At 36.1% G+C, this 110,938-nt stretch overlaps 6 protein-coding genes and 1 pseudogene across 10 annotated transcripts in view; 1 reads left to right on the top strand and 6 right to left on the bottom strand.

Annotated features, from left to right (window-relative positions):
• Positions 1-4,031: 4,031 nt before the first annotated feature.
• LOC138322831 (cocaine esterase-like) lies at positions 4,032-8,144 on the top strand. The gene is made up of 3 exons (XM_069266963.1): positions 4,032-4,087; positions 6,027-7,569; positions 7,872-8,144. The coding sequence occupies exons 2-3, from the start codon at positions 6,035-6,037 to the stop codon at positions 8,047-8,049; spliced, it is 1,713 nt and encodes a 570-aa protein (XP_069123064.1). The 5' UTR covers positions 4,032-4,087; positions 6,027-6,034; the 3' UTR covers positions 8,050-8,144.
• Positions 8,145-9,630: 1,486 nt separating this feature from the next.
• On the bottom strand, positions 9,631-21,567 carry LOC138322833 (interferon-induced protein 44-like; annotated as a pseudogene).
• A 230-nt stretch (positions 21,568-21,797) lies between these two features.
• On the bottom strand, positions 21,798-37,210 carry LOC138322839 (interferon-induced protein 44-like). Of its 2 annotated transcripts, none has more exons than XM_069266975.1 (6): positions 35,606-37,210; positions 33,450-33,547; positions 32,123-32,320; positions 31,846-31,992; positions 30,219-30,390; positions 21,798-22,138 (listed from the first exon to the last, which is right to left on the bottom strand). In XM_069266975.1, the coding sequence occupies exons 2-6, from the start codon at positions 33,537-33,539 to the stop codon at positions 21,822-21,824; spliced, it is 924 nt and encodes a 307-aa protein (XP_069123076.1). In that variant the 5' UTR covers positions 33,540-33,547; positions 35,606-37,210; the 3' UTR covers positions 21,798-21,821. The 2 variants fall into 2 exon arrangements, with proteins under 2 accessions (XP_069123076.1, XP_069123075.1); XM_069266974.1 differs by lacking the exon at positions 21,798-22,138 and adding an exon at positions 28,125-29,995.
• Positions 37,211-37,264: 54 nt separating this feature from the next.
• Positions 37,265-46,283, bottom strand: LOC138322837 (interferon-induced protein 44-like). 2 transcript variants are annotated; one of them, XM_069266970.1, is made up of 6 exons: positions 46,014-46,283; positions 43,861-43,958; positions 42,534-42,731; positions 42,257-42,403; positions 40,611-40,782; positions 37,265-39,957 (listed from the first exon to the last, which is right to left on the bottom strand). In XM_069266970.1, the coding sequence occupies exons 2-6, from the start codon at positions 43,948-43,950 to the stop codon at positions 39,641-39,643; spliced, it is 924 nt and encodes a 307-aa protein (XP_069123071.1). In that variant the 5' UTR covers positions 43,951-43,958; positions 46,014-46,283; the 3' UTR covers positions 37,265-39,640. The 2 variants fall into 2 exon arrangements, with proteins under 2 accessions (XP_069123071.1, XP_069123070.1); XM_069266969.1 differs by lacking the exon at positions 46,014-46,283 and having other exon boundaries at positions 43,861-46,003.
• Positions 46,284-47,671: 1,388 nt separating this feature from the next.
• Positions 47,672-76,254, bottom strand: LOC138322838 (interferon-induced protein 44-like). Of its 2 annotated transcripts, XM_069266973.1 has the most exons (6): positions 75,329-76,254; positions 73,171-73,268; positions 71,695-71,892; positions 71,418-71,564; positions 58,867-59,038; positions 47,672-50,361 (listed from the first exon to the last, which is right to left on the bottom strand). In XM_069266973.1, the coding sequence occupies exons 2-6, from the start codon at positions 73,258-73,260 to the stop codon at positions 50,045-50,047; spliced, it is 924 nt and encodes a 307-aa protein (XP_069123074.1). In that variant the 5' UTR covers positions 73,261-73,268; positions 75,329-76,254; the 3' UTR covers positions 47,672-50,044. The 2 variants fall into 2 exon arrangements, with proteins under 2 accessions (XP_069123074.1, XP_069123072.1); XM_069266971.1 differs by lacking the exon at positions 75,329-76,254 and having other exon boundaries at positions 73,171-74,933.
• Positions 76,255-76,989: 735 nt separating this feature from the next.
• On the bottom strand, positions 76,990-98,366 carry LOC138322834 (interferon-induced protein 44-like). 2 transcript variants are annotated; one of them, XM_069266965.1, is made up of 8 exons: positions 98,214-98,366; positions 96,760-96,905; positions 95,864-96,404; positions 95,182-95,234; positions 94,428-94,625; positions 93,557-93,703; positions 84,058-84,229; positions 76,990-79,679 (listed from the first exon to the last, which is right to left on the bottom strand). In XM_069266965.1, the coding sequence occupies exons 2-8, from the start codon at positions 96,763-96,765 to the stop codon at positions 79,363-79,365; spliced, it is 1,434 nt and encodes a 477-aa protein (XP_069123066.1). In that variant the 5' UTR covers positions 96,766-96,905; positions 98,214-98,366; the 3' UTR covers positions 76,990-79,362. The 2 variants fall into 2 exon arrangements, with proteins under 2 accessions (XP_069123066.1, XP_069123067.1); XM_069266966.1 differs by lacking the exon at positions 96,760-96,905 and having other exon boundaries at positions 98,214-98,365.
• An 8,679-nt stretch (positions 98,367-107,045) lies between these two features.
• The window catches only part of LOC138322835 (interferon-induced protein 44-like), an 11,401-nt gene continuing 7,508 nt past the window's right edge, over positions 107,046-110,938 (bottom strand). Inside the window, exons 6-7 of the mRNA XM_069266967.1 lie at positions 108,531-108,702; positions 107,046-107,972 (exon numbers count right to left, since the gene is read on the bottom strand). Coding sequence (XP_069123068.1) covers positions 107,662-107,972; positions 108,531-108,702 — 483 coding nt within the window. The 3' untranslated portion in view covers positions 107,046-107,661. The remainder of the gene's footprint in view (positions 107,973-108,530; positions 108,703-110,938) is intronic.

Raw genomic sequence — 110,938 nt, 5'->3', positions numbered from 1 at the left:
AGAGTTCAACATAACACATGTTGACCGAAAACTCAGTCTATAAATGTTTTGTTATAACATCTATCATGAATATAAATACGTCATAATCTCCTTCATTACAAATGTATGGTAGCAAATGAAATGAATGCAGTCACTTTAGTTTTGAAATAAAATATTACAAAGAATGAATTCATAAATGTGATCAATCAATGATAAACTATATGGCAGAACACAGAGCAATAGAACAACATTTCACGGGCGCAAACATCGGAATATTGGACCTGTTTTACTAAAGAATAGATTTAGGAATACAAGGTAAATGTATAACAATTAACAATATAACTACTATTACAGCTTGATAATATTGTGACCATGTTAATTAGTCGTTTTGGACCAAATTATGTTGCAAATACAGTTTGTTCATCTTCAACCGCGTACAATGTTACGAAAACACGCCACCTTTATAAATGAGATTTCAAAACATGTATAAATTGTGCTCCAAACCAATATCAACGAAATGTCATTATACAATGGCGAACGACCTATATAACGTGTTATCATATCGTCAAATTATCTACATTGATAAGGATTCTGAAATAATCGGCAGTTTTGGTGTGACTTATCGAGTTTAATAATACTTTTTGTCAAGAATACCAAGGTAGGTATATGGACGTGTTTATCGCGAGTATAAAGGGTCTTCAATGAGTTTTTATTTCATATGGGAGTTTATGAAACTTTAGTCTGAGACGGAAGTTTTTAGTTTTGCGAGCCTTGGCAACCAAAAATTACAACTTCGAGACGAGTTTCCTATACTCTCATATGAAATGAACCTTCATTTAAGATACGTTTTATTACATAACTATAGAAACCTATATTTCAACGAATCTTACGTCAAATCCAATGGACGCCGACATTTTGTCCCGAAGTCTTAGAAATTCTTACAGTACGGCACGTCATGTTTCCTGACGTGATTTTGTTGATTTTGTCTTGACGTCACAATGAATTCCCAGCTAGTGAAAATTGCTTCAGGTCATATTACACTAGTAATTGTCTATGTATAATGAACAGGCATTTTAGTATAAAATGGTAGAAATTCATGAAGGTTTGGTCATCAACATCCTCGGTCCCAGGTGTTCGTCGCACTATCGCTAACTAACCCTGGACCATAAATTGCATTTGCCGTGGTATCATGAATAATTCATTACTTATATGCTGGTCATTTGATTTTTGAAACCAAACGGGTGCAATAGAATTTCGTGTCTCAAAATATAATTCGGGTAAACTTTTTTATATATATTTAAAGGACGTAGATCATATATGCAAAATGTTACGTTCTTACTATTTTGTAATTTTAATATTCACAACTTTTACATAACCTTAAATGTGTGATTACTTTCAATTTTGTTAATTGGGTTTTCTATTATACATGTTTGATATTATTCGTCTGCTACAGCACTGTCCTGTCTCTATGCACGTGAAGGGTGTGTCATGGTTGAGTACACAATCAGATCAACATCATATAGTATTTGTTTTTCGTTTCACTTACATAAGGTCGCCGATAACTTGAACACGCTTGTTTATTGATGACCATTTTTATGAATATTTATTACAAAAGATGTAGAACTACAGTAAATGCAGCCTATGGTCCCAGAGGTTAGTAAGCGATAGTGTGATGAACACCTGAGACCGAGGATGCTTTATCACTATTTGTCCGATTAATATGCTTTAGGTGTTGCATTTGATTAACTATTGGTTTGTCAATGAGGATTTTACTTGCATTTTCGATATCTTTTGTGATGGGAACAAATCCGAAACAAATATATAAAAACGTAAACGATGTTTGCGACAAACATTTTTTCCTTTCCAGCTGTCGAAATTGTGGCATTTATATTAGTTCTGCTGTGTTATATGTTAACTGTCTCCGGAAATGATTTTTAAAAGGTAGAATCTGCCTCAGGCCCTGCCCGTGGGGTCAGTGCTTTATATGGAGACAAGGTAACCTATCAATACCGTAAAATCCCATACGCTAAACCTCCTGTGGGAGATCTGCGGTTTAGAAACCAGTTCAATATGGAAAGTGGTCAAAAGTTTTAGACGGAACAGCCTCATTTATAACACAAATATGAATCATCTTGCAAAACGGTGCGGTTTTAACTATTCACATTCTATATCAAATTCGATTCTTTGTAATACATATGCATTGAAAATCGCAAAAGATTTCTTCAATGGTAACAGGGAAGTTGCTGAAGCTATCTGTAAGCAATATACCAGTCCTTTTGGCATTCAACAAAGTAGAAACATGGTCAACATTTACTCTGATTTTTCAATGATTGCCCCAATTGTGGCGGCCCTCAACTGCCACTCTCTTCCCGGACTGACCATGGGACGAAATACGTATCAGTATATATTTTCTAGGGAATATATCTATGAGCCATTCCCTCAACCCAGCTGGTTCAAAGGTGTTTGGCATGGCGCCGAGGTTCCGTATATTTTTGGACCAGGTACCTTTGGACTATTTCGCACCCCGTTTCAGAACCAGATACTATTTTATCAGAGACAATAATTCGATACTGGACAAACTTTGTCAAAACCGGGTAAGATTTAGATGCACTCAACTTCATTATTGTGTCTTGTAATATTGATGATTTTCTTGATCATTAAAGCTTTATTAAAGGAAGCCATGTTGTATAAACGCCACCTATGTGAGTGGGGGAATTCACGCAATCTACCGCTCCTTGTACATATCATAGACACTAGTAAACATAGTGGCATGGTTATTTGGTGACAGAAATATGTGCATATAAAAAGGTTAGGACGGATGCATAGACAAATTACTTATTTTTAGATTTACCTAAGAAATGATAAATAGGCATATAACTAGGCATATAACATATCATTAGTTTAAACTTGGTCTAAAACCTTAAAATATCCCTAATCAAGAATGAAATATCAATTTCTAAAATCTTAACTTAACATATTATTTTAATGAAATATAGACAAATAGTTGAGAACTCCCTGGAAGATTTAATGAGAAACACGAGCGTATATGTTTGATAAATGGAACTGTACATGCCATTACAACTACTAACTGCTTTTAGATACACTGGACAATCAGTGTGCTACGTCCATTTTACACCTTACTCTTTATGTCGCGAGGTAACGCGTTCGTGGGTTCCTATTCAGGGATAGTCATTCCCTAAGGATCTAGGAGGCTCTGATAATAGGCATATTGTTGTCTTTTATACTGTACAGGAGTTTAAAGTCGCGGAGTCAATATTGTATGGTTTGCCATAAGGCACATAATCGCGGACGTATTTTTTCGAGGTTTAGTTTCATGATCATTCATTAATTTACACGATGCTATGGTACGTCATTGAAACTATGAAAATGAACCGCTAAAAGTTAACCACAATGTAGTAACCATATGATAAGACTACAAGGCACTGTAAAGTCGACTGCATACATAACGCAATGGTCAAAATTATTTCGCTCAATAATCGCTTTTAAAAGGAAATATTCTTTGTAACCAGATCATTAATTCTTTAGTTTGGTTTAATCTGTATCTTGTCAATCGTCGTTTCTGTTGGATTCATACAGTCTTATTGTACTACTTTTAATGCTACACTTTGCTAACGTCATCTATTTTTAGTGTATCTATTCTTATTCTACTGCTATTGTAGCTCTCCGAACGGCCCGGAGTGCCGTACTGGCCGAGATATGACAATGTAGGAAGACTGTACCAGGACCTGAACATCAATATTATACCAGCGTACCATTTATATCCAGAGAGAATGCGGTTTTGGAACCAGTACATCCCTTCTCTTCTCAGAACTCCAGCAGACACAGTTCTGGGATAACTGGAATGAGATTGTATTGAAATGTAACGTTAATGAAATAGTACAATTAAAACATTGTATGTTGACCGTTTTCTGTTCAGATATACTGTCACAATGACAATATCTTAAATAACCTTTACGCTATCAGTTACACAACGCTTATATCATATCTACACTTGATAAGAGATATCGTGAGAGTTCTCTTTCCAAATGAATTAAGATTATCTATATGTGAAGGTCCTGAATTTACTTGATTGCTGGCCAAGATCAAGGTATGTCTGTTTCTTTCATCAGATCATCACGAGGTTATATTAAGAATGATCGTTATTTATAACTCACACATTTTTGACGTATAATATAAAAAAGTAACTGCAACCTTAAAATAGAAAGTATGTAACGATGTTTATGTTTGGTATAAAACATGTTTAGATATACAATTCAATCGGTCAACGTGAAAGATACTTCTAATGCCATTTTAATGACTTTTTGTGCGCTGCAATATCCTCAATGCAGTGTTAAGACACTCGCCTTTCACCTAGACGTCCGGGGTTCGGTCAAGGCACGGATGTGAAAAGGTCTTGAAACACCATTCACATCACTTGGGTTTCACGTGGTTTTAACCGACACGAAGACCTTTCGCGCCCTAACATCTGGGCCATCGAAAATTATTGTATAAGTTTTATATCTTGTTTTGAATTCAATGTAAAATAATCAAAATTGTTTTAAATGATGCTTGGATTGTTGAGAAATGTTTGAAAATGTTAATGTGCATACAATTTATTTATCTAATATCTTATATAGTATGAATATTATACATTTCATTTGATGCTTCCTGGCATACTATTTTGATACAAATTAACTAGAAAATCAACTTATAGAATGTTTTTGTGGTAGCAATAGATCATACAAATATATGGCTATTGCATATCGTGTCTTTCAACTTTCGCCAATCATGGTTTTGTTTTAACCGAAAACAAAAAAAAACTTCAGAAGTGTTTGTGTTTTAAGGTTTTGAAGACATATAAATATTGGGATAGAGAACAGAATCATATTTTGTCGACTAAAAATCTGTAATGTGTACGTGTAACTGGATGTTAAAAGAAAAAGCTTACTAAGATATGAGGGATATTCTCGAGTACTTTTTAAGTGACATTTTACAATGTTTTAAGCGACATGTTACAATGTATAAAAGTACGTTTTATAAATCTATTCTGTTTCAATATAAAAAAATCACCACATGCCATTCACTAAAATTGTACATGTGTTTGTATTTTTTCATCAAAACGCTGACGAAAACAGGTAGCAAAATTGTGAAATGTCCTTAATTAGACTGGTTTCATATCGACATATCCGGAACTGTTACCGCCAAACAACGTCTATCGGTGTTGAGAATGACGTACCTGGTATATGTATAATCTTCATTCAGCGGAAATACACGATTAATATGTTACAATACAAGATTTATTTTGGTGCGAGACTGACCAGCCGAGATGACGTAGCTTTACCGAGGCATTTCACATTTTTGTGTCAAGCACCTAAATAAACATTGTATTGTAACATCCCCTTCGAGACGTCTATGAATAATTCATGAACTTCATGAACAATTCATCAATTATTCATGAATATTTTCATGCAATTCATAAACTTAAAACTTCATGAATAATTTAGGAAAAAATAATTAATGAAATAGCATGTCAAGAATCATTCATGAAGTTTTATGCATAACTGATATTAATTAAAATTCTTAAAAATGAATGAAACAGTTTAATTTATTTTGAAGAATTTTAATGAATATTAGTCATGCATAAAACTTCATGGCTGGTTCTTGATACATTGATCATGAACAATCATGAATGTTTCATGGATTCATAAAATTTCATGAAAAGTTCATGAGAGTCATTTGATCAATATTCATGAACTTTTTTCATGAACCACAATCTGCTAATATTCATGAAAGTTCGTGAATTATTCCAGAATATTCATGATGTCATGAATGCCATCTCGCAGGGGGATACTAAACGTGTAGAATATTTAGCTTGCAATCATTAGCAATCAATTGTCAGTTATTTACTTAGCTTCACCTAAAGCGAGACGCTTCGATGTTGCGCATGAAAATATTCATTCAGTAAACCTGAACGAGGGTGTACTCCTTTTTCACTGCCGTGGAAAACACATAAAGCTAATTAAAATAACACCTTTTCCCAATTTCAGATTTTAAAATGGATTTATATTGGATGACATTGCTGGTATTGTGTTCACCTTTGACGAATTGTCAGGAATACAAAATAATAAACTCACCATCAGGACCTGTCCGTGGGATCAGTGTCCCTTATCAAAGCAAAATTGTGTATCAATATCGTAATATTCCGTTCGCGAAACCACCTGTTGGGGATCTGAGATTTAGGAAACCGGTTCCGTATGGAAGATGGACACAGGTTTTAGACGGGACATCTTTTGGGCCTTCCTGCTATCAGTCTACAAAATATATGTCGCAATTAGCAAATTCTAAAATGTCGGAGGATTGTCTGCAATTAAATGTATATTCACCGAGCGCCGCTTCTCCAAACAATTCAAAAAGTGTGATGATATGGATACATGGCGGGGGATACAGGCAAGGCCAGTCATTCCTCTATGATGCTACTAAACTTGTTACTTTAGGAGATGTCGTTGTGGTCACCGTGAACTACAGATTAGGGATATTTGGGTTTCTAAGTACTATGGATAACGCATCACGTGGAAACTATGGGTTGTGGGATCAAAGACTTGCTATGCAGTGGGTTAAGAAAAATATTGAGGCTTTCGGTGGTGATCCGAAATCGATTACCATTTTTGGACAATCTGCTGGGGCGTTCAGTGTCGGGCTACATGCTATGAACCCCGATAATCAAAATCTCTTTCATAGAGTCATTGCCGAAAGTGGAGTAGGAAATTCACTTCTTGCCTTAAATCCGGACCCTGTGAAATATGCACGAGCATACGGCATCTATCTAAACTGTCTGAATGGAAACGATATCCATTTGGATTCTGAGAGGTTAATTCAGTGCATCAAAGGAAAGAGTGCAGAAGAAGTATTACAGGCTCAGATCAGTAGTGGTAATTTTAAGGACGTGGGTTATGTAATTACTGTTGCAAATGCCCCTGTGGTGGACGGTGAGTTGATCAAAAGACACCCAAGTGTTGCAATAGCTAATTCATCATCAATTGAATCTAGCTTCTTTAGATCCCTTGACGTTATTATTGGCGACTCAAACTCGGAGGCTAGCTATATCTTCGATGAATACCTGATGCGCTTAGAAAAACAATACAACTTTAATTATTCACGTTCTATACCAACTGTTGCACTATGTAGAGCTTATGCGCCGCAGTTAGCTAAAGAGTTCTTTAACGGTAACAGCGAAGTGGCTGCAGCTATCTGTAAGCAGTATTCCAGCCCTTTTGAAATTGAACAAAGTAGAAACATTGTCAACATGTACACTGATTTTCCAATGATTGCTCCAGCCGTGGCGGCCCTCGACTGTCACTCTGTTCCCGGGCTGACAATGGGACGGAATACGTATCAGTATATATTTTCCAGGCAATATAGCTATGAGTCATACCCTACGCCGACGTGGTTCAGAGGTGCTTCCCATTTCGCCGAAGTTCCATATCTGTTTGGACCACGATTGATATTGACTATATCGCATCCCACCTCAATATCTGACGACATGCTCTCTGAAAACATGATTAAATACTGGACGAACTTTGCGAAATCAGGGTAAGTGTTTGAATTACAACCATATAGGAGTTTGTACAAACAAAAGTTGGCAACATGTTGAGATTATCTTTAAAATTTAGTGCTGATACAGAACACGATAGTAATATAAAGATATGTAACTATATTTCAATAGTAAAACGATCACGTAAAGAAAACACAATTATGTTCAATTCGGTCAACTGTCTCGACAAAAAAGTAAAAGACATACTAATTTAATAAGGTGACTGTGTATTATTTTCAATTACCGATATTTTGCTAGTGGGTCTTGAATGTAAGGGTGCGATATCATGTTGCTGTTACAGCTCTCCGAACGGCCCCGGTGTGCCCTACTGGCCGAGATATGACTCTGTAGGAAGACTGTACCAGGACCTGAACATCAATATAACACCAGCGTACCATTTATATCCAGAGAGAATGCGGTTTTGGAACCAGTACATCCCTTCTCTTCTCAGAACTCCAGTAGACACAGTTCTGGGATAAATCGGTGATGTGCACGAGTAAATATTGTAAAAACCATATATATCTGTCTTCAGTTGTCTTGGTCCGCCTGGTATAATTCATTAATTTTTTGTGTTACAATCGGCATTCAATAAGAAAGTGTTTTCATTTTAATGCAATCTATTTTAGCATTATACATCTGTAGTTCTAGCTGTAGACTGATACATATTTCCTTTATTATTGGATTCTTTGTCAGATAAAATACCAATTTTAAATAAATGCTTGTCTTACTGGGTTTTTTTGTTTGTTTGTTTGTTTTTTTGTTTTTGTTTTTTTTTGAAGTTAATATGTCATTCGCGATGTTGGAAGCAGGATATTATAGCCCATTTACATTGTGCGATACCTATCCTGCACACTTCCGCTTCTTTATTTCAAACGCAGAAATAATTGCAGATTTTCAAAACAAAGTATTATACATTCAGACATTGATTTCAAGCTCATCGTACAATTACGCTCCCTATTAAAACAATAACTAAAATGAATTTACGAGTCCTATAAATAGCATCGCGTTCGTGCTCAAAAGGGCAAGTTTTTATCAGATCAATCACAATCAGCTGTTATTGTAGCTTAGACTGGGGAGGTATTGATGTCGTGACGTCATAGTAAGATTTCGGAGATATATGGCATGAGTTTGAACATCACGTCTGATCCGAATTATAGACTGGATTTCCTGTCAAAGTTTCTCAACTTTCCGCATTTGTTCGGAAAAATACATTTTGTTTTCTTTTTTTTATTGCTGATCTCGGTTCTTCAATGCAATGGTGATTTGTGTACAAAACTGAACGGGTATTCACAGAAGTACAGATGTTTAGTATCGGATGTTCAAACGTGAAACTGGCTTTAGAGGCAGAGGATTGGGGATTCCTGGTAATCGAACACTATCATCTACTTTAAATAAAGTTGTTTTGCTGATTGTTCCCTACAAAATGCCAAAACTGTTCATCTGGCTGCCAACTTAAACTAAACTAGATGTTTCGAGTCTAAAATGAACCCAAAGATTTGTTGATGTGATTGACCAAACATAGCTCTCTTGGTAATCTTCCTGACAACATTGCAGCCCTAACCAGTCTTAGTGATTATGAGCGCAGTCTTACGGAGAAAATTGATACTAAGGCAGGTAATCCAGTGTATTTCTATTAGTTAAACGTCTTATTAATAGCCATGGTCATGTAAGGACGTACCAGGTTTGGTGGTGGAAGAAAAATCACCGACCAGCGGTCAGTACATGGCAACTGCCCCACATGGGATTCGGACCTGTACCCAGAGGTGGAGGACTTGTGGTAAAATATCAGGACATCTTAAACACTCAGAACCCCCAAATCTATAGATTAATAAAAGCACATAAATAATTGTGTTATGATCATGTCAAATTCACAAGAGTTACCATCATCAGTATGCATTTAATATATTCGCACAATCAGGTCAATGCTCTAGATGCGATTCAATTTGTTACTGTAAATAGTACTACAGTCAAAATACTCCACTATTTACACATTTTATTTAAATTATTCTATTATATATCGGATGATATTTGCTTTAGAGATAAGCAAACTTAATACAGGATTACTCGATAAAAAATCTTTATTTTTATATGTCTTATTTTTACAATAAAATGTGATAATAGACAAAAGGAAAAAATAATAAAAACACGATATTAGATGTTCGTAATATGAAACACTTAATAACCAAGCAGCGAAAACATATTATCAAAAGGTACACCTGTACTATTATTTCTACTAAGCGGGAAAGCTATATGCTGATGATCAGGAAAGCAAAGGAGCCTACAGAGCCTGTATTTAGTCGAATCATAAAACAACCAGGTATACAGGGAAATATTACATGTTGTAAGATATTTTCATTAAGAAATATTATTCGACAAGTTTCTCTCACAAGGAGATGAAGGAACAAGGAATGCATGCCAAGTGATGTGTTAATGAAGTGTTATGTAAACAGTTAGTGAACCACAAAATAAAAACCGTATCGTCTTAACCTTCTCACGACATCATAGGTTTACGTTAAAATTAGGAACTTAAGATATCTCTGACTGTACCATCAACAGGCACAACGAAAATTCGAATTAAAAATGTTTTCTGACAATAAAATCAATTTTACACTTGGGAACGTCATCAGAAGCTCTCACAATGTTTGACTCCGTATCACCTATTTATAAACTGTAAGTAATAAGAAATTGCTTTTATAACACTTACACATATAGTATTAACTACGTAGTATTATCAGTTCAGATGCGATATCACGATATCAGACAAACTTTAGTCGTGGAATTACTTGACTGATCCAACTCCGACCTATCTACATATAACTGTATATATATATATCAGAATACATGAACAGTCCAAGGATGTAACAGAATTCCCAGAGAACGTAATGCTTATCCAATTTTAGCGTCTCAATATGGATGTCACTAGCCATATGCTCTAAATGATGTTATCAAAGGATAGAGTTGATCAGACATTAAGCTCACGTCATAGAGTGAAACACAGTATTTCCAAATGATATTCCCAAAATTTATAATCTTAAATATTTGATTTCCTTTTTTGAATGGAACATTTTCAGTATGGAGACATGTCGATGAAAGTCAAACATAACAGCTAACATAACTTTTGTTATATAAATTCATCTTATAGTTGTTTGTTTGTTTGTTTGTTTGTTTGATTAATTAACGTCCTATTAACAGCTATGGTCATGTAAGGACGGCATCCCATGTATGCGGTGTGTTGCGTGTATGTTGTGCGAGGTGCGTGTTTTGGGAGACTGCGGTATATTCATGTTGTGTCTTCTTGTATAGTGGAACTATTTTCCTTTTTATAGTGCTATATTACTGAATACACATTAACACACACAACTTGCCTCCGAATTTGGAGATGTATTGCTGTAATTTTCGAAGGTTTAAACAATAACTATTAAAAACAGCCGTCTCCATAATAAAATAACCATTATATCACGTGGAATAACCTGGATTCTTCATTATGATATGGTAATTAGTTATCTCTCTCAAAACAAATTTCACTATCAAAAGAGTAAAATAGACTAAACTTAAAGTTGAACGTTTATGAATATGATGTAATACATCCTTGTGATAGTCACGGTACTTATTCACTAATTCTCGATTTGACTTTGCTTGTTGATTCATTTTCAGCCTCAACTTCGTCTAACTTGTTGTAGAGGAAATCGTCAACAAAGTTGAGGAGTCTGCTAAGGCTTTTCAGTGACAAAATGTTAATATTTTGATCTAAATCAGCCTCGCGGTGGTAGTTCTTTACTGGGAATACTTGTGTTTGGGGAATACCCATCATCATGGACACCCTCTCGACACACTCTTTTACTGCTGCACTGTAGAAAACCTTGCTGACGTCGTCAGATGTTGCTTCACATATCCTATCAATGTTGGTGAGCAGGACAGCCTGAGGTATTCCTTTTAACAAAACTTCCTCCATTTTATACGATTAAGAAACACATCAGTGTAAGCGACATGCACATGGTAACTTCCCTCTAATCCCAATTTAGAATTTATCCTTCTTCTTCTATTACTAGCATTCACCGAACTTTTCAAATTATATTGACACGCCTAAACAAAACCGTGTATGCTCATGGGATATGAAAATTATCTAAACAAATTTCTAAATACGAAGTATTACCTCTTTGGTTTATTCGTGTCTGCATGGCTTTGATCCGCTCCACTACTTTCACGGGAATGACGTCCACAGTACTAGCGTCCAGGACAAATGCTACACAGTGCATCTGATCAGCGAGAGTAGGTATCTTTACGAATCCAATGGTGTCGGTCGTTAGAGGAACGCTAGGATTGAACTGAAATTAAAGATTTTGCTAAAATAAATTCCAACAAATTCACATACTCTGTTTCACCACTTGTAGAACATGATAAAACAATGGTGTTAAATATTCACAGGGTTTAGAGTTTAATTTCCAAATATATGAGGTTCCAACGCATTATGTGTACTTGTGCAGGTAGGTTAACCTGGTCTCAATTATCCCATAATATTCTCCTGGACATTTTTTTTTGACACCGGTCCACATTTAAGGTATATTGAAACTCAAACAAAAGCGTGATAGACGAACGGCCGAACCGTTTGTGGACGTTTGCTTAATTCAAAATACCATTCCCAATGATCTAGGTGGAAATAGAATATACCTAAATAAATTCGCTTAGACAATATATGCTGCTGTTCCATTATTGGTTTTTTCAATAATTTGAAAACAGATGTATCCCTTTACAATTTCAAGAATTAGATAAGCTAACTAAATACATTTTACATTTTTGAGTTGTCATATCAGATGGAATCCCGCGTGTTAGTGGACAAATCTCATTGTCTGCAAACGAATTGTACTTCTGCATATTTGCTGGGTTGTATACAGTATTAAGTAAATGACTGAATTTAAAAGTTATAAAGCTATTTCTTATACAAGTAATTAACTGATAACTAATGCTTAGCTACCCTTTCCATTTTATATGTAATGACAATCCACAATGTACTCATCATTATTGTTTAGTATAGAAGCCATCATCTAAACCACACGAAACGTTCCTTAGTTTTACCAATCCGATAAACTATATCTGTCCAATGCTTTTGGTGCTATGAAACGTGGCATATCCGTAAGACGGCGTAACCATAGGCTTTTTCGCCACTGATGTGCGACTTGCACACAGTATGTACAACTCGACGAGGATAATATATCTCGATATTACAGCTCGTTATTGTTGAACATGAGCCGTCTTAATAACGACTTGCAGTACTGAAGGGAGGTAACTCCGTTGACCATACGACAATATGTAACACGTTATATTGGTCAGGATTATTTAAGGTTGGATGGTGGAGGAGAAACGGAGTACCTGGAAAAACCACCGACCAGCGGTCAGTACCTGACAACTGTCCTACATGGGATTGAAACTCTCGACCCAGAGGTGTATGTATAGTGGTATTATGTCGGAAATCCTAATCGGGTAACGCTGCCTCTAATTGAGTAATTTAGTATGGGTTCAAAATAACCTTACAAATGTGGAATCAACACATTGTTCATTACTTACACAACACAGGTAATTCACAGAAAATGTTAATTTATTTGTGGATAATATAATTATACTGTATTTGAAGATGGCTGGTTGGTTTAAACCATCCTTCTGAAATATAAGTTGTGTAATTCACGCTGTCATTGATTCTGTGTAAGTAGTAAAATGTAACCACAGGTCAAAGGCAACACATCACACACACCACAAATGCAAACATAATGGACATTCTATGTCATGAAGTGAAGTGTTTGTTCACCTTGTACTTTTCAGGCACATGTCCATCTAGCAAATAGCCTATTTCCTGATCTTCAAGACCTTCATCTTCTTCCAGTCCTCGAGTGTCACATAAACGAAAGTTGAGGGGTTTGCCAGCGTATCCGTCCCTAACTTGATACTTCCGGAACTGTGGTAAAATAAAATGAGATATTTTAGTCACTACACAATGCACTTATAGTATACTAAACTCTAAATAAATGATATTTTTTTTAACATAATGCAAAAAACATTCAAATGATTTTAATATATAATTTACTCACAGAAGTTGTCAAACTTTTTTCGGCACTTCCTGCGTTTGCCTGGATACTGATTTGCCCTCTGAAGATAGAGTTGATGGTGTTGAAGTAGCTAGACTTGCCAGCCCCGACCTGTCCGACTAAGAGGATCATGGCTTGTTTCAAGTTCAGTCCCGATAGTGGTTTATATGAAGCAACCTTATCTTTCAACTGCTCTTCCAGCTAGAATTTTTAATAAACACATTCTCTCATTTGTAGAATATAACCACTATAAGAACTGCACATGGACTAATAAAACGTGAAATTCTCATTTCTATTTTTAACTTTAATATGTAAGTTTCATGGCAAAAATAAGTACATTAAGCATTGAATTTCTTTCAGATAGCTTTCATAGTCTGTATAAATGGGACAGAGGCGAACTGCATGAAGCCCTCTAACATTTGCGTCTATATTGAGGAAATAATTCGATAATGACTTCATAATAAGTAGATGGCAGTTCATAGGCTGATGGATGTCAACTGCGCTTGGTAAGGTCACGTACTGGGGCTGCAGCGGAAATGTAAATACAGATTTGTAAACATTTTAATATACAGTGTTTGAAGTTATAATCAATTATATAAAGTTTGTTGTAGTTTACAGTTGAGTACCGGCGGTAATGATAATGATCAATATAACATTTATTGATAAATGTCAAATTAAATTGCGAAGACAGCATGTTAAATAAGTATAACTGCCACTGACGCAGAAGGTCGATGATATCTAGACAATAAAGTATTAGAAACACTCTAAGACTAACAGGGCATTTCTTCATAGTAACTAATAAAAGAAATATTGAGATTAGAATTAGAGCGTATATATGTTGATTTATGAATGGAATTAAATCTTAATTTAATTCATGTGATTTTCAAAATGAATGTTTACATTTAGTTAATGTTTTGCTTTCACGTGCTGTCTAAACCTGAAGTTTTATCTTAAGTGTATATCATACTGAAAACGATTTATTTCCTGGTAAATAGGTCAGCTTCATATCTGTTTTGTTAGAAATTATTTTAAATATACAATACCAACATGCATCAGCTAAATAGCGATAGTGTATTGTCATCTTTAACTTCGGTTATATCAATATTAAATAAATAAGTTATATGACTCAATACACAAATGACACGTTCGATTGCACGGATAATACCGCGCTAGAGGGAACCAGAGCGCCCGTATGAATCCCGCGCGAGCAGGTTGGTGATTCGTTTTCACACCCTTGTCAGGAATCCTAACCAGGCCGGCAATGTCAAGGAGAACGGTTTAACAACAACACTTCCTGATATACATGCGTGCACTGAATACATAAAATTACCTTTGTACTCCAGTCGACATTCCGTAACCACGGTTTCTCCGCTATCTGCGTCTCCTTCCTGAGTGCTTCCTCTTCTCTCAGTTACTCCATAGTTTTCGCTGCCAGTTCAGAGATCTAGAGAAGCAGAATAGAAAAATACATAATCATTACAAAACAATGGATAGATTGAATAAAACTCAGACAAGTAACCTGTAATTGTATCCCTACAGTCGGACAATACTATTAGAAAAGGGGTTTGTGTAGATAACGAAACAGGGATATTTCTTTTATTTCACAATTCTCTTAAATAAAGTCATTCCACCGGACATTAATCAATGATTTTTCATGTTGACAAAAATATCACCCACATGTATCTAGAATAGGAAATGACACAGACTTTATGTTATGTTGACATTACCTTACACTTTATACACTCTGAGCTCCAGTACATTCAAGTGACCATTCATTACAGAATTGTAGTCTTGACCCTGCATGTCGTAAGTGTTGCCAAGGCCAGTGGAACCATTTAATGGAAAGAAGTTCCCGGATTTGTTTACAGTTCCGTTGAAACATTTCAGGTCGTGACCTGCTCCAAATGTTGGTCCATTAGAACTATGACAATATATGGTATTTGTGCTTGTTTTTTTAACGAACTGCATCGGTTTTGCCTGACCATTATACTCAAGTCTAAACAGAAATGCCTTATCATCGTTATAATATGAACCGTTTGAGTTCCAGTTCAGGGCGGTGTATCCTCCGTACACAGAACAGTTGGTCCCTTGTTGTCACAAAGAGTATGGAAGGTCTGAGCAATACAGCCATCACGGCTGATCTTGTACAGTAATGTAAACTTGTGTTTCTTCGAGGAATCGATCCATTTCGAGAGTTGGGTTTTATGTACTTCTGTTAACTTGGTTGCCATTTTGTATCCTGATGGAAAAATATAGAAATAATCGTCATACTAGGTCGTTAATTATATCGTCTATTAACATCGTGATAATAACAAACAAGAGGCCCAGAGGGCCTGTATCGCCCACCTGGTTATTGTAATACCAAATAACGTTCTGAATACAGGATCATTGTTTCTAATTTCTGCTCCAGCTGACCAAATTTGGTTATATCCCATGCAGACATCTATGACTAGTAGCGATTTAAAGCATTTACCTCTATTTACCCTATTGGGCCCTGCCCCTCCTGTCCCCGGGGGCTCAGAGCCAAAATTTATACAAACTCTGTTCCCCTTCCCCCAATGATGTTTCTGGCCAAATTTGGTTACATTCCATACAGAACTCTATGACTAGTAGCGATTTAAAGGAATTACCTCTATTTCTCCTATTGGGCCACGCCCCTCCTGCCCCAGGGGGTCAGGGTCAAAATTTATACAAATTCTGTTCTTTTACCCAAAGAATGTTTCTGGCCAAATTTAGTTACATTCCATGCAGAACTCTATGACTAGTAGCGATTTAAAGCATTTACCTCTATTTCCCTTATTGGGCCCCGCCCCTCCTGCCCCCGGGGGCTCAGAGCCACAATTCATACATACTCTGTCTGTTCCCCTTCCCCCAATGATGTTTCTGGCCGAATTTGGTTGCATTCCATGCAGAACGCTATGACTAGTATCGATTTAAAAGGATTTAACTCTATTTCCCCTATGGGCCCCGCCCCTCCTGCCCCCGGTGGGTCAGAGCAAAAATTTATACAAATTCTGTTCACCTTACCTAAAGAATGTTTTCTGGCCAAATTTGGTTACATTCCGTGCAGAACTCTATGACTAGTAGCGATTTAAAGGATTAGCCTCTATTTCCCCTATTGGGCATCGCCCCTCCTGCCCCCGGGGGGTCAGAGCAAAAATTTATACAAACTCTGTTTCCCTTCCTCCAATGATTTTATCTGGCCAAATTTGGTCACATTCCATGCAAAACTGTATGACTAGTAGCGATCTAAAGGAATTACCTCTATTTCCCCTATTGGGCCCCGTCCCTCCTGCCCCCGGGGGAGAGGGTGGGGAGTTAGAGCCAAAATTTATACAAACTCTTCCCCCAATGATGTTTCTGGGCAAATTTTGTCACATTCCATGCAGAACTCTATGAATAGTAGCGTTTTAAAGGAAATGTTGATGGACGGACGGACGACTGATGGCGCGCCATAGCATAAGCTCACCGGCCCTGCAGTTCAGGTGAGCTAAAAACTGACTGAGTAAAGTTTTCAATTATAGATTAATACAGTTCGTTTATTTAGATCTATCCATATTATAACGACCTGTGTCCCATTTAACAAGTGTTTTCATTTAAGAAATTCGTGGTTTATGATTGATTAATGGCTGGGACAATTAGTACATACATATGGGTACTCAAAAGGGAATATCGTACTAAAAGGAAAGAAGATATATTTGATATAAACGTAACCTTCGAACAAATTAACGCAGACCAAATATACTACGACAGTGGATACTATAGATACACATATAGCATATTTATTGACAGAATATATTGATATGGTTTGTGTATATGCCTCAGATATCGTAGAGCCACAACGCTGGGGTCTAACGTGTTTTGGTACGCGGAGGTGTAATTACGTATGCGAAGCAAAATGGCGTCGAAAGCTCCACTTTCAAATGCAAGATATGATTACTGTCCTGATATTCTACACAGGGTCACATTATATAGTAAAATCCGACACTTGCCCAGCGTTGTACAACATTTTTTAACCAGAAAGATATTCTTGATAACGTGTTTTTTTTAAAAATTAATCATAAGAAGGTAAATATTTCAGCAAAATAAGTCAAACACAAATTCATCTATATCAGAAATGATAAGTAATCATAACTATACGTACCTCGATAGACCGTTCAGTGAAGCGGATTAAAGAGTGCCTGCAATACTGTCTGCTTTCTCGGTAATAAAACCGAAAGTATAACACGGAAATCCCGAGACTAAAATGTAAGTTGTCACATAAGATAGGAAACACCCACAGAGTTGTAGGATAACAGAGTTGTATACATGAAATGCCTATCCCGATATAGTTTTGTTATCAACCAATACAAGTATGAGGGACACATCTAGAGTTATCTCCTAGTAAAGAGTTCTTTCCATGGAGATAAGTGTAAATATATCCCGACACATAGGGGCATGATTATTTTTATGCCGAACATGACTAAAATAAAACAGTAGAATATTATATTCAACATTAATAAGGATATACGTAACTCAGAATTTAATCTGACATATAATTTATTCAATGAAAACATGCATAATACAAGAAAATTTGAATATGAATAATTATTATGATGAAGACGGTCTGTAAAAAGTACTAGGGTATTTATACATAATCCCTTGATGCAATAACAATAAGTACATCACGTGACGAAATACTAGATTTGATTGACTGCACACATGGTGGGTACTATTTTCAAAAAATAGTACCCGGGGAAGCGGACACGATTGAAGTAGCGCGGAATTGAACGGAACTTATTGTTACATCACTAGTACATGAGGTGATTATAATGTTGCCCTTCGGTCAAGATGGCGGACAGGCTGTTGTATACGGAGAAGGAAGCAAATTCATGTATGTTGCTTTTTTTTTGCAGAAGATGGTTCACTATCTTCATGACACCAATTATTTTGATACATAGACTTTTTTTGGATAAATACAGCCTTCGGCTCGGGTAATATTCCATCCCCCGACAATACTATCCTCTCAAACAAGCCATACTAGATAACCTGTTGACAATACATGTGTAATATTTACTTTTTATCTATTTTTCTTCAAAACAAACACAATTTTATTTTCCCAGCACGTTTGGAGAGCTGCCAGGTTTGGGGGCCCTGGGGTCAGCCCGATCAAAACAGCCTCATACATCAGTCGGTCAATCGTACAACCTTTGCTCATCACTTTCAACTTACTAATATCATTTTAAGTACCCTTTCACACATTATATACACACGATTTATTATGGTGTTTAGTTTTATTTTACTTATTTTATTAACAATATAAACTTATTGTGTTTCATACATTGTAATATTTAAGAAGAAATAAAATATAAACATATATAATACCGTATTCGATCCAATAAACGCCCATGTCCCTATAAGCGCCCCTCCCTCTTTTTGAGGCCTCAATTTCAATTGCCCATGCACAAATAAGGACCAAAACTACATAAAACGGTAGAAATTTGCAATAATTTTGACTTATTAGCACCTTTTCATTTTTATCAATTTTTAAGCGCCCTGGGCGCTTATTGGGTCGAATACGGTAACACATAAAATTTATACAATCGGAAAACTGTCACATCAGTACAAAGATTATAGAAAAATCAGAGTCAAGTGCGTTAAACAGTGAATATTCCTTATTTCTATTTAGGGAAGTGGTTTGATGAGTCGCTGTCAGATAACAACTCGATAAAGATGACCCTATCAGAGGCAATATCATGGATGAAAACGGTGGATTGAAGCAGACCACCTGGAAAGTATAAAGCTTTGACGTACCAACATGAGGTTTTGTCAAGGCTGATGTGGCTGTTACTGATCTACGAGGTTCCAGTTACGAAAGTTGGAGAGAGCAGCAAGCATTTATCTGCGGCGATGCCTTGGAATCCCACTAGGATTTACAACCCGAAATTACAATTACCGCTTTCATGACATAACATAGACATGGCATTGCGGGACTCCTTAGATGCAAAAGACAGTGGAACACGTGTCCAGACAAGGATAGGAAGAAAGTGGTCAGCATCGACATCTGTAGACCAGGCTGAAAGTATGCTGGAACTACGCCATGTGGTTGGAAACACGTGCAGCGGAAGGCAAGGACTATGGTTGTAGCACTTTCAACAGTGGAAGAAACACATCAGTGCCAGAGAGGCGAAAGGTGGTTCAGGACGAGGTCAGGCGGTTAGAGGAGGAAAAGAGAAAGACAAAAGCTGTTGAGTTGGGAAAGTAAGCAAGGGATGTGGATGAAGTGGGAATTGCCAAGCAGGAAACTGTCTCGGTCAGAAGTGTGGATGAAAGACCAAAACAGAATAGCATTTCTGTAAATAGCGGAATACGATGCACTACCATCCCCATCAAATCTTCACCAGTGGAGACTTATTGATGACCTAACATGTCAGCTCTGTGGTAGCCAGGGATCAATGACACACATCTTGTCAGGGTGTCGGATATCATTGCCACAGGGGCTGAAGGCGAGACAGTGGAGCGGAAGAAGTCAGCTACAACATCGCAATAGTTTTCCCAATAGTGGATACTACATTACGTCCGTGATATCGAACCATTCCAGATATAGCATCGTAGTGGAGCTCACAGTAACCTGGGAGGAAAATTGTGCAAAGGCGCATTAAAGGAAGAACTTGAAGTATGCGGATCTAATAGCAGACTGCAAAGAGAAAGGATGGAAGGCATAGCTGTTCGCAGTTAAGGTTTGATGTTGCAACATTTAGGAGTACGGGGGAAGGCAATGCCATCAGCCTGGAGGAGAATTTGTGTAGCTGCGGAGAAAGCGTCTTGCTGGTTATGGCACCGTCTTGAAATGAAAGTCAGGATCCATCGAATATATGAAAAAGTTTCCATCTCAAGAGATGAAATGTAACTGTTATTCATAAAAAAACAATGGATATTCTATTGATCACGTTTTACGTCTATGCTACCGGTACATGTTTTTCAATCTGCAGCGATACCTTATGTATCACTCTTTTATTATTTCCCGCTACTAATTTAGTTCCACACAAGTTTCAAAGAATAATCAAATGCACCTAAAAGCGTGGAAAGATGCACACAGTATTATATTTTTGGTTTGATATTTTCTCCACCAAAACAATATTTTCACTGTACTTAATGTGTTCTGATTGGTCAATATTGAGTGAAAATATCGATACCGATATGCAGCATATGTTTTCAACATAAGACCTAATATTTCATTGCGAAGTGTACTAAAATTGTTATATTCCGTGACAACATGAGCGTAATAATTAAACGAAGGGAAAGGTAGAAAGCATTTTCTATACGACTATGATTCAAGTAAATATCCGCATGATCAGGAGTTTCCTTACTTCTAGAAACAGTCTTATATTCAGTTTTTAGGATTAAAATATACAAGCCATACTTTACAGCAACGATTGTCTATTTTCAAATCAACCGGTCTTCTGCCAGTGCAGGTGTTGCAACTAATACATAAATTGAAGTGTCATCAGCAAATAATCTAATAATTTTTGTGATATCGTTTGGGACATCATTTATATAAATTAGAAATAAAAGAGATGCATGGTTAGAACTCCGAGGTACACCACTTTTAAACTTTAGAAACAAAATTAGACGATATCTCATCAATAAAATCTTTGCTTTCTATTAGATAAAGAGGTTATAAACTTTTATAATTTTATCGCTCATTCCAATATTGATACGTTTATGTAAAAGACTTGTGTAGCACACATGGCCAAACGCCTTACTAATATCAAAGAAAACAATACGTACTTTCCTCCCAGAGTATATTGTCCTCTCCAAATATTTGTATGCTTAGTAATTGATGAATTGTCGAATCGCCTGGCGGAATCCTGACTGGCATGGGGTTATTATTTTTTCAATTAAACATTTATGGACATATTTGAATATAAATATATAAATATATGACGATACGTATTAAAATGTATAAATAAAAGAGATTATACAAGGAGAGGTCATTAGCATGCTCCTTTCGTAAACGTGGATTCATCAGATTTCCACACAAAACGAAATCAATATATCGTCTTGCTAGACTAGAACGGCTAAAGAAACATGTTTTTTAAAGCATTTATGACATCATCAGAGTAAAACAACATCGGGACAATAAACCATAATTCAAAATTAAAATCATGTAAAATTTGACATCGTTTAAATAGTCATAAAAAATTACAAAATTTCATTTTTGCCATCTGCTCAGCCTCAATCTCGTCAAGTTTGTTCTGCTGGTAGTCACCAACAAAATGTAGAATCCGTCTGAGACTGAGAAGTGCCAGGATGTTGGTGTTCTGGTCAAGTTCTACCTCGCACTCATAGTTCTTGACAGGAAGTACATGTGACCGGGGTAAACCCATCACCATGGCAACTTTTTCCACACTATCCTTTATTGCAGTACTGTAGAAAATTTTACTGACATCATTTGATATTTCCTCACAGATTTTGTCAATTTTAGTCATCAGCACAACCTGGGGTATTCCTGTGAAAGACATATAAAATTATTATGAGATCTAAAATAAATTGCGTGACGTACTTAATATCAGGATAAAGGTGGTGTTCAAGGCAATGTTAAAAATCTGCCCACAGCCCTATATCCTTGAAACTTTGCATTTTAAAGTATTACTAGTTGTCCCTTTAAAATGTCACTTCTGTTCCCTTTTGTGATTTTGAAAAGGCCCAAAGGACCTGAATTCTTCGTAGTCACAAACATGCCAAAGGAGGTTAGCTTTTATTAAAAATTCTACATTTTGTATTCATAAATCATTTGAGTAGATCGTATACTTTATATCTAAGTCATTTATTTTAGATGTTTAACTGAAAAATTTGTTTGCAATAATATTTTATACGAAAAATCAACACTTTTTGGAAAAAAACGAAAACGAAACTTTGCTTTTTGCCATCTTCACCCTGTTACTGGTTTTGTCTACAATTTTACTCCCAATCAAAAATATTCCCATGACATTTTCTGTTTAAGTGTAAATTAGTTTTAAAATTAGAATCCGGGAAAAACAGGTTTTGAGTGACTTAGAAATAGAGAGTGCGGTTAGCAACGGACCACTTCTTTGTTAGTATACAAAGTTATACATTTTCAGTTTATGATTCCAGAGTCCGATGTAAATGGAAATAAGTCTATAGTAATAATTTAAGATGCTAAATATCATGGTTACACGACTAACACCTTTGATTGATTGAAAATTAGATATTGTCAGATCTAAGTGAAAATTGGTATATATAGGGGTAAGAATTATGCTGAATAACCTGTAATCACTTTTTTAAAGATTGGTTGGCATGGAAACAAAATGGAGGTATCTGATTGGTTGAAAATAATTTCTTATAAGATATATGTGAAAATTGGAACATATGGGTTATAGGGTATGCCGAATGAGAAAGTAACAGTTTGAAATCCATTGTTGCTATAGTAACTATGGCAACAATATATTTAAAATTATTACTATCTTAATTTGTTCCGAAATAAAAATTCCTCTGACCGGTCAAAATTAAGATTGTAACCTTTGTGGTGCTGGTATTATTTCTTAATTATACATATTTTGCTGACGAAAATATAATGCTTTCCAATAATTATTTGATTTCTGATATTAAAAAAAACTATTTGTTTCACCCAAGAGCATATCTAGTTGTTAAACCTTTTGTAATCTTGTGGAAAATGCAAGAATAAAACTGCAATAATTCTAGAGTACATGCACATATTTTAGTTTACAAAAAAAATGTATCACTAACTGTTGTTTCATTAGGGTGTCTATAATCAATTTTAAATTTATGGTCATCTAGGGCAAATATTGATTTTTGAGAAATGTGAGATGAAATCCTATTTTCGCGGATTTAAATCTTTTTGAAAAAGTATCAGTTAAAAAATTATACCTATAGCATGTTTTTAAAATGGTTTAAAAGTATGGAGAAAATCGATAACATGCCAAATATTTCGAGCATACCCAATATCCTCAATTCTCATCCTGACAAAAAAAATGTTTTTGTGCTTGAAAATCAATTTGTCGTAAAAATAATTCGTAAATATCATTATAAATGAATATAAATTAACGAAAATAATTAAAAAATTAAAAACTAGAAATATGTCTGTTAGACATTAAGTGCTCCCTAAATACTTCCTAAACTTAATTTCCGCTATGAAATCATCCGCCGCAACAGGTGCACTTTCGCTCATTATCTTTGGGACTATTGCAAGGAGATGGTTTACGCCCTTGGTGCATTGAAATAAAACTTTCCTTTACTTCATCAGAACTTTAAATGTGAATTTACTTTGAAGTTCTTTGTTACATAATAGTGTGTTTATTATCATATTGGTATCGATGCGATAACCTTGTTTCATTGTTCAAAATAGTCGTCCGTTAGAACACCGTCCAGTCTCTGTGCAGGTGGTGACTTTCCTGTGTCATGCTTGAACGCCTTTCTGGGGTACATTAGATCTAGAACTCATACACTCAGACTGATATTTTATAATGTGTTTTTTTATTCTGTTTCCTCTCACGCAAAGCTGTGTAATTTTATAGATATTAATTAGCACTGCAGCAAATGCGGTGTATGGTCAAAGGGTTTAGTAAGCGATAGTGCAACGTACACTTAAGACCTAGGATGATGTGAAATAAATTAAATATGTGGCCGGTACTAAAAGTTATCCGTTTCGTCACTTTCTTTTATTGACTATATAAACCTGAATTGCATTGTATTGTTCCGGAAGTTTCCAAAGTCGATCAGATGCTTAGAATATCGTGACCGATGCTAGAGTTTGTATGATACACCGCTTGAAGTTTACACAAAACAAATGCGTTTAGCACTGTGAAATGTCACTGTTGTTTATTTGTAGTAGATGATCGCTGATAAGTATGTTTATTAAAGTTTGGTGTCACAAAATCATGGCGAAATCTATTAAACGCTGTAAGACACTGTCTTCCGGTATCGCGCACAGGGACCTGGCACGATTTTAAAAAAAACTAACAGTATATATATATATCTATATATAGTATCAAGGGTATGAACTCTGCGGTCGAGAAAAACGGACCTATTTTCTTAAAACTGTGATTATTTTAATAATTGGGTTCTATACAACATCGACGGATATCTTACCTAAAGATACCTTAAAGACCTTAATTTATCTTTCCATTGAGTGCTTGATGAACAAAATCGGTCATGTATTGACGAAGTTATGGCTTGATGAATCGGGAAATTTACAAAAAATATGCTAGGTAGACATTTCCCTGTCCGGTCGAAATGTCGTCTCAACTCTAATGGGCACCTCAAGAACCAAGCCAAAATCACATATTCTACGCTTGTGGTGGTAAACAGTACCCATAACTGTGTTCATCCACAATCTCCTTTGGAGGTGTCATGACTCGTACTTTGTAGAAACTCCATTTAAACATCGTGTAGCTCACTTACTTTACCGTCACCGCCATGTTCATTTGTTCTTCGGAACGCTTCTCGAGTTTACACACAAGCACAATCTTTTCATAATTTGAATAATGTAGTCACGATACATGTATGTAAAGTCAAGAAGGGTTCCAAGAGAAAAATGAACATGGCGGTGACGGTTAAAGTAAGTGTATTTATTAAAATAATCACGGTTTTAAAAAATAGGTCCGTTTTCCCGACCGCCGAGTTCATACCCTTGATACTATAATATATATATATATATGTATACTAATGGTTAAAAAAATTTGTGCCAGGTCCCTGTGGTATCGCGTGTGCGGTTTGAATCTGCGCATAGCGGATGTACACAGACTCTACACCCGACAAGTGAAATAATTGTACGAGTACACTCTCACTAAAAATATGTTCAAAGGATGGATTCGACGGGTCCCCTTACCACTTACCCAATGCAATATGAGAAAACATCATTTTAGGCCCTTTATGCCTTTTAAAAACATACCAATCTGATTAAAATAAAGATCCTTACAGCCACGTCATTCAATACAGAATCTGACAACATCTTATTAGGGGTCATATTTGGATTACCTTTTACCACATGTACTTCAGATCTAATATATGTTCTACACATTGCTTCATCAATCGATAGCGCCATTTTGTCCCAGTATTCATATACAATTTAGCTTTGTTGTACTCTTTGGGCGAGATGACTTCGTAGGCGAAAATAACTCTGAGCATTTTCAAACTATTTCGTTCCCAGTCAAGATTCTGGCAGTGCCAATTTGATTGGCCATTTCCAAAGGTCATCTGGACGTGACACTTAATGGAATGTTGTCAGATCCTCATATCAACGTAGTGATAATAAGGATCTGTATTTCAGATTGAAAACACACAAAATAAATAAAAAAACAAAACATAAAAAGTAGTTATGTACCTAGACCTCATTGCAAAAAAAAAAAAATCAAAAAAAATCGGCGCGTTCGCGGATTTTGCAATCCCACCCTTGACAAAGTTTGATTATTCGATAATTATCAGCCGTACTGAACGAAGGCATCTTCGTCAAAAGATTATCATACCGCACTCCGTTATAAACAAACTAACAACAGTAAAACGAGGTAATTGCTATACTGTTCAGGTGATACTGATACACTCACGCATATTAGCTAAAGGCTCTCTAATAAATGTCTCCATCTTGTAACGTTTGTTATCAACAGTTATGGATATTGGATCGACAGAAATAAGATTCCCAGATCACCTAAAATATCTATGTTATCTGATTAGACCAATACGTATCGTTGAATTATTGTCATGTAATCGGAACTAAAAAGATAAAGTTTGTAACTTTAGTACTAGATATTACCTCGTGATCAACCCGTCGTCCTCATCAGAACATGTATTATTATTTTAAGATTACAACACAACGATATCTCATTGACAAATCACAACGTTACCTTTTTCATTCATTCGCATCTGCATATTTTTGATCATTTCTAAAACTTTCTCCGGAACGATATCCACAGTAAATATTGTGAAAACCACATATATCTGTCTTCAGTTGTCTTGGTCCGCCTGGTATAATTCATTAATTTTTTGTGTTACAATCGGCATTCAATAAGAAAGTGTTTTCATTTTAATGCAATCTATTTTAGCATTATACATCTGTAGTTCTAGCTGTAGACTGATACATATTTCCTTTATTATTGGATTCTTTGTCAGATAAAATACCAATTTTAAATAAATGCTTGTCTTACTGGGTTTTTTTGTTTGTTTGTTTGTTTGTTTTTTTTTTTTTTTTTTTTTTTTTTTAAGTTAATATGTCATTCGCGATGTTGGAAGCAGGATATTATAGCCCATTTACATTGTGCGATACCTATCCTGCACACTTCCGCTTCTTTATTTCAAACGCAGAAATAATTGCAGATTTTCAAAACAAAGTATTATACATTCAGACATTGATTTCAAGCTCATCGTACAATTACGCTCCCTATTAAAACAATAACTAAAATGAATTTACGAGTCCTATAAATAGCATCGCGTTCGTGCTCAAAAGGGCAAGTTTTTATCAGATCAATCACAATCAGCTGTTATTGTAGCTTAGACTGGGGAGGTATTGATGTCGTGACGTCATAGTAAGATTTCGGAGATATATGGCATGAGTTTGAACATCACGTCTGATCCGGATTATAGACTGGATTTCCTGTCAAAGTTTCTCAACTTTCCGCATTTTGTTCGGAAAAATACATCTCGGTTCTTCAATGACATGGTGATTTGTGTACAAAACTGAACGGGTATTCACAGAAGTACAGATGTTTAGTATCGGATGTTCAAACGTGAAACTGGCTTTAGAGGCAGAGGATTGGGGATTCCTGGTAATCGAACACTATCATCTACTTTAAATAAAGTTGTTTTGCTGATTGTTCCCTACAAAATGCCAAAACTGTTCATCTGGCTGCCAACTTAAACTAAACTAGATGTTTCGAGTCTAAAATGAACCCAAAGATTTGTTGATGTGATTGACCAAACATAGCTCTCTTGGTAATCTTCCTGACAACATTGCAGCCCTAACCAGTCTTAGTGATTATGAGCGCAGTCTTACGGAGAAAATTGATACTAAGGCAGGTAATCCAGTGTATTTCTATTAGTTAAACGTCTTATTAATAGCCATGGTCATGTAAGGACGTACCAGGTTTGGTGGTGGAAGAAAAATCACCGACCAGCGGTCAGTACATGGCAACTGCCCCACATGGGATTCGGACCTGTACCCAGAGGTGGAGGACTTGTGGTAAAATATCAGGACATCTTAAACACTCAGAACCCCCAAATCTATAGATTAATAAAAGCACATAAATAATTGTGTTATGATCATGTCAAATTCACAAGAGTTACCATCATCAGTATGCATTTAATATATTCGCACAATCAGGTCAATGCTCTAGATGCGATTCAATTTGTTACTGTAAATAGTACTACAGTCAAAATACTCCACTATTTACACATTTTATTTAAATTATTCTATTATATATCGGATGATATTTGCTTTAGAGATAAGCAAACTTAATACAGGATTACTCGATAAAAAATCTTTATTTTTATATGTCTTATTTTTACAATAAAATGTGATAATAGACAAAAGGAAAAAATAATAAAAACACGATATTAGATGTTCGTAATATGAAACACTTAATAACCAAGCAGCGAAAACATATTATCAAAAGGTACACCTGTACTATTATTTCTACTAAGCGGGAAAGCTATATGCTGATGATCAGGAAATCAAAGGAGCCTACAGAGCCTGTATTTAGTCGAATCATAAAACAACCAGGTATACAGGGAAATATTACATGTTGTAAGATATTTTCATTAAGAAATATTATTCGACAAGTTTCTCTCACAAGGAGATGAAGGAACAAGGAATGCATGCCAAGTGATGTGTTAATGAAGTGTTATGTAAACAGTTAGTGAACCACAAAATAAAAACCGTATCGTCTTAACCTTCTCACGACATCATAGGTTTACGTTAAAATTAGGAACTTAAGATATCTCTGACTGTACCATCAACAGGCACAACGAAAATTCGAATTAAAAATGTTTTCTGACAATAAAATCAATTTTACACTTGGGAACGTCATCAGAAGCTCTCACAATGTTTGACTCCGTATCACCTATTTATAAACTGTAAGTAATAAGAAATTGCTTTTATAACACTTACACATATAGTATTAACTACGTAGTATTATCAGTTCAGATGCGATATCACGATATCAGACAAACTTTAGTCGTGGAATTACTTGACTGATCCAACTCCGACCTATCTACATATAACTGTATATATATATATCAGAATACATGAACAGTCCAAGGATGTAACAGAATTCCCAGAGAACGTAATGCTTATCCAATTTTAGCGTCTCAATATGGATGTCACTAGCCATATGCTCTAAATGATGTTATCAAAGGATAGAGTTGATCAGACATTAAGCTCACGTCATAGAGTGAAACACAGTATTTCCAAATGATATTCCCAAAATTTATAATCTTAAATATTTGATTTCCTTTTTTGAATGGAACATTTTCAGTATGGAGACATGTCGATGAAAGTCAAACATAACAGCTAACATAACTTTTGTTATATAAATTCATCTTATAGTTGTTTGTTTGTTTGTTTGTTTGTTTGATTAATTAACGTCCTATTAACAGCTATGGTCATGTAAGGACGGCATCCCATGTATGCGGTGTGTTTGCGTGTATGTTGTGCGAGGTGCGTGTTTTGGGAGACTGCGGTATATTCATGTTGTGTCTTCTTGTATAGTGGAACTATTTTCCTTTTTATAGTGCTATATTACTGAATACACATTAACACACACAACTTGCCTCCGAATTTGGAGATGTATTGCTGTAATTTTCGAAGGTTTAAACAATAACTATTAAAAACAGCCGTCTCCATAATAAAATAACCATTATATCACGTGGAATAACCTGGATTCTTCATTATGATATGGTAATTAGTTATCTCTCTCAAAACAAATTTCACTATCAAAAGAGTAAAATAGACTAAACTTAAAGTTGAACGTTTATGAATATGATGTAATACATCCTTGTGATAGTCACGGTACTTATTCACTAATTCTCGATTTGACTTTGCTTGTTGATTCATTTTCAGCCTCAACTTCGTCTAACTTGTTGTAGAGGAAATCGTCAACAAAGTTGAGGAGTCTGCTAAGGCTTTTCAGTGACAAAATGTTAATATTTTGATCTAAATCAGCCTCGCGGTGGTAGTTCTTTACTGGGAATACTTGTGTTTGGGGAATACCCATCATCATGGACACCCTCTCGACACACTCTTTTACTGCTGCACTGTAGAAAACCTTGCTGACGTCGTCAGATGTTGCTTCACATATCCTATCAATGTTGGTGAGCAGGACAGCCTGAGGTATTCCTTTTAACAAAACTTCCTCCATTTTATACGATTAAGAAACACATCAGTGTAAGCGACATGCACATGGTAACTTCCCTCTAATCCCAATTTAGAATTTATCCTTCTTCTTCTATTACTAGCATTCACCGAACTTTTCAAATTATATTGACACGCCTAAACAAAACCGTGTATGCTCATGGGATATGAAAATTATCTAAACAAATTTCTAAATACGAAGTATTACCTCTTTGGTTTATTCGTGTCTGCATGGCTTTGATCCGCTCCACTACTTTCACGGGAATGACGTCCACAGTACTAGCGTCCAGGACAAATGCTACACAGTGCATCTGATCAGCGAGGGTAGGTATCTTTACGAATCCAATGGTGTCGGTCGTTAGAGGAACGCTAGGATTGAACTGAAATTAAAGATTTTGCTAAAATAAATTCCAACAAATTCACATACTCTGTTTCACCACTTGTAGAACATGATAAAACAATGGTGTTAAATATTCACAGGGTTTAGAGTTTAATTTCCAAATATATGAGGTTCCAACGCATTATGTGTACTTGTGCAGGTAGGTTAACCTGGTCTCAATTATCCCATAATATTCTCCTGGACATTTTTTTTTGACACCGGTCCACATTTAAGGTATATTGAAACTCAAACAAAAGCGTGATAGACGAACGGCCGAACCGTTTGTGGACGTTTGCTTAATTCAAAATACCATTCCCAATGATCTAGGTGGAAATAGAATATACCTAAATAAATTCGCTTAGACAATATATGCTGCTGTTCCATTATTGGTTTTTTCAATAATTTGAAAACAGATGTATCCCTTTACAATTTCAAGAATTAGATAAGCTAACTAAATACATTTTACATTTTTGAGTTGTCATATCAGATGGAATCCCGCGTGTTAGTGGACAAATCTCATTGTCTGCAAACGAATTGTACTTCTGCATATTTGCTGGGTTGTATACAGTATTAAGTAAATGACTGAATTTAAAAGTTATAAAGCTATTTCTTATACAAGTAATTAACTGATAACTAATGCTTAGCTACCCTTTCCATTTTATATGTAATGACAATCCACAATGTACTCATCATTATTGTTTAGTATAGAAGCCATCATCTAAACCACACGAAACGTTCCTTAGTTTTACCAATCCGATAAACTATATCTGTCCAATGCTTTTGGTGCTATGAAACGTGGCATATCCGTAAGACGGCGTAACCATAGGCTTTTTCGCCACTGATGTGCGACTTGCACACAGTATGTAATACTCGACGAGGATAATATATCTCGATATAACAGCTCGTTATTGTTGAACATGAGCCGTCTTAATAACGACTTGCAGTACTGAAGGGAGGTAACTCCGTTGACCATACGACAATATGTAACACGTTATATTGGTCAGGATTATTTAAGGTTGGATGGTGGAGGAGAAACGGAGTACCTGGAAAAACCACCGACCAGCAGTCAGTACCTGACAACTGTCCTACATGGGATTGAAACTCTCGACCCAGAGGTGTATGTATAGTGGTATTATGTCGGAAATCCTAATCGGCTAACGCTGCCTCTAATTGAGTAATTTAGTATGGGTTCAAAATAACCTTACAAATGTGGAATCAACACATTGTTCATTACTTACACAACACAGGTAATTATGGGGATAATATAATTATACTGTATTTGAAGATGGCTGGTTGGTTTAAACCACCCTTCTGAAATATAAGTTGTGTAATTCACGCTGTCATTGATTCTGTGTAAGTAGTAAAATGTAACCACAGGTCAAAGGCAACACATCACACACACCACAAATGCAAACATAATGGACATTCTATGTCATGAAGTGAAGTGTTTGTTCACCTTGTACTTTTCAGGCACATGTCCATCTAGCAAATAGCCTATTTCCTGATCTTCAAGACCTTCATCTTCTTCCAGTCCTCGAGTGTCACATAAACGAAAGTTGAGGGGTTTGCCAGCGTATCCGTCCCTAACTTGATACTTCCGGAACTGTGGTAAAATAAAATGAGATATTTTAGTCACTACACAATGCACTTATAGCATACTAAACTCTAAGTAAATGATATTTTTTTAACATAATGCAAAAAACATTCAAATGATTTTAATATAATTTACTCACAGAAGTTGTCAAACTTTTTTCGGCACTTCCTGCGTTTGCCTGGATACTGATTTGCCCTCTGAAGATAGAGTTGATGGTGTTGAAGTAGCTAGACTTGCCAGCCCCGACCTGTCCGACTAAGAGGATCATGGCTTGTTTCAAGTTCAGTCCCGATAGTGGTTTATATGAAGCAACCTTATCTTTCAACTGCTCTTCCAGCTAGAATTTTTAATAAACACATTCTCTCATTTCTAGAATATAAGCACTATAAGAACTGCACATGGACTAATAAAACGTGAAATTCTCATTTCTATTTTTAACTTTAATATGTAAGTTTCATGACAAAAATAAGTACATTAAGCATTGAATTTCTTTCAGATAGCTTTCATAGTCTGTATAAATGGGACAGAGGCGAACTGCATGAAGCCCTCTAACATTTGCGTCTATATTGAGGAAATAATTCGATAATGACTTCATAATAAGTAGATGGCAGTTCATAGGCTGATGGATGTCAACTGCGCTTGGTAAGGTCACGTACTGGGGCTGCAGCGGAAATGTAAATACAGATTTGTAAACATTTTAATATGCAGTGTTTGAAGTTATAATCAATTATATAAAGTTTGTTGTAGTTTACAGTTGAGTACCGGCGGTAATGATAATGATCAATATAACATTTATTGATAAATGTCAAATTAAATTGCGAAGACAGCATGTTAAATAAGTATAACTGCCACTGACGCAGAAGGTCGATGATATCTAGACAATAAAGTATTAGAAACACTCTAAGACTAACAGGGCATTTCTTCATAGTAACTAATAAAAGAAATATTGAGATTAGAATTAGAGCGTATATATGTTGATTTATGAATGGAATTAAATCTTAATTTAATTCATGTGATTTTCAAAATGAATGTTTACATTTAGTTAATGTTTTGCTTTCACGTGCTGTCTAAACCTGAAGTTTTATCTTAAGTGTATATCATACTGAAAACGATTTATTTCCTGGTAAATAGGTCAGCTTCATATCTGTTTTGTTAGAAATTATTTTAAATATACAATACCAACATGCATCAGCTAAATAGCGATAGTGTATTGTCATCTTTAACTTCGGTTATATCAATATTAAATAAATAAGTTATATGACTCAATACACAAATGACACGTTCGATTGCACGGATAATACCGCGCTAGAGGGAACCAGAGCGCCCGTATGAATCCCGCGCGAGCAGGTTGGTGATTCGTTTTCACACCCTTGTCAGGAATCCTAACCAGGCCGGCAAGGTCAAGGAGAACGGTTTAACAACAACACTTCCTGATATACATGCGTGCACTGAATACATAAAATTACCTTTGTACTCCAGTCGACATTCCGTAACCACGGTTTCTCCGCTATCTGCGTCTCCTTCCTGAGTGCTTCCTCTTCTCTCAGTTCCTCCATAGTTTTCGCTGCCAGTTCAGAGATCAAGAGAAGCAGAATAGAAAAATACATAATCATTACAAAACAATGGATAGATTGAATTAAACTCAGACAAGTAACCTGTAATTGTATCCCTACAGTCGGACAATACTATTAGAAAAGGGGTTTGTGTAGATAACGAAACAGGGATATTTCTTTTATTTCACAATTCTAGGTCGTTAATTATATCGTCTATTAACATCGTGATGATAACAAACAAGAGGCCCAGAGGGCCTGTATCGCCCACCTGGTTATTGTAATACCAAATAACGTTCTGAATACAGGATCATTGTTTCTAATTTCTGCTCCAGCTGACCAAATTTGGTTATATCCCATGCAGACATCTATGACTAGTAGCGATTTAAAGCATTTACCTCTATTTACCCTATTGGGCCCTGCCCCTCCTGTCCCCGGGGGCTCAGAGCCAAAATTTATACAAACTCTGTTCCCCTTCCCCCAATGATGTTTCTGGCCAAATTTGGTTACATTCCATACAGAACTCTATGACTAGTAGCGATTTAAAGGGAATTACCTCTATTTCTCCTATTGGGCCCCGCCCCTCCTGCCCCAGGGGGTCAGGGTCAAAATTTATACAAATTCTGTTCTTTTACCCAAAGAATGTTTCTGGCCAAATTTAGTTACATTCCATGCAGAACTCTACGACAAGTAGCGATTTAAAGCATTTACCTCTATTTCCCTTATTGGGCCCCGCCCCTCCTGCCCCCGGGGGCTCAGAGCCACAATTCATACATACTCTGTCTGTTTCCCTTCCCCCAATGATGTTTCTGGCCGAATTTGGTTGCATTCCATGCAGAACGCTATGACTAGTATCGATTTAAAAGGATTTAACTCTATTTCCCCTATGGGCCCCGCCCCTCCTGCCCCCGGTGGGTCAGAGCAAAAATTTATACAAATTCTGTTCACCTTACCTAAAGAATGTTTCTGGCCAAATTTGGTTACATTCCGTGCAGAACTCTATGACTAGTAGCGATTTAAAGGATTAGCCTCTATTTCCCCTATTGGGCATCGCCCCTCCTGCCCCCGGGGGGTCAGAGCAAAAATTTATACAAACTCTGTTTCCCTTCCTCCAATGATTTTATCTGGCCAAATTTGGTCACATTCCATGCAAAACTGTATGACTAGTAGCGATCTAAAGGAATTACCTCTATTTCCCCTATTGGGCCCCGTCCCTCCTGCCCCCGGGGGGAGAGGGTGGGGAGTTAGAGCCAAAATTTATACAAACTCTTCCCCCAATGATGTTTCTGGGCAAATTTTGTCACATTCCATGCAGAACTCTATGAATAGTAGCGTTTTAAAGGAAATGTTGATGGACGGACGGACGACTGATGGCGCGCCATAGCATAAGCTCACCGGCCCTGCAGTTCAGGTGAGCTAAAAACTGACTGAGTAAAGTTTTCAATTATAGATTAATACAGTTCGTTTATTTAGATCTATCCATATTATAACGACCTGTGTCCCATTTAACAAGTGTTTTCATTTAAGAAATTCGTGGTTTATGATTGATTAATGGCTGGGACAATTAGTACATACATATGGGTACTCAAAAGGGAATATCGTACTAAAAGGAAAGAAGATATATTTGATATAAACGTAACCTTCGAACAAATTAACGCAGACCAAATATACTACGACAGTGGATACTATAGATACACATGTATAGCATATTTATTGACAGAATATATTGATATGGTTTGTGTATATGCCTCAGATATCGTAGAGCCACAACGCTGGGGTCTAACGTGTTTTGGTATGCGGAGGTGTAATTACGTATGCGAAGCAAAATGGCGTCGAAAGCTCCACTTTCAAATGCAAGATATGATTACTGTCCTGATATTCTACACAGGGTCACATTATATAGTAAAATCCGACACTTGCCCAGCGTTGTACAACATTTTTTAACCAGAAAGATATTCTTGATAACGTGGTTTTTTTAAAAATTAATCATAAGAAGGTAAATATTTCAGCAAAATAAGTCAAACACAAATTCATCTATATCAGAAATGATAAGTAATCATAACTATACGTACCTCGATAGACCGTTCAGTGAAGCGGATTAAAGAGTGCCTGCAATACTGTCTGCTTTCTCGGTAATAAAACCGAAAGTATAACACGGAAATCCCGAGACTAAAATGTAAGTTGTCACATAAGATAGGAAACACCCACAGAGTTGTAGGATAACAGAGTTGTATACATGAAATGCCTATCCCGATATAGTTTTGTTATCAACCAATACAAGTATGAGGGACACATCTAGAGTTATCTCCTAGTAAAGAGTTCTTTCCATGGAGATAAGTGTAAATATATCCCGACACATAGGGGCATGATTATTTTTATGCCGAACATGACTAAAATAAAACAGTAGAATATTATATTCAACATTAATAAGGATATACGTAACTCAGAATTTAATCTGAAATATAATTTATTCAATGAAAACATGCATAATACAAGAAAATTTGAATATGAATAATTATTATGATGAAGACGGTCTGTAAAAAGTACTAGGGTATTTATACATAATCCCTTGATGCAATAACAATAAGTACATCACGTGACGAAATACTAGATTTGATTGACTGCACACATGGTGGGTACTATTTTCAAAAAATAGTACCCGGGGAAGCGGACACGATTGAAGTAGCGCGGAATTGAACGGAACTTATTGTTACATCACTAGTACATGAGGTGATTATAATGTTGCCCTTCGGTCAAGATGGCGGACAGGCTGTTGTATACGGAGAAGGAAGCAAATTCATGTATGTTGCTTTTTTTTTGCAGAAGATGGTTCACTATCTTCATGACACCAATTATTTTGATACATAGACTTTTTTTGGATAAATACAGCCTTCGGCTCGGGTAATATTCCATCCCCCGACAATACTATCCTCTCAAACAAGCCATACTAGATAACCTGTTGACAATACATGTGTAATATTTACTTTTTATCTATTTTTCTTCAAAACAAACACAATTTTATTTTCCCAGCACGTTTGGAGAGCTGCCAGGTTTGGGGGCCCTGGGGTCAGCCCGATCAAAACAGCCTCATACATCAGTCGGTCAATCGTACAACCTTTGCTCATCACTTTCAACTTACTAATATCATTTTAAGTACCCTTTCACACATTATATACACACGATTTATTATGGTGTTTAGTTTTATTTTACTTATTTTATTAACAATATAAACTTATTGTGTTTCATACATTGTAATATTTAAGAAGAAATAAAATATAACATATATAATACCGTATTCGATCCAATAAACGCCCATGTCCCTATAAGCGCCCCTCCCTCTTTTTGAGGCCTCAATTTCAATTGCCCATGCACAAATAAGGACCAAAACTACATAAAACGGTAGAAATTTGCAATAATTTTGACTTATTAGCACCTTTTCATTTTTATCAATTTTTAAGCGCCCTGGGCGCTTATTGGGTCGAATACGGTAACACATAAAATTTATACAATCGGAAAACTGTCACATCAGTACAAAGATTATAGAAAAATCAGAGTCAAGTGCGTTAAACAGTGAATATTCCTTATTTCTATTTAGGGAAGTGGTTTGATGAGTCGCTGTCAGATAACAACTCGATAAAGATGACCCTATTAGAGGCAATATCATGGATGAAAAACGGTGGATTGAAGCAGACCACCTGGAAAGTATAAAGCTTTGACGTACCAACATGAGGTTTTGTCAAGGCTGATGTGGCTGTTACTGATCTACGAGGTTCCAGTTACGAAAGTTGGAGAGAGCAGCAAGCATTTATCTGCGGCGATGCCTTGGAATCCCACTAGGATTTACAACCCGAAGTTACAATTACCGCTTTCATGACATAACATAGACATGGCATTGCGGGACTCCTTAGATGCAAAAGACAGTGGAACACGTGTCCAGACAAGGATAGGAAGAAAGTGGTCAGCATCGACATCTGTAGACCAGGCTGAAAGTATGCTGGAACTACGCCATGTGGTTGGAAACACGTGCAGCGGAAGGCAAGGACTATGGTTGTAGCACTTTCAACAGTGGAAGAAACACATCAGTGCCAGAGAGGCGAAAGGTGGTTCAGGACGAGGTCAGGCGGTTAGAGGAGGAAAAGAGAAAGACAAAAGCTGTTGAGTTGGGAAAGTAAGCAAGGGATGTGGATGAAGTGGGAATTGCCAAGCAGGAAACTGTCTCGGTCAGAAGTGTGGATGAAAGACCAAAACAGGATAGCATTTCTGTAAATAGCGGAATACGATGCACTACCATCCCCATCAAATCTTCACCAGTGGAGACTTATTGATGACCTAACATGTCAGCTCTGTGGTAGCCAGGGATCAATGACACACATCTTGTCAGGGTGTCGGATATCATTGCCACAGGGGCTGAAGGCGAGACAGTGGAGCGGAAGAAATCAGCTACAACATCGCAATAGTTTTCCCAATAGTGGATACTACATTACGTCCGTGATATCGAACCATTCCAGATATAGCATCGTAGTGGAGCTCACAGTAACCTGGGAGGAAAATTGTGCAAAGGCGCATTAAAGGAAGAACTTGAAGTATGCGGATCTAATAGCAGACTGCAAAGAGAAAGGATGGAAGGCATAGCTGTTCGCAGTTAAGGTTTGATGTTGCAACATTTAGGAGTACGGGGGAAGGCAATGCCATCAGCCTGGAGGAGAATTTGTGTAGCTGCGGAGAAAGCGTCTTGCTGGTTATGGCACCGTCTTGAAATGAAAGTCAGGATCCATCGAATATATGAAAAAGTTTCCATCTCAAGAGATGAAATGTAACTGTTATTCATAAAAAAACAATGGATATTCTATTGATCACGTTTTACGTCTATGCTACCGGTACATGTTTTTCAATCTGCAGCGATACCTTATGTATCACTCTTTTATTATTTCCCGCTACTAATTTAGTTCCACACAAGTTTCAAAGAATAATCAAATGCACCTAAAAGCGTGGAAAGATGCACACAGTATTATATTTTTGGTTTGATATTTTCTCCACCAAAACAATATTTTCACTGTACTTAATGTGTTCTGATTGGTCAATATTGAGTGAAAATATCGATACCGATATGCAGCATATGTTTTCAACATAAGACCTAATATTTCATTGCGAAGTGTACTAAAATTGTTATATTCCGTGACAACATGAGCGTAATAATTAAACGAAGGGAAAGGTAGAAAGCATTTTCTATACGACTATGATTCAAGTAAATATCCGCATGATCAGGAGTTTCCTTACTTCTAGAAACAGTCTTATATTCAGTTTTTAGGATTAAAATATACAAGCCATACTTTACAGCAACGATTGTCTATTTTCAAATCAACCGGTCTTCTGCCAGTGCAGGTGTTGCAACTAATACATAAATTGAAGTGTCATCAGCAAATAATCTAATAATAATTTTTGTGATATCGTTTGGGACATCATTTATATAAATTAGAAATAAAAGAGATGCATGGTTAGAACTCCGAGGTACACCACTTTTAAACTTTAGAAACAAAATTAGACGATATCTCATCAATAAAATCTTTGCTTTCTATTAGATAAAGAGGTTATAAACTTTTATAATTTTATCGCTCATTCCAATATTGATACGTTTATGTAAAAGACTTGTGTAGCACACATGGCCAAACGCCTTACTAATATCAAAGAAAACAATACGTACTTTCCTCCCAGAGTATATTGTCCTCTCCAAATATTTGTATGCTTAGTAATTGATGAATTGTCGAATCGCCTGGCGGAATCCTGACTGGCATGGGGTTATTATTTTTTCAATTAAACATTTATGGACATTACTACAATAATAATGAATATAAATATATGACGATACGTATTAAAATGTATAAATAAAAGAGATTATACAAGGAGAGGTCATTAGCATGCTCCTTTCGTAAACGTGGATTCATCAGATTTCCACACAAAACGAAATCAATATATCGTCTTGTTAGACTAGAACGGCTAAAGAAACATGTTTTTAAAGCATTTATGACATCATCAGAGTAAAACAACATCGGGACAATAAACCATAATTCAAAATTAAAATCATGTAAAATTTGACATCGTTTAAATAGTCATAAAAAATTACAAAATTTCATTTTTGCCATCTGCTCAGCCTCAATCTCGTCAAGTTTGTTCTGCTGGTAGTCACCAACAAAATGTAGAATCCGTCTGAGACTGAGAAGTGCCAGGATGTTGGTGTTCTGGTCAAGTTCTACCTCGCACTCATAGTTCTTGACAGGAAGTACATGTGACCGGGGTAAACCCATCACCATGGCAACTTTTTCCACACTATCCTTTATTGCAGTACTGTAGAAAACTTTGCTGACATCATTGGATATTTCCTCACAGATTTTGTCAATTTTAGTCATCAGCACAACCTGGGGTATTCCTGTGAAAGACATATAAAATTATTATGAGATCTAAAATAAATTGCGTGACGTACTTAATATCAGGATAAAGGTGGTGTTCAAGGCAATGTTAAAAATCTGCCCACAGCCCTATATCCTTGAAACTTTGCATTTTAAAGTATTACTAGTTGTCCCTTTAAAATGTCACTTCTGTTCCCTTCTGTGATTTTAAAAAGGCCCAAAGGACCTGAATTCTTCGTAGTCACAAACACGCCAAAGGAGGTTAGCTTTTATTAAAAATTCTACATTTTGTATTCATAAATCATTTGAGTAGATCGTATACTTTATATCTAAGTCATTTATTTTAGATGTTTAACTGAAAAATTTGTTTGCAATAATATTTTATACGAAAAATTAACACTTTTTGGAAAAAAACGAAAACGAAACTTTGCTTTTTGCCATCTTCACCCTGTTACTGGTTTTGTCTACAATTTTACTCCCCATCAAAAATATTCCCATGACATTTTCTGTTTAAGTGTAAATTAGTTTTAAAATTAGAATCCGGGAAAAACAGTTTTTGAGTGACTTAGAAATAGAGAGTGCGGGTAGATTAGATTGACACGCCTAAACAAAACCGTGTATGCTCATGGGATATGAAAATTATCTAAACAAATTTCTAAATACGAAGTATTACCTCTTTGGTTTATTCGTGTCTGCATGGCTTTGATCCGCTCCACTACTTTCACGGGAATGACGTCCACAGTACTAGCGTCCAGGACAAATGCTACACAGTGCATCTGATCAGCGAGGGTAGGCATCTTTACGAATCCAATGGTGTCGGTCGTTAGAGGAACGCTAGGATTGAACTGAAATTAAAGATTTTGCTAAAATAAATTCCAACAAATTCACATACTCTGTTTCACCACTTGTAGAACATGATAAAACAATGGTGTTAAATATTCACAGGGTTTAGAGTTTAATTTCCAAATATATGAGGTTCCAACGCATTATGTGTACTTGTGCAGGTAGGTTAACCTGGTCTCAATTATCCCATAATATTCTCCTGGACATTTTTTTTTGACACCGGTCCACATTTAAGGTATATTGAAACTCAAACAAAAGCGTGATAGACGAACGGCCGAACCGTTTGTGGACGTTTGCTTAATTCAAAATACCATTCCCAATGATCTAGGTGGAAATAGAATATACCTAAATAAATTCGCTTAGACAATATATGCTGCTGTTCCATTATTGGTTTTTTCAATAATTTGAAAACAGATGTATCCCTTTACAATTTCAAGAATTAGATAAGCTAACTAAATACATTTTACATTTTTGAGTTGTCATATCAGATGGAATCCCGCGTGTTAGTGGACAAATCTCATTGTCTGCAAACGAATTGTACTTCTGCATATTTGCTGGGTTGTATACAGTATTAAGTAAATGACTGAATTTAAAAGTTATAAAGCTATTTCTTATACAAGTAATTAACTGATAACTAATGCTTAGCTACCCTTTCCATTTTATATGTAATGACAATCCACAATGTACCAATCATTATTGTTTAGTATAGAAGCCATTATCTAAACCGCACGAAACGTTCCTTAGTTTTACCAATCCGATAAACTATATCTGTCCAATGCTTTTGGTGCTATGAAACGTGGCATATCCGTAAGACGGCGTAACCATAGGCTTTTTCGCCACTGATGTGCGACTTGCACACAGTATGTAATACTCGACGAGGATAATATATCTCGATATAACAGCTCGTTATTGTTGAACATGAGCCGTCTTAATAACGACTTGCAGTACTGAAGGGAGGTAACTCCGTTGACCATACGACAATATGTAACACGTTATATTGGTCAGGATTATTTAAGGTTGGATGGTGGAGGAGAAACGGAGTACCTGGAAAAACCACCGACCAGCAGTCAGTACCTGACAACTGTCCTACATGGGATTGAAACTCTCGACCCAGAGGTGTATGTATAGTGGTATTATGTCGGAAATCCTAATCGGCTAACGCTGCCTCTAATTGAGTAATTTAGTATGGGTTCAAAATAACCTTACAAATGTGGAATCAACACATTGTTCATTACTTACACAACACAGGTAATTACAGAAAATGTTAATTTATTTGTGGATAATATAATTATACTGTATTTGAAGATGGCTGGTTGGTTTAAACCATCCTTCTGAAATATAAGTTGTGTAATTCACGCTGTCATTGATTCTGTGTAAGTAGTAAAATGTAACCACAGGTCAAAGGCAACACATCACACACACCACAAATGCAAACATAATGGACATTCTATGTCATGAAGTGAAGTGTTTGTTCACCTTGTACTTTTCAGGCACATGCCCATCAAGCAAATAGCCTATTTCCTGATCTTCAAGACCTTCATCTTCTTCCAGTCCTCGAGTGTCACATAAACGAAAGTTGAGGGGTTTGCCAGCGTATCCGTCCCTAACTTGATACTTCCGGAACTGTGGTAAAATAAAATGAGATATTTTAGTCACTACACAATGCACTTATAGTATACTAAACTCTAAATAAATGATATTTTTTTAACATAATGCAAAAAACATTCAAATGATTTTAATATAATTTACTCACAGAAGTTGTCAAACTTTTTTCGGCACTTCCTGCGTTTGCCTGGATACTGATTTGCCCTCTGAAGATAGAGTTGATGGTGTTGAAGTAGCTAGACTTGCCAGCCCCGACCTGTCCGACTAAGAGGATCATGGCTTGTTTCAAGTTCAGTCCCGATAGTGGTTTATATGAAGCAACCTTATCTTTCAACTGCTCTTCCAGCTAGAATTTTTAATAAACACATTCTCTCATTTGTAGAATATAACCACTATAAGAACTGCACATGGACTAATAAAACGTGAAATTCTCATTTCTATTTTTAACTTTAATATGTAAGTTTCATGGCAAAAATAAGTACATTAAGCATTGGATTTCTTTCAGATAGCTTTCATAGTCTGTATAAATGGGACAGAGGCGAACTGCATGAAGCCCTCTAACATTTGCGTCTATATTGAGGAAATAATTCGATAATGACTTCATAATAAGTAGATGGCAGTTCATAGGCTGATGGATGTCAACTGCGCTTGGTAAGGTCACGTACTGGGGCTGCAGCGGAAATGTAAATACAGATTTGTAAACATTTTAATATGCAGTGTTTGAAGTTATAATCAATTATATAAAGTTTGTTGTAGTTTACAGTTGAGTACCGGCGGTAATGATAATGATCAATATAACATTTATTGATAAATGTCAAATTAAATTGCGAAGACAGCATGTTAAATAAGTATAACTGCCACTGACGCAGAAGGTCGATGATATCTAGACAATAAAGTATTAGAAACACTCTAAGACTAACAGGGCATTTCTTCATAGTAACTAATAAAAGAAATATTGAGATTAGAATTAGAGCGTATATATGTTGATTTATGAATGGAATTAAATCTTAATTTAATTCATGTGATTTTCAAAATGAATGTTTACATTTAGTTAATGTTTTGCTTTCACGTGCTGTCTAAACCTGAAGTTTTATCTTAAGTGTATATCATACTGAAAACGATTTATTTCCTGGTAAATAGGTCAGCTTCATATCTGTTTTGTTAGAAATTATTTTAAATATACAATACCAACATGCATCAGCTAAATAGCGATAGTGTATTGTCATCTTTAACTTCGGTTATATCAATATTAAATAAATAAGTTATATGACTCAATACACAAATGACACGTTCGATTGCACGGATAATACCGCGCTAGAGGGAACCAGAGCGCCCGTATGAATCCCGCGCGAGCAGGTTGGTGATTCGTTTTCACACCCTTGTCAGGAATCCTAACCAGGCCGGCAAGGTCAAGGAGAACGGTTTAACAACAACACTTCCTGATATACATGCGTGCACTGAATACATAAAATTACCTTTGTACTCCAGTCGACATTCCGTAACCACGGTTTCTCCGCTATCTGCGTCTCCTTCCTGAGTGCTTCCTCTTCTCTCAGTTCCTCCATAGTTTTCGCTGCCAGTTCAGAGATCAAGAGAAGCAGAATAGAAAAATACATAATCATTACAAAACAATGGATAGATTGAATAAAACTCAGACAAGTAACCTGTAATTGTATCCCTACAGTCGGACAATACTATTAGAAAAGGGGTTTGTGTAGATAACGAAACAGGGATATTTCTTTTATTTCACAATTCTAGGTCGTTAATTATATCGTCTATTAACATCGTGATGATAACAAACAAGAGGCCCAGAGGGCCTGTATCGCCCACCTGGTTATTGTAATACCAAATAACGTTCTGAATACAGGATCATTGTTTCTAATTTCTGCTCCAGCTGACCAAATTTGGTTATATCCCATGCAGACATCTATGACTAGTAGCGATTTAAAGCATTTACCTCTATTTACCCTATTGGGCCCTGCCCCTCCTGTCCCCGGGGGCTCAGAGCCAAAATTTATACAAACTCTGTTCCCCTTCCCCCAATGATGTTTCTGGCCAAATTTGGTTACATTCCATACAGAACTCTATGACTAGTAGCGATTTAAAGGAATTACCTCTATTTCTCCTATTGGGCCCCGCCCCTCCTGCCCCAGGGGGTCAGGGTCAAAATTTATACAAATTCTGTTCTTTTACCCAAAGAATGTTTCTGGCCAAATTTAGTTACATTCCATGCAGAACTCTACGACAAGTAGCGATTTAAAGCATTTACCTCTATTTCCCTTATTGGGCCCCGCCCCTCCTGCCCCCGGGGGCTCAGAGCCACAATTCATACATACTCTGTCTGTTCCCCTTCCCCCAATGATGTTTCTGGCCGAATTTGGTTGCATTCCATGCAGAACGCTATGACTAGTATCGATTTAAAAGGATTTAACTCTATTTCCCCTATGGGCCCCGCCCCTCCTGCCCCCGGTGGGTCAGAGCAAAAATTTATACAAATTCTGTTCACCTTACCTAAAGAATGTTTCTGGCCAAATTTGGTTACATTCCGTGCAGAACTCTATGACTAGTAGCGATTTAAAGGATTAGCCTCTATTTCCCCTATTGGGCATCGCCCCTCCTGCCCCCGGGGGGTCAGAGCAAAAATTTATACAAACTCTGTTTCCCTTCCTCCAATGATTTTATCTGGCCAAATTTGGTCACATTCCATGCAAAACTGTATGACTAGTAGCGATCTAAAGGAATTACCTCTATTTCCCCTATTGGGCCCCGTCCCTCCTGCCCCCGGGGGGAGAGGGTGGGGAGTTAGAGCCAAAATTTATACAAACTCTTCCCCCAATGATGTTTCTGGGCAAATTTTGTCACATTCCATGCAGAACTCTATGAATAGTAGCGTTTTAAAGGAAATGTTGATGGACGGACGGACGACTGATGGCGCGCCATAGCATAAGCTCACCGGCCCTGCAGTTCAGGTGAGCTAAAAACTGACTGAGTAAAGTTTTCAATTATAGATTAATACAGTTCGTTTATTTAGATCTATCCATATTATAACGACCTGTGTCCCATTTAACAAGTGTTTTCATTTAAGAAATTCGTGGTTTATGATTGATTAATGGCTGGGACAATTAGTACATACATATGGGTACTCAAAAGGGAATATCGTACTAAAAGGAAAGAAGATATATTTGATATAAACGTAACCTTCGAACAAATTAACGCAGACCAAATATACTACGACAGTGGATACTATAGATACACATATAGCATATTTATTGACAGAATATATTGATATGGTTTGTGTATATGCCTCAGATATCGTAGAGCCACAACGCTGGGGTCTAACGTGTTTTGGTATGCGGAGGTGTAATTACGTATGCGAAGCAAAATGGCGTCGAAAGCTCCACTTTCAAATGCAAGATATGATTACTGTCCTGATATTCTACACAGGGTCACATTATATAGTAAAATCCGACACTTGCCCAGCGTTGTACAACATTTTTTAACCAGAAAGATATTCTTGATAACGTGGTTTTTTTAAAAATTAATCATAAGAAGGTAAATATTTCAGCAAAATAAGTCAAACACAAATTCATCTATATCAGAAATGATAAGTAATCATAACTATACGTACCTCGATAGACCGTTCAGTGAAGCGGATTAAAGAGTGCCTGCAATACTGTCTGCTTTCTCGGTAATAAAACCGAAAGTATAACACGGAAATCCCGAGACTAAAATGTAAGTTGTCACATAAGATAGGAAACACCCACAGAGTTGTAGGATAACAGAGTTGTATACATGAAATGCCTATCCCGATATAGTTTTGTTATCAACCAATACAAGTATGAGGGACACATCTAGAGTTATCTCCTAGTAAAGAGTTCTTTCCATGGAGATAAGTGTAAATATATCCCGACACATAGGGGCATGATTATTTTTATGCCGAACATGACTAAAATAAAACAGTAGAATATTATATTCAACATTAATAAGGATATACGTAACTCAGAATTTAATCTGACATATAATTTATTCAATGAAAACATGCATAATACAAGAAAATTTGAATATGAATAATTATTATGATGAAGACGGTCTGTAAAAAGTACTAGGGTATTTATACATAATCCCTTGATGCAATAACAATAAGTACATCACGTGACGAAATACTAGATTTGATTGACTGCACACATGGTGGGTACTATTTTCAAAAAATAGTACCCGGGGAAGCGGACACGATTGAAGTAGCGCGGAATTGAACGGAACTTATTGTTACATCACTAGTACATGAGGTGATTATAATGTTGCCCTTCGGTCAAGATGGCGGACAGGCTGTTGTATACGGAGAAGGAAGCAAATTCATGTATGTTGCTTTTTTTTTGCAGAAGATGGTTCACTATCTTCATGACACCAATTATTTTGATACATAGACTTTTTTTGGATAAATACAGCCTTCGGCTCGGGTAATATTCCATCCCCCGACAATACTATCCTCTCAAACAAGCCATACTAGATAACCTGTTGACAATACATGTGTAATATTTACTTTTTATCTATTTTTCTTCAAAACAAACACAATTTTATTTTCCCAGCACGTTTGGAGAGCTGCCAGGTTTGGGGGCCCTGGGGTCAGCCCGATCAAAACAGCCTCATACATCAGTCGGTCAATCGTACAACCTTTGCTCATCACTTTCAACTTACTAATATCATTTTAAGTACCCTTTCACACATTATATACACACGATTTATTATGGTGTTTAGTTTTATTTTACTTATTTTATTAACAATATAAACTTATTGTGTTTCATACATTGTAATATTTAAGAAGAAATAAAATATAACATATATAATACCGTATTCGATCCAATAAACGCCCATGTCCCTATAAGCGCCCCTCCCTCTTTTTGAGGCCTCAATTTCAATTGCCCATGCACAAATAAGGACCAAAACTACATAAAACGGTAGAAATTTGCAATAATTTTGACTTATTAGCACCTTTTCATTTTTATCAATTTTTAAGCGCCCTGGGCGCTTATTGGGTCGAATACGGTAACACATAAAATTTATACAATCGGAAAACTGTCACATCAGTACAAAGATTATAGAAAAATCAGAGTCAAGTGCGTTAAACAGTGAATATTCCTTATTTCTATTTAGGGAAGTGGTTTGATGAGTCGCTGTCAGATAACAACTCGATAAAGATGACCCTATTAGAGGCAATATCATGGATGAAAACGGTGGATTGAAGCAGACCACCTGGAAAGTATAAAGCTTTGACGTACCAACATGAGGTTTTGTCAAGGCTGATGTGGCTGTTACTGATCTACGAGGTTCCAGTTACGAAAGTTGGAGAGAGCAGCAAGCATTTATCTGCGGCGATGCCTTGGAATCCCACTAGGATTTACAACCCGAAGTTACAATTACCGCTTTCATGACATAACATAGACATGGCATTGCGGGACTCCTTAGATGCAAAAGACAGTGGAACACGTGTCCAGACAAGGATAGGAAGAAAGTGGTCAGCATCGACATCTGTAGACCAGGCTGAAAGTATGCTGGAACTACGCCATGTGGTTGGAAACACGTGCAGCGGAAGGCAAGGACTATGGTTGTAGCACTTTCAACAGTGGAAGAAACACATCAGTGCCAGAGAGGCGAAAGGTGGTTCAGGACGAGGTCAGGCGGTTAGAGGAGGAAAAGAGAAAGACAAAAGCTGTTGAGTTGGGAAAGTAAGCAAGGGATGTGGATGAAGTGGGAATTGCCAAGCAGGAAACTGTCTCGGTCAGAAGTGTGGATGAAAGACCAAAACAGGATAGCATTTCTGTAAATAGCGGAATACGATGCACTACCATCCCCATCAAATCTTCACCAGTGGAGACTTATTGATGACCTAACATGTCAGCTCTGTGGTAGCCAGGGATCAATGACACACATCTTGTCAGGGTGTCGGATATCATTGCCACAGGGGCTGAAGGCGAGACAGTGGAGCGGAAGAAATCAGCTACAACATCGCAATAGTTTTCCCAATAGTGGATACTACATTACGTCCGTGATATCGAACCATTCCAGATATAGCATCGTAGTGGAGCTCACAGTAACCTGGGAGGAAAATTGTGCAAAGGCGCATTAAAGGAAGAACTTGAAGTATGCGGATCTAATAGCAGACTGCAAAGAGAAAGGATGGAAGGCATAGCTGTTCGCAGTTAAGGTTTGATGTTGCAACATTTAGGAGTACGGGGGAAGGCAATGCCATCAGCCTGGAGGAGAATTTGTGTAGCTGCGGAGAAAGCGTCTTGCTGGTTATGGCACCGTCTTGAAATGAAAGTCAGGATCCATCGAATATATGAAAAAGTTTCCATCTCAAGAGATGAAATGTAACTGTTATTCATAAAAAAACAATGGATATTCTATTGATCACGTTTTACGTCTATGCTACCGGTACATGTTTTTCAATCTGCAGCGATACCTTATGTATCACTCTTTTATTATTTCCCGCTACTAATTTAGTTCCACACAAGTTTCAAAGAATAATCAAATGCACCTAAAAGCGTGGAAAGATGCACACAGTATTATATTTTTGGTTTGATATTTTCTCCACCAAAACAATATTTTCACTGTACTTAATGTGTTCTGATTGGTCAATATTGAGTGAAAATATCGATACCGATATGCAGCATATGTTTTCAACATAAGACCTAATATTTCATTGCGAAGTGTACTAAAATTGTTATATTCCGTGACAACATGAGCGTAATAATTAAACGAAGGGAAAGGTAGAAAGCATTTTCTATACGACTATGATTCAAGTAAATATCCGCATGATCAGGAGTTTCCTTACTTCTAGAAACAGTCTTATATTCAGTTTTTAGGATTAAAATATACAAGCCATACTTTACAGCAACGATTGTCTATTTTCAAATCAACCGGTCTTCTGCCAGTGCAGGTGTTGCAACTAATACATAAATTGAAGTGTCATCAGCAAATAATCTAATAATTTTTGTGATATCGTTTGGGACATCATTTATATAAATTAGAAATAAAAGAGATGCATGGTTAGAACTCCGAGGTACACCACTTTTAAACTTTAGAAACAAAATTAGACGATATCTCATCAATAAAATCTTTGCTTTCTATTAGATTAAGAGGTTATAAACTTTTATAATTTTATCGCTCATTCCAATATTGATACGTTTATGTAAAAGACTTGTGTAGCACACATGGCCAAACGCCTTACTAATATCAAAGAAAACAATACGTACTTTCCTCCCAGAGTATATTGTCCTCTCCAAATATTTGTATGCTTAGTAATTGATGAATTGTCGAATCGCCTGGCGGAATCCTGACTGGCATGGGGTTATTATTTTTTCAATTAAACATTTATGGACATTACTACAATAATAATGAATATAAATATATGACGATACGTATTAAAATGTATAAATAAAAGAGATTATACAAGGAGAGGTCATTAGCATGCTCCTTTCGTAAACGTGGATTCATCAGATTTCCACACAAAACGAAATCAATATATCGTCTTGTTAGACTAGAACGGCTAAAGAAACATGTTTTTAAAGCATTTATGACATCATCAGAGTAAAACAACATCGGGACAATAAACCATAATTCAAAATTAAAATCATGTAAAATTTGACATCGTTTAAATAGTCATAAAAAATTACAAAATTTCATTTTTGCCATCTGCTCAGCCTCAATCTCGTCAAGTTTGTTCTGCTGGTAGTCACCAACAAAATGTAGAATCCGTCTGAGACTGAGAAGTGCCAGGATGTTGGTGTTCTGGTCAAGTTCTACCTCGCACTCATAGTTCTTGACAGGAAGTACATGTGACCGGGGTAAACCCATCACCATGGCAACTTTTTCCACACTATCCTTTATTGCAGTACTGTAGAAAACTTTGCTGACATCATTGGATATTTCCTCACAGATTTTGTCAATTTTAGTCATCAGCACAACCTGGGGTATTCCTGTGAAAGACATATAAAATTATTATGAGATCTAAAATAAATTGCGTGACGTACTTAATATCAGGATAAAGGTGGTGTTCAAGGCAATGTTAAAAATCTGCCCACAGCCCTATATCCTTGAAACTTTGCATTTTAAAGTATTACTAGTTGTCCCTTTAAAATGTCACTTCTGTTCCCTTCTGTGATTTTAAAAAGGCCCAAAGGACCTGAATTCTTCGTAGTCACAAACACGCCAAAGGAGGTTAGCTTTTATTAAAAATTCTACATTTTGTATTCATAAATCATTTGAGTAGATCGTATACTTTATATCTAAGTCATTTATTTTAGATGTTTAACTGAAAAATTTGTTTGCAATAATATTTTATACGAAAAATCAACACTTTTTGGAAAAAAACGAAAACGAAACTTTGCTTTTTGCCATCTTCACCCTGTTACTGGTTTTGTCTACAATTTTACTCCCCATCAAAAATATTCCCATGACATTTTCTGTTTAAGTGTAAATTAGTTTTAAAATTAGAATCCGGGAAAAACAGTTTTTGAGTGACTTAGAAATAGAGAGTGCGGGTAGCAACGGACCACTTCTTTGTTAGTATACAAAGTTATACATTTTCAGTTTATGATTCCAGAGTCCGATGTAAATGGAAATAAGTCTATAGTAATAATTTAAGATGCTAAATATCATGGTTACACGACTAACACCTTTTAAAATATTGGTTGCCACAGTAACAAAATGGAGGTATCTGATTGGTTGAAATTTAAAAGATGTCAGAATTAAGTCTATACATCTATGAAATATGCTGAATAACATGTGGAATCACTGTTTTAAAGATTGGTTGCCATGGAAACAAAATGGAGGCCTCTGATTGATTGAAAATTAGATATTGTCAGATCTAAGTGAAAATTGGTATATATAGGGGTAAGAATTATGCTGAATAACCTGGAATCACTTTTTGAAAGATTGGTTAGCATGGAAACAAAATGGAGGTATCTGATTGGTTGAAAATAATTTCTTATAAGATATATGTGAAAATTGGAACATATGGGTTATAGGGTATGCCGAATGAGATAGTAACAGTTTGAAATCCATTGTTGCTATAGTAACTATGGCAACAATATATTTAAAATTATTACTATCTTAATTTGTTCCGAAATAAAAATTCCTCTGACTGGTCAAAATTAAGATTGTTACCTTTGTGGTGCTGGTATTATTTCTTAATTATACATATTTTGCTGACGAAAATATAATGCTTTCCAATAATTATTTGATTTCTGATATTAAAAAAAACTATTTGTTTCACCCAAGAGCATATCTAGTTGTTAAACCTTTTGCACTCTTGTGGAAAATGCAAGAATAAAACTGCAATAATTCTAGAGTACATGCACATATTTTAGTATACAAAAAAATGTATCACTATAATCAATTTTAAATTTATGGTCATCTAGGGCAAATATTGATTTTTGAGAAATGTGAGATGAAATCCTATTTTCGCGGATTTAAATCTTTTTGAAAAAGTATCAGTTAAAAGATTATACCTATAGCATGTTTTTAAAATGGTTTAAAAGTATGGAGAAAATCGATAACATGCCAAATATTTCGAGCATACCCGATATCCTCAATTCTCATCCTGACAAAAAATGTTTTTGTGCTTGAAAATCAATTTGTCGTAAAAATAATTCGTAAATATCATTATAAATGAATATAAATTAACGAAAATAATTAAAAAATTAAAAACTAGAAATATGTCTGTTAGACATTTAAGTGCTCCCTAAATACTTCCTAAACTTAATTTCCGCTATGAAATCATCCGCCGCAACAGGTGCACTTTCGCTCATTATCTTTGGGACTATTGCAAGGAGATGGTTTACGCCCTTGGTGCATTGAAATAAAACTTTCCTTTACTTCATCAGAACTTTAAATGTGAATTTACTTTGAAGTTCTTTGTTACATAATAGTGTGTTTATTATCATATTGGTATTAATACGATAACCTTGTTTCATTGTTCAAAACAGTCGTCCGTTAGAACACCGTCCAGTCTCTGTGCAGGTGGTGACTTTCCTGTGTCATGCTTGAACGCCTTTCTGGGGTACATTAGATCTAGAACTCATACACTCAGACTGATATTTTATAATGTGTTTTTTTTATTCTGTTTCCTCTCACGCAAAGCTGTGTAATTTCATAGATATTAATTAGCACTGCAGCAAATGCGGTGTATGGTCAAAGGGTTTAGTAAGCGATAGTGCAACGTACACTTAAGACCTAGGATGATGTGAAATAAATTAAATATGTGGCCGGTACTAAAAGTTATCCGTTTCGTCACTTTCTTTTATTGACTATATAAACCTGAATTGCATTGTATTGTTCCGGAAGTTTCCAAAGTCGATCAGATGCTTAGAATATCGTGACCGATGCTAGAGTTTGTATGATACACCGCTTGAAGTTTACACAAAACAAATGCGTTTAGCACTGTGTGATGTCACTGTTGTTAATTTGTAGTAGATGATCGCTGATAAGTATGTTTATTAAAGTTTGGTGTCACAAAATCATGGCGAAATCTATTAAACGCTGTAAGACACTGTCTTCCGGTATCGCGCACAGGGACCTGGCACGATTTAAAAAAAAACTAACAGTATATATATATATATCTATATATAGTATCAAGGGTATGAACTCTGCGGTCGAGAAAAACGGACCTATTTTCTTAAAACTGTGATTATTTTAATAATTGGGTTCTATACAACATCGACGGATATCTTACCTAAAGATACCTTAAAGACCTTAATTTATCTTTCCATTGAGTGCTTGATGAACAAAATCGGTCATGTATTGACGAAGTTATGGCTTGATGAATCGGGAAATTTACGAAAAATATGCTAGGTAGACATTTCCCTGTCCGGTCGAAATGTCGTCTCAAACTCTAATGGGCACCTCAAGAACCAAGCCAAAATCACATATTCTATGCTTGCGGTGGTAAACAGTACCCATAACTGTGTTCATGCACAATCTCCTTTGGAGGTGTCATGACTCGTACTTTGTAGAAACTCCATTTAAACATCGTGTAGCTCACTTACTTTACCGTCACCGCCATGTTCATTTGTTCTTCGGAACGCTTCTCGAGTTTACACACAAGCACAACCTTTTCATAATTTGCATAATGTAGTCACGATACATGTATGTAAAGTCAAGAAGGGTTCCAAGAGAAAAATGAACATGGCGGGTGACGGTTAAAGTAAGTGTATTTATTAAAATAATCACGGTTTTAAAAAATAGGTCCGTTTTCCCGACCGCCGAGTTCATACCCTTGATACTATAATATATATATATATATGTATACTAATGGTTAAAAAAATTTGTGCCAGGTCCCTGTGGTATCGCGTGTGCGGTTTGAATCTGCGCATAGCGGATGTACACAGACTCTACACCCGACAAGTGAAATAATTGTACGAGTACACTCTCACTAAAAATATGTTCAAAGGATGGATTCGACGGGTCCCCTTACCACTTACCCAATGCAATATGAGAAAACATCATTTTAGGCCCTTTATGCCTTTTAAAAACATACCAATCTGATTAAAATAAAGATCCTTACAGCCACGTCATTCAATACAGAATCTGACAACATCTTATTAGGGGTCATATTTGGATTACCTTTTACCACATGTACTTCAGATCTAATATATGTTCTACACATTGCTTCATCAATCGATAGCGCCATTTTGTCCCAGTATTCATATACAATTTAGCTTTGTTGTACTCTTTGGGCGAGATGACTTCGTAGGCGAAAATAACTCTGAGCATTTTCAAACTATTTCGTTCCCAGTCAAGATTCTGGCAGTGCCAATTTGATTGGCCATTTCCAAAGGTCATCTGGACGTGACACTTAATGGAATGTTGTCAGATCCTCATATCAACGTAGTGATAATAAGGATCTGTATTTCAGATTGAAAACACACAAAATAAATAAAAAAACAAAACATAAAAAGTAGTTATGTACCTAGACCTCATTGCAAAAAAAAAAAAATCAAAAAAAATCGGCGCGTTCGCGGATTTTGCAATCCCAAAACAAAGTTTGATTATTCGATAATTATCAGCCGCTGAACGAGGCATCTTCGTCAAAAGATTATCATACGCACTCCGTTATAAACAAACTAACAACAGTAAAACGAGGTAATTGCTATACTGTTCAGGTGATACTGATACACTCACGCATATTAGCTAAAGGCTCTCTAATAAATGTTTCCATCTTGTAACGTTTGTTATCAACAGTTATGGATATTGGATCGACAGAAATAAGATTCCCAGATCACCTAAAATATCTATGTTATCTGATTAGACCAATACGTATCGTTGAATTATTGTCATGTAATCGGAACTAAAAAGATAAAGTTTGTAACTTTAGTACTAGATATTACCTCGTGATCAACCCGTCGTCCTCATCAGAACATGTATTATTATTTTAAGATTACAACACAACGATATCTCATTGACAAATCACAACGTTACCTTTTTCATTCATTCGCATCTGCATATTTTTGATCATTTCTAAAACTTTCTCCGGAACGATATCCACAGTAAATATTGTGAAAACCACATATATCTGTCTTCAGTTGTCTTGGTCCGCCTGGTATAATTCATTAATTTTTTGTGTTACAATCGGCATTCAATAAGAAAGTGTTTTTCATTTTAATGCAATCTATTTTAGCATTATACATCTGTAGTTCTAGCTGTAGACTGATACATATTTCCTTTATTATTGGATTCTTTGTCAGATAAAATACCAATTTTAAATAAATGCTTGTCTTACTGGGTTTTTTTGTTTGTTTGTTTGTTTGTTTTTTTTTTTTTTTTTTTTTTTTTTTAAGTTAATATGTCATTCGCGATGTTGGAAGCAGGATATTATAGCCCATTTACATTGTGCGATACCTATCCTGCACACTTCCGCTTCTTTATTTCAAACGCAGAAATAATTGCAGATTTTCAAAACAAAGTATTATACATTCAGACATTGATTTCAAGCTCATCGTACAATTACGCTCCCTATTAAAACAATAACTAAAATGAATTTACGAGTCCTATAAATAGCATCGCGTTCGTGCTCAAAAGGGCAAGTTTTTATCAGATCAATCACAATCAGCTGTTATTGTAGCTTTAGACTGGGGAGGTATTGATGTCGTGAGACGTCATAGTAAGATTTCGGAGAGATATATGGCATGAGTTTGAACATCACGACTCTGATCCGGATTATAGACTGGATTTCCTGTCAAAGTTTCTCACACTTTCCGCATTTTGTTCGGAAAAATACATCTCGGTTCTTCAATGACATGGTGATTTTGTGTACAAAACTGAAGCGGAGTATTCACAGAAGTACAGATGTTTAGTATCGGATGTTCAAACGTGAAACTGGCTTTAGAGGCAGAGGATTGGGGATTCCTGGTAATCGAACACTATCACCTACTTTAAATAAAGTTGTTTTTGCTGATTGTTCCCTACAAAATGCCAAAACTGTTCATCTGGCTGCCAACTTAAACTAAACTAGATGTTTCGAGTCTAAAATGAAACCCAAAGATTTGTTGATGTGATTGACCAAAACATAGCTCTTCTTGGTAATCTTCCTGACAACATTGCAGCCCTCCTAACCAGTCTTTAGTGATTATGAGCGCAGTCTTACGGAGAAAATTGATACTAAGGCAGGGGTAATCCAGTGTATTTCTATTAGTTAAACGTCTTATTAATAGCCATGGTCATGTAAGGACTGTACTCAGGTTTGGTGGTGGAAGAAAAAAATCACCGACCAGCGTCAGTACATGGCAACTGGCCCCACATGGGATTCGCGACCTGTACCCAGAGGTGGAGGACTTGTGGTAAAATATCAGGACATCTTAAACACTCAGAACCCCCAAATCTATAGATTAATAAAAGCACATTAAATAATTGTGTTATGATCATGTCAAATTCACAAGAGTTACCATCATCAGTATGCATTTATATATATTCGCACAATCAGGTCAATGCTCCTAGAATGCGATTCAAATTGTTACTGTAAATTCGGTACTCGACAGTCAAAATACTCACACTATTTACACATATTTATTTTAAATTATTCTATTATATATCGGATGAATATTTGCTTTATAGATAATGCAAACTTAATACAGAATTACTCGATAAAAAAACAAATCTTTATATTTATAATGTCTTATTTTTACAATAAAATGTGATAATAGACAAAAAGGAAAAAAATCTAATAAAAAACACGGATATTAGATGTTCGTAATATGAAAACACTAATAACCAAGGCAGCGAAAACATATTATCAAAAGGTACACCTGTACTATTATTTCTACTAAGCGTGGAAAGCTATATGCTGATGATCAGAGAAATCAAAGGAAGCCTCACAGAGCCCTGTAATTAGTCGAATCATAACAACAACCAGGTATACAGGGAAATATTAGCATGTTTGTAAGATATTTTCATTAAGAAATATTTATTCGAGACAAGTTTCTCGTCACAAGGAGATGAAGGAACCAAGGAACACGCATGCCAAGTGATGTTATACATTGAAAGGTTATGTAAACATTTTATTGAACCACAAAAAAAAAAATAAAAACACCTAAATCGGTCCTAACCTTCTCCACGACATCATAGGTTTACGTTTAAAATTAGTAACTAAAGAACTCTCTGACTGTACCATCATTCAGGGCACCCAACGAAAAAATCGAATTAACAAAATTTTAATCTGACAATAAAATCCAATTTAACACTAGGGAGACGATCATCAGAATCTCGACAACAATGTATGACTCACGTTATCACCCTATTTAATAAACTGTACGTAATAAGACTTGTGACATTATAAACACATACACATATAGAAAATAAACTACGTAGTAAATATCAGTTACAGATGCGATATCACGATATCAGACAACCTTTATATCGTGGAATTACTATACCTGCATCCAACCCCCGACCTATCTACATATAACTGTATAAATATATATCAGAATACATGAACAGTCCTTGTAATGATGTACATGATACCCAGAGAACGAAAAGCTTAATCAAATTTTAAGGCGTCTCAATATGTGATGTCATCTCAGCCATTAGCTCCTAAAATGATGTTTAATCAAGCGATAGAGTTGAACAGTACATTTAAGGCTCTACGTCATAGGGTGAACCACAAGTATTTGCAAATGATTATTCCCAAATTAATAATCTTAAATATTTTGATTTCCGTTTTTCTAGAACCTGAACGAATTCATATCAGTATGTAGGAGAGACCATGTCGAAGAAATTCCAAACATAACAGCTAACTTTATGGTGGTGTTATATAAAATTCATACTTATACTTGTTTGATTTGTTTTGTATGTTTGTCTTAGATTAAATAACGTCTCCCTATTAACAGCTATGGTACATGTATCACAGGACGGCAATTCCCTGAATGCGTTGAGTTTCGTGTCGTATTTGTTCGAGGTGCTTGGTATTTGTGAGACTGCGGTAATATTCAAGTTGTGTCATATCTTTCTAGTGATCGTGAACTATTTGTTCCTATCTTTTAATAGAGCTAATATTTACTGCTACACATTAACACAAGCACACTACTTGCCTCGGAAGTTAGGAGATGTATTGCTGTAATTTTCTAGAGGTTTACAATCAATAACAATTTAAAACATACCGACTCCATAATGAAATAAACCATTAATATCACGTGGAAATAACCTGGAATCTGTCTTCATTATGAATATGGTTATTAGTTAGTCTCATCATCAAAACAAATTTCACTATCTAAAAGACGTAACAATAGACGTAAACTTAAAGTTTGAACGTATTATGACAATATGATAGTAATACATCCTTCAGGTGATAAGTCTCCCCGTTACTGTAGTTCATCTAATTCTTCTACTCCGATTTGGACCCTTTGCTTGTTGATTAGTCATTTTTCGATCCTCAACTCAAAACTGTGCGTCTAACCTTGTTGTAGAGGAAATCGTTCAACAAAGGTTGAGGAGATCCTGCTAAGGGCTTTTCAGTGACAAAATGTTAATATTTTGATCCTAAAGCTCAGGCCTCGCGGTGGTAGTTGTTCTTTACCTGGAGATATTCACTTGTGTTTTGGGGAAATAACCCATCATCATGGACAACCCTCTCGACAACGACTCCTTTTACTGCTGCAGGCTGTAGATAAACCGTTGCTGACGGAGTTCGTCCGATGTTGCATCACATTCACATATCCTATCAATGTTTGAGTGAGCAGGGAACAGCCTGAGGTATTTCCTTATTAACAAAACTCCTCCTCCAATTTTATACGATTGAAGAAAACACATCAGTGTAAGCGACATGCACATGGTAACTTCCCATCTAATCCCAATTTAGAATTTATCCTTCTTCTTCTATTACTAGCATTCACCGAACTTTTCAAATTATATTGACACGCCTAAAAACAAAACCGTGTATGCTCATGGGATATGAAAATTATCTAAACAAATTTCTAAATACGAAGTATTACCTCTTTGGTTTATTCGTGTCTGCATGGCTTTGATCCGCTCCACTACTTTCACGGGAATGACGTCCACAGTACTAGCGTCCAGGACAAATGCTACACAGTGCATCTGATCAGCGAGGGTAGGTATCTTTACGAATCCAATGGTGTCGGTCGTTAGAGGAACGCTAGGATTGAACTGAAATTAAAGATTTTGCTAAAATAAATTCCAACAAATTCACATACTCTGTTTCACCACTTGTAGAACATGATAAAACAATGGTGTTAAATATTCACAGGGTTTAGAGTTTAATTTCCAAATATATGAGGTTCCAACGCATTATGTGTACTTGTGCAGGTAGGTTAACCTGGTCTCAATTATCCCATAATATTCTCCTGGACATTTTTTTTTGACACCGGGTCCACATTTAAGGTATATTGAAACTCAAACAAAAGCGTGATAGACGAACGGCCGAACCGTTTGTGGACGTTTGCTTAATTCAAAATACCATTCCCAATGATCTAGGTGGAAATAGAATATACCTAAATAAATTCGCTTAGACAATATATGCTGCTGTTCCATTATTGGTTTTTTCAATAATTTGAAAACAGATGTATCCCTTTACAATTTCAAGAATTAGATAAGCTAACTAAATACATTTTACATTTTTGAGTTGTCATATCAGATGGAATCCCGCGTGTTAGTGGACAAATCTCATTGTCTGCAAACGAATTGTACTTCTGCATATTTGCTGGGTTTGTATAAAGTAATTAAGTAAATGACTGAATTTAAAAGTTATAAAGCTATTTCTTATACAAGTAATTAACTGATAACTAATGCTTAGCTACCCTTTTTCCATTTTATATGTAATGACAATCCACAATGTACTCATCATTATTATTTAGTATAGAAGCCATTATCTAAACCGCACACGAAACGTTCCTTAGTTTTACCAATCCGATAAACTATATCTGTCCAATGCTTTTGGTGCTATGAAACGTGGCATACTCCGTAAGACGGCGTAACCATAGGCTTTTTTTCGCCACTGATGTGCGACTTGCACACAGTATGTAATACTCGACGAGGATAATATATCTCGATATAACAGCTCGTTATTGTTGAACATGAGCCGTCTTAATAACGACTTGCAGTACTGAAGGGAGGTAACGTCCGTTGACCATACGACAATATGTAACACGATATATTGGTCCAGGATTTATTTAAGGTTGGATGGTGGAGGAGAAACGGAGTAACCTGGAAAAAACCACCGACCAGCAGTCAGTACCTGACAACTGTCCTACATGGGATTGAAACTCTCGAACCCAGAGGTGTATGTATAGTGGTTATTATGTCGGAAATCCTAATCGGCTAACGCTGCCTCTAATTGAGTAAATTTAGTATGGGTTTTTCAAAATAACCTTACAAATGTGGAATCAACACATTGTTCATTACTTACACAACACAGGTAATTCACAGAAAATGTTAATTATTTGTGAGATAATATACATTATACTGTATTTGAAGATGGCCTGGTTGTTTAAACCACCCTTCTGAAATATAAGTTGTGTAATTCACGCTGTCATTGATTCTGTGTAAGTAGTAAAATGTAACCACAGGTCAAAGGCAACACATCACACACACCACAAATGCAAACATAATGGACATTCTATGTCATGAAGTGAAGTGTTTGTTCACCTTGTACTTTTTCATGCACATGTCCCATTCTAGCAAATAGCCTATTTCCTGATCTTCAAGACCTTCATCTTCTTCCAGTCCTCGAGTGTCACATAAACGGAAAGTTGAGGGGTTTGCCAGCGTATCCGTCCCTAACTTGATACTTCCGGAACTGTTTGTAAAATAAAATGAGGATATTTTAGTCACTACACAATGCACTTATAGCATACTAAACTCTAAGTAAATGATATTTTTTTAACATAATGCAAAAAACATTCAAATGATTTTAATATAATTTACTCACAGAAGTTGTCAAACTTTTTTTCGGCACTTCCTGCGTTTTGCCTGGATACTGATTTGCCCTCTGAAGATAGAGTTGATGGTGTTGAAGTAGCTAGACTTGCCAGCCCCGACCTGTCCGACTAAGAGGATCATGGCTTGTTTCAAGTTCAGTCCCGATAGTGGTTTATATGAAGCAACCTTATCTTTCAAACTGCTCTTCCAGCTAGAATTTTTAATAAACACATTCTAATAAACTGAAATTCTCATTTCTCTTTAATATAAGTTTCATGCATTTGTAGAATATAAGCACTATATAAGAACTGCACATGGACTAATAAAACGCCAGAAATTCAAAGGCTGTTCATTTCGTAACGAATGATTTTTAACTTTAATATGTAAGTTATCATGTGCAAAAATAAGTACATTAAGAGCATTGAATTTCTTTCAGATAGCTTTCATAGTCTGTATAAATGGGACAGAGGGGCGAACTGCATGAAGCCCTCTAACATTTGCGTCTATATTGAGGAAATAATTCGATAATGACTTCATAATAAGTAGATGGCAGTTCATAGGCTGATGGATGTCAACTGCGCTTGGTAAGGTCACGTACTGGGGCTGCAGCGGAAATGTAAATACAGATTTGTAAACATTTTAATATACAGTGTTTGAAGTTATAATCAATCATATAAAGTTTGTTGTAGTTTACAGTTGAGTACCGGCGTTAATTGATAATGATCAATATAACATTTATTGATAAAATGTCAAATTAAAATTGCGAAGACAGCATGTTAAATAAGTATAACTGCCACTGACGCAGAAGGTCGATGATAATCTAGACAATAAAGTATTAGAAACACTCTAAGACTAACAGGGGCATTTCTTCATAGTAACTAATAAAAGAAATATTGAGATTTAAATTAGAGCGTATATATGTTGATTTATGAATGTGAATTAAATCTTTAATATTTAATTCATGTGATTTTCAAAATGAATGTTTATACATTTTAGTTTAATGTTTTTGCTTTCACGTGCTGTCTAAACCTGAAGTTTTATCTTAAAGTGAGTATATCATACTGAAAAACGATTTATTTCCTGGTAAATAGGTCAGCTTCATATCTGTTTTGTTAGAAATTATTTTAAATATACAATACCAACATGCATCAGCTAAATAGCGATAGTGTATTGTCATCTTTAACTTCCGGTTATATCAATATTAAATAAATAAGTTATATGACTCAATACACAAATGACACGTTCGATTGCACGGATAATACCGCGCTTAGAGGGAACCAGAGCGCCCGTATATGAATCCCGCGCGAGCAGGTTGGTGATTCGTTTTCACACTACCCTTGTCAGGAATCCTAACCAGGTGGCCGGCAAGGTCAAGGAGAACGGTTTAACAACAACACTTCCTGATATATACATGCGTGCACTGAATACATAAAATTACCTTTGTACTCCAGTCGACATTCCGTAACCACGGTTTCTTCTCCGCTATCTGCGTCTCCTTCCTGAGTGCTTCCTCTTCTCTCAGTTCCTCCATAGTTTTTTCGCTGCCAGTTCAGAGATCAAGAGAAGCAGAATAGAAAAAATACATAATCATTACAAAACAATGGATAGATTGAATAAAACTCAGACAAGTAACCTGTAATTGATATCCCTACAGTCGGACAATACTATTAGAAAAGGGGTTTGTGTAAGATAACGAAAACAGGATATTTTCTTTTATTTCACAATTCTAGGTCGTTAATTATATCGTCTATTAACATCGTGATGATAACAAACAAGAGGCCCAGAGGGCCTGTATCGCCCACCTGGTTATTGTTAATACCAAATAACGTTCTGAATATACAGGATCATTGTTTCTAATTTCTGCTCCAGCTGACCAAATTTGGTTTATATTCCCATGCAGACATCTATGACTAGTAAGCGATTTAAAGCATTTACCTCTATTTACCCTATTGGGCCCTGCCCATCTCCTGTCCCCGGGGGCTCAGAGCCAAAATTTATATACAAACTCTGTTCCCCCTCCCCCAATGATGTTTCTGGCCAAATTTGGTTACATTCCATACATGAACTCTATGAACTAGTAGCGATTTAAAGGGAATTACCTCTATTTCTCCTATTGGGCCCCGCCCCCCTCCTGCCCCAGGGGGTCAAGGGTCAAAAATTTATACAAATTCTGTTCTTTTACCCAAAGAATGTTCTGGCCAAATTTAGTTACATTCCATGCAGAAATCTACGACAAGTAGCGATTTAAAGCATTTACCTCTATGTTCCCTTATTGGCCCCGCCCCTCCTGCCCCCCAGGGGGCTCAGAGAGCCACAATTCATACATACTCTGTCTGTTTCCCCTTCCCCCAATGATGTTTTTCTGGCCGAATTTGGTTGCATTCCATGCAGAACGCTATGGACTAGTATCGATTTAAAAGGATTTAACTCTATTTCCCCTATGGCCGCCGCCCCTCCTGCCCCCGGTTGTGTCAGAGCAAAAATTTATACAAATTCTGTTCACCTTACCATAAAGAATGTTTTCTGGGCCAAATTTGGTTACATTCGCGTGCAGAACTCTATGACTAGTAGCGATTAAAGGATTAGCCTCTATTTCCCCTATTTGGGCAATATCGCCCCTCCTGCCCCCGGGGGGTCAGAGCAAAAATTTAATACAAAACTCTGTTTCCCTTCCCTCCAATGATTTTATCTGTGCCAAATTTGGTCACATTCCATGCAAAACTGTAATGACTAGTAGCGATCTAAAGGAATTACCTTCTTTCCCCTATTGGGCCCCGTCCCCTCCTGCCCCCGGGGGGAGAGGGTGGGGAGTTAGAGCCAAAATTTATACAAACTCACGTTCCCCCAATGATGTTTCTGAGCAAAATTTTTCACATTCCATGCAGAACTCTATGATAGTAAGTAGCGTTTTAAAAGGAAATGTTGAAGGACGGACGGACGACTGATGGCGCGCCCATAGCATAAGCTCACTCGGCCCTGCAGTTCAGGTGAAGCTAAAAACTGACTTGAGTAAAGTTTTCAATTATAGATTAATACAGTTCGTTTTATTTAGATCTATCCATATTATAACGACCTGTGTCCCATTTAACAAGTGTTTAACATTTAAGAAATTCGTGGTTTATGATTGATTAATGGCTGGACAATTAGTACATACATAATGGGTACTCAAAAGGGAATATCGTACTAAAAGGAAAGAAGATATATTTGATATAAACGTAACCTTCGAACAAATTAACGTGTGCAGACCAAAATATACTACGACAGTTGGAATACTATAGATACACATATACCATATTTTATTGACAGAATATATTGATATGGTTTGTGTATATGCCTCAGATATCGTAGAGACCACAACGCTGGGGGTCTAAACGTGTTTTGGTATGCGGAGGTGTAATTACGTATGCGAAGCAAAATGGCGTCGAAAAGCTCCACTTTTCAAATGCAAGATATGATATACTTGTCCTGATAATTCTACACAGGGTCACATTATATAGTAAAATCCGACACTTGCCCAGCGTTGTACAACCATTTTTTAACCAGAAAGATATTCTTGATAACGTGGTCTTTTTTTAAAAATTAATCATAAAGAAAGGTAAATATTTTCAGCAAAATAAGTCAAAACAACAAATTCATCTATATCAGAAATGATAAGTAATCATAACTATACGTTACCTCGATAGACCGTTCAGTCTGAAGCGGATTAAAGAGTGCCTGCAATACTGTCTGCTTTCTCGGTAAAAAAACCGAAAGTATAACCACGGAAATCCCGAGACTAAAATGTAAGATTGTCACATAAGATAGGAAACACCCACAGTAGTTGTAGATAACAGAGTTGTATACATGAAATGCCTATCCCGATAATAGTTTTTGTTTTATCAACCAATACAAGTATGAGGGACACATCTAGAGTTATCTCCTAGTAAAGAGTTCTTTCCATGGAGATAAGTGTAAATATATCCCGACACATAGGGGCATGATTATTTTATATGCCGAACATGACTAAAATAAAAACAGTAGAATATTATATCCAACATTAAAAAGGATATACTAACTCAGAATTTAATCTGACATATAATTTATTCAATGAAAAACATGCATAATACAAGAAAATTTGAATATGAATAATTATATATGATGAAGACGGTCTGTAAAAAGTACTAGGGGTATTTATACATAATCCTTGATGCAATAACGAATAAGTACATCACGTGACGGAAATACTGAGATTTGATTGACTGCACACATGGTGGGTACTATTTTCAAAAAATAGTACCCCGGGGAAGCGGACACGATTGAAGTAGCGCGGAATTTGAACGGAACTTTATTGTTACACTCACTAGTACATGAGGTGATTATAATGTTGCCCTTCGGTCAAGATGGCGGACAGGCTGGTTGTATACGTGAGAAGGAAGCAAATTCATGTATGTTGCTTTTTTTTTTCGCAGAAGATGGTTCACTATCTTCATGACACCAATTATTTTGGATACATAGACTTTTTTTGGATAAATACAGCCTTCGGCTCGGGTAATATTCCATCCCCCCGACAATACTATCCTCTCAAACAAGCCATACTCTAGATAACCTGTAGTGACAATACATGTGTAATATTTACTTTTTATCTATTTTTCTTCAAAACAAACACAATTTTATTTTCCCAGCACGTTTGGAGAGCTGCCAGGGTTTGGGGGCCCTGGGGTCAGCCCGATCAAAACAGCCTCATACATCAGTCGGTCAATCGTAACAACACCTTTGCTTCTATCACTTTCAACTTACTAATTATTCATTTTAAGTACCCTTTTCACACATTATATACACACGATTTATTATGGTGTTTATAGTTTTATTTTACTTATTTTATGTAACAATATAAACTTATTGTGTTTCATACATGTGTAATATTTAAGAAGAAATAAAATATAACATATATAATACCGTATTCGATCCAATAAACGCCCATGGTCCCTATAGATCGACGCCCCTCCCCTCTTTTTGAGGCCTCAATTTCAATTGCCCATGCACAAATAAGGACCAAAACTACATAAAACGGTAGAAATTTATGCAATAAAATTTGACTTTATTAGCACCTTTTCATTTTTATCAATTTTTAAGCGCCCTGGGCGCTTATTGGGTCGAATACGGTAACACATAAAATTTATACAATCGGAAAACTGTCACATCAGTACAAAGGATTTATAGAAAAAATCCAGAGTCAAGTGCGTTAAACAGTGAATATTCCTTATTTCTATTTAGGGAAGTGGTTTGAAGAGGTCGCTGTCAGATAACAACTCCGATAAAGATGGACCCTATTAGAGGCAATATCATGGATGAAAACGGTGGATTGAAGCAGACCACCTGGAAAGTAATAAAGCTTTGACGTACCCAACATGAGGTTTTTGTCAAGGCTGAATGTGGCTGTTACTGATCTACGAGGTTCCAGTTACGAAAGTTGGAGAGAGCAGCAAAGCATTTATCTGCGGCGATGCCTTGGAATCCAACTAGGATTTACAACCCCGTAAGTTACAATTACCGCTTTCATGACATAACATAGACATGGCATTGCGGGACTCCTTAGATGCAAAAGACAGTGGAACACGTGTCCAGACAAGGATAGGAAGAAAGTGGTCAGCATCGACATCTGTAGACCAGGCTGAAAGTATGCTGGAAACTACGCCCATGTGGTTGGAAACACGTGCAGCGGAAGGCAATGGACTATGGTTGTAGCACTTTCAACAGTGGAAGAAACACATCAGAGTATACCAGAGAGGCGAAAGGTGGTTCAGGACGAGGTCAGTGCGGTTAGAGGAGGAAAAGAGAAAGACAAAAGCTGTTGAGTTGGGAAAGTAAGCAAGGGATGTGGATGAAGTGGGAATTGCCAAGCAGAAACTGTCTCGGTCAGAAGTGTTCGGATGAAAGACCAAAACAGGATAGCATTTCTGTAAATAGGCGGAATACGATGCACAGTACCATCCCCATCAAATCTTCACCAGTGGAGACTTATTGATGACCTAACAATGTCAGCTCTGTGGTAGCCAGGGATCATATGACACACATCTTGTCAGGGTGTCGGATATCATTGCCACAGGGGCTGAAGGCTGAGACAGTGGAGCGGAAGAAAATCAGCTACAACACATCGCAATAGTTTTCCCAATAGTGGATAACTACATTACGTCCGTGATATCGAACCATTCCAGATATAGCATCGTAGTGGAGCTCACAGTAACCTGGGAGGAAAATTGGTGCAAAGGCGCATTAAAGGAAGAACTTGAAGTATGCGGATCTAATAGCAGACTGCAAAGAGAAAGGATGGAAGCATAGCTGTTCGCAGTTAAGGTTTGATGTTGCAACATTTAGGAGTACGACCGGGGAAGGCAATGCCATCAGCGCTGGAGGAGGTAATTTGTGTAGCTGCGGAGAAAAGCGTCTTTGCTGTGTTATGGCAAACCGTCTTGAAATGAAAGTCAGGATCCATCGAATATATGAAAAAGTTTCCATCTCAAGAGATGAAATGTAACTGTTATTCATAAAAAAACAATGGATATTCTATTGATCACGTTTTACGTCTATGCGTAATACCGGTACATGTTTTTCAATCTGCAGCGATACCTTATGTATCACTCTTTTAATATTTCCCCGCTACTAATTTTAGTTTCCACACAAGTTTCAAAGAATAATCAAATGCACCTAAAAGCGTGGAAAGATGCACACAGTATTTATATTTTTGGTTTGATATTTTCTCCACCAAAACAATATTTTCACTGTACTTAATGGTGTTCTGATTAGGTCAATATTGAGTGAAAAATATCGATACCGATATGCAAGCATATGTTTTTCAACATAATGTTGGGGGGGGGGGGGGGGGGGGGGGGGGGGGGGGGGGGGGGGGGGGGGGGGGGGTGGGGGGGGGGGGGGGGGGGGGGGGGGGGGGGGGGGGGGGGGGGGGTAAGACCTAATATTTCATTGCGAAGTGGGTACTAAAATTGTTATATTCCGTGACAACATGAGCCGTAATAATTAAACGAAGGGAAAGGTAGAAAGCATTTTCTATACGACTATGATTCAAGTAAATATCCGCATGATCAGGAGTTTCCTTACTCTCTAGAAACAGTCCCCTTATATTCAGTTTTTAGGATTAAAATATACAAGCCATAACTTACAGCAACGATTGTCTATTTTCAAATCAACCGGTCTTCTGCAGTGCAGGTGTTGCAACTAATACATAAATTGAAGTGTCATCAGCAAATAATCTAATAATTTTTTTGTGAATAATCGTTTGGGACATCATTTATATAAATTAAGAAATAAAAGAGATGGCATGGTTTAGAACTCCGAGTACACCACTTTTAAACTGTTAGAAACAAAATTTGACGATATCTCATCAATAAAATCTTTGCTTTCTATTAGATAAAGAGGTTATTAAACTTTTATAATTTTATCGCTCATTCCAATATTGATACGTTTAATGTAAAAAGACTTGTAGTAGACACACATGGCCAAAACGCCTTACTAATATCAAAGAAAACAATACGTACTTTCCTCCCAGAGTATATTGTCCTTCATCCAAATATTTGTATGCTTAGTAATTGATGAATTGTCGAATCGCCTGGCGGAATCCTGACTGGCATGGGGTTATTATTTTTTTCAATTAAACATTTATGGACATATTTGAAAATTCATTACTACAATAATAATGAATATAAATATATGACGATACGTATTAAAATGTATAAATAAAAGAGATTATACAAGGAAGAGGTCATTAGCATGCTCCTTTCGTAAAACGTGGATTCATCAGATTTCCACACAAAACGGAAATCAATATATCGTCTTGTTAGACTAGAAACGGCTAAAGAAACATGTTTTTAAAGCATTTTATGACATCATCAGAGTAAAACAACATCGGGACAATAAACCATAATTCAAAATTAAAATCATGTAAAATTTGACATCGTTTAAATAGTCCATAAAAAATTACAAAATTTCATTTTTGCCATCTTGCTCAGCCTCAATCTCGTCAAGTTTGTTCTGCTGGTAGTCACCAACAAAAATGTAGAATCCGTCCTGAGACTGAGAAGTGCCAGGATGTATGGTGTTTTCTGGTCAAGTTCTACCTTCGCACTCATAGTTCTTGACAGGAAGTACATGTGACCGGGGTAAACCCATCACCATGGCAACTTTTTTCCACATTAAACCTTTTATTGCAGTACTGTAGAAAACTTTGCTGACAATCATTGGATAATTCCTCACAGATTTTTGTCAATTTAGTCATCAGCACAACCTGATGGTATTCCTGTGAAAGACATATAAAATTAATTATGAGATCTAAAATAAATTGCGTGACGTACTTAATATCAGGATAAAGTGGTGTTCAAGGCAATGTTAAAAATCGCTGCCCACAGCCCTATATCCTTGAAACTTTGCATTTTAAAGTATTACTAGTTGTCCCTTTAAAATGTCACTTCTGTTCCCTTCTGTGATTTTAAAAGGCCCAAAGGACCTGAATTCTTCGTAGTCACAAACACGCCAAAGGAGGTTAGCTTTTATTAAAAATTCTACATTTTTGTATTCATAAATCATTTGAGTAGATCGTATACTTATTTATATCTAAGTCATTTATTTTAGATGTTTAACTGAAAAATTTTGTTTGCAATAATATTTTATACGAAAAAATTAACACTTTTTGGAAAAAAACGAAAACGAAACTTTGCTTTTTGCCCATCTTCACCCTGTTACTGGTTTTGTCTAACAATTTTACTCCCCATCAAAAATATTCCCATGACATTTTCTGTTTAAGTGTAAATTAGTTTTAAAATTAGAATCCGGGAAAAACAGTTTTTGAGTGACTTAGAAATAGAGAGTGCGGGTAGATTAGATTGACACGCCTAAACAAAACCGTGTATGCTCATGGGATATGAAAATTATCTAAACAAATTTTCTAAATACGAAGTATTACCCTCTTTGGTTTATTCGTGTCTGCATGGCTTTGATCCGCTCCACTACTTTCACGGGAATGACGTCCACAGTACTCTAGCGTCCAGGACAAATGCTACACAGTGCAATCTGATCAGCGAGAGTAGGTATCTTTACGAATCCAATGGTGTCGGTCGTTAGAGGAACGCTAGGATTGAACTGAAATTAAAGATTTTGCAAAATAAATTCCAACAAATTCACATACTCTGTTTTCACCACTTGTAGAACATGATAAAACAATGGTGTTAAATATTCACAGGGTTTTAGAGTTTAATTTCCAAATTTATGAGGTTCCAACGCATTATGTGTACTTGTGCAGGTAGGTTAACCCTGGTCTCAATTATCCCATAATATTCTCCTGGACATTTTTTTTTGACACCGGTCCACATTTAAGGTATATTGAAACTCAAACAAAAGCGTGATAGACGAACGGCCGAACCGTTTGTGGACGTTTGCTTAATTCAAAATACCATTCCCAAATGATCTAGGTGGAAATAGAATATACCTAAATAAATTCGCTTAGACAATATATGCTGCTGTTCCATTATTGGTTTTTTCAATAATTTGAAAACAGATGTATCCCTTTACAATTTTCAAGAATTAGATAAGCTAACTAAATACATTTTACATTTTTGAGTTGTCATATCAGATGGAATCCCGCGTGTTAGTGGACAAATCTCATTGTCTGCAAACGAATTGTACTTCTGCATATTTGCTGGGTTGTATACAGTATTAAGTAAATGACTGAATTAAAAAGTTATAAAGCTATTTTTCTTATACAAGTAATTAACTGATAACTAATGCTTAGCTACCCTTTCCATTTTATATGTAATGACAATCCACAATGTACTCATCATTATTGTTTAGTATAGAAGCCATCATCTAAACCGCACGAAACGTTCCTTAGTTTTACCAATCCGATAAACTATATCTGTCCAATGCTTTTGGTGCTATGAAACGTGACATATCCGTAAGACGGCGTAACCATAGGCTTTTTCGCCACTGATGTGCGACTTGCACACAGTATGTAATACTCGACGAGGATAATATATCTCGATAAACAGCTCGTTAATTGTTGTTGAACATGAGCCGTCTTAATAACGACTTGCAGTACTGAAGGGAGGTAACTCCGTTGACCATACGACAATATGTAACACGTTATATTGGTCAGGATTATTTAAGGTTGGATGGTGGAGGAGAAAACGGAGTACCTGGAAAAACCACCGACCAGCAGTCAGTACCTGACAACTGTCCTACATGGGATTGAAACTCTCGACCCAGAGGTGTATGTATAGTGGTATTATGTCGGAAATCCTAATCGGCTAAACGCTGCCTCTAATTGAGTAATTTAGTATGGGTTCAAAATAACCTTACAAATGTGGAATCAACACATTGTTCATTACTTACACAACACAGGAATTCACAGGTAAATTTATTTGGGATAATATAATTATACTGTATTTGAAGATGGCTGGTTGGTTTAAACCACCCTTCTGAAATATAAGTTGTGTAATTCACGCTGTCATTGATTCTGTGTAAGTAGTAAAATGTAACCACAGGTCAAAGGCAAACACATCACACACACCACAAATGCAAACATAATGGACATTCTATGTCATGAAGTGAAGTGTTTGTTCACCTTGTACTTTTCAGGCACATGCCCATCTAGCAAATAGCCTATTTCCTGATCTTCAAGACCTTCATCTTCTTCCAGTCCTCGAGTGTCACATAAACGAAAGTTGAGGGGTTTGCCAGCGTATCCGTCCCTAACTTGATACTTCCGGAACTGTGGTAAAATAAAATGAGATATTTTAGTCACTACACAATGCACTTATAGCATACTAAACTCTAAATAAATGATATTTTTTTAACATAATGCAAAAAACATTCAAATGATTTTAATATAATTTACTCACAGAAGTTGTCAAACTTTTTTCGGCACTTCCTGCGTTTGCCTGGATACTGATTTGCCCTCTGAAGATAGAGTTGATGGTGTTGAAGTAGCTAGACTTGCCAGCCCCGACCTGTCCGACTAAGAGGATCATGGCTTGTTTCAAGTTCAGTCCCGATAGTGGTTTATAAGAAGCAACCTTATCTTTCAACTGCTCTTCCAGCTAGAATTTTTAATAAACACATTCTCTCATTTGTAGAATATAAGCACTATAAGAACTGCACATGGACTAATAAAACGTGAAATTCTCATTTCTATTTTTACTTTAATAAAGTTCATGCAAAATAAGTACTTTATTTAATATGTAAGTAACCTTACAAGCGCAGTTGGCAGTGGCAAAAACTAAGTACGTCATTATCATTACGTCACAGCATTGAAATTTTCTTTGACGATAACAGATAATTCTGATATATGCAAAATTTCATAGTCTGTAAATATAAGCATTGGTCTTAAGGTTGGGCATTCATAACAGAGGCAGAGGCAAATGCATTTGCCTCTGTACAAGCCCAACTAACAATTGCGAATCTATATTGAGGAAATAATTCGATAATGACTTCATAATAAGACTATAATAATATGGCAGTTCATAGGCTGATGGATGTCAACTGCGCTTGGTAAGGTCACGTACTGGGGCTGCAGCGGAAATGTAAATACAGATTTGTAAACATTTTAATATACAGTGTTTGAAGTTATAATCAATTATATAAAGTTTGTTGTAGTTTACAGTTGAGTACCGGCGGTAATGATAAATGATCAATATAACATTTATTGATAAATGTCAAATTAAATTGCGAAGACAGCATGTTAAATAAGTATAACTGCCACTGACGCAGAAGGTCGATGATATCTAGACAATAAAGTATTAGAAACACTCTAAGACTAACAGGGCATTTCTTCATAGTAACTAATAAAAGAAATATTGAGATTAGAATTAGAGCGTATATATGTTGATTTATGAATGGAATTAAATCTTAATTTAATTCATGTGATTTTCAAAATGAATGTTTACATTTAGTTAATGTTTTGCTTTCACGTGCTGTCTAAACCTGAAGTTTTATCTTAAGTGTATATCATACTGAAAACGATTTATTTCCTGGTAAATAGGTCAGCTTCATATCTGTTTTGTTAGAAATTATTTTAAATATACAATACCAACATGCATCAGCTAAATAGCGATAGTGTATTGTCATCTTTAACTTCGGTTATATCAATATTAAATAAATAAGTTTATATGACTCAATACACAAAATGACACGTTCGATTGCACGGATAATACCGCGCTAGAGGGAACCAGAGCGCCCGTATGAATCCCGCGCGAGCAGGTTGGTGATTCGTTTTCACACCCTTGTCAGGAATCCTAACCAGGCCGGCAAGGTCAAGGAGAACGGTTTAACAACAACACTTCCTGATATACATGCGTGCACTGAATACATAAAATTACCTTTGTACTCCAGTCGACATTCCGTAACCACGGTTTCTCCGCTATCTGCGTCTCCTTCCTGAGTGCTTCCTCTTCTCTCAGTTCCTCCATAGTTTTCGCTGCCAGTTCAGAGATCAAGAGAAGCAGAATAGAAAAATACATAATCATTACAAAACAATGGATAGATTGAATAAAACTCAGACAAGTAACCTGTAATTGTATCCCTACAGTCGGACAATACTATTAGAAAAGGGGTTTGTGTAGATAACGAAACAGGGATATTTCTTTTATTTCACAATTCTAGGTCGTTAATTATATCGTCTATTAACATCGTGATGATAACAAACAAGAGGCCCAGAGGGCCTGTATCGCCCACCTGGTTATTGTAATACCAAATAACGTTCTGAATACAGGATCATTGTTTCTAATTTCTGCTCCAGCTGACCAAATTTGGTTATATCCCATGCAGACATCTATGACTAGTAGCGATTTAAAGCATTTACCTCTATTTACCCTATTGGGCCCTGCCCCTCCTGTCCCCGGGGGCTCAGAGCCAAAATTTATACAAACTCTGTTCCCCTTCCCCCAATGATGTTTCTGGCCAAATTTGGTTACATTCCATACAGAACTCTATGACTAGTAGCGATTTAAAGGAATTACCTCTATTTCTCCTATTGGGCCCCGCCCCTCCTGCCCCAGGGGGTCAGGGTCAAAATTTATACAAATTCTGTTCTTTTACCCAAAGAATGTTTCTGGCCAAATTTAGTTACATTCCATGCAGAACTCTACGACAAGTAGCGATTTAAAGCATTTACCTCTATTTCCCTTATTGGGCCCCGCCCCTCCTGCCCCCGGGGGCTCAGAGCCACAATTCATACATACTCTGTCTGTTCCCCTTCCCCCAATGATGTTTCTGGCCGAATTTGGTTGCATTCCATGCAGAACGCTATGACTAGTATCGATTTAAAAGGATTTAACTCTATTTCCCCTATGGGCCCCGCCCCTCCTGCCCCCGGTGGGTCAGAGCAAAAATTTATACAAATTCTGTTCACCTTACCTAAAGAATGTTTCTGGCCAAATTTGGTTACATTCCGTGCAGAACTCTATGACTAGTAGCGATTTAAAGGATTAGCCTCTATTTCCCCTATTGGGCATCGCCCCTCCTGCCCCCGGGGGGTCAGAGCAAAAATTTATACAAACTCTGTTTCCCTTCCTCCAATGATTTTATCTGGCCAAATTTGGTCACATTCCATGCAAAACTGTATGACTAGTAGCGATCTAAAGGAATTACCTCTATTTCCCCTATTGGGCCCCGTCCCTCCTGCCCCCGGGGGGAGAGGGTGGGGAGTTAGAGCCAAAATTTATACAAACTCTTCCCCCAATGATGTTTCTGGGCAAATTTTGTCACATTCCATGCAGAACTCTATGAATAGTAGCGTTTTAAAGGAAATGTTGATGGACGGACGGACGACTGATGGCGCGCCATAGCATAAGCTCACCGGCCCTGCAGTTCAGGTGAGCTAAAAACTGACTGAGTAAAGTTTTCAATTATAGATTAATACAGTTCGTTTATTTAGATCTATCCATATTATAACGACCTGTGTCCCATTTAACAAGTGTTTTCATTTAAGAAATTCGTGGTTTATGATTGATTAATGGCTGGGACAATTAGTACATACATATGGGTACTCAAAAGGGAATATCGTACTAAAAGGAAAGAAGATATATTTGATATAAACGTAACCTTCGAACAAATTAACGCAGACCAAAATATACTACGACAGTGGATACTATAGATACACATATAGCATATTTATTGACAGAATATATTGATATGGTTTGTGTATATGCCTCAGATATCGTAGAGCCACAACGCTGGGGTCTAACGTGTTTTTGGTATGCGGAGGTGTAATTACGTATGCGAAGCAAAATGGCGTCGAAAGCTCCACTTTCAAATGCAAGATATGATTACTGTCCTGATATTCTACACAGGGTCACATTATATAGTAAAATCCGACACTTGCCCAGCGTTGTACAACATTTTTTAACCAGAAAGATATATTCTTGATAACGTGGTTTTTTTTAAAAATTAATCATAAGAAGGTAAATATTTCAGCAAAATAAGTCAAACACAAATTCATCTATATCAGAAATGATAAGTAATCATAACTATACGTACCTCGATAGACCGTTCAGTGAAGCGGATTAAAGAGTGCCTGCAATACTGTCTGCTTTCTCGGTAATAAAACCGAAAGTATAACACGGAAATCCCGAGACTAAAATGTAAGTTGTCACATAAGATAGGAAACACCCACAGAGTTGTAGGATAACAGAGTTGTATACATGAAATGCCTATCCCGATATAGTTTTGTTATCAACCAATACAAGTATGAGGGACACATCTAGAGTTATCTCCTAGTAAAGAGTTCTTTCCATGGAGATAAGTGTAAATATATCCCGACACATAGGGGCATGATTATTTTTATGCCGAACATGACTAAAATAAAACAGTAGAATATTATATTCAACATTAATAAGGATATACGTAACTCAGAATTTAATCTGACATATAATTTATTCAATGAAAACATGCATAATACAAGAAAATTTGAATATGAATAATTATTATGATGAAGACGGTCTGTAAAAAGTACTAGGGTATTTATACATAATCCCTTGATGCAATAACAATAAGTACATCACGTGACGAAATACTAGATTTGATTGACTGCACACATGGTGGGTACTATTTTCAAAAAATAGTACCCGGGGAAGCGGACACGATTGAAGTAGCGCGGAATTGAACGGAACTTATTGTTACATCACTAGTACATGAGGTGATTATAATGTTGCCCTTCGGTCAAGATGGCGGACAGGCTGTTGTATACGGAGAAGGAAGCAAATTCATGTATGTTGCTTTTTTTTGCAGAAGATGGTTCACTATCTTCATGACACCAATTATTTTGATACATAGACTTTTTTTGGATAAATACAGCCTTCGGCTCGGGTAATATTCCATCCCCCGACAATACTATCCTCTCAAACAAGCCATACTAGATAACCTGTTGACAATACATGTGTAATATTTACTTTTTATCTATTTTTCTTCAAAACAACAACACACAATTTTATTTTCCCAGCACGTTTGGAGAGCTGCCAGGTTTGGGGGCCCTGGGGTCAGCCCGATCAAAACAGCCTCATACATCAGTCGGTCAATCGTACAACCTTTGCTCATCACTTTCAACTTACTAATATCATTTTAAGTACCCTTTCACACATTATATACACACGATTTATTATGGTGTTTAGTTTTATTTTACTTATTTTATTAACAATATAAACTTATTGTGTTTCATACATTGTAATATTTAAGAAGAAATAAAATATAACATATATAATACCGTATTCGATCCAATAAACGCCCATGTCCCTATAAGCGCCCCTCCCTCTTTTTGAGGCCTCAATTTCAATTGCCCATGCACAAATAAGGACCAAAACTACATAAAACGGTAGAAATTTGCAATAATTTTGACTTATTAGCACCTTTTCATTTTTATCAATTTTTAAGCGCCCTGGGCGCTTATTGGGTCGAATACGGTAACACATAAAATTTATACAATCGGAAAACTGTCACATCAGTACAAAGATTATAGAAAAATCAGAGTCAAGTGCGTTAAACAGTGAATATTCCTTATTTCTATTTAGGGAAGTGGTTTGATGAGTCGCTGTCAGATAACAACTCGATAAAGATGACCCTATTAGAGGCAATATCATGGATGAAAACGGTGGATTGAAGCAGACCACCTGGAAAGTATAAAGCTTTGACGTACCAACATGAGGTTTTGTCAAGGCTGATGTGGCTGTTACTGATCTACGAGGTTCCAGTTACGAAAGTTGGAGAGAGCAGCAAGCATTTATCTGCGGCGATGCCTTGGAATCCCACTAGGATTTACAACCCGAAGTTACAATTACCGCTTTCATGACATAACATAGACATGGCATTGCGGGACTCCTTAGATGCAAAAGACAGTGGAACACGTGTCCAGACAAGGATAGGAAGAAAGTGGTCAGCATCGACATCTGTAGACCAGGCTGAAAGTATGCTGGAACTACGCCATGTGGTTGGAAACACGTGCAGCGGAAGGCAAGGACTATGGTTGTAGCACTTTCAACAGTGGAAGAAACACATCAGTGCCAGAGAGGCGAAAGGTGGTTCAGGACGAGGTCAGGCGGTTAGAGGAGGAAAAGAGAAAGACAAAAGCTGTTGAGTTGGGAAAGTAAGCAAGGGATGTGGATGAAGTGGGAATTGCCAAGCAGGAAACTGTCTCGGTCAGAAGTGTGGATGAAAGACCAAAACAGGATAGCATTTCTGTAAATAGCGGAATACGATGCACTACCATCCCCATCAAATCTTCACCAGTGGAGACTTATTGATGACCTAACATGTCAGCTCTGTGGTAGCCAGGGATCAATGACACACATCTTGTCAGGGTGTCGGATATCATTGCCACAGGGGCTGAAGGCGAGACAGTGGAGCGGAAGAAGTCAGCTACAACATCGCAATAGTTTTCCCAATAGTGGATACTACATTACGTCCGTGATATCGAACCATTCCAGATATAGCATCGTAGTGGAGCTCACAGTAACCTGGGAGGAAAATTGTGCAAAGGCGCATTAAAGGAAGAACTTGAAGTATGCGGATCTAATAGCAGACTGCAAAGAGAAAGGATGGAAGGCATAGCTGTTCGCAGTTAAGGTTTGATGTTGCAACATTTAGGAGTACGGGGGAAGGCAATGCCATCAGCCTGGAGGAGAATTTGTGTAGCTGCGGAGAAAGCGTCTTGCTGGTTATGGCACCGTCTTGAAATGAAAGTCAGGATCCATCGAATATATGAAAAAGTTTCCATCTCAAGAGATGAAATGTAACTGTTATTCATAAAAAAACAATGGATATTCTATTGATCACGTTTTACGTCTATGCTACCGGTACATGTTTTTCAATCTGCAGCGATACCTTATGTATCACTCTTTTATTATTTCCCGCTACTAATTTAGTTCCACACAAGTTTCAAAGAATAATCAAATGCACCTAAAAGCGTGGAAAGATGCACACAGTATTATATTTTTGGTTTGATATTTTCTCCACCAAAACAATATTTTCACTGTACTTAATGTGTTCTGATTGGTCAATATTGAGTGAAAATATCGATACCGATATGCAGCATATGTTTTCAACATAAGACCTAATATTTCATTGCGAAGTGTACTAAAATTGTTATATTCCGTGACAACATGAGCGTAATAATTAAACGAAGGGAAAGGTAGAAAGCATTTTCTATACGACTATGATTCAAGTAAATATCCGCATGATCAGGAGTTTCCTTACTTCTAGAAACAGTCTTATATTCAGTTTTTAGGATTAAAATATACAAGCCATACTTTACAGCAACGATTGTCTATTTTCAAATCAACCGGTCTTCTGCCAGTGCAGGTGTTGCAACTAATACATAAATTGAAGTGTCATCAGCAAATAATCTAATAATTTTTGTGATATCGTTTGGGACATCATTTATATAAATTAGAAATAAAAGAGATGCATGGTTAGAACTCCGAGGTACACCACTTTTAAACTTTAGAAACAAAATTAGACGATATCTCATCAATAAAATCTTTGCTTTCTATTAGATAAAGAGGTTATAAACTTTTATAATTTTATCGCTCATTCCAATATTGATACGTTTATGTAAAAGACTTGTGTAGCACACATGGCCAAACGCCTTACTAATATCAAAGAAAACAATACGTACTTTCCTCCCAGAGTATATTGTCCTCTCCAAATATTTGTATGCTTAGTAATTGATGAATTGTCGAATCGCCTGGCGGAATCCTGACTGGCATGGGGTTATTATTTTTTCAATTAAACATTTATGGACATTACTACAATAATAATGAATATAAATATATGACGATACGTATTAAAATGTATAAATAAAAGAGATTATACAAGGAGAGGTCATTAGCATGCTCCTTTCGTAAACGTGGATTCATCAGATTTCCACACAAAACGAAATCAATATATCGTCTTGTTAGACTAGAACGGCTAAAGAAACATGTTTTTAAAGCATTTATGACATCATCAGAGTAAAACAACATCGGGACAATAAACCATAATTCAAAATTAAAATCATGTAAAATTTGACATCGTTTAAATAGTCATAAAAAATTACAAAATTTCATTTTTGCCATCTGCTCAGCCTCAATCTCGTCAAGTTTGTTCTGCTGGTAGTCACCAACAAAATGTAGAATCCGTCTGAGACTGAGAAGTGCCAGGATATTGGTGTTCTGGTCAAGTTCTACCTCGCACTCATAGTTCTTGACAGGAAGTACATGTGACCGGGGTAAACCCATCACCATGGCAACTTTTTCCACACTATCCTTTATTGCAGTACTGTAGAAAATTTTGCTGACATCATTTGATATTTCCTCACAGATTTTGTCAATTTTAGTCATCAGCACAACCTGGGGTATTCCTGTGAAAGACATATAAAATTATTATGAGATCTAAAATAAATTGCGTGACGTACTTAATATCAGGATAAAGGTGGTGTTCAAGGCAATGTTAAAAATCTGCCCACAGCCCTATATCCTTGAAACTTTGCATTTTAAAGTATTACTAGTTGTCCCTTTAAAATGTCACTTCTGTTCCCTTTTGTGATTTTGAAAAGGCCCAAAGGACCTGAATTCTTCGTAGTCACAAACATGCCAAAGGAGGTTAGCTTTTATTAAAAATTCTACATTTTGTATTCATAAATCATTTGAGTAGATCGTATACTTTATATCTAAGTCATTTATTTTAGATGTTTAACTGAAAAATTTGTTTGCAATAATATTTTATACGAAAAATCAACACTTTTTGGAAAAAAAACGAAAACGAAACTTTGCTTTTTGCCATCTTCACCCTGTTACTGGTTTTGTCTACAATTTTACTCCCAATCAAAAATATTCCCATGACATTTTCTGTTTAAGTGTAAATTAGTTTTAAAATTAGAATCCGGGAAAAACAGGTTTTGAGTGACTTAGAAATAGAGAGTGCGGTTAGCAACGGACCACTTCTTTGTTAGTATACAAAGTTATACATTTTCAGTTTATGATTCCAGAGTCCGATGTAAATGGAAATAAGTCTATAGTAATAATTTAAGATGCTAAATATCATGGTTACACGACTAACACCTTTGATTGATTGAAAATTAGATATTGTCAGATCTAAGTGAAAATTGGTATATATATAGGGTAAGAATTATGCTGAATAACCTGTAATCACTTTTTTAAAGATTGGTTGGCATGGAAACAAAATGGAGGTATCTGATTGGTTGAAAATAATTTCTTATAAGATATATGTGAAAATTGGAACATATGGGTTATAGGGTATGCCGAATGAGAAAGTAACAGTTTGAAATCCATTGTTGCTATAGTAACTATGGCAACAATATATTTAAAATTATTACTATCTTAATTTGTTCCGAAATAAAAATTCCTCTGACCGGTCAAAATTAAGATTGTAACCTTTGTGGTGCTGGTATTATTTCTTAATTATACATATTTTGCTGACGAAAATATAATGCTTTCCAATAATTATTTGATTTCTGATATTAAAAAAAACTATTTGTTTCACCCAAGAGCATATCTAGTTGTTAAACCTTTTGTAATCTTGTGGAAAATGCAAGAATAAAACTGCAATAATTCTAGAGTACATGCACATATTTTAGTTTACAAAAAAAATGTATCACTAACTGTTGTTTCATTAGGGTGTCTATAATCAATTTTAAATTTATGGTCATCTAGGGCAAATATTGATTTTTGAGAAATGTGAGATGAAATCCTATTTTCGCGGATTTAAATCTTTTTGAAAAAGTATCAGTTAAAAAATTATACCTATAGCATGTTTTTAAAATGGTTTAAAAGTATGGAGAAAATCGATAACATGCCAAATATTTCGAGCATACCCAATATCCTCAATTCTCATCCTGACAAAAAAATGTTTTTGTGCTTGAAAATCAATTTGTCGTAAAAATAATTCGTAAATATCATTATAAATGAATATAAATTAACGAAAATAATTAAAAAATTAAAAACTAGAAATATGTCTGTTAGACATTTAAGTGCTCCCTAAATACTTCCTAAACTTAATTTCCGCTATGAAATCATCCGCCGCAACAGGTGCACTTTCGCTCATTATCTTTGGGACTATTGCAAGGAGATGGTTTACGCCCTTGGTGCATTGAAATAAAACTTTCCTTTACTTCATCAGAACTTTAAATGTGAATTTACTTTGAAGTTCTTTGTTACATAATAGTGTGTTTATTATCATATTGGTATTAATACGATAACCTTGTTTCATTGTTCAAAACAGTCGTCCGTTAGAACACCGTCCAGTCTCTGTGCAGGTGGTGACTTTCCTGTGTCATGCTTGAACGCCTTTCTGGGGTACATTAGATCTAGAACTCATACACTCAGACTGATATTTTATAATGTGTTTTTTTTTTATTCTGTTTCCTCTCACGCAAAGCTGTGTAATTTCATAGATATTAATTAGCACTGCAGCAAATGCGGTGTATGGTCAAAGGGTTTAGTAAGCGATAGTGCAACGTACACTTAAGACCTAGGATGATGTGAAATAAATTAAATATGTGGCCGGTACTAAAAGTTATCCGTTTCGTCACTTTCTTTTATTGACTATATAAACCTGAATTGCATTGTATTGTTCCGGAAGTTTCCAAAGTCGATCAGATGCTTAGAATATCGTGACCGATGCTAGAGTTTGTATGATACACCGCTTGAAGTTTACACAAAACAAATGCGTTTAGCACTGTGTGATGTCACTGTTGTTAATTTGTAGTAGATGATCGCTGATAAGTATGTTTATTAAAGTTTGGTGTCACAAAATCATGGCGAAATCTATTAAACGCTGTAAGACACTGTCTTCCGGTATCGCGCACAGGGACCTGGCACGATTTAAAAAAAAACTAACAGTATATATATATATCTATATATAGTATCAAGGGTATGAACTCTGCGGTCGAGAAAAACGGACCTATTTTCTTAAAACTGTGATTATTTTAATAATTGGGTTCTATACAACATCGACGGATATCTTACCTAAAGATACCTTAAAGACCTTAATTTATCTTTCCATTGAGTGCTTGATGAACAAAATCGGTCATGTATTGACGAAGTTATGGCTTGATGAATCGGGAAATTTACGAAAAATATGCTAGGTAGACATTTCCCTGTCCGGTCGAAATGTCGTCTCAACTCTAATGGGCACCTCAAGAACCAAGCCAAAATCACATATTCTATGCTTGCGGTGGTAAACAGTACCCATAACTGTGTTCATCCACAATCTCCTTTGGAGGTGTCATGACTCGTACTTTGTAGAAACTCCATTTAAACATCGTGTAGCTCACTTACTTTACCGTCACCGCCATGTTCATTTGTTCTTCGGAACGCTTCTCGAGTTTACACACAAGCACAACCTTTTCATAATTTGCATAATGTAGTCACGATACATGTATGTAAAGTCAAGAAGGGTTCCAAGAGAAAAATGAACATGGCGGTGACGGTTAAAGTAAGTGTATTTATTAAAATAATCACGGTTTTAAAAAATAGGTCCGTTTTCCCGACCGCCGAGTTCATACCCTTGATACTATAATATATATATATATATGTATACTAATGGTTAAAAAAATTTGTGCCAGGTCCCTGTGGTATCGCGTGTGCGGTTTGAATCTGCGCATAGCGGATGTACACAGACTCTACACCCGACAAGTGAAATAATTGTACGAGTACACTCTCACTAAAAATATGTTCAAAGGATGGATTCGACGGGTCCCCTTACCACTTACCCAATGCAATATGAGAAAACATCATTTTAGGCCCTTTATGCCTTTTAAAAACATACCAATCTGATTAAAATAAAGATCCTTACAGCCACGTCATTCAATACAGAATCTGACAACATCTTATAAGGGGTCATATTTGGATTACCTTTTACCACATGTACTTCAGATCTAATATATGTTCTACACATTGCTTCATCAATCGATAGCGCCATTTTGTCCCAGTATTCATATACAATTTAGCTTTGTTGTACTCTTTGGGCGAGATGACTTCGTAGGCGAAAATAACTCTGAGCATTTTCAAACTATTTCGTTCCCAGTCAAGATTCTGGCAGTGCCAATTTGATTGGCCAATTCCAAAGGTCATCTGGACGTGACACTTAATGGAATGTTGTCAGATCCTCATATCAACGTAGTGATAATAAGGATCTGTATTTCAGATTGAAAACACACAAAATAAATTAAAAAAAAACACATAAAAAGTAGTTATGTACCTAGACCTCATTGCAAAAAAAAAAAAAAATCAAAAAAAAATCGGCGCGTTCGCGGATTTTGCAATCCCACCCTTGACAAAGTTTGATTATTCGATAATTATCAGCCGTACTGAACGAAGGCATCTTCGTCAAAAGATTATCATACCGCACTCCGTTATAAACAAACTAACAACAGTAAAACGAGGTAATTGCTATACTGTTCAGGTGATACTGATACTCACGCATATTAGCTAAAGGCTCTCTAATAAATGTCTCCATCTTGTAACGTTTGTTATCAACAGTTATGGATATTGGATCGACAGAAATAAGATTCCCAGATCACCTAAAATATCTATGTTATCTGATTAGACCAATACGTATCGTTGAATTATTGTCATGTAATCGGAACTAAAAAGATAAAGTTTGTAACTTTAGTACTAGATATTACCTCGTGATCAACCCGTCGTCCTCATCAGAACATGTATTATTATTTTAAGATTACAACACAACGATATCTCATTGACAAATCACAACGTTACCTTTTTCATTCATTCGCATCTGCATATTTTTGATCATTTCTAAGACTTTCTCCGGAACGATATCCACAGTACTGCCATCCACAACAAACGCCACACAGTGGATTTTATCTGACAATTTTGGGTATTTCACATAACCTCTGTTACCAGGAGCTAGCGGCATAGACGGATTGAACTAAAACAGACAAACGAAGATGTACTTACAACTATGTCTATGGAGGGTGGTCAACCATTTTAAAATGGAACTGTGGGTACTGATTTTCATAGGTCTGTGGCAATATTTGGCACAAAAATACCATGTCATAGTACCCTCGTGTGACCTACAGTGTTTGTCCCTTGTTTTCATCAATATGCTTTAATATTCTGATGATAATTGTTCTCCTGTTATGCATATACCCCGATAAAATAAACCCATTGGATACGTTCACTACATAGAGTTACAGAAGAATAAAAAAATGAACAAGTTATTAGAATTGAACATGCTAATCAAAATAAATTTCAGAAAATAAAAAATCAGGCGGCTTTTGCAAAGACATATTTTTTCTCTTATTCTTGTCGTCTTTTTTGTTCTGGATGTTGCTACCTATTCTTGACAAAGCTTTATCTATACAAGTGGTAGTTATCCAACATAAAAGGGAGTAGAACAACTAGCTTTGCCTTTGTCTATATGTTTAGTATGTCCGATATCTTTGGCATTATGTTTCAATAGCATTCTAACGTTGGTAGTATTAAATGGACAATTTATAGGGAGAGACTAATAAGGTCATAGTAACTTACTACAACCAATGGGTACTATTACAGGGAGAGACTAATAAGGTCATAGTAACTTACTACAACCAATGGGTACTATTACAGGGAGAGACTAATTATGCCATAGAAACTTACTACAACCAATGGGTACTATTACAGGGAGAGACTAATAAGGTCATAGTAACTTACTACAACCAATGGGTACTATTACAGGGAGAGACTAATTATGCCATAGAAACTTACTACAACCAATGGGTACTATTACAGGGAGAGACTAAATAGGTCATAGTAACTTACTACAACCAATGGGTACTATTACAGGGAGAGACTAATTAGGTCATAGTAACTTACTACAACCAATGGGTACTATTACAGGGAGAGACTAATAAGGTCATAGTAACTTACTACAACCAATGGGTACTATTACAGGGAGAGACTAATAAGGTCATAGTAACTTACTACAACCAATGGGTACTATTACAGGGAGAGACTAATTAGGTCATAGTAACTTACTACAACCATGGGTACTATTACAGGGAGAGACTAATAATGTCATAGTAACTTACTACAAACCAATGGGTACTATTACAGGGAGAGACTAATAATGTCATAGTAACTTACTACAACCAATGGGTACTATTACAGGGAGAGACTAATAAGGTCATAGTAACTTACTACAACCAATGGTTTGTTTGTTTGTTTGATTAATTAACGTCCTATTAACAACTATGGTCACGTAAGGACGGCCTTTCATTTATGCGGTGTGCTGCGTGTATGTTGTGCGAGGTGAGTGTTTTGGGAGACTACGGTATATTCATGCCGTGTACCCTTGTATAGTGGAACTATTGCCTTTTTTTATAGTTCTGTATTACTGAAGCATGCCGCCGAAGACACCAAGCAACACACCATAACCGGTAACATTATACTGACAACGGGCGAACCAGTCGTCCCACTCCCTATATGTTGAGCGCTAAGCAGGAGCAGAAACTTCCACTTTTATAGACTTTCGTGTGTCTCGGCCAGGGGACAGATCCAAGAGCCTTCCTCACAGATGCGAACGCTCAACTCAAGGCCAAAACTGAGGCGCTCCCAAGGGAGGCATTAGGAAAGATAAAGTCAGTTAGGAAGAAGAGAAAAGATAAGATCCTAAATTTAGCCGCCTTTTACAATCATGCAATGGACAGGTACAATTCTAACGGCCTACCTGCAGTTGGTACTATTATAGGGAGAGACTAATAATGTAATAATAACTTACTACGACCCGTGGGTACTATTACAGGGAGAGACTAATAAGGTCATAGTAACTTACTACAACCAATGGGTACTATTACATGGAGAGACAAAATAGGTCATAGTAACTTACTACAACCAATGGGTACTATTACACGGAGAGACTAATTAGGTCATAGTAACTTACTACAACCAATGGGTACTATTACACGGAGAGACTAAATAGGTCATAGTAACTTACTACAACCAATGGCTACTATTACAGGGAGAGACTAATAAGGTCATAGTAACTTACTACAACCAATGGGTACTATTACACGGAGAGACTAAATAGGTCATAGTAACTTACTACAACCAATGGCTACTATTACAGGGAGAGACTAATTAGGTCATAGTTACTTACTACAACCGATGGGTACTATTACAGGGAGAGACTAATAAGGTCATAGTAACTTACTAAAACCAATGGGTACTATTACAGGGAGAGACTAATTATGCCATAGTAACTTACTACAACCAATGGGTACTATTACAGGGAGAAGACTAATAAGGTCATAGTAACTTACTACAACCAATGGGTACCATTACAGGAAAATGAGACTCATTAATCATAGTTACTTACTAAAACCAATGGGTACTATTACAGGGAGAGACTAATTATGCCATAGTAAACTTACTACAACCAATGGGTACTATTACAGGGAAAGACTAATAAGGTCATAGTAACTTACTAAACCAATGGGTACTATTACAGGGAGAACTAATAGACTAATAATGTAGCATAGTAACTTACTAAAACCAATGGGGTACTATTACAGGGAGAGACTAATAAGGTCATAGTAACTTACTACAACCAATGGGTACTATTACAGGGAGAGACTAATAAGGTCATAGTAACTTACTACAACCAATGGGTACTATTACAGGGAGAGACTAATAAGGTCATAGTAACTTACTACAACCAATGGGTACTATTACAGGGAGAGACTAATTAGGTCATAGTAACTTACTACAACCAATGGGTACTATTACAGGGAGAGACTAATTAGGTCATAGTAACTTACTACAACCAATGGGTACTATTACAGGGAGAGACTAATAAGGTCATAGTAACTTACTACAACCAATGGGTACTATTACAGGGAGAGACTAATTAGGTCATAGTTACTTACTACAACCAATGGGTACCATTACAAGAAATGATTCATTAGGTCATAGTAACTTACTACAACCAATGGGTACTATTACAGGGATAGACTAATAAGGTCATAGTAACTTACTACAACAAATGGGTACTTTTGCAGGGAGAGACTAATAAGGTCATAGTAACTTACTACAACCAATGGGTACTATTACAGAGACTAATAAGGTCATAGTAACTTACTAAACCATATGGGTACTATTACAGGGAGAGACTAATAAGGTCATAGTAACTTACTACAACCAATGGGTACTATTACAGGGAGAGACTAATTATGCCATAGAAACTTACTACAACCAATGGTACTATTACAGGGAAGAACTAAAAAGGTCATAGTAAATTTACTACAACCAATGGGTAACTATTACAGGGAGAGACTAATTAGGTCATAGTAACTTACTACAACCAATGGTACTATTACAGGGAGAGAGACTAATTAAGCCATAGAAACTTACTACAACCAATGGGTACTATTACAGGGATAGGACTCAATAAATGAGACTAAGGTCATAGTAACTTACTACAACCAATGGGTACTATTACAGGGAGAGACTAATAAAGGTCATAGTAACTTACTACAACCAATGGGTACTATTACAGGGAAGACTATAATGCATTAAAACTTACTACAACCAATGGGTACATTTACAGAGATAGACAAATAAGGTCATAGTAACTTTCTACAAAGTCAATGGGTACTATTATGGGCAGGCGATACAGGGAGAGACAAAACTAAGCAATTCAGACAGAAACTATAAACTTTAAACAACCTATCCAAAGTTGTCATTATTTTGAGAGAGACAAACTAGGTCATAGTGTCTTTCTCACCCAATAGGTTTTATTACATTGAGAGACAAACTAGGTCATAGTTAACTTTCTACACCCAATAGGGTTTCATTACAGTTGAGAGACAAACTAGGTCATAGATCACTTTCCTCACTCCAATAGGGTTTATTACATTGAGAGACAAACTAGGTCATAGTCAACTTTCTCACTCAATAGGTTTCATTACATTGAGAGACAAACTAGGTCATAGTAACTTTCTCACCCAATAGTGTTTTATTACATTGAGAGACAAACTAGGTCATAGTCAATTTACTCACCCAATAGGGTTTCATTACATTGAGAGACAAACTAGGTCATAGTCACTTTCTCACCCCAATAGGTTTCATTACATTGAGAGACAAACTAGGTCATAGTAACTTTCTCACCCAATAGGTTTTCATTACATTGAGAGACAAACTAGGGGTCATAGTAAACTAACTTTCTCCTCACCCAATAGGTTTTCATTACATTGAGAGACAAACTAGGTCCATAGTAACTTTCTTACCCAATAGGTTTCATTACATTGAGAGACAAACTAGGTCATAGTCACTTTCTCACCCAATATAGGTTTCATTACATTGAGAGACAAACTAGGTCATAGTAACTTTCTCACCCAATAGGTTTATTACAATGAGAGACAACTAGCGTTAGTACTTTCTCACCCAATAGGTTTCATTACATTGAGAGACAAACTAGGTCATAGTAACTTTCACCCAATAGGTTTTCATTACATTGAGAGACAAACTAGGTCATAGTAACTTTCTCACCCAATAGGTTTCATTACATTGAGAGACAAACTAGGTCATAGTAACTTTTCTCACCCCAATAGGTTTCATTACATTGAGAGACAAACTAGGTCATGGTAACTTTCCTCACCCAATAGGTTTCATTACATTGAGAGACAAACTAGGTCATAGTAACTTTCTCACCCAATAGGTTTCATTACATTGAGAGACAAAACTAGGTCATAGTAACTTTCTCACCCAATAGGTTTCATTACATTGAGAGACAAACTAGGTCATAGTAACTTTCTCACCCAATAGGTTTCATTACATTGAGAGACAAACTAGGTCTAGTAACTTTCTCACCCAATAGGTTTCATTACATTGAGAGACAAACTAGGTCATAGTAACTTTCTCACCCAATAGGTTTCATTACATTGAGAGACAAACTAGGTCATAGTAACTTTCTCACCCATAAGGTTTCATTACATTGAGAGACAAACTAGGTCATAGTAACTTTCTCATCCCAATAGGTTTAATTACATTGAGAGACAAACTAGGTCATAGTAAACTTTCTCACCCATAAGGTTTCATTACATTGAGAGACAAACTAGGTCATAGTTACTTTCTCACCCAATAGGTTTAATTACATTGAGAGACAAGGTAGGTCATAGTACTTTCTCACCCAATAGGTTTCATTACATTGAGAGACAAACTAGGTCATAGTAACTTTCTCACCCAATAGGTTTCATTACATTGAGAGACAAACTAGGTCATAGTAAACTTTCTCACTCAATAGGTTTCATTACATTGAGAGACAAACTAGGTCATAGTAACTTTCTCACCCAATAGGTTTCATTACATTGAGAGACAAACTAGGTCATAGTAACTTTCTCACCCAATAGGTTTCATTACATTGAGAGACAAACTAGGTCATAGTAACTTTCTCACCAATAGGTTTCATTACATTTAGAGACAAACTAGGTCATAGTAACTTTCTCACCCAATAGGTTTCATTACATTTAGAGACAAACTAGGTCATAGTAACTTTCTCACCCAATAGGTTTCATTACATTGAGAGACAAACTAGGTCATAGTAACTTTCTCACCCAATAGGTTTCATTACATTGAGAGACAAACTAGGTCATAGTAACTTTCTCATCCAATAGGTTTCATTACATTGAGAGACAAACTAGGTCATAGTCATTATTCATTAGAGAAAACTGTCATAGTACTTTCTCACCAATAGGTTTCATTACATTTAGAGACAAACTAGGTCAATAGTAACTTTCTCACCCAATAGGTTTCATTACATTGAGAGACAAACTAGGTCATAGTAACTTTCTCACCCAATAGGTTTCATTACATTGAGAGACAAACTAGGTCATAGTAACTTTCTCACCCAATAGGTTTCATTACATTGAGAGACAAAACTAGGTCATAGTCACTTTCTCACCCAATAGGTTTCATTACATTGAGAGACAAACTAGGTCATAGTAACTTTCTCACCCAATAGGTTTTCATTACATTGAGAGACAAACTAGGTCATAGTAACTTTCTCACCCAATAGGTTTAATTACATTGAGAGACAAACTAGGTCATAGTAACTTTCTCACTCAATAGGTTTCATTACATTGAGAGACAAACTAGGTCATAGTAACTTTTCTCACCCAATAGGTTTCATTACATTGAGAGACAAACTAGGTCATAGTAACTTTCTCACTCAATAGGTTTCATTACATTGAGAGACAAACTAGGTCATAGTAACTTTCTCACCCAATAGGTTTCATTACATTGAGAGACAAACTAGGTCATAGTAACTTTCTCACTCAATAGGTTTCATTACATTGAGAGACAAACTAGGTCATAGTAACTTTCTCACCCAATAGGTTTCATTACATTGAGAGACAAACTAGGTCATAGTAACTTTCTCATCCAACAGGTTTCATTACATTGAGAGACAAACTAGGTCATAGTCACTTTCTCACTCAATAGGTTTCATTACATTTAGAGACAAACTAGGTCATAGTAACTTTCTCACCCAATAGGTTTCATTACATTGAGAGACAAACTAGGTCATAGTAACTTTCTCACCCAATAGGTTTCATTACATTGAGAGACAAACTAGGTCATAGTAACTTTCTCACCCAATAGGTTTCATTACATTGAGAGACAAACTAGGTCATAGTCACTTTCTCACTCAATAGGTTTCATTACATTTAGAGACAAACTTTGGTCATAGTAACTTTCTCACCCAATAGGTTTCATTACATTGAGAGACAAACTAGGTCATAGTAACTTTCTCGCCCAATAGGTTTCATTACATTGAGAGACAAACTAGGTCATAGTAACTTTCTCACCCAATAGGTTTAATTACATTGAGAGACAAACTAGGTCATAGTAACTTTCTCACTCAATAGGTTTCATTACATTGAGAGACAAACTAGGTCATAGTAACTTTCTCACCCAATAGGTTTCATTACATTGAGAGACAAACTAGGTCATAGTAACTTTCTCACCCAATAGGTTTCATTACATTGAGAGACAAACTAGGTCATAGTAACTTTCTCACTCAATAGGTTTCATTACATTGAGAGACAAACTAGGTCATAGTAACTTTCTCACCCAATAGGTTTCATTACATTGAGAGACAAACTAGGTCATAGTAACTTTCTCACCCAATAGGTTTCATTACATTGAGAGACAAACTAGGTCATAGTAACTTTCTCACCCAATAGGTTTCATTACATTGAGAGACAAACTAGGTCATAGTAACTTTCTCACCCAATAGGTTCCATTACATTGAGAGACAAACTAGGTCATAGTAACTTTCTCACTCAATAGGTTTCATTACATTGAGAGACAAACTAGGTCATAGTAACTTTCTCACCCAATAGGTTTCATTACATTGAGACAAACTAGGTCATAGTAACTTTCTCACCCAATAGGTTTCATTACATTGAGAGACAAACTAGGTCATAGTAACTTTCTCACCCAATAGGTTTCATTACATTGAGAGACAAACTAGGTCATAGTGACTTAATAAACTAATGGTTGACATATTTGATATGTGAATTCAACTCTGCAAACCCATTTCGGAAATTTCATTTTTCACTAATTGATTATAAATAGTAGGTTATCAGATAGCGACTATTTAAAAGTCGATTTCAAAACAACTGATATAAATTTGATTTGTGACAAAGTTGATCAGTCTAAGGAAGCTCATTGACGAACTTTTTATGTTATCGGGTCGTCGTAAAATGTGCGTAATGTTGAGAAATAATGAAGCACAAATTGGAATTCCACTGTAATTCTAAAAAATACCACATCAGTTTGCGATAAGAACAATGAATAGCATTAGTTATGGCAACTAATTGTAACACAATATTGCGCGTTATTACACTGTATTTACACTTGCTAGGCTTGTTCACTATACGCAAGTACTAGCCGATTTTGTTTACCATAACCTCATGGTAACATTGAACTTTGAACTTGAATATGAAAATGTTCTATGCAACGTAAAGGGGCTACTTTTTTAAAAAAGAAACACATGGTTTTGTTTACATTTTGACGTAACATTACGTGTATATTGCTGTTTTTCATAGAATTTGGGGAAAATGTAAACAATACATATATGTTTTATATTTATATATGATACAAACATTTTTTAAATGAACAATTGTATAAAGAAACGGGAAAAAATATCCCGACCGGGGCGACGTGCAGCGCTTTCATTTTTGTTAAAAATGATGGATGTCAAATGTAAACATTACCTCTGTGTCTGTGTCCTACGATCGAGTCTTTGGGGTTGACGGGCGTGAGACCCTCTGACAGAGCTAGGTCAGTTATAAACATATTCTCTTGTATTTGTTCTTTGAGAATTTAATCATGTGTATTATAAAACATGCACCGCTAGTAATCCACGTGTTGACAGCCACACGTCACCACAAATACAATGTATCCATCGAACACAAGTGAAGTTGTTCCCTCTATAGATGGCGATGGATCTAAGCGTAGATTATATAATCACATGGCTTCGAAGGATGTAATATCGTCAAGTCAGACGACAATCTCAACCAAATTTAGCTACTTGAACATCGGTGTTTTGACAACTTCGGAAAACTCCAGTGTGTTAGCGTGCGTCAGCCTCGCCTCGCTGCACAATAACGGTCACCGAGTTCACACATGTACAAATACTTTATGTTATTACGCTATATATTAACTTTTAGCAAAATTGAATACCTATTTAAAGTTCTGATATGATTAAATAAAATTATCTCTGAAATTTACTTTGTTTGTCATGTTTATCTTACACTAAAATATTGATTTTTTTTTCGTCGCGGATGAATAATTCTATCTTATGTGAAGAGTCACCATTCGCTGTTCAATTGACCGACTTTTATTGAATAATTACGTCACTATCAAATGACGATTTTATTGCATAAAATGTAAATAAAAAGTCGTGTGAGTGTAAATATAGGGATTGGATTTCGTTTTTATGTTAACCATGCTTGTATGGAGCAATTCCTCTATGAATATATTCAATATGGGGCGCTAACGCGCCCCATAGAATATATTCTTAGAGGAATTGCTCCATACAAGCATGGTTAACATAAAAACGAAATCCAATCCCTATATAGTTTATCATTTATTTAAAGTTAACTGGTTTTTATTGTTATTCTTTTCACTTTCCATTCTATACAAAAAGGTAAGATTCAGTCTGACACTGAATTGGTCGACGTTATCTTAGTATTTGAAAACAAACTGGTTATACCTTGTAGCGGTCAGGCACGTGACCGTCCAGTAGGTTGTCCACATCTTTATCATTCAGACCCTGATCCTCCTCCAGGCCACGGGTGTCACATAACTGGAAGTTGAGGGGTCTACCTTCATATCCCACACGGACAGGATAAATACGGTACTATATTGAAAATAGGAATTAGATAGATATAGGCTCTTACTTAAGTGTTCATTTCATATGAGATTTTATGAAACGTGTCTAAGAAGTTTATTTTTATTTTTTGCGAGCCTTGGCGAGCAAAAATTAAAACTTCGAGACGAATTTCATAAAATTTCATATAAAATGAACGCCATTTTTTTCCCGCCGTCCTCGTAATCCTGACGTCACGTCATATTTCCTGATGTCATTTAATTGTTTCAGTTCACAATGAATTTCTAGCCAATGAAAATCGCTCCAGGTAATATTACATTAGTGACGTATGCAAAATATTACACGGGGAAAATCACTGGATATCAGGCGGATTATGTGATAAAAACATATAATACCAATCCTCTGTTATTAGCAGTAGTGTTCAAAAGAATTCATGTTCCTTTCTCTACTAACATTGCCAAATGAGTCCAATTGTCTTTATCTTATTCACCAAAGTAGGATCATTATGACCACTATACTAACATACAACATTCCATAACAAATTAATTTTATAGCCTTTGATTTACTCTGATTGTTTTAAGCAAGTGAACGATGAAAATGTTATGTTTGCTCTGTTACATATGCATAATATTATGTTCAATATTTTAATTTTCTCAAACGCAATGCGTTCTATCGTGCATGTTCAACGTAAATTCAATTAAAACTGTACATTGTGTCATATATGTCATAAGGGTTATATCGTACCTATACTCACAATAGTTGTTAAACCAAATTCAGCACTCCCAACATTAGCCTGGGCACTAACATGTCCCCTGAAGATGGAGTTGATGGTGTTGAAGTAGCTCGACTTGCCCGCCCCGACCTGTCCCACCAGTAAGATCCTCGCCTGCTGGAGATCTAGGCCCGGTAATGGTGTGTATGACGTTACGTTTTCCTTGAGTTCTTCTTCTTGCTAAATACAACGTCGATGTTCATATATAAATAAACTTTCGGCTGAGTTGATGCGTTTCAGTAATGCTTATCATTACACATTTTTCTTAGTCTCTACATTCAAAATCAATTGTACATGAGTTCGTTTAGAACACACTTGAAACTTTGTAATATGGAATTAACCGATTGACATATGTATTACATTTAATGATACACATGTCACCCATTGGGAGGCTTAGCAGCAGACAATACACTACTGATAGTATTTACTGCAAAGGTTTTAAAAAAGTCGTCTGCATTCATAGCATAATAAAGATCATATAGATCTCATTTTCCTTGCGTTATATATTTCACATCAAATGAACTTGATTGTATAACTGAGTACATGGTATAAACATATACCATTGCCTTTGTGAAGACTCCTGGGTAACTAGTCGGACGCTCAATCGAGCTAAAGATAAGTTTTCTCCAGCCGAGCGGAATTTTGCGACTAGTATATTCACCAGGGTTACACAAAATTTCCTAACATATCTTATTAAGTCTAGAGTTTCATATACCATATTGACTTAGCTACATACCGTGCTGCTCCAATTAACATTTGAAAGCCATGGCGTTTGAAGAAACTCAAACTCTGAAAACGATAACATCAAAAACAGCATGATTAATACGTTCGTGAGTGTTTGCAATTTGTTTAGGCAAAACAAAAATAATAAATAAAACTACGTCATGTGTATAAATGAGTATGGACTACGATCTGAATATAGGCACGTACAGTGCTTGCGTTCAGAATAAACTAAGTTAAACCAAGTAAACTAAGTTAAACCAAGTAAACCCTCCGACCCTAGCTATTTTGTCACACTTAGTTAAACAAAATGTTGTGTTCAAATCAGTTAATAATTGTAACTGTTCAAAGATTTCAAGAAAGTCAATTCACAACAATGAGGAGTGAAAGACTTCTAGTCTGCCTAAAGCCACAAAATATGAATAATAAAAGTAATGAAAATAAATTGGATATCAATGACTTACAATGTAAAGTAAAAATTCTTACGTTCTCACAACATCGAATATTTTCGTAAAAGATCCGACATTTTTACGTATAAACCTATATTTGGCGTCATTATTTGTCAGTGTCTATCGCTTCCAAACTTTAGCGCCGTGGTATTTACTACTGCCTGGTTTTTTTTCGATTCACAAGATCGCAGTGTTAATGATATAACAAAACAAAGTCCCTATGGTTGTAATCGTGTAAGTATGTTGTACCTTGAACACAGTAAACCTCCAGTTCCAGGACATCCATGTGGCCGTTCATCACGCTCTTGTAGTCCTGCCCCTGCATGTCATACGAATTACCAAGCTTGGCGTATCCATTTAGCCGGAAATGATTCTCAGATTGGTTTACTGTTCCACCAAAACATTTCAGATCATATCCGTTACCAAAGGTTGGGCCGTATTTTGAAAACCCATATATTGCATAAGTTCCTTTGTCAATGCTAGGAAATTTCATTGGCTGTTGTGAGCCTTTAGATTCAAGTTTAAACAGGAACGCCTTTAGATCCGCGATGTATGAACCGTTGGAATTCCAGCTTGCGGCTGTGTACCCACCATATACAGAATTATCAGTGTTATACAAAACTGTAACAGTTGGTCCTTTGTGGTCACACAGATTATGGAAGGTGTGAGCATTACAGCCATCACGGCTGATCTTGTACAGTAACGTAAACTTGTGTGACTTTGATGAATCAATCCACTTGGAAAGTTGACTTCGATGGGTCTGTGTTAGCTCCTTCGCCATTACATGCACCTGAAACGTATATAAATACATGTCGTTAAGATACGCCATTGTGTTTCATCATTTACATTTACATTCATATCTCTAACGAATACCTATATCTGTCGCTCATAGATCAGCATTATACATATTAGCATGTATACCATTGTGGTAGTTGGGCATTCTGACGTGAGTATGCTTGAGTTATGGTGCATTGAGCCCATTTGCGACTAGCTGATTTTAATTATGCACATGTACAAGCACAATGAATATTTGATTTACTTTCTACATTCTTTTCCGATTTATATAATTTTTGTATGTATAAACACATTGTGGTATTATCATACACATTGTATGTCACTAGTGTCGTCCATGTTGTTTACTGCACCTGCATATTGTCGAATGAGAGCTGTGCTGCTGATTGGTTGATTTTCTGTCCGACACTGGCTCTTGTATTTGGTATAATACGGCAGCACACGTTTTCCCGCCAAACTGGAAAGTAGCAGTCCACGTCCCTAGTCCGTCTCGGCGTATCTGCAGCAGAGAGTTGTGTGTCACGGGAGGCGTCGGTGTGTGCATGTATATGTTTCGTCTTTTTTATGTTGTCTCGGGCAAAACTAAGCAGCTGATAAGACTGTTTGTATTTGTTTTATACTACCAGAGGTGGCATGATAAGGGCCCGGTTATCAAAGATAAATGTGTAGCATAAGGTTATGGGGAATTAAGCGTGTGTATGGTATTGTTCCTCGAAGAATACTTATTTTTTTCCGTGAAATAAATACAGAGGACGGTATTTGTTTTGAATAAACCATCACTGCGACAGCATATATGGGCTGTATCAAGCTAATTGTGGTAAATACTGGGTTCGCTGTAATTTAATATTATACATTTATTTGGGAATTAATACATTTTTGTCACTTTATCTTTTGCATTTTAGGGTGATTTGAGCACTTTTATTTTTACTCTAAAATATTTAACACATTAATAAATATTGAGGCGAAAAGGTAAGCACGCCACCCGACAACCCCCACCCCCTATACCCCCATACACTTGTTGCCTGACTTAGGAAGAGTAACATTGTACTTATTGATATTCAAAATATTTTTTAAAGTTTAATACCGGAACGTTTTCTTTAAAGGAGTAAAGCCGCCAAAACGGCTAAACATGGTGCATTTTGTAACAGAACATTCATACATATCAAACAACCCATCAGGAAAATATAGCTTTAATTTGTTGTGTATGTGGCAAAAATAAAGCACACATACATGTGTATGTTTTTCTTTTATTTTCTTGTATAGTATTAACTCCCATTTCCAAAAATTTATACGAGAAGACAAGTTTATTACAGAAAAATTTTGACTTCTCAGAGGTGTACAGCTATAATATTTGTTTTGTATAACCCGATGAACACGTGATGTATTCCTGTGAAAAACAGTAACTATTTAACATGTACTATATGACAACACAAGATTAAATTACAATCGCATAGAATTCTTCATCATTAGCTATTTTAGATGACGTAGTACACATAGAGGTTTAGCAATAAAAGGCCCAGAGACATTGACGGTCTTCTTACTATTGACACAGAACAAAAAGGTCAAAGTACTGTCCAGACGTGGCATGATAAGGGCCCTGTGTATTGTTATTTGTTAAGATTAGTAAAGCAAATGTATGAGTTAATTATTCTTAATAGCATGGCATTCCAGGCTATAACCTGGATAGACAGAGGTTACCACTCATAACCATTAATGTTCTAAACCTGTGTCAACCTCTGTGTAACTATAGTTTATAAATAAATTATCGACTGCAGACTTTAGATGGGTAATGAATAATGATACTTACTATATTGGGATTGATACCGAGATAACCACCGTCATATCAGGATTGTCTCACATGCTGTCTCGTAATCTTAGGTTGTAAAATCGTGTAACTGGAGTTATTGTTGACCACAGGGACCTGGCACGATTTTTTTAAAACTAACAGTATACATACATATATATTATAGTATCAAGGGTATGAACTCGGCGATCGAGAAAAACGGACCTATTTTTTTAAAACCGTGATTATTTTAATAAATGGGTTCTATACAACATTGACGGATATCTTACCTTAAAGAGAAATAATTTATCTTTCCATTGAGTGTTTGATGAACAAAATTGGCCAAGTATTGACGAAGTTATGACTTGATGAATCGGGAAATTTACGAAAAATATGCTAGGTAGACATTTCCCTGTCCGGTCGAAATGTCGTCTCGGCTCTAATGGGCACCTCAAAAACCAAGCCAAAATCACAAAATCTACGCTTGTGGTGGTAAACAGTACCCATAATTGTGTTCTTCTACAATCTCCGTTGGAGGTGTCATAACCCGTACTTTGTAGAAACTCCATTTAAACATCGTGTAGCTCACTTACTTTAACCGTCACCGCCATGTTCATTTGTTTTTCGGAACGCTTCTCGAGTTTACACATAAGCACAACATAACATAATTTGCATAATGTAGTCACGATATGTAAAGTCGAGAAGCGTTCCGAGAGAAAAATGAACATGGCGGTGACGGTTAAAGTAAGTGAGCTACACGATGTTTAAATGGAGTTTCTACAAAGTACGGATCATGACACCTCCAAAGGAGATTGTGGATGAACACAGTTATGGGTACTGTTTACCACCACAAGCGTAGATTTTGTGATTTTGGCTTGGTTTTTGAGGTACCCATTAGAGCCGAGACGACATTTCGACCGGACAGGGAAATGTCTACCTAGCATATTTTTCGTAAATTTCCCGATTCATCAAGCCATAACTTCGTCAATACTTGGCCAATTTTGTTCCTCAAGCACTCAATGGAAAGATAAATTATTTCTCTTTAAGGTAAGATATCCGTCAATGTCGTATAGAACCCATTTATTAAAATAATCACGGTTTTAAAAAAAAAATAGGTCCGTTTTTCTCGACCGCCGAGTTCATACCCTTGATACTATAATATATATTATATGTATACTATTGGTTAAAATTTTTCGTGCCGGGTCCCTGTGTTGTTGACTGCCCAAAGGTCACCTTTATCTTTATGGACGTGTAACAGTTGTATAGACTCGTCACAAGGCCTAGCCCTCCATACCGGGAAACGAAAATGAAAGTGAAAATGTGATCTATTTTCCTGTTAAAGATTAATGTGTAGCATAAGGTTACGGGGAATTAAGCGTGTTTATAGATATTGTTACTCGAAGAATACTTATTATTTTCCGTGTAATAGATACAGAGGACGGTATTTGTTTTGAATAAACCATCACTGCGACAGCATATATGGGCTGTATCAAGCTAATTGTGGTAAATACTGGTTTCATTGTAATTTAATATTATACATTTATTTGGGAATTAATACATTTTTGTCACTTTTACCTTTACATTTTAGGTAAAATATCGCACTTTTATTTTTACTCTAAAATATTAAACACATTAATAAGTATTGAGGCGAAAAGGTAAGCACGCCACCCGATAACCCCCACCCCCTATACCCCCATACACTTGTTCCCTGACTTAGGAAGAGTAACATTGTACTTATTGATATTCAAAATATTTTTTAAAGTTTAATACCGGTGTCATACAAAATTTTGACCCCCATTAAATATATTTTATGCATAAAATATTGACCCCCCCTATAAAATATTGATCTCCCCTTTATGCACTATAATATTATCGCACCTCGGACAGAAATGTCCCCAAATGATTGGCGGAGAGCCGTCACGTGGTGACCCCCTAATACTTTATAGGGGGTCAGTAAATTTTATTATGGTGCAATATGGCGGCTGTCGCCCTCGCTTCAAAATTTTAACACATTCTCTTCAACTAAATATACCATTTCTTTACCGTAAAAATATATTTTACTTATTATTTTTTATGTAAAATTCATTTAAAATCGTTTCTATACTTCAAATTAAATGAAACGCATTTTTTTAAATACGAGTTGCTTCCCCTACGCCAGTTTGAAAGTTGATGACGCGGTGAAAGTCAAACGTAAGAATTCAAGCGTTTTCTTGACTGCGACCATAAACAAATGGAGGGGTTCGTATCTTTAGATCTATCAACCCTCACTCTTCAGCTAATTTATCGGCATTACTTTAAGTGATTATCTCAGCGAGAATGCAGAGATGATCATGTGTCTGCGCTATAAATGTTGGATGGATGTTTGTGTCACTTTTGTTTATGATGCTTTCAATATACAACCAGTCTGATGTCGCATTGAGGTAGGCCTATTGTGCACTAGGAATGTCGAATTATTGTTGATTTATGAATTACTCAGTATTGTTCTTCAGGTTCCTTATACAGTTATTTGCAGATTCCGGAAAGAAATACATACATGTAAATAAATACGTAGGCCTACTGTATGCCAAATATTTAAAAATGCGGCGATGTTGTTGTATACTTCGCCAGCATGGTTCAGGTTTGATATCGGATTCCTGAGAAAACAAATAGGAAACAAAGATCTAATGAAACAAATAAATGGTCCTCGATGCGCTAAATTCGTTATATAGTCAGTTACTGACCCCCTATAAAGGCATAGAGGGTCAGTAAGAAGTATATGAGGCTCGGGCTACGCCCTCGCCCCCTATAAATCTTACTGACCCTCTATGCCTTATAGGGGGTCAGTAACTGACTATATAACTAATATTATTATTGATATACTGCACCCTAAATATATACATTGTAGTCCTGAGAAGTAATATCATCAGTACCTATGGGTTTGCTCAGGTAATACACAAGGTGTCAAACTTACCTGTAAGTGTGGGGATGACCCCCTGGGGCTACAAGTGTATACCTATATATAGGCCTGAATGCCCTATAGGCCTACCCCATGTATCATTAAAGGTGACAAGTTAAATGTATGGATTGATTATAAGTATAATCATGGGACTATTAATACATTTTTTGTTGAATTATTATGTTGTTTTTAAAATGAAGTTATTTATATATATACAGTAGATATAATATACAACGCATATACATTTTCTGTATAACTGGGATCAAGGACGTACATGAGAAGAATAAGTCACACTGGGTTTTGGGGAAATCCAAGGCAGGCGCTTTTGTGTTTGTGCACTGACCGTGACGTTGGGCGACGACTGATTTTCCTTTGATATCTGCCGGCGCAGCCTTTGATGTAGCTTGCGGGTGCGAGGGTTACCGTCTTACTTTCTGAAGCGGGGCCGTCATTTCATGAGCTGTCGATCTTTTTTAACGAAAATTTAAGACATATCCTCTAAATATTCCGTCTTTAAAGCAAGTAATATACGTCATGAAATTTAATAAACTTTACAATGGTGTTTCGTTTGACTCGATAAGACAAGTATTTGTTGAGAAAAACGATTTTTATTCCCGGTTCATAGGCGTCTCGCGTAGTGTTTAGTAATGGAAAGAGACAGTCACGAATCCTTCTCACTTATAAATCCTTGCTGGGATGTACAGTAAAGGAAAAAACAAAGATTAAATAAAGGTGTTAATTTGTTAAATGAAAACAGACAAAAATACATGTTAATTCATATAAAAACATTATAATTAAATTATGACAAAATGTTAGTTTTTTTAACATACATCATGTATACATGTACTACTATACATGTATTTATATGGGGTAGATAAGTACATATACGTAATATTATCTTTATTTCTTCAAAAATTGGAAGAGTATATATGCATAAAGAATGGCATTAAACATGAAAACAATCAACAAAAACAGCAAATAGAACTAGTAGCTAGATGAGTATTTTATAAGTCGATTGAGATACATAATGTTTAGGAGATATAAATGTGTTAGATAAGTATTTAATGGGTAGAGATATAGATAGGGTAGGTCAATATTTTATGGGTAGAAATATAGATAGGGTAGGTCAATATTTTATGGAAATAGATATTGGAGATATAGATAGAGTGAGTCAATATTTTATTGGTAGAGATATAGGAGAAATAAATAGGGTGGGTCAATATTTTATGGGTAGAGATATAGATAGGGTAGGTCAATATTTTATGGGTAGAGATATTGGAAAAACCACCTGTCTATGTAACTACCACCTGCCTATATAACTACCACCTGTCTATGTAACTACCACCTGTCTGTATAACTACCACGTGTCTATATACCTACCCCATGTCTAAATACCTGCTACCTGTCTATGTAACTACCACCTGTCTATATAACTACCACCTGTCTATATAATTACCCTCCTGTCTGTATAACTACCACCTGTCTGTATAACTACCACCTGTCTATAACTACTTCCATTCTATATCAACCTCCTGTCTATATAACTACCACCTGTCTGTATAACTACCACGTGTCTATATACCTACCCCATGTCTAAATACCTGCTACCTGTCTATGTAACTACCACCTGTCTATATAACTACCACCTGTCTATATAATTACCCTCCTGTCTGTATAACTACCACCTGTCTGTATAACTACCACCTGTCTATAACTACTTCCATTCTATATCAACCTCCTGTCTATATAACTACCACCTGTCTGTATAACTACCACGTGTCTATATACCTACCCCATGTCTAAATACCTGCTACCTGTCTATGTAACTACCACCTGTCTATATAACTACCACCTGTCTATATAATTACCCTCCTGTCTGTATAACTACCACCTGTCTGTATAACTACCACCTGTCTATAACTATTTCCATTCTATATCAACCTCCTGTCTATATAACTACCACCTGTCTATATAATTACCCTCCTGTCTGTATAACTACCACCTGTCTGTATAACTACCACCTGTCTATAACTACTTCCATTCTATATCAACCTCCTGTCTATATAACTACCACCTGCTTATATAACAACCTTCTGTCTATAAAACTACATCCTGTCTTTAACAAACACCTGTCTATATAACTACCACCTGTCTATATAACTACCATCTGTCTATATAACTACCACCTGTCTATATAACTACCACCTGTCTATGTAACTACCACCTGTCTATATAACTACCACCTGTCTATGTAACTACCACCTGTCTATATAACTACCACCTGTCTATGTAACTACCACCTGTCTATATAACTACCACCTGTCTATATAATTACCCTCCTGTCTGTATAACTACCACCTGTCTGTATAACTACCACCTGTCTATAACTACTTCCATTCTATATCAACCTCCTGTCTATATAACTACCACCTGTCTGTATAACTACCACCTGTCTATATAACTACCACCTGTCTATATAACTACCACCTGTCTATATAACTACCACCTGTCTATATAACTACCACCTGTCTATGTAACTACCACCTGTCTATATAACTACCACCTGTCTATATAACTACCACCTGTCTATATAACTACCACCTGTCTATATAACTACCACCTGTCTATATAACTACCACCTGTCTGTATAACTACCACCTGTCTATAACTACTTCCATTCTATATCAACCTCCTGTCTGTATAACTACCACCTGTCTATAACTACTTCCATTCTATATCAACCTCCTGTCTATATAACTACCACCTGTCTATATAATTACCCTCCTGTCTGTATAACTACCACCTGTCTATATAACTACCACCTGTCTATATAACTACCACCTGTCTATATAACTACCACCTGTCTATATAACTACCACCTGTCTATATAACTACCACCTGTCTATATAACTACCACCTGTCTATATAACTACCACCTGTCTATATAACTACCACCTGTCTATATAACTACCACCTGTCTATAACTACTTCCATTCTATATCAACCTCCTGTCTATATAACTACCACCTGCTTATATAACAACCTTCTGTCTATAAAACTACATCCTGTCTTTAACAAACACCTGTCTATATAACTACCATCTGTCTATATAACTACCACTTGTCTAAATAACTACCATAAAATATTGACCTACCTATATCTCTACCCATGAAATAATGACCCACTCTATCTATATCTCATATATCTCTACCCATAAAATATTATATTGACCCACCCGATCTATATCTCCTATATCTCTACCCATAAAATATTGACCCACCCTTTATATATCACCAATATCTCTTTCCATAAAATATTGACCCACCCTATCTATATATCCTATATCAATATCAATAAAATATTGACCCACCCTATCTATATCTCCTATATCTCTACCCATAAAATAATGACTTACCTTATCTATATCTCCTATATCGATATCTCTACCGATAAAATATTTACCTACTCTATATATACAATCAAGGCATACAATATCTAATTTTGAAACCTCTTAAACCTGCATGCACAACTTTGAAATGTTGAAGATCACTATACTCAAATGTTTTTCTTAATTCTAATTAATTAAAAATAATTCAGTTATATATAAAATCATCTGAAATTGTATAGTTTTAATGAAATCTAGTTGTTATAAGCTGTATAATATGCTTCAATACATGCATCAGTTAACATTTATTTATTTCTTACACTGACTAACAAATTAAAAGCTATAATTAATTCGTACGTGTTTTTTTCCTTTTCCTCGATCGTCTTGATGTGATGATTTTATTACATGTCTCCCTCAGATATCATACATGTATATTGCATCATTTATGTACTGTATCTAATATATATTTGATACATTGTATAATAGATATAAGTAACTTTATTTGTAACATTAATAATTTAACAGAAAAAAAAGGATTAGAAGTTGCATGACTATACTAATAATTAGTCTATACACCTAACTTGTCACCTTTATATAATGGTACATGGGGTAACAGGGGTATACATGCATGCATATAGATAGGCAGTGTAAAGTCATAAAGGTATATACACATATAGCTAATCATATAGCCCCAGGGGATCGACATCCCCACACTTACAGGTAAGTGTGACACCTTGTGTATTACCTGAGCAAACCCATAGGTACTGATGATATTACTTCTCAGGACTACAATGTATATATTTAGGGTGCAGTATATCAATAATTACCGTATACTGACCCGGGTCAATATTTTATGCATTAAATATTCATCCGGGTAAGTATTTTATGGGGATCAAAATTTTATAGGACACCGGAACGTTTTCTTTAAAGGAGTAAAGCCGACAAAACGGCTAAACATGGTGCATTTTGTAACAGAACATTCATACATATCAAACAACCCATCAGGAAAATATAGCTTTAATTTGTTGTGTATGTGGCAAAAATAAAGCACACATACATGTGTATGTTTTTTCTTTCATTTTCTTGTATAGTATATATTAACTCCCATTTCCAAAAATCAATACGAGAAGACAAGTTTATTAAAGGAAACATTTGACTTCTCAGAGGTGTACAGCTATAATATTTGTTTTATATAACCCGATGAACACGTGATGGATAAGCAAGGTAATATCGGTGTATAAGTTCAACAAGGAAACCAGGTATGTGCTACTTCATGTATGTGGTAGAAAATACACCTGTTGACGCGTCAAGAGGAGGCAAGTGGTGGAATTCTACAGAGACTTTACATTTAATAGAAGTTATACGTTACTGGATAATATCAATCATACGCGTCTTAGTCTTCCCCCATTTTGAATTTATTAAAAACTTATTCTATATTAAAGATGTCTCAAGCCTACCCAAAATCCTTTCCATAACAATAACAGTTATGGACGTTACTTAGATTGTTTGGGGTTAATATCATAGTATTATTAACAAGGTAGAATAGGTAACTATTTTTAGATTATATTGGGCTAGTATCACACTATATATTGCATATTGATTAACTGGTAAGTCCTTTGTTAATATTAGATATATTTATGCGGTGTCCATCAGTGAAGCATTTTGTCAACATTCCACCAGTGCACTCCACATACGTATGCTATGCAGGTAAAATGCACTAAATATTTGGAAATTATATTAATCAATAGAAATTATTTTTCGTTTAAACTGTTATGTTATGTTCATACTTCATACAAAAGCTACATTTTGTTGCCTACTGCTCTACTTAAAATTCTTTGTTATCATTGCTGTTATCCCCCAATATTTGAGTTTAATGACTATTATCGTTTCATGTGTTACTGTTCATGAATGTTTGTAACTTGTTCCAAAAGTCGTTTTGTAGCGATGAATCTTATATAGACAATGCCTGCTGTCTATTCCTTTTTGACATTTTTCAATAGATTTGTTTGAAATTGAGCAAAAATGACATCAAGATAAATGTACTCAACAAATTAAGTTAAGGGTCACATGCTATTAGTGTTGTATTTTTTAACCAAACAATGTGAATTATGATATTTTATAATAATTTATTATAAATAGAATTCATTGTTTAAAATGACTCCTGGCCAGAACTGCATGTGTGAGGTACGTTTGCAGGGCCACTGCCTACGTGGTCCGACCTTCACCTTTCCATTCATGCATAAATCATGGTCAAATGGGCGCTTTGAAAAAGATAATTCATATATATATTTTCGCTTCATATACATCAATGTATATCTTTATTTTCTGATGTCCTAAAGATGTCGAACCTTTATAAACTTATTGTGCTGAGTATGTAGGTATGTTGGTATAAATTTCGAAACAATGACGTAACATAACACAGACAATTGCGGATACAGTCACAGACATATGTTTACGTCATGTACCGTTATTAATTGAAAACTGAAGATTCAATCCGATATAACTAATATACACGAAAAATATAATAACACATATGTAGTAGCCATATTTATTGATTAATAATATGCATACACTAATATAGCGATTATTGCTTTCTGGATCAAAGAATTTGCTATATTCCCCTATTGGGGCGGGGGGCCGGGGGGAGCAAGGCCCACCGTTTATACAAGATTGGTTCCCCTTCCCTCAAGGAAGCTTCAGAACATATGAGCTAATAAACTGACGCTAGCTGCGTGTTTTATTTACCTGATGAGCTTACAGTGTATATTCAATTTCATTTATTACACCCATTACTATTGGTTAGATCTTTGAGGTTATTTTCCCACAGACTGAAAGAATTGTACGTCAAGTATTATGACGTTGTACGTCTCATATTGAGAATAATGCTAAATAAACGGCAACATCGAAATGTGAACTCATTATCTACATGACATATTACATACTAGCTATGATTAAATATCCCTAGCTTAATGAAACCGAAGCATGTTCATATACATCATTATCTACACAGTTTGTGGTTCTTAGAACCATGTTATGTGAAAGGATTTAGCTGTAAAGCAATTATTAATGTCTTCTAAAATGCCTTCAACTCTCTTCAGAACATCGGTATAAAAAATGCCTTCATTAGACTTCAGTCTATCTTATATGTCGTTTCATTCTCTGATTTTAACTTTTTGAGTTTGCTCAGCCTCCATCTCGTCCAGTTTGTTGTACAGGAAGTCATCAACAAAATAGAGGAGCCGTCTGAGACTGAGAAGTGCCAGGATGTTGGTGTTCTGGTCAAGTTCTACCTCACTTTCATAGTTCTTGACAGGCAGTACATGTGACCGGGGTAACCCCATCACCATGGCAACTTTTTCCACACACTCCTTCATCGCTAGACTAAAGAAAACTTTGCTGACGTCATCGGATATTTCTTCACATATCCTATCGATTTTGGTAAGCAGCACAACCTGCGGTATTCCTGTAAAAACAATAATTATTTAACATGTACTTTATGACAACACAAGATATAATTAAATGACAATCGCATAGAATTCTTCATCATCAGCTATTTTAGATGACGTAGTACACATAGAGGTTTAGCAATAAGAGGAAAAGGCCCAGAGACATTGACGGTCCTCTTAATATTGACACAAAACGACATGGTCAAAATATACAGTAGTAATCCTTCAGCATGATACATGCTCAATATGTTATCTTCTATATGTTATCTTCAAATCAAGCGAAACGAATACCAACTGGAAAGGTAATAGTATTATGTGCAACTACAAATTCCTGGTTCACTTATTATAATACGGGAAATCAGGTATCCGTCTTTTCCTATTGTATCAAGGGGAAAGAGGTTCAATTCATACGTCCCAGAGTCTGACAGGATATCTGTTTTGACTAAGGTTCAGCATTGACATATATTTTTTCGTAAGGAGGCTTGTTTTTAGCTCTAAATGAACTCCAATACTGCACACTCGCAAACATAACTACACCCTGGTATTGATACAATGAATACGAAACAGAACATCACCTCTTTGATTCATCCGTATCTGCATGGACTTTATCCTCTCCAGCACTTTCTCAGAAAGGACATCCACAGTACTACCGTCTAGGACAAACACGACACAGTGGATCTTGTCTGACAGCTTAGGATGCTTCACGTAGCCTATGGCATCAGGCGACAGTGACACGGAGGGGTTAAACTGGAGGATACCAAAGGATATAGAATTATTGTGATATTGAGAGTGAATGTCACCCGCAAACCAATCTCAAATATATTGTGAAAGAGACTACAGACTATGAATGACGTTGACCTTAAAAAGGGTAATGACGTATTAAGTCTTAATTAAAAATAAAACAAAAAATTCTTGTTAAACGTGCCTGGTGTTTGTTAAATATAGAGTTTATAAATTAGGAAACAACCTTTCTACAGTCACGCGATGAGTAATTTAATGTTTGGCTTTCGTTTTATTTGACGTCAACAATTTTAAATCAAATATTTTCAATACGTTGAATTGTTTCTTTGAGTTTTACACATCATTAATACGACTGATTTTATACAAGAACTATTACAATACATGAAGATTTAATGTAAGATCTTGTAATTCTTAATGAATATATGTTGCCACTACTTTTATTAGAATATTAACTTAATACCACTGGCTCATAGCTAGACGAATTAAACTTACATGTTCAATTTTAATACCAATTTCATTGCATATTTGGTCAATGAATACTCCGAATTTCGTTGAACGCTCTTTTAATAAATATTTATAGTAGAATAATATTGTGTTTTTGTATACACACTGACATTTTCCCTATGACTGACGACGGCTAATTTTATAATCTAGCATTTTACATGTAGATTTCTCGAATACTTCACAGGAATGTCCCGTGGTTGCTAGAGAAAAGATAACTTTATCTTACGCAACGGCGTATAAACACTTGACAAATACGTGTTTGATTCTTTTCTCCAACTCTTAGAGGGATAACAGTATGAACTTTCAATTGATTTCTAGCCTTTTCGTCGCGCCATTATTGCAGACATCAATGTCCGTTGGGACAGATGACAGTGTTACAACACTTGCTCCATAAGCTTAACCTGTCCATGTCTTGAAATTCCCAAAATCCAATGTTTTCAATCTTTAAATGCTTGCGTATACTTGTTACAACAATTTTAATCCAAAACTAATGTAGAAATCCATGTCAGTTGATACGGATAACAGTATTACAACACTTGCACCAAAACCTTAATATGGGATTTCCAACGCCAACGCCAGAGTGCTTCCGTAAGCCCCAAGATGTACTATAAAACTACAAGAGAGTAAATATAAAAACACTGCTATTTTTTATCATTTTTGCACCAATTTGACCTTCATAATAGAATATTATAGAACATTTTTTACAGAACAAAATATCATAACAATGTTTAATTGATCTTTATAGTAATAATGACAGTAGTCTATATACTGTATACATATAAATGCTTTCCAAGAAAGAATTATTTTATTCCCATACCTCCTTAATCTTCAGTTCTTATCTGCGAGGCGATATAGGTTTTAGAAAGCTGAATTTTTTTAAATCTACCCCCTTTGATATTTTTTTTAGAATTTGAATAGTCTATTTCATTTACTACATCTTAGGATTAACAAAATGCATAATGCTTCTGTTGCAATTAGTTAAAGGTTCGGCTTTTTATGGCTAAATTGACTGGTCTGTATCACAAGAACGTCGTTATGCGTCAATATTGTGACAATGCACGGTTCTATTACGCCGCGAGTATTGATAACGTCACGTAATTGCCTGGCGCGTGTGAGCTGTCTAACACACCCCTGCGTAAGAGAGAGTTATCGTTTCCCTAGCAAAGCCTCGGGTTGACAAGCCAACATCATTCACGCGGGTTGAGATTAATAAAATTTTACATGGGTCTGTCAAGAAGACAGGAACATCTCTACCCGAGTGAAAGGTTTTCGCTTGTCAACCCGAGGCTTGCCGAGGTTTGACGGCCAATTTTTTTCATAAGGGGTGATATATCCCTGTCCACTTGATGGACCCATGTTTGATTCTTCTTCTCCCATACATAGTTTTAAAAAATGTTGAAATTCCAATTGGTTTCCAGCTTTTTCATTGCGCCATTATCACAGGAACGTCGTTATGCGTCAAAATTGATGACGCCATCTACATTGCATGCCGCATGTATTGATGACGTCACGTTATAGTCTAGCGCGTGTGATCTGTTTTACACCCCCTGTGTAAGATTAACAGAATCTTACATATGGGCCTGTCAGGTGGGCAGGGATATTTCAACCCGAGTGACAGATTTTGGCTTATCAACCCGAGGCTTGCCAAGGGTTGATGGTCAAACTCTTTCAAGAGGGTTGAGATATCCATGTCCACCTGACTGGCCCATGCAAGATTCTTTTTCGCCAATACTTTAAA

The sequence above is a fragment of the Argopecten irradians genome, chromosome 5 (genome assembly GCF_041381155.1).
Source record: "Argopecten irradians isolate NY chromosome 5, Ai_NY, whole genome shotgun sequence".
Lineage (NCBI taxonomy): Eukaryota > Metazoa > Mollusca > Bivalvia > Pectinida > Pectinidae > Argopecten > Argopecten irradians.
Note: the sequence above shows the minus strand (reverse complement) of the source record. Positions and strands in the feature narration are given on the sequence as shown.

Excerpts from the sequence above, each read along its gene's own strand:
- LOC138322831 (XM_069266963.1), top strand. The coding sequence starts at position 6,035 with ATGGATTTATATTGGATGACATTGCTGGTATTGTGTTCACCTTTGACG. Across the intron at positions 7,570-7,871 it reads ACGAACTTTGCGAAATCAGG|CTCTCCGAACGGCCCCGGTG; the intron begins GTAAGTGTTTGA and ends TTGCTGTTACAG.
- LOC138322839 (XM_069266974.1), bottom strand. The coding sequence starts at position 33,539 with ATGGAGGAACTGAGAGAAGAGGAAGCACTCAGGAAGGAGACGCAGATA. Across the intron at positions 31,993-32,122 it reads AAAAAAGTTTGACAACTTCT|TTCCGGAAGTATCAAGTTAG; the intron begins GTGAGTAAATTA and ends ATTTTACCACAG. Across the intron at positions 30,391-31,845 it reads ATGTGCCTGAAAAGTACAAG|TTCAATCCTAGCGTTCCTCT; the intron begins GTGAACAAACAC and ends CTTTAATTTCAG.
- LOC138322837 (XM_069266969.1), bottom strand. The coding sequence starts at position 44,007 with ATGATTATGTATTTTTCTATTCTGCTTCTCTTGATCTCTGAACTGGCA. Across the intron at positions 42,732-43,860 it reads ATGTCGACTGGAGTACAAAG|CTGGAAGAGCAGTTGAAAGA; the intron begins GTAATTTTATGT and ends TAAAAATTCTAG. Across the intron at positions 42,404-42,533 it reads AAAAAAGTTTGACAACTTCT|TTCCGGAAGTATCAAGTTAG; the intron begins GTGAGTAAATTA and ends ATTTTACCACAG.
- LOC138322838 (XM_069266971.1), bottom strand. The coding sequence starts at position 73,317 with ATGATTATGTATTTTTCTATTCTGCTTCTCTTGATCTCTGAACTGGCA. Across the intron at positions 71,565-71,694 it reads AAAAAAGTTTGACAACTTCT|TTCCGGAAGTATCAAGTTAG; the intron begins GTGAGTAAATTA and ends ATTTTACCACAG. Across the intron at positions 59,039-71,417 it reads ATGTGCCTGAAAAGTACAAG|TTCAATCCTAGCGTTCCTCT; the intron begins GTGAACAAACAC and ends CTTTAATTTCAG.
- LOC138322834 (XM_069266965.1), bottom strand. Across the intron at positions 94,626-95,181 it reads ATGTTAATTGGAGCAGCACG|CAAGAAGAAGAACTCAAGGA; the intron begins GTATGTAGCTAA and ends CGTTGTATTTAG. Across the intron at positions 84,230-93,556 it reads ACGTGCCTGACCGCTACAAG|TTCAATCCGTCTATGCCGCT; the intron begins GTATAACCAGTT and ends TGTCTGTTTTAG.